Below are 144179 nucleotides of genomic sequence, written 5' to 3'. Positions count from 1 at the left end.
CTAAAGGGCAGGTTGGTGAGCATCCCACACAAACGAAGGCTCCACAGGCGGGTTTCACATGCCACCAACTCCACGTTCAGAAACAAATTCAGCGCCAAAGCCGTTTTCAGCTAGCCCTAAATACAAAGGCTCTAGACGCAGATGTTGCTGTAAGAGCTAATTCCATCAAGCAACACTGCATGTTGCTGAATGGCATATTGAAGAAGAATCAGCCGAGTGGTTCTTGTGGGAGAACAACTCTATTTTGCTCACTGACTTCACACACCATCAGGCTGACAGGCAGCTCTCAAGCAAACTAGGAGTTCACACACTATGCTAAATGCCGTTTGAGTGCATTGTCCTGAAGGGCAGCTTGGTGAGCATCCCACACAAAAGAAGGCTCCACAGGCGGGTTTCACATGCCACCAACTCCACATTCAGAAACCACTTCAGCGCCAAAGCCGTTTTCAGCTAGCCCTAAATACAAAGGCTCTAGACGAGGATGTTGCTTTGAGAGCTAATTCCATCAAGCAACACTGCATGTTGCTGAATTGCATATTGAAGAAGAATCAGCCGAGTGGTTCTTGGGGGAGAACAACTCCATTTGGCTCACTGACTTCACACACCATCAGGCTGACAGGCAGCTCTCAAGCAAACTATGTGTTCACACACTATGCTTAATGCCGTTTGAGTGCATTGTCCTGAAGGGCAGGTTTGTGAGCATCCCACACAAACGAAGGCTCCACAGACGGGTTTCACATGCCACCAACTCCACATTCAGAAACCACTTCAGCGCCAAAGCCGTTTTCAGCTAGCCCTAAATACAAAGGCTCTAGACGCAGATGTGGCTGTAAGAGCTAATTCCATCAAGCAACACTGCATGTTGCTGAATTGCATATTGAAGAAGAATCAGCCGAGTGGTTCTTGTGAGAGAACAGCTCCATTGGCTCACTGACTTCACACAGCATCAGGCTGACAGGCAGCTCTCAAGCAAACTACGTGTTCACACACTATGCTTAATGCCGTTTGAGTGCATTGTCCTGAAGGGCAGGTTGGTGAGCATCCCACACAAACGAAGGCTCCACAGGCGGGTTTCACATGCCACCAACTCCACATTCAGAAACCACTTCAACGCCAAAGCCGTTTTCAGCTAGCCCTAAATACAGAGGCTCTAGACGCAGATGTGGCTGTAAGAGCTAATTCCATCAAGCAACACTGCATGTTGCTGAATTGCATATTGAAGAAGAATCAGCTGAGTGGTTCTTGTGGGAGAACAACTCCATTTGGCTCACTGACTTCACACAGCATCAGGCTGACAGGCAGCTCTCAAGCAAACTACGTGTTCACACACTATGCTTAATGCCGTTTGAGTGCCTTGTCCTGAAGGGCAGGTTGGTGAGCATCCCACACAAACGAAGGCTCCACAGACGGGTTTCACATGCCACCAACTCCACATTCAGAAACCACTTCAGCGCCAAAGCCGTTTTCAGCTAGCCCTAAATACAAAGGCTCTAGACGCAGATGTTGCTGTAAGAGCTAATTCCATCAAGCAACACTGCATGTTGCTGAATTGCATATTGAAGAAGAATCAGCCGAGTGGTTCTTGTGAGAGAACAGCTCCATTGGCTCACTGACTTCACACACCATCAGGCTGACAGGCAGCTCTCAAGCAAACTACGTGTTCACACACTATGCTTAATGCCGTTTGAGTGCATTGTCCTGAAGGGCAGCTTGGTGAGCATCCCACACATACGAAGGCTCCACAGGCGGGTTGAACATGCCACCAACTCCACATTCAGAAACCACTTCAGCGCCAAAGCCCTTTTCAGCTAGCCCTAAATACAAAGGCTCTAGACGCAGATGTTGCTGTAAGAGCTAATTCCATCAAGCAACACTGCATGTTGCTGAATTGCATATTGAAGAAGAATCAGCCGAGTGGTTCTTGTGGGAGAACAACTCCATTTGGCTCACTGACTTCACACAGCATCAGGCTGACAGGCAGCTCTCAAGCAAACTACGTGTTCACACACTATGCTTAATGCCGTTTGAGTGCCTTGTCCTGAAGGGCAGGTTGGTGAGCATCCCACACAAACGAAGGCTCCACAGACGGGTTTCACATGCCACCAACTCCACATTCAGAAACCACTTCAGCGCCAAAGCCGTTTTCAGCTAGCCCTAAATACAAAGGCTCTAGACGCAGATGTTGCTGTAAGAGCTAATTCCATCAAGCAACACTGCATGTTGCTGAATTGCATATTGAAGAAGAATCAGCCGAGTGGTTCTTGTGAGAGAACAGCTCCATTGGCTCACTGACTTCACACAGCATCAGGCTGACAGGCAGCTCTCAAGCAAACTACGTGTTCACACACTATGCTTAATGCCGTTTGAGTGCATTGTCCTGAAGGGCAGCTTGGTGAGCATCCCACACATACGAAGGCTCCACAGGCGGGTTTCACATGCCACCAACTCCACATTCAGAAACCACTTCAGCGCCAAAGCCGTTTTCAGCTAGCCCTAAATACAAAGGCTCTAGACGCAGATGTTGCTGTAAGAGCTAATTCCATCAAGCAACACTGCATGTTGCTGAATTGCATATTGAAGAAGAATCAGCCGAGTGGTTCTTGTGGGAGAACAACTCCATTTGGCTCACTGACTTCACACACCAGCAGGCTGACAGGCAGCTCTCAAGCAAACTACGTGTTCACACACTATGCTAAATGCCGTTCGAGTGCATTGTCCTGAAGGGCAGTTTGGTGAGCATCCCACACAAACGAAGGCTCCACAGGCGGGTTTCACATGCCACCAACTCCACATTCAGAAACCACTTCAGCGCCAAAGCTGTTTTCAGCTTGCCCTAAATACAGAGGCTCTAGACGCAGATGTTGCTGTAAGAGCTAATTCCATCAAGCAACACTGCATGTTGCTGAATTGCATATTGAAGAAGAATCAGCCGAGTGGTTATTGTGGGAGAACAACTCCATTTGGCTCACTGACTTCACAGAGCATCAGGCTGACAGGCAGCTCTCAAGCAAACTACGTGTTCACACACTATGCTTAATGCCGTTTGAGTGCATTGTCCTGAAGGGCAGGTTGGTGAGCATCCCACACAAACGAAGGCTCCACAGGCGGGTTTCACATGCCACCAACTCCACATTCAGAAACCACTTCAGCGCCAAAGCCCTTTTCAGCTAGCCCTAAATACAAAGGCTCTAGACGCAGATGTTGCTGTAAGAGCTAATTCCATCAAGCAACACTGCATGTTGCTGAATTGCATATTGAAGAAGAATCAGCCGAGTGGTTATTGTGGGAGAACAACTCCATTTGGCTCACTGACTTCACACAGCATCAGGCTGACACTCAGCTCTCAAGCAAACTACGTGTTCACACACTATGCTTAATGCCGTTTGAGTGCATTGTACTGAAGGGCAGGTTGGTGAGCATCCCACACAAACGAAGGCTCCACAGACGGGTTTCACATGCCACCAACTCCACATTGAGAAACCACTTCAGCGCCAAAGCCGTTTTCAGCTAGCCCTCAATACAAAGGCTCTAGACGCAGATGTTGCTGTAAGAGCTAATTCCATCAAGCAACACTGCATGTTGCTGAATTGCGTATTGAAGAAGAATCAGCCGAGTGGTTCTTGTGAGAGAACAGCTCCATTGGCTCACTGACTTCACACAGCATCAGGCTGACAGGCAGCTCTCAAGCAAACTACGTGTTCACACACTATGCTTAATGCCGTTTGAGTGCATTGTCCTGAAGAGCAGCTTGGTGAGCATCCCACACAAACGAAGGCTCCACAGGCGGGTTTCACATGCCACCAACTCCACATTCAGAAACCACTTCAGCGCCAAAGCCGTTTTCAGCTAGCCCTAAATACAAAGGCTCTAGACGCAGATGTTGCTGTAAGAGCTAATTCCATCAAGCAACACTGCATGTTGCTGAATTGCATATTGAAGAAGAATCAGCCGAGTGGTTCTTGTGGGAGAACAACTCCATTTGGCTCACTGACTTCACACACCAGCAGGCTGACAGGCAGCTCTCAAGCAAACTACGTGTTCACACACTATGCTAAATGCCGTTTGAGTGCATTGTCCTGAAGGGCAGTTTGGTGAGCATCCCACACAAACGAAGGCTCCACAGGCGGGTTTCACATGCCACCAACTCCACATTCAGAAACCACTTCAGCGCCAAAGCTGTTTTCAGCTAGCCCTAAATACAGAGGCTCTAGACGCAGATGTTGCTGTAAGAGCTAATTCCATCAAGCAACACTGCATGTTGCTGAATTGCATATTGAAGAAGAATCAGCCGAGTGGTTCTTGTGGGAGAACAACTCCATTTGGCTCACTGACTTCACACACCATCAGGCTGACAGGCAGCTCTCAAGCAAACTACGTGTTCACACACTATGCTTAATGCCGTTTGAGTGCATTGTCCTGAAGAGCAGGTTGGTGAGCATCTCACACAAACGAAGGCTCCACAGGCGGGTTTCACATGCCACCAACTCCACATTCAGAAACCACTTCAGCGCCAAAGCCGTTTTCAGCTAGCCCTAAATACAAAGGCTCTAGACCCAGATGTTGCTGTAAGAGCTAATTCCATCAAGCAACACTGCATGTTGCTGAATTGCATATTGAAGAAGAATCAGCCGAGTGGTTCTTGTGGGAGAACAACTCCATTTGGCTCACTGACTTCACACACCAGCAGGCTGACAGGCAGCTCTCAAGCAAACTACGTGTTCACACACTATGCTTAATGCCGTTTGAGTGCATTGTCCTGAAGGGCAGGTTGGTGAGCATCCCACACAAACGAAGGCTCCACAGGCGGGTTTCACATGCCACCAACTCCACATTCAGAAACCACTTCAGCGCCAAAGCCCTTTTCAGCTAGCCCTAAATACAGAGGCTCTAGACGCAGATGTTGCTGTAAGAGCTAATTCCATCAAGCAACACTGCATGTTGCTGAATTGCATATTGAAGAAGAATCAGCCGAGTGGTTCTTGTGGGAGAACAACTCCATTTGGCTCACTGACTTCACACACCATCAGGCTGACAGGCAGCTCTCAAGCAAACTACGTGTTCACACACTATGCTGAATGCCGTTTGAGTGCATTGTCCTGAAGGGCAGCTTGGTGAGCATCCCACACAAACGAAGGCTCCACAGGCGGGTTTCACATGCCACCAACTCCACATTCAGAAACCACTTCAGCGCCAAAGCCGTTTTCAGCTAGCCCTAAATACAAAGGCTCTAGATGCAGATGTTGCTGTAAGAGCTAATTCCATCAAGCAACACTGCATGTTGCTGAATTGCATATTGAAGAAGAATCAGCCGAGTGGTTCTTGTGGGAGAACAACTCCATTTGGCTCACTGACTTCACACACCATCAGGCTGACAGGCAGCTCTCAAGCAAACTACGTGTTCACACACTATGCTTAATGCCGTTTGAGTGCCTTGTCCTGAAGGGCAGGTTGGTGAGCATCCCACACAAACGAAGGCTCCACAGACGGGTTTCACATGCCACCAACTCCACATTGAGAAACCACTTCAGCGCCAAAGCCGTTTTCAGCTAGCCCTAAATACAAAGGCTCTAGACGCAGATGTTGCTGTAAGAGCTAATTCCATCAAGCAACACTGCATGTTGCTGAATTGCATATTGAAGAAGAATCAGCCGAGTGGTTCTTGTGAGAGAACAGCTCCATTGGCTCACTGACTTCACACAGCATCAGGCTGACAGGCAGCTCTCAAGCAAACTACGTGTTCACACACTATGCTTAATGCCGTTTGAGTGCATTGTCCTGAAGGGCAGCTTGGTGAGCATCCCACACAAACGAAGGCTCCACAGGCGGGTTTCACATGCCACCAACTCCACATTCAGAAACCACTTCAGCGCCAAAGCCGTTTTCAGCTAGCCCTAAATACAAAGGCTCTAGACGCAGATGTTGCTGTAAGAGCTAATTCCATCAAGCAACACTGCATGTTGCTGAATTGCATATTGAAGAAGAATCAGCCGAGTGGTTCTTGTGGGAGAACAACTCCATTTGGCTCACTGACTTCACAAACCATCAGGCTGACAGGCAGCTCTCAAGCAAACTACGTGTTCACACACTATGCTAAATGCCGTTTGAGTGCATTGTCCTGAAGGGCAGTTTGGTGAGCATCCCACACAAACGAAGGCTCCACAGGCGGGTTTCACATGCCACCAACTCCACATTCAGAAACCACTTCAGCGCCAAAGCTGTTTTCAGCTAGCCCTAAATACAGAGGCTCTAGACGCAGATGTTGCTGTAAGAGCTAATTCCATCAAGCAACACTGCATGTTGCTGAATTGCATATTTAAGAAGAATCAGCCGAGTGGTTCTTGTGGGAGAACAACTCCATTTGGCTCACTGACTTCACACACCATCAGCCTGACACGCAGCTCTCAAGCAAACTACGTGTTCACACACTATGCTTAATGCCGTTTGAGTGCATTGTCCTGAAGGGCAGCTTGGTCAGCATCCCACACAAACGAAGGCTTCACAGGCGGGTTTCACATGCCACCAACTCCACATTCAGAAACCACTTCAGCGCCAAAGCCCTTTTCAGCTAGCCCTAAGTACAAAGGCTCTAGACGCAGATGTTGCTGTAAGAGCTAATTCCATCAAGCAACACTGCATGTTGCTGAATTGCATATTGAAGAAGAATCAGCCGAGTGGTTCTTGTGGGAGAACAACTCCATTTGGCTCACTGACTTCACACACCATCAGGCTGACAGGCAGCTCTCAAGCAAACTACGTGTTCACACACTATGCTTAATGCCGTTTGAGTGCATTGTCCTGAAGGGCAGCTTGGTGAGCATCCCACACAAACGAAGGCTCCACAGGCGGGTTTCACATGCCACCAACTCCACATTGAGAAACCACTTCAGCGCCAAAGCCGTTTTCAGCTAGCCCTAAATACAAAGGCTCTAGACGCAGATGTGGCTGTAAGAGCTAATTCCATCAAGCAACACTGCATGTTGCTGAATTGCATATTGAAGAAGAATCAGCCGAGTGGTTCTTGTGGGAGAACAACTCCATTTGGCTCACTGACTTCACACACCATCAGGCTGACAGGCAGCTCTCAAGCAAACTACTTGTTCACACACTATGCTTAATGCCGTTTGAGTGCATTGTCCTGAAGGGCAGGTTGGTGAGCATCCCACACAAACGAAGGCTCCACAGGCGGGTTTCACATGCCACCAACTCCACATTCAGAAACCACTTCAGCGCCAAAGCCCTTTTCAGCTAGCCCTAAATACAAAGGCTCTAGACGCAGATGTTGCTGTAAGAGCTAATTCCATCAAGCAACACTGCATGTTGCTGAATTGCATATTGAAGAAGAAACTGCCGAGTGGTTCTTGTGGGAGAACAACTCCATTTGGCTCACTGACTTCACACACCATCAGGCTGACAGGCAGCTCTCAAGCAAACTACGTGTTCACACACTATGCTTAATGCCGTTTGAGTGCATTGTCCTGAAGGGCAGGTTGGTGAGCATCCCACACAAGCGAAGGCTCCACAGGCGGGTTTCACATGCCACCAACTCCACATTCAGAAACCACTTCAGCGCCAAAGCCCTTTTCAGCTAGCCCTAAATACAAAGGCTCTAGACGCAGATGTGGCTGTAAGAGCTAATTCCATCAAGCAACACTGCATGTTGCTGAATTGCATATTGAAGAAGAATCAGCCGAGTGGTTCTTGTGGGAGAACAACTCCATTTGGCTCACTGACTTCACACACCATCAGGCTGACAGGCAGCTCTCAAGCAAACTACGTGTTCACACGCTATGCTAAATGCCGTTTGAGTGCATTGTCCTGAAGGGCAGCTTGCTGAGCATCCCACACAAACGAAGGCTCCACAGGCGGGTTTCACATGCCACCAACTCCACATTCAGAAACCACTTCAGCGCCAAAGCCCTTTTCAGCTAGCTGTAAATACAGAGGCTCTAGACGCAGATGTTGCTGTAAGAGCTAATTCCATCAAGCAACACTGCATGTTGCTGAATTGCATATTGAAGAAGAATCAGCTGAGTGGTTCTTGTGGGTGAACAACTCCATTTGGCTCACTGACTTCACACACCAGCAGGCTGACAGGCAGCTCTCACGCAAACTACGTGTTCACACACTATGCTTAATGCCGTTTGAGTGCATTGTCCTGAAGGGCAGGTTGGTGAGCATCCCACACAAACGAAGGCTCCACAGGCGGGTTTCACATGCCACCAACTCCACATTCAGAAACCACTTCAGCGCCAAAGCCCTTTTCAGCTAGCCCTAAATACAAAGGCTCTAGACGCAGATGTTGCTGTAATAGCTAATTCCATCAAGCAACACTGCATGTTGCTGAATTGCATATTGAAGAAGAATCAGCCGAGTGGTTCTTGTGGGAGAACAACTCCATTTGGCTCACTGACTTCACACACCATCAGGCTGACAGGCAGCTCTCAAGCAAACTACGTGTTCACACACTATGCTTAATGCCGTTTGAGTGCATTGTCCTGAAGGGCAGGTTGGTGAGCATCCCACACAAACGAAGGCTCCACAGGCGGGTTTCACATGCCACCAACTCCACATTCAGAAACCACTTCAGCGCCAAAGCCGTTTTCAGCTAGCCCTAAATACAAAGGCTCTAGACGCAGATGTTGCTGTAAGAGCTAATTCCATCAAGCAACACTGCATGTTGCTGAATTGCATATTGAAGAAGAATCAGCCGAGTGGTTCTTGTGGGAGAACAACTCCATTTGGCTCACTGACTTCACACACCATCAGGCTGACAGGCAGCTCTCAAGCAAACTACGTGTTCACACACTATGCTTAATGCCGTTTGAGTGCCTTGTCCTGAAGGGCAGGTTGGTGAGCATCCCACACAAACGAAGGCTCCACAGACGGGTTTCACATGCCACCAACTCCACATTCAGAAACCACTTCAGCGCCAAAGCCGTTTTCAGCTAGCCCTAAATACAAAGGCTCTAGACGCAGATGTTGCTGTAAGAGCTAATTCCATCAAGCAACACTGCATGTTGCTGAATTGCATATTGAAGAAGAATCAGCCGAGTGGTTCTTGTGAGAGAACAGCTCCATTGGCTCACTGACTTCACACAGCATCAGGCTGACAGGCAGCTCTCAAGCAAACTACGTGTTCACACACTATGCTTAATGCCGTTTGAGTGCATTGTCCTGAAGGGCAGCTTGGTGAGCATCCCACACAAACGAAGGCTCCACAGGCGGGTTTCACATGCCACCAACTCCACATTCAGAAACCACTTCAGCGCCAAACCCGTTTTCAGCTAGCCCTAAATACAAAGGCTCTAGACGCAGATGTTGCTGTAAGAGCTAATTCCATCAAGCAACACTGCATGTTGCTGAATTGCATATTGAAGAAGAATCAGCCGAGTGGTTCTTGTGGGAGAACAACTCCATTTGGCTCACTGACTTCACACACCAGCAGGCTGACAGGCAGCTCTCAAGCAAACTACGTGTTCACACACTATGCTAAATGCCGTTTGAGTGCATTGTCCTGAAGGGCAGTTTGGTGAGCATCCCACACAAACGAAGGCTCCACAGGCGGGTTTCACATGCCACCAACTCCACATTCAGAAACCACTTCAGCGCCAAAGCTGTTTTCAGCTAGCCCTAAATACAGAGGCTCTAGACGCAGATGTTGCTGTAAGAGCTAATTCCATCAAGCAACACTGCATGTTGCTGAATTGCATATTGAAGAAGAATCAGCCGAGTGGTTCTTGTGGGAGAACAACTCCATTTGGCTCACTGACTTCACACACCATCAGCCTGACACGCAGCTCTCAAGCAAACCACGTGTTCACACACTATGCTTAATGCCGTTTGAGTGCATTGTCCTGAAGGGCAGGTTGGTCAGCATCCCACACAAACGAAGGCTTCACAGGCGGGTTTCACATGCCACCAACTCCACATTCAGAAACCACTTCAGCGCCAAAGCCCTTTTCAGCTAGCCCTAAGTACAAAGGCTCTAGACGCAGATGTTGCTGTAAGAGCTAATTCCATCAAGCAACACTGCATGTTGCTGAATTGCATATTGAAGAAGAATCAGCCGAGTGGTTCTTGTGGGAGAACAACTCCATTTGGCTCACTGACTTCACACACCATCAGGCTGACAGGCAGCTCTCAAGCAAACTACGTGTTCACACACTATGCTTAATGCCGTTTGAGTGCATTGTCCTGAAGGGCAGGTTGGTGAGCATCCCACACAAACGAAGGCTCCACAGGCGGGTTTCACATGCCACCAACTCCACATTGAGAAACCACTTCAGTGCCAAAGCCGTTTTCAGCTAGCCCTAAATACAAAGGCTCTAGACGCAGATGTGGCTGTAAGAGCTAATTCCATCAAGCAACACTGCATGTTGCTGAAGTGCATATTGAAGAAGAATCAGCCGAGTGGTTCTTGTGGGAGAACAACTCCATTTGGCTCACTGACTTCACACACCATCAGGCTGACAGGCAGCTCTCAAGCAAACTACTTGTTCACACACTATGCTTAATGCCGTTTGAGTGCATTGTCCTGAAGGGCAGGTTGGTGAGCATCCCACACAAACGAAGGCTCCACAGGCGGGTTTCACATGCCACAAACTCCACATTCAGAAACCACTTCAGCGCCAAAGCCCTTTTCAGCTAGCCCTAAATACAAAGGCTCTAGACGCAGATGTTGCTGTAAGAGCTAATTCCATCAAGCAACACTGCATGTTGCTGAATTGCATATTGAAGAAGAATCAGCCGAGTGGTTCTTGTGGGAGAACAACTCCATTTGGCTCACTGACTTCACACACCATCAGGCTGACAGGCAGCTCTCAAGCAAACTACGTGTTCACACACTATGCTTAATGCCGTTTGAGTGCATTGTCCTGAAGGGCAGGTTGGTGAGCATCCCACACAAGCGAAGGCTCCACAGGCGGGTTTCACATGCCACCAACTCCACATTCAGAAACCACTTCAGCGCCAAAGCCCTTTTCAGCTAGCCCTAAATACAAAGGCTCTAGACGCAGATGTGGCTGTAAGAGCTAATTCCATCAAGCAACACTGCATGTTGCTGAATTGCATATTGAAGAAGAATCAGCCGAGTGGTTCTTGTGGGAGAACAACTCCATTTGGCTCACTGACTTCACACAGCATCAGGCTGACAGGCAGCTCTCAAGCAAACTACGTGTTCACACGCTATGCTAAATGCCGTTTGAGTGCATTGTCCTGAAGGGCAGCTTGCTGAGCATCCCACACAAACGAAGGCTCCACAGGCGGGTTTCACATGCCACCAACTCCACATTCAGAAACCACTTCAGCGCCAAAGCCCTTTTCAGCTAGCCCTAAATACAAAGGCTCTAGACGCAGATGTTGCTGTAAGAGCTAATTCCATCAAGCAACACTGCATGTTGCTGAATTGCATATTGAAGAAGAATCAGCTGAGTGGTTCTTGTGGGTGAACAACTCCATTTGGCTCACTGACTTCACACACCAGCAGGCTGACAGGCAGCTCTCACGCAAACTACGTGTTCACACACTATGCTTAATGCCGTTTGAGTGCATTGTCCTGAAGGGCAGCTTGGTGAGCATCCCACACAAACGAAGGCTCCACAGGCGGGTTTCACATGCCACCAACTCCACATTGAGAAACCACTTCAGCGCCAAAGCCCTTTTCAGCTAGCCCTAAATACAAAGGCTCTAGACGCAGATGTTGCTGTAAGAGCTAATTCCATCAAGCAACACTGCATGTTGCTGAATTGCATATTGAAGAAGAATCAGCCAAGTGGTTCTTGTGGGAGAACAACTCCATTTGGCTCACTGATTTCACACACCATCAGACTGACACTCAGCTCTCAAGCAAACTACGTGTTCACACACTATGCTTAATGCCGTTTGAGTGCATTGTCCTGAAGGGCAGCTTGGTGAGCATCCCACACAAACGAAGGCTCCACAGCCGGGTTTCACATGCCACCAACTCCACATTCAGAAACCACTTCAGCGCCAAAGCCGTTTTCAGCTAGCCCTAAATACAAAAGGTTCTAGACGCAGATGTTGCTGTAAGGGCTAATTCCATCAAGCAACACTGCATGTTGCTGAATTGCATATTGAAGAAGAATCAGCCGAGTGGTTCTTGTGGGAGAACAACTCCATTTGGCTCACTGACTTCACACACCAGCAGGCTGACACGCAGCTCTCAAGCAAACTGTGTGTTCCAACACTATGCTAAATGCCGTTTGAGTGCATTGTCCTGAAGGGCAGCTTGGTGAGCATCCCACACAAACGAAGGCTCCACAGGCGGGTTTCACATGCCACCAACTCCACATTCAGAAACCACTTCAGAGCCAAAGCCCTTTTCAGCTAGCCCTAAATACAAAGGCTCTAGACGCAGATGTTGCTCTAAGAGCTAATTCCATCAAGCAACACTGCATGTTGCTGAATTGCATATTGAAGAAGAATCAGCCGAGTGTTTCTTGTGGTAGAACAACTCCATTTGGCTCACTGACTTCACACACCATCAGGCTGACAGGCAGCTCTCAAGCAAACTACTTGTTCACACACTATGCTTAATGCCGTTTGAGTGCATTGCCCTCAAGGGCAGCTTAGTGAGCACCCCACACAAACGAAGGCTTCACAGGCGGGTTTCACATGCCACCAACTCCACATTCAGAAACCACTTCAGCGCCAAAGCCGTTTTCAGCTAGCCCTCAATACAAAGGCTCTAGACGCAGATGTTGCTGTAAGAGCTAATTCCATCAAGCAACACTGCATGTTGCTGAATTGCATATTGAAGAAGAATCAGCCGAGTGGTTCTTGTGGGAGAACAACTCCATTTGGCTCCCTGACTTCACACAGCATCAGGCTGACAGGCAGCTCTCAAGCAAACTACGTGTTCACACACTATGCTTAATGCCGTTTGAGTGCATTGTCCTGAAGGGCAGGATGGTGAGCATCCCACACAAACGAAGGCTCCACAGGCGGGTTTCACATGCCACCAACTCCACATTCAGAAACCACTTCAGCGCCAAAGCCCTTTTTAGCTAGCCCTAAATACAAAGGCTCTAGACGCAGATGTTGCTGTAAGAGCTAATTCCATCAAGCAACACTGCATGTTGCTGAATTGCATATTGAAGAAGAATCAGCCGAGTGGTTCTTGTGGGAGAACAACTCCATTTGGCTCACTGACTTCACACACCATCAGGCTGACAGGCAGCTCTCAAGCAAACTACGTGTTCACACACTATGCTTAATGCCGTTTGAGTGCATTGTCCTGAAGGGCAGCTTGGTGAGCATCCCACACAAACGAAGGCTCCACAGGCGGGTTTCACATGCCACCAACTCCACATTCAGAAACCACTTCAGCGCCAAAGCCGTTTTCAGCTAGCCCTAAATACAAAGGCTCTAGACGAGGATGTTGCTGTAAGAGCTAATTCCATCCAGCAACACTGCATGTTGCTGAATTGCATATTGAAGAAGAATCAGCCGAGTGGTTCTTGTGGGAGAACAACTCCATTTGGCTCACTGACTTCACACACCATCAGGCTGACAGGCAGCTCTCAAGCAAACTATGTGTTCCAACACTATGCTAAATGCCGTTTGAGTGCATTGTCCTGAAGGGCAGCTTGGTGAGCATCCCACACAAACGAAGGCTCCACAGGCGGGTTTCACATGCCACCAACTCCACATTCAGAAACCACTTCAGCGCCAAAGCCCTTTTCAGCTAGCCCTAAATACAAAGGCTCTAGACGCAGATGTTGCTGTAAGAGCTAATTCCATCAAGCAACACTGCATGTTGCTGAATTGCATATTGAAGAAGAATCAGCCGAGTGGTTCTTGTGTGAGAACAACTCCATTTGGCTCACTGACTTCACACACCATCAGGCTGACAGGCAGCTCTCAAGCAAACTACGTGTTCACACACTATGCTTAATGCCGTTTGAGTGCATTGTCCTGAAGGGTAGGTTGGTGAGCATCCCACACAAACGAAGGCTCCACAGGCGGGTTTCACATGCCACCAAGTCCACATTCAGAAACCACTTCAGCGCCAAAGCCGTTTTCAGCTAGCCCTAAATACAAAGGCTCTAGATCCAGATGATGCTGTAAGAGCTAATTCCATCCAGCAACACTGCATGTTGCTGAATTGCATATTGAAGAAGAATCAGCCGAGTGGTTCTTGTGGGAGAACAACTCCATTTGGCTCACTGACTTCACACAGCATCAGGCTGAACAGGCAGCTCTCAAGCAAATTACGTGTTCACACACTATGCTTAATGCCGTTTGAGTGCATTGTCCTGAAGGGCAGGTTGGTGAGCATCCCACACAAACGAAGGCTCCACAGGCGGGTTTCACATGCCACCAACTCCACATTCAGAAACCACTTCAGCGCCAAAGCCGTTTTCAGCTAGCCCTAAATACAAAGGCTCTAGATGCAGATGTTGCTGTAAGAGCTAATTCCATCAAGCAACACTGCATGTTGCTGAATTGCATATTGAAGAAGAATCAGCCGAGTGGTTCTTGTGGGAGAACAACTCCATTTGGCTCACTGACTTCACACACCAGCAGGCTGACAGGCAGCTCTCAAGCAAACTACGTGTTCACACACTATGCTTAATGCCGTTTGAGTGCATTGTCCTGAAGGGCAGGTTGGTGAGCATCCCACACAAACGAAGGCTCCACAGACGGGTTTCACATGCCACCAACTCCACATTCAGAAACCACTTCAGCGCCAAAGCCGTTTTCAGCTAGCCCTAAATACAAAGGCTCTAGACGCAGATGTTGCTGTAAGAGCTAATTCCATCAAGCAACACTGCATGTTGCTGCATTGAATATTGAAGAAGAATCAGCCGAGTGGTTCTTGTGGGAGAACAACTCCATTTGGCTCACTGACTTCACACACCATCAGGCTGACACGCAGCTCTCAAGCAAACTATGTGTTCACACACTACGCTTAATGCCGATTGAGTGCATTGTCCTGAAGGGCAGCTTGGTGAGCATCCCACACAAACGAAGGCTCCACAGGCGGGTTTCACATGCCACCAACTCCACATTCAGAAACCACTTCAGCGCCAAAGCCGTTTTCAGCTAGCCATAAAAACAAAGGCTCTAGATGCAGATGTTGCTGTAAGGGCTAATTCCATCAAGTAACACTGCATGTTGTTGAATTGCATATTGAAGAAGAATCAGCCGAGTGGTTATTGTGGGAGAACAACTCCATTTGGCTCACTGACTTCACACACCAGCAGGCTGACAGGCAGCTCTCAAGCAAACTACGTGTTCGCACACTATGCTTAATGCCGTTTGAGTGCATTGTCCTGAAGGGCAGCTTGGTGAGCATCCCACACAAACGAAGGCTCCACAGGCGGGTTTCACATGCCACCAACTCCACATTCAGAAACCACTTCAGTGCCAATGCTGTTTTCAGCTAGCCCTAAATACAAAGGCTCTAGACGCAGATGTTGCTGTAAGAGCTAATTCCATGAAGCAACACTGCATTTTGCTGAATTGCATATTGAAGAAGAATCAGCCGAGTGGTTCTTGTGGGAGAACAACTCCATTTGGCTCACTGACTTCACACACCATCAGGCTGACAGGCAGCTCTCAAGCAAACTACGTGTTCACACGCTATGCTAAATGCCGTTTGAGTGCATTGTCCTGAAGGGCAGGTTGGTGAGCATCCCACACAAACGAAGGCTCCACAGGCGGGTTTCACATGCCACCAACTCCACATTCAGAAACCACTTCAGCGCCAAAGCCCTTTTCAGCTAGCCCTAAATACAACGGCTCTAGACGAGGATGTTGCTGTAAGAGCTAATTCCATCAAGCAACACTGCATGTTGCTGAATTGCATATTGAAGAAGAATCAGCTGAGTGGTTCTTGTGGGAGAACAACTCCATTTGGCTCACTGACTTCACACACCAGCAGGCTGACAGGCAGCTCTCACGCAAACTACGTGTTCACACACTATGCTTAATGCCGTTTGAGTGCATTGTCCTGAAGGGCAGCTTGGTGAGTATCCCACACAAATGAAGGCTCCACAGGCGGGTTTCACATGCCACCAACTCCACATTCAGAAACCACTTCAGCGCCAAAGCCCTTTTCAGCTAGCCCTAAATACAAAGGCTCTAGACGCAGATGTTGCTGTAAGAGCTAATTCCATCAAGCAACACTGCATTTTGCTGAATTGCATATTGAAGAAGAATCAGCCGAGTGGTTCTTGTGGGAGAACAACTCCATTTGGCTCACTGACTTCACACACCATCAGACTGACACTCAGCTCTCAAGCAAACTACGTGTTCACACACTATGCTTAATGCCGTTTGAGTGCATTGTCCTGAAGGGCAGCTTGGTGAGCATCCCACACAAATGAAGGCTCCACAGCCGGGTTTCACATGCCACCAACTCCACATTCAGAAACCACTTCAGCGCCAAAGCCGTTTTCAGCTAGCCCTAAATACAAAAGGCTCTAGACGCAGATGTTGCTGTAAGGGCTAATTCCATCAAGCAACACTGCATGTTGCTGAATTGCATATTGAAGAAGAATCAGCCGAGTGGTTCTTGTGGGAGAACAACTCCATTTGGCTCACTGACTTCACACACCAGCAGGCTGACACGCAACTCTCAAGCAAACTGTGTGTTCCAACACTATGCTAAATGCCGTTTGAGTGCATTGTCCTGAAGGGCAGCTTGGTGAGCATCCCACACAAACGAAGGCTCCACAGGCGGGTTTCACATGCCACCAACTCCACATTCAGAAACCACTTCAGCGCCAAAGCCGTTTTCAGCTAGCCCTAAATACAAAGGCTCTAGACGCAGATGTTGCTCTAAGAGCTAATTCCATCAAGCAACACTGCATGTTGCTGAATTGCATATTGAAGAAGAATCAGCCGAGTGTTTCTTGTGGGAGAACAACTCCATTTGGCTCACTGACTTCACACACCAGCAGGCTGACAGGCATCTCTCAAGCAAACTACGTGTTCACACACTATGCTTAATGCCGTTTGAGTGCATTGTCCTCAAGGGCAGCTTGGTGAGCACCCCACACAAACGAAGGCTTCACAGGCGGGTTTCACATGCCACCAACTCCACATTCAGAAACCACTTCAGCGCCAAAGCCGTTTTCAGCTAGCCCTCAATACAAAGGCTCTAGACGCAGATGTTGCTGTAAGAGCTAATTCATCAAGCAACACTGCATGTTGCTGAATTGCATATTGAAGAAGAATCAGCCGAGTGGTTCTTGTGGGAGAACAACTCCATTTGGCTCACTGACTTCACACAGCATCAGGCTGACAGGCAGCTCTCAAGCAAACTACGTGTTCACACACTATGCTTAATGCCGTTTGAGTGCATTGTCCTGAAGGGCAGGATGGTGAGCATCCCACACAAACGAAGGCTCCACAGGCGGGTTTCACATGCCACCAACTCCACATTCAGAAACCACTTCAGCGCCAAAGCCCTTTTTAGCTAGCCCTAAATACAAAGGCTCTAGACGCAGATGTTGCTGTAAGAGCTAATTCCATCAAGCAACACTGCATGTTGCTGAATTGCATATTGAAGAAGAATCAGCCGAGTGGTTCTTGTGGGAGAACAACTCCATTTGGCTCACTGACTTCACACACCATCAGGCTGACACGCAGCTCTCAAGCAAACTACGTGTTCACACACTATGCTTAATGCCGTTTGAGTGCATTGTCCTGAAGGGCAGCTTGGTGAGCATCCCACACAAACGAAGGCTCCACAGTCGGGTTTCACATGCCACCAACTCCACATTCAGAAACCACTTCAGCGCCAAAGCCGTTTTCAGCTAGCCCTAAATACAAAGGCTCTAGACGCAGATGTTGCTGTAAGAGCTAATTCCATCAAGCAACACTGCATGTTGCTGAATTGCATTTTGAAGAAGAATCAGCCGAGTGGTTCTTGTGGGAGAACAACTCCATTTGGCTCACTGACTTCACACACCATCAGGCTGACAGGCAGCTCTCAAGCAAACTACGTGTTCACACGCTATGCTAAATGCCGTTTGAGTGCATTGTCCTGAAGGGCATCTTGGTGAGCATCCCACACAAACGAAGGCTCCACAGGCGGGTTTCACATGCCACCAACTCCACATTCAGAAACCACTTCAGCGCCAAAGCCGTTTTCAGCTAGCCCTAAATACAAAGACTCTAGACGCAGATGTTGCTGTAAGAGCTAATTCCATCAAGCAACACTGCATGTTGCTGAATTGCATATTGAAGAAGAATCAGCCGAGTGGTTCTTGTGGGAGAACAACTCCATTTGGCTCACTGACTTCACACACCATCAGGCTGACAGGCAGCTCTCAAGCAAACTATGTGTTCACACACTATGCTTAATGCCGTTTGAGTGCATTGTCCTGAAGGGCAGGTTGGTGAGCATCCCACACAAACGAAGGCTCCACAGGCGGGTTTCACATGCCACCAACTCCACATTCAGAAACCACTTCAGCGCCAAAGCCCTTTTCAGCTAGCCCTCAACACAAAGGCTCTAGACGCAGATGTTGCTGTAAGAGCTAATTCCATCAAGCAACACTGCATGTTGCTGAATTGCATATTGAAGAAGAATCAGCCGAGTGGTTCTTGTGGGAGAACAACTCCATTTGGCTCACTGACTTCACACACCAGCAGGCTGACAGGCAGCTCTCAAGCAAACTACGTGTTCACACACTATGCTTAATGCCATTTGAGTGCATTGTCCTGAAGGGCAGGTTGGTGAGCATCCCACACAAACGAAGGCTCCACAGGCGGGTTTCACATGCCACCAACTCCACATTCAGAAACCACTTCAGCGCCAAAGCCGTTTTCAGCTAGCCCTAAATACAAAGGCTCTAGACGCAGATGTGGCTGTAAGAGCTAATTCCATCAAGCAACACTGCATGTTGCTGAATTGCATATTGAAGAAGAATCAGCCGAGTGGTTCTTGTGGGAGAACAACTCCATTTGGCTCACTGACTTCACACACCATCAGGCTGACAGGCAGCTCTCAAGCAAACTACGTGTTCACACACTATGCTTAATGCCGTTTGAGTGCATTGTCCTGAAGGGCAGGTTGGTGAGCATCCCACAAAAACGAAGGCTCCACAGGCGGGTTTCACATGCCACCAACTCCACATTCAGAAACCACTTCAGCGCCAAAGCCGTTTTCAGCTAGCCCTAAATACAAAGGCTCTAGATGCAGATGTTGCTGTAAGAGCTAATTCCATCAAGCAACACTGCATGTTGCTGAATTGCATATTGAAGAAGAATCAGCCGAGTGGTTCTTGTGGGAGAACAACTCCATTTGGCTCACTGACTTCACACACCATCAGGCTGACAGGCAGCTCTCAAGCAAACTACGTGTTCACACACTATACTTAATGCCGTTTGAGTGCATTGTCCTGAAGGGCAGGTTGGTGAGCATCCCACACAAAGGAAGGCTCCACAGACGGGTTTCACATGCCACCAACTCCACATTCAGAAACCACTTCAGCGCCAAAGCCGTTTTCAGCTAGCCCTAAATACAAAGGCTCCAGACGCAGATGTTGCTCTAAGAGCTAATTCCATCAAGCAACACTGCATGTTGCTGAATTGCATATTGAAGAAGAATCAGCCGAGTGGTTCTTGTGGGAGAACAACTCCATTTGGCTCACTGACTTCACACACCATCAGGCTGACAGGCAGCTCTCAAGCAAACTACGTGTTCACACACTATGCTTAATGCCGTTTGAGTGCATTGTCCTGAAGGGCAGCTTGGTGAGCATCCAAACAAACGAAGGCTCCACAGACGGGTTTCACATGCCACCAACTCCACATTCAGCAACCACTTCAGCGCCAAAGCCACATTCAGCTAGCCCTAAATACAGAGGATCTAGACGCAGATATTGCTGTAAGAGCTAATTCCATCAAGCAACACTGCATGTTGCTGAATTGCATATTGAAGAAGAATCAGCCGAGTGGTTCTTGTGGGAGAACAACTCCATTTGGCTCACTGACTTCACACACCAGCAGGCTGACAGGCAGCTCTCAAGCAAACTACGTGTTCACACACTATGCTTAATGCCGTTTGAGTGCATTGTCCTGAAGAGCAGCTTGGTGAGCATCCCACACAAACGAAGGCTCCAAAGGCGGATTTCACATGCCACCAACTCGACATTCAGAAACCACTTCAGCGCGAAAGCCGTTTTCAGCTAGCCCTAAATACAAAGGCTCTAGACGCAGATGTTGCTGTAAGAGCTAATTCCATCAAGCAACACTGCATGTTGCTGAATTGCATATTGAAGAAGAATCAGCCGAGTGGTTCTTGTGGGAGAACAACTCCATTTGGCTCACTGACTTCACACACCATCAGGCTGACAGGCAGCTCTCAAGCAAACTACGTGTTCACACACTATACTTAATGCCGTTTGAGTGCATTGTCCTGAAGGGCAGGTTGGTGAGCATCCCACACAAAGGAAGGCTCCACAGACGGGTTTCACATGCCACCAACTCCACATTCAGAAACCACTTCAGCGCCAAAGCCGTTTTCAGCTAGCCCTAAATACAAAGGCTCCAGACGCAGATGTTGCTGTAAGAGCTAATTCCATCAAGCAACACTGCATGTTGCTCAATTGCATATTGAAGAAGAATCAGCCGAGTGGTTCTTGTGGGAGAACAACTCCATTTGGCTCACTGACTTCACACACCATCAGGCTGACAGGCAGCTCTCAAGCAAACTACGTGTTCACACACTATGCTTAATGCCGTTTGAGTGCATTGTCCTGAAGGGCAGCTTGGTGAGCATCCCACACAAACGAAGGCTCCACAGACGGGTTTCACATGCCACCAACTCCACATTCAGCAACAACTTCAGCGCTAAAGCCACATTCAGCTAGCCCTAAATACAGAGGATCTAGACGCAGATATTGCTGTAAGAGCTAATTCCATCAAGCAACACTGCATGTTGCTGAATTGCATATTGAAGAAGAATCAGCCGAGTGGTTCTTGTGGGAGAACAACTCCATTTGGCTCACTGACTTCACACACCATCAGGCTGACAGGCAGCTCTCAAGCAAACTACGTGTTCACACACTATGCTTAATGCCGTTTGAGTGCATTGTCCTGAAGAGCAGCTTGGTGAGCATCCCACACAAACGAAGGCTCCAAAGGCGGATTTCACATGCCACCAACTCGACATTCAGAAACCACTTCAGCGCGAAAGCCGTTTTCAGCTAGCCCTAAATACAAAGGCTCTAGACGCAGATGTTGCTGTAAGAGCTAATTCCATCAAGCAACACTGCATGTTGCTGAATTGCATATTGAAGAAGAATCAGCCGAGTGGTTCTTGTGGGAGAACAACTCCATTTGGCTCACTGACTTCACACACCATCAGGCTGACACGCAGCTCTCAAGCAAACTACGTGTTCACACACTATGCTTAATGCCACTTGAGTGCATTGTCCTGAAGGGCAGGTTGGTGAGCATCCCACACAAACGAAGGCTCCACAGGCGGGTTTCACATGCCACCAACTCCACATTCAGAAACCACTTCAGCGCCAAAGCCGTTTTCAGCTAGCCATAAAAACAAAGGCTCTAGACGCAGATGTTGCTGTAAGGGCTAATTCCATCAAGTAACACTGCATGTTGCTGAATTGCATATTGAAGAAGAATCAGCCGAGTGGTTCTTGTGGGAGAACAACTCCATTTGGCTCACTGACTTCACACACCATCAGGCTGACACGCAGCTCTCAAGCAAACTACGTGTTCACACACTATGCTTAATGCCGTTTGAGTGCATTGTCCTGAAGGGCAGCTTGGTGAGCATCCCACACAAACGAAGGCTCCACAGGCGGGTTTCACATGCCACCAACTCCACATTCAGAAACCACTTCAGTGCCAAAGCCATTTTCAGCTAGCCCTAAATACAAAGGCTCTAGACGCAGATGTTGCTGTAAGAGCTAATTCCATCCAGCAACACTGCATGTTGCTGAATTGCATATTGAAGAAGAATCAGCCAAGTGGTTCTTGTGGGAGAACAACTCTATTTGGCTCACTGACTTCACACACCAGCAGGCTGACAGGCAGCTCTCAAGCAAATACGTGTTCACACACTATGCTTAATGCCGTTTGAGTGCATTGTCCTGAAGGGCAGCTTGGTGAGCATCCCACACAAACGAAGGCTCCACAGGCGGGTTTCACATGCCACCAACTCCACATTCAGAAACCACTTCAGCGCCAAAGCCGTTTTCAGCTAGCCCTAAATACAAAGGCTCTAGACGCAGATGTTGCTGTAAGAGCTAATTCCATCAAGCAACACTGCATGTTGCTGAATGGCATATTGAAGAAGAATCAGCCGAGTGGTTCTTGTGGGAGAACAGCTCCATTTGGCTCACTGACTTCACACACCAGCAGGCTGACAGGCAGCTCTCAAGCAAACTACGTGTTCACACACTATGCTTAATGCCGTTTGAGTGCATTGTCCTGAAGGGCAGGTTGGTGAGCATCCCACACAAACGAAGGCTCCACAGGCGGGTTTCACATGCCACCAACTCCACATTCAGAAACCACTTCAGCGCCAAAGCCGTTTTGAGCTAGCCCTAAATACAAAGGCTCTAGACGCAGATGTTGCTGTAAGAGCTAATTCCATCAAGCAACACTGCATGTTGCTGAATTGCATATTGAAGAAGAATCAGCCGAGTGGTTCTTGTGGGAGAACAACTCCATTTGGCTCACTGACTTCACACACCATCAGGCTGACAGGCAGCTCTCAAGCAAACTACGTGTTCACACACTATGCTTAATGCCGTTTGAGTGCATTGTCCTGAAGGGCACCTTGGTGAGCATCCCACACAAACAAAGGCTCCACAGGCGGTTTTCACATGCCACCAACTCCACATTCAGAAACCACTTCAGCGCCAAAGCCGTTTTCAGCTAGCCCTAAATACAAAGGCTCTAGACGCAGATGTTGCTGTAAGAGCTAATTCCATCAAGCAACACTGCATGTTGCTGAATTGCATATTGAAGAAGAATCAGCCGAGTGGTTCTTGTGAGAGAACAGCTCCATTTGGCTCATTGACTTCACACACCATCAGGCTGACACGCAGCTCTCAAGCAAATTATGTGTTCACACACTATGCCTAATGCCGTTTGAGTGCATTGTCCTGAAGGGCAGGTTGGTGAGCATCCCACACAAACGAAGGCTCCACAGGCGGGTTTCACATGCCACCAACTCCACATTCAGAAACCACTTCAGCGCCAAAGCCACATTCAGCTAGCCCTAAATACAAAGGCTCTAGATCCAGATGTTGCTGTAAGAGCTAATTCCATCCAGCAAAACTGCATGTTGCTGAATTGCATATTGAAGAAGAATCAGCCGAGTGGTTCTTGTGGGAGAACAACTCCATTTGGCTCACTGACTTCACACACCATCAGGCTGACAGGCAGCTCTCAAACAAACTACGTGTTCACACACTATGCTAAATGCCGTTTGAGTGGATTGTCCTGAAGGGCAGCTTGGTGAGCATCCCACACAAACGAAGGCTCCACAGGCGGGTTTCACATGCCACCAACTCCACATTCAGAAACCACTTCAGCGCCAAAGCCCTTTTCAGCTAGCCCTAAATACAAAGGCTCTAGACGAGGATGTTGCTGTAAGAGCTAATTCCATCCAGCAACACTGCATGTTGCTGAATTGCATATTGAAGAAGAATCAGCCGAGTGGTTCTTGTGGGAGAACAACTCCATTTGGCTCACTGACTTCACACAGCATCAGGCTCACAGGCAGCTCTCAAGCAAACTACGTGTTCACACACTATGCTTAATGCCGTTTGAGTGCATTGTCCTGAAGGGCAGCTTGGTGAGCATCCCACACAAACGAAGGCTCCACAGGCGGGTTTCACATGCCACCAACTCCACATTCAGAAACCACTTCAGCGCCAAAGCCCTTTTCAGCTAGCCCTAAATACAAAGGCTCTAGACGCAGATGTTGCTGTAAGAGCTAATTCCATCAAGCAACACTGCATGTTGCTGAATGGCATATTGAAGAAGAATCAGCCGAGTGATTCTTGTGGGAGAACAACTCCATTTGGCTCACTGACTTCACACACCATCAGGCTGACAGGCAGCTCTCAAACAAACTACGTGTTCACACACTATGCTAAATGCCGTTTGAGTGGATTGTCTGAAGGGCAGGTTGGTGAGCATCCCACACAAACGAAGGCTCCACAGGCGGGTTTCACATGCCACCAACTCCACATTCAGAAACCACTTCAGCGTCAAAGCCCTTTTCAGCTAGCCCTAAATACAAAGGCTCTAGACGAGGATGTTGCTGTAAGAGCTAATTCCATCCAGCAACACTGCATGTTGCTGAATTGCATATTGAAGAAGAATCAGCCGAGTGGTTCTTGTGGGAGAACAACTCCATTTGGCTCACTGACTTCACACAGCATCAGGCTCACAGGCAGCTCTCAAGCAAACTACGTGTTCACACACTATGCTTAATGCCATTTAAGTGCATTGTCCTGAAGGGCAGCTTGGTGAGCATCCCACACAAACGAAGGATACACAGGCGGGTTTCACATGCCACCAACTCCACATTCAGAAACCACTTCAGCACCAAAGCCGTTTTCAGCTAGCCCTAAATACAAAGGCTCTAGATGCAGATGTTGCTGTAAGAGCTAATTCCATCAAGCAACACTGCATGTTGCTGAATTGCATATTGAAGAAGAATCAGCCGAGTGGTTCTTGTGGGAGAACAACTCCATTTGGCTCACTGACTTCACACACCATCAGGCTGACACGCAGCTCTCAAGCAAACTACGTGTTCACACACTATGCTAAATGCCGTTTGAGTGCATTGTCCTGAAGGGCAGGTTGGTGAGCATCCCACACAAACGAATGCTCCACAGGCGGGTTTCACATGCCACCAACTCCACATTCAGAAACCACTTCAGCGCCAAAGCCCTTTTCAGCTAGCCCTAAATACAAAGGCTCTAGACGCAGATGTTGCTGTAAGAGCTAATTCCATCAAGCAACACTGCATGTTGCTGAATTGCATATTGAAGAAGAATCAGCCGAGTGGTTCTTGTGGGAGAACAACTCCATTTGGCTCACTGACTTCACACACCATCAGGCTGACAGGCAGCTCTCAAGCAAACTACGTGTTCGCACACTATGCTTAATGCCTTTTAAGTGCATTGTCCTGAAGGGCAGCTTGGTGAGCATCCCACACAAACGAAGGCTCCACAGGCGGGTTTCACATGCCACCAACTCCACATTCAGAAACCACTTCAGCGCCAAAGCTGTTTTCAGCTAGCCCTAAATACAAAGGCTCTAGACGCAGATGTTGTTGTAAGAGCTAATTCCATCAAGCAACACTGCATGTTGCTGAATTGCATATTGAAGAAGAATCAGCCGAGTGGTTCTTGTGGGAGAACAACTCCATTTGGCTCATTGACTTCACACACCCTCAGGCTGACAGGCAGCTCTCAAGCAAACTACGTGTTCACACACTATGCTTAATGCCGTTTGAGTGCATTGTCCTGAAGGGCAGCTTGGTGAGCATCCCACACAAACGAAGGCTCCACAGGCGGGTTTCACATGCCACCAACTCCACATTCAGAAACCACTTCAGCGCCAAAGCCGTTTTCAGCTAGCCCTAAATACAAAGGCTCTAGACGCAGATGTTGCTGTAAGAGCTAATTCCATCAAGCAACACTGCATGTTGCTGAATTGCATATTGAAGAAGAATCAGCCGAGTGCTTCTTGTGGGAGAACAACTCCATTTGGCTCACTGACTTCACACACCATCAGGCTGACAGGCAGCTCTCAAGCAAACTACGTGTTCACACACTATGCTTAATGCCATTTAAGTGCATTTCCTGAAGGGCAGCTTGGTGAGAGTCCCACACAAAAGAAGGCTCCAAAGGCGGGTTTCACATGCCACCAACTCCACATTCAGAAACCACTTCAGCGCCAAAGCCCTTTTCAGCTAGCCCTAAATACAAAGGCTCTAGACGCAGATGTTGCTGTAAGAGCTAATTCCATCAAGCAACACTGCATGTTGCTGAATTGCATATTGAAGAAGAATCAGCCGAGTGCTTCTTGTGGGAGAACAACTCCATTTGGCTCACTGACTTCACACACCATCAGGCTGACAGGCAGCTCTCAAGCAAACTACGTGTTCGCACACTATGCTTAATGCCTTTTAAGTGCATTGTCCTGAAGGGCAGCTTGGTGAGCATCCCACACAAACGAAGGCTCCACAGGCGGGTTTCACATGCCACCAACTCCACATTCAGAAACCACTTCAGCGCCAAAGCTGTTTTCAGCTAGCCCTAAATACAAAGGCTCTAGACGCAGATGTTGTTGTAAGAGCTAATTCCATCAAGCAACACTGCATGTTGCTGAATTGCATATTGAAGAAGAATCAGCCGAGTGGTTCTTGTGGGAGAACAACTCCATTTGGCTCATTGACTTCACACACCCTCAGGCTGACAGGCAGCTCTCAAGCAAACTACGTGTTCACACACTATGCTTAATGCCGTTTGAGTGCATTGTCCTGAAGGGCAGCTTGGTGAGCATCCCACACAAACGAAGGCTCCACAGGCGGGTTTCACATGCCACCAACTCCACATTCAGAAACCACTTCAGCGCCAAAGCCGTTTTCAGCTAGCCCTAAATACAAAGGCTCTAGACGCAGATGTTGCTGTAAGAGCTAATTCCATCAAGCAACACTGCATGTTGCTGAATTGCATATTGAAGAAGAATCAGCCGAGTGCTTCTTGTGGGAGAACAACTCCATTTGGCTCACTGACTTCACACACCATCAGGCTGACAGGCAGCTCTCAAGCAAACTACGTGTTCACACACTATGCTTAATGCCATTTAAGTGCATTTCCTGAAGGGCAGCTTGGTGAGAGTCCCACACAAAAGAAGGCTCCAAAGGCGGGTTTCACATGCCACCAACTCCACATTCAGAAACCACTTCAGCGCCAAAGCCCTTTTCAGCTAGCCCTAAATACAAAGGCTCTAGACGCAGATGTTGCTGTAAGAGCTAATTCCATCAAGCAACACTGCATGTTGCTGAATTGCATATTGAAGAAGAATCAGCCGAGTGCTTCTTGTGGGAGAACAACTCCATTTGGCTCACTGACTTCACACACCATCAGGCTGACAGGCAGCTCTCAAGCAAACTACGTGTTCGCACACTATGCTTAATGCCTTTTAAGTGCATTGTCCTGAAGGGCAGCTTGGTGAGCATCCCACACAAACGAAGGCTCCACAGGCGGGTTTCACATGCCACCAACTCCACATTCAGAAACCACTTCAGCGCCAAAGCTGTTTTCAGCTAGCCCTAAATACAAAGGCTCTAGACGCAGATGTTGTTGTAAGAGCTAATTCCATCAAGCAACACTGCATGTTGCTGAATTGCATATTGAAGAAGAATCAGCCGAGTGGTTCTTGTGGGAGAACAACTCCATTTGGCTCATTGACTTCACACACCCTCAGGCTGACAGGCAGCTCTCAAGCAAACTACGTGTTCACACACTATGCTTAATGCCGTTTGAGTGCATTGTCCTGAAGGGCAGCTTGGTGAGCATCCCACACAAACGAAGGCTCCACAGGCGGGTTTCACATGCCACCAACTCCACATTCAGAAACCACTTCAGCGCCAAAGCCGTTTTCAGCTAGCCCTAAATACAAAGGCTCTAGACGCAGATGTTGCTGTAAGAGCTAATTCCATCAAGCAACACTGCATGTTGCTGAATTGCATATTGAAGAAGAATCAGCCGAGTGCTTCTTGTGGGAGAACAACTCCATTTGGCTCACTGACTTCACACACCATCAGGCTGACAGGCAGCTCTCAAGCAAACTACGTGTTCACACACTATGCTTAATGCCATTTAAGTGCATTTCCTGAAGGGCAGCTTGGTGAGAGTCCCACACAAAAGAAGGCTCCAAAGGCGGGTTTCACATGCCACCAACTCCACATTCAGAAACCACTTCAGCGCCAAAGCCCTTTTCAGCTAGCCCTAAATACAAAGGCTCTAGACGCAGATGTTGCTGTAAGAGCTAATTCCATCAAGCAACACTGCATGTTGCTGAATTGCATATTGAAGAAGAATCAGCCGAGTGGTTCTTGTGGGAGAACAACTCCATTTGGCTCACTGACTTCACACACCATCAGGCTGACAGGCAGCTCTCAAGCAAACTACGTGTTCACACACTATGCTTAATGCCATTTAAGTGCATTGTCCTGAAGGGCAGCTTGGTGAGCATCCCACACAAACGAAGGCTCCACAGGCGGGTTTCACATGCCACCAACTCCACATTCAGAAACCACTTCAGCGCCAAAGCCGTTTTCAGCTAGCCCTAAATACAAAGGCTCTAGACGCAGATGTTGTTGTAAGAGCTAATTCCATTAAGCAACACTGCATGTTGCTGAATTGCATATTGAAGAAGAATCAGCCGAGTGGTTCTTGTGGGAGAACAACTCCATTTGGCTCATTGACTTCACACACCATCAGGCTGACAGGCAGCTCTCAAGCAAACTATGTGTTCACACACTATGCTAAATGCCATTTGAGTGCATTGTCCTGAAGGGCAGCTTGGTGAGCATCCCACACAAACGAAGGCTCCACAGGCGGGTTTCACATGCCACCAACTCCACATTCAGAAACCACTTCAGCGCCAAAGCCGTTTTCAGCTAGCCCTAAATACAAAGGCTCTAGACGCAGATGTTGCTGTAAGGGCTAATTCCATCAAGCAACACTGCATGTTGCTGAATTGCATATTGAAGAAGAATCAGCCGAGTGGTTCTTGTGGGAGAACAACTCCATTTGGCTCACTAACTTCACACACCAGCAGGCTGACAGGCAGCTCTCAAGCAAACTACGTGTTCGCACACTATGCTTAATGCCGTCTGAGTGCAATGTCCTGAAGGGCAGGTTGGTGAGCATCCCACACAAACGAAGGCTCCACAGACGGGTTTCACATGCCACCAACTCCACATTCAGAAACCACTTCAGCACCAAAGCCATTTTCAGCTAACCCTAAATACAAAGGCTCTAGACGCAGATGATGCTGTAAGAGCTAATTCCATCAAGCAACACTGCATGTTGCTGAATTGCATATTGAAGAAGAATCAGCCGAGTGGTTCTTGTGGGAGAACAACTCTATTTGGCTCACTGACTTCACACACCATCAGGCTGACACGCAGCTCTCAAGCAAACTACGTGTTCACACACTATGCTAAATGCCGCTTGAGTGCATTGTCCTGAAGGGCAGCTTGGTGAGCATCCCACACAAACGAAGGCTCCACAGGCGGGTTTCACATGCCACCAACTCCACATTCAGAAACCACTTCAGCCCCAAAGCCGTTTTCAGCTAGCCCTAAATACAAAGGCTCTAGACGCAGATGTTGCTGTAAGGGCTAATTCCATCAAGCAACACTGCATGTTGCTGAATTGCATATTGAAGAAGAATCAGCCGAGTGGTTCTTGTGGGAGAACAACTCCATTTGGCTCACTGACTTCACACACCATCAGGCTGACAGGCAGCTCTCAAGCAAACTACGTGTTCGCACACTATGCTTAATGCCGTTTGAGTGCATTGTCCTGAAGGGCAGGTTGGTGAGCGTCCCACACAAAAGAAGGCTCCACAGGCGCTTTTCACATGCCACCAACTCCACATTCAGAAACCACTTCAGCGCCAAAGCCCTTTTCAGCTAGCCCTAAATACAAAGGCTCTTGATCCAGATGTTGCTGTAAGAGCTAATTCCATCCAGCAACACTGCATGTTGCTGAATCGCATATTGAAGAAGAATCAGCCGAGTGGTTCTTGTGGGAGAACAACTCCATTTGGCTCACTGACTTCACACACCATCAGGCTGACAGGCGGCTCTCAAGCAAACTACGTGTTCACACACTATGCATAATGCCGTTTGAGTGCATTGTCCTGAAGGGCATGTTGGTGAGCATCCCACACAAACGAAGGCTCCACAGGCGGGTTTCACATGCCACCAACTCCACATTCAGAAACCACTTCAGCACCAAAGCCCTTTTCAGCTAGCCCTAAATACAAAGGCTCTAGACGCAGATGTTGCTGTAAGAGCTAATTCCATCCAGCAACACTGCATGTTGCTGAATTGCATATTGAAGAAGAATCAGCCGAGTGGTTCTTGTGGGAGAACAACTCCATTTGGCTCACTGACTTCACACAGCATCAGGCTGACAGGCAGCTCTCAAGCAAACTACGTGTTCACACACTATGCTTAATGCCGTCTGAGTGCATTGTCCTGAAGGGCAGCTTGGTGAGCATCCCACACAAACGAAGGCTCCACAGGCGGGTTTCACATGCCACCAACTCCACATTCAGAAACCACTTCAGCGCCAAAGCCGTTTTCAGCTAGCCCTAAATACAAAGGCTCTAGACGCAGATGTTGCTGTAAGAGCTAATTCCATCAAGCAACACTGCATGTTGCTGAATTGCATATTGAAGAAGAATCAGCCGAGTGGTTCTTGAGGGAGAAAAACTCCATTTGGCTCACTGACTTCACACACCATCAGGCTGACTGGCAGCTCTCAAGCAAACTACGTGTTCACACACTATGCTTAATGCCATTTAAGTGCATTGTCCTGAAGGGCAGCTTGGTGAGCATCCCACAAAAACGAAGGCTCCACAGGCGGGTTTCACATGCCACCAACTCCACATTCAGAAACCACTTCAGCGCCAAAGCCGTTTTCAGCTAGCCCTAAATACAAAGGCTCTAGACGCAGATGTTGTTGTAAGAGCTAATTCCATCAAGCAACACTGCATGTTGCTGAATTGCATATTGAAGAAGAATCAGCCGAGTGGTTCTTGTGGGAGAACAACTCTATTTGGCTCACTGACTTCACACACCATCAGGCTGACAGGCAGCTCTCAAGCAAACTGCGTGTTCACACACTATGCTTAATGCCGTCTGAGTGCAATGTCCTGAAGGGCAGGTTGGTGAGCATCCCACACAAACGAAGGCTCCACAGACGGGTTTCACATGCCACCAACTCCACATTAAGAAACCACTTCAGCACCAAAGCCGTTTTCAGCTAACCCTAAATACAAAGGCTCTAGACGCAGATGTGGCTGTAAGAGCTAATTCCATCAAGCAACACTGCATGTTGCTGAATTGCATATTGAAGAAGAATCAGCCGAGTGGTTCTTGTGGGAGAACAACTCTATTTGGCTCACTGACTTCACACACCATCAGGCTGACACGCAGCTCTCAAGCAAACTACGTGTTCACACACTATGCTAAATGCCGCTTGAGTGCATTGTCCTGAAGGGCAGGTTGGTGAGCATCCCACACAAACGAAGGCTCCACAGGCGGGTTTCACATGCCACCAACTCCACATTCAGAAACCACTTCAGCGCCAAAGCCGTTTTCAGCTAGCCCTAAATACAAAGGCTCTAGACGCAGATGTTGCTGTAAGGGCTAATTCCATCAAGCAACACTGCATGTTGCTGAATTGCATATTGAAGAAGAATCAGCCGAGTGGTTCTTGTGGGAGAACAACTCCATTTGGCTCATTGACTTCACACACCATCAGGCTGACAGGCAGCTCTCAAGCAAACTACGTGTTCGCACACTATGCTTAATGCCGTTTGAGTGCATTGTCCTGAAGGGCAGGTTGGTGAGCGTCCCACACAAAAGAAGGCTCCACAGGCGCTTTTCACATGCCACCAACTCCACATTCAGAAACCACTTCAGCGCCAAAGCCGTTTTCAGCTAGCCATAAATACAAAGGCTCTTGATCCAGATGTTGCTGTAAGAGCTAATTCCATCCAGCAACACTGCATGTTGCTGAATTGCATATTGAAGAAGAATCAGCCGAGTGGTTCTTGTGGGAGAACAACTCCATTTGGCTCACTGACTTCACACACCATCAGGCTGACAGGCGGCTCTCAAGCAAACTACGTGTTCACACACTATGCATAATGCCGTTTGAGTGCATTGTCCTGAAGGGCATGTTGGTGAGCATCCCACACAAACGAAGGCTCCACAGGCGGGTTTCACATGCCACCAACTCCACATTCAGAAACCACTTCAGCACCAAAGCCCTTTTCAGCTAGCCCTAAATACAAAGGCTCTAGACGCAGATGTTGCTGTAAGAGCTAATTCCATCCAGCAACACTGCATGTTGCTGAATTGCATATTGAAGAAGAATCAGCCGAGTGGTTCTTGTGGGAGAACAACTCCATTTGGCTCACTGACTTCACACAGCATCAGGCTGACAGGCAGCTCTCAAGCAAACTACGTGTTCACACACTATGCTTAATGCCGTCTGAGTGCATTGTCCTGAAGGGCAGCTTGGTGAGCATCCCACACAAACGAAGGCTCCACAGGCGGGTTTCACATGCCACCAACTCCACATTCAGAAACCACTTCAGCGCCAAAGCCCTTTTCAGCTAGCCCTAAATACAAAGGCTCTAGACGCAGATGTTGCTGTAAGAGCTAATTCCATCAAGCAACACTGCATGTTGCTGAATTGCATATTGAAGAAGAATCAGCCGAGTGGTTCTTGAGGGAGAACAACTCCATTTGGCTCACTGACTTCACACACCATCAGGCTGACAGGCAGCTCTCAAGCAAACTACGTGTTCACACACTATGCTTAATGCCATTTAAGTGCATTGTCCTGAAGGGCAGCTTGGTGAGCATCCCACAAAAACGAAGGCTCCACAGGCGGGTTTCACATGCCACCAACTCCACATTCAGAAACCACTTCAGCGCCAAAGCCGTTTTCAGCTAGCCCTAAATACAAAGGCTCTAGACGCAGATGTTGTTGTAAGAGCTAATTCCATCAAGCAACACTGCATGTTGCAGAATTGCATATTGAAGAAGAATCAGCCGAGTGGTTCTTGTGGGAGAACAACTCCATTTGGCTCATTGACTTCACACACCATCAGGCTGACAGGCAGCTCTCAAGCAAACTGCGTGTTCACACACTATGCTTAATGCCGTCTGAGTGCAATGTCCTGAAGGGCAGGTTGGTGAGCATCCCACACAAACGAAGGCTCCACAGACGGGTTTCACATGCCACCAACTCCACATTAAGAAACCACTTCAGCACCAAAGCCGTTTTCAGCTAACCCTAAATACAAAGGCTCTAGACGCAGATGTTGCTGTAAGAGCTAATTCCATCAAGCAACACTGCATGTTGCTGAATTGCATATTGAAGAAGAATCAGCCGAGTGGTTCTTGTGGGAGAACAACTCTATTTGGCTCACTGACTTCACACACCATCAGGCTGACACGCAGCTCTCAAGCAAACTACGTGTTCACACACTATGCTAAATGCCGCTTGAGTGCATTGTCCTGAAGGGCAGGTTGGTGAGCATCCCACACAAACGAAGGCTCCACAGGCGGGTTTCACATGCCACCAACTCCACATTCAGAAACCACTTCAGCGCCAAAGCCGTTTTCAGCTAGCCCTAAATACAAAGGCTCTAGACGCAGATGTTGCTGTAAGGGCTAATTCCATCAAGCAACACTGCATGTTGCTGAATTGCATATTGAAGAAGAATCAGCCGAGTGGTTCTTGTGGGAGAACAACTCCATTTGGCTCATTGACTTCACACACCATCAGGCTGACAGGCAGCTCTCAAGCAAACTACGTGTTCGCACACTATGCTTAATGCCGTTTAGTGCATTGTCCTGAAGGGCAGGTTGGTGAGCGTCCCACACAAAAGAAGGCTCCACAGGCGCTTTTCACATGCCACCAACTCCACATTCAGAAACCACTTCAGCGCCAAAGCCCTTTTCAGCTAGCCCTAAATACAAAGGCTCTTGATCCAGATGTTGCTGTAAGAGCTAATTCCATCCAGCAACACTGCATGTTGCTGAATTGCATATTGAAGAAGAATCAGCCGAGTGGTTCTTGTGGGAGAACAACTCCATTTGGCTCACTGACTTCACACACCATCAGGCTGACAGGCGGCTCTCAAGCAAACTACGTGTTCACACACTATGCATAATGCCGTTTGAGTGCATTGTCCTGAAGGGCATGTTGGTGAGCATCCCACACAAACGAAGGCTCCACAGGCGGGTTTCACATGCCACCAACTCCACATTCAGAAACCACTTCAGCACCAAAGCCCTTTTCAGCTAGCCCTAAATACAAAGGCTCTAGACGCAGATGTTGCTGTAAGAGCTAATTCCATCCAGCAACACTGCATGTTGCTGAATTGCATATTGAAGAAGAATCAGCCGAGTGGTTCTTGTGGGAGAACAACTCCATTTGGCTCACTGACTTCACACAGCATCAGGCTGACACGCAGCTCTCAAGCAAACTACGTGTTCACACACTATGCTTAATGCCGTCTGAGTGCATTGTCCTGAAGGGCAGCTTGGTGAGCATCCCACACAAACTAAGGATACACAGGCGGGTTTCACATGCCACCAACTCCACATTCAGAAACCACTTCAGCGCCAAAGCCCTTTTCAGCTAGCCCTAAATACAAAGGCTCTAGACGCAGATGTTGCTGTAAGAGCTAATTCCATCAAGCAACACTGCATGTTGCTGAATTGCATATTGAAGAAGAATCAGCCGAGTGGTTCTTGTGGGAGAACAACTCCATTTGGCTCACTGACTTCACACACCATCAGGCTGACACGCAGCTCTCAAGCAAACTATGTGTTCACACACTATGCTAAATGCCGTTTGAGTGCATTGTCCTGAAGGGCAGGTTGGTGAGCATCCCACACAAACGAAGGCTCCACAGGCGGGTTTCACATGCCACCAACTCCACATTCAGAAACCACTTCAGCGCCAAAGTCCTTTTCAGCTAACCCTAAATACAAAGGCTCTAGACGCAGATGTTGCTGTAAGAGCTAATTCCATCAAGCAACACTGCATGTTGCTGAATTGCATATTGAAGAAGAATCAGCCGAGTGGTTCTTGTGGGAGAACAACTCCATTTGGCTCACTGACTTCACACACCATCAGGCTGACAGGCAGCTCTCAAGCAAACTACGTGTTCACACACTATGCTTAATGCCATTTAAGTGCATTGTCCTGAAGGGCAGCTTGGTGAGCATCCCACACAAACGAAGGCTCCACAGGCGGGTTTCACATGCCACCAACTCCACATTCGGAAACCACTTCAGCGCCAAAGCCCTTTTCAGCTAGCCCTAAATACAAAGGCTCTAGACGCAGATGTTGCTGTAAGAGCTAATTCCATCAAGCAACACTGCATGTTGCAGAATTGCATATTGAAAAGAATCAGCCGAGTGGTTCTTGTGGGAGAACAACTCCATTTGGCTCACGGACTTCACACACCATCAGGCTGACAGGCAGCTCTCAAGCAAACTACGTGTTCACACACTATGCTTAATGCCATTTGAGTGCATTGTCCTGAAGGGCAGCTTGGTGAGCATCCCACACAAACGAAGGCTCCACAGGCGGGTTTCACATACCACCAACTCCACATTCAGAAACCACTTCAGCGCCAAAGACATTTTCAGCTAGCCCTAAATACAAAGGCTCTTGATCCAGATGTTGCTGTAAGAGCTAATTCCATCCAGCAACACTGCATGTTGCTGAATTGCATATTGAAGAAGAATCAGCCGAGTGGTTCTTGTGGGAGAACAACTCCATTTGGCTCACTGACTTCACACACCATCAGGCTGACAGGCAGCTCTCAAGCAAACTACGTGTTCACACACTATGCTTAATGCCATTTAAGTGCATTGTCCTGAAGGGCAGCTTGGTGAGCATCCCACACAAACGAAGGCTCCACAGGCGGGTTTCACATGCCACCAACTCCACATTCAGAAACCACATCAGCACCAAAGCCGTTTTCAGCTAGCCCTAAATACAAAGGCTTTAGACACAGATGTTGCTGTAAGAGCTAATTCCATCAAGCAACACTGCATGTTGCTGAATTGCATATTGAAGAAGAATCAGCCGAGTGGTTCTTGTGGGAGAACAACTCCATTTGGCTCACTGACTTCACACACCATCAGGCTGACAGGCAGCTCTCAAGCAAACTACGTGTTCACACACTATGTATAATGCCGTTTGAGTGCATTGTCCTGAAGGGCATGTTGGTGAGCATCTCACACAAACGAAGGCTCCACAGGCGGGTTTCACATGCCACCAACTCCACATTCAGAAACCACTTCAGCGCCAAAGCCCTTTTCAGCTAGCCCTAAATACAAAGGCTCTAGACGCAGATGTTGCTGTAAGAGCTAATTCCATCCAGCAACACTGCATGTTGCTGAATTGCATATTGAAGAAGAATCAGCCGAGTGGTTCTTGTGGGAGAACAACTCCATTTGGCTCACTGACTTCACACACCATCAGGCTGACAGGCAGCTCTCAAGCAAACTACGTGTTCAAACACTATGCTTAATGCCGTTTGAGTGCATTGTCCTGAAGGGCAGGTTGGTGAGCGTCCCACACAAAAGAAGGCTCCACAGGCGGGTTTCACATGCCACCAACTCCACATTCAGAAACCACTTCAGCGCCAAAGCCCTTTTCAGCTAGCCCTAAATACAAAGGCTCTAGACGCAGATGTTGCTGTAAGAGCTAATTCCATCCAGCAACACTGCATGTTGCTGAATTGCATATTGAAGAAGAATCAGCTGAGTGGTTCTTGTGGGAGAACAACTCCATTTGGCTCACTGACTTCACACACCATCAGGCTGACAGGCGGCTCTCAAGCAAACTACGTGTTCACACACTATGCATAATGCCGTTTGAGTGCATTGTCCTGAAGGGCATGTTGGTGAGCATCCCACACAAACGAAGGCTCCACAGGCGGGTTTCACATGCCACCAACTCCACATTCAGAAACCACTTCAGCACCAAAGCCCTTTTCAGCTAGCCCTAAAAACAAAGGCTCTAGACGCAGATGTTGCTGTAAGAGCTAATTCCATCCAGCAACACTGCATGTTGCTGAATTGCATATTGAAGAAGAATCAGCCGAGTGGTTCTTGTGGGAGAAAAACTCCATTTGGCTCACTGACTTCACACACCATCAGGCTGACACGCAGCTCTCAAGCAAACTACGTGTTCACACACTATGCTTAATGCCGTCTGAGTGCATTGTCCTGAAGGGCAGCTTGGTGAGCATCCCACACAAACGAAGGCTCCACAGGCGGGTTTCACATGCCACCAACTCCACATTCAGAAACCACTTCAGCGCCAAAGCCCTTTTCAGCTAGCCCTAAATACAAAGGCTCTAGACGCAGATGTTGCTGTAAGAGCTAATTCCATCAAGCAACACTGCATGTTGCAGAATTGCATATTGAAGAAGAATCAGCCGAGTGGTTCTTGTGGGAGAACAACTCCATTTGGCTCACTGACTTCACACACCATCAGGCTGACAGGCAGCTCTCAAGCAAACTACGTGTTCACACACTATGCTTAATGCCGTTTGAGTGCATTGTCCTGAAGGGCAGCTTGGTGAGCATCCCACACAAACGAAGGCTACACAGGCGGGTTTCACATGCCACCAACTCCACATTCAGACACCACTTCAGCGCCAAAGCCGTTTTCAGCTAGCCCTAAATACAAAGGATCTAGACGCAGATGTTGCTGCAAGAGCCAATTCCATCAAGCAACACTGCATGTTGCTGAATTGCATATTGAAGAAGAATCAGCCGAGTGGTTCTTGTGGGAGAACAACTCCATTTGGCTCACTGACTTCACACACCATCAGGCTGACAGGCAGCTCTCAAGCAAACTACGTGTTCACACACTGTTTAATGCCGTTGCAGTTCGTTGGCCTGAAGGGCAGGTTGGTGAGCATCCCACACAAACGAAGGCTCCAAAGGCAGGTTCTTCATGCCACCAACTCCACATTCAGAAACCACTTCAGCGCCAAAGCCGTTTTCAGCTAGCCCTAAATACAAAGGATCTAGACGCAGATGTTGCTGCAAGAGCCAATTCCATCAAGCAACACTGCATGTTGCTGAATTGCATATTGAAGAAGAATCAGCCGAGTGGTTCTTGTGGGAGAACAACTCCATTTGGCTCACTGACTTCACACACCATCAGGCTGACAGGCAGCTCTCAAGCAAACTACGTGTTCACACACTATGCTTAATGCCATTTAAGTGCATTGTCCTGAAGGGCAGGTTGGTGAGCATCCCACACAAACGAAGGCTCCACAGGCGGGTTTCACATGCCACCAACTCCACATTCAGAAACCACTTCAGCGCCAAAGCCGTTTTCAGCTAACCCTAAATACAAAGGCTCTAGACGCAGATGTTGCTGTAAGAACTAATTCCATCAAGCAACACTGCATGTTGCTGAATTGCAGATTGAAGAAGAATCAGCCGAGTGGTTCTTGTGGGAGAACAACTCTATTTGGCTCACTGACTTCACACACCATCAGGCTGACACGCAGCTCTCAAGCAAACTACGTGTTCACACACTATGCTAAATGCCGTTTGAGTGCATTGTCCTGAAGGGCAGCTTGGTGAGCATCCCACACAAACGAAGGCTCCACAGGCGGGTTTCACATGCCACCAACTCCACATTCAGAAACCACTTCAGCGCCAAAGCCCTTTTCAGCTAGCCCTAAATACAAAGGCTCTAGACGCAGATGTGGCTGTAAGGGCTAATTCCATCAAGCAACACTGCATGTTGCTGAATTGCAGATTGAAGAAGAATCAGCCGAGTGGTTCTTGTGGGAGAACAACTCCATTTGGCTCACTGACTTCACACACCATCAGGCTGACAGGCAGCTCTCAAGCAAACTACGTGTTCGCACACTATGCTTAATGCCGTTTGAGTGCATTGTCCTGAAGGGCAGGTTGGTGAGCGTCCCACACAAAAGAAGGCTCCACAGGCGGGTTTCACATGCCACCAACTCCACATTCAGAAACCACTTCAGCGCCAAAGCCCTTTTCAGTTAGCCCTAAATACAAAGGCTCTTGATCCAGATGTTGCTGTAAGAGCTAATTCCATCCAGGAACACTGCATGTTGCTGAATTGCATATTGAAGAAGAATCAGCCGAGTGGTTCTTGTGGGAGAACAACTCCATTTGGCTCACTGACTTCACACACCATCAGGCTGACAGGCAGTTCTCAAGCAAACTACGTGTTCACACACTATGCTTAATGCCGTTTGAGTGCATTGTCCTGAAGGGCAGCTTGGTGAGCATCCCACACAAACGAAGGCTCCACAGACGGGTTTCACATGCCACCAACTCCACATTCAGAAACCACTTCAGCGCCAAAGCCGTTTTCAGCTAGCCCTAAATACAAAGGCTCTAGACGCAGATGTTGCAGTAAGAGCTAATTCCATCCAGCAACACTGCATGTTGCAGAATTGCATATTGAAGAAGAATCAGCCGAGTGGTTCTTGTGGGAGAACAACTCCATTTGGCTCACTGACTTCACACACCATCAGGCTGACAGACAGCTCTCAAGCAAACTATGTGTTCACACACTATGCTTAATGCCGTTTGAGTGCATTGTCCTGAAGGGCAACTTGCTGAGCATCCCACACAAACGAAGGCTCCACAGGCGGGTTTCACATGCCACCAACTCCACATTCAGAAACCACTTCAGCGCCAAAGCCGTTTTCAGCTAACCCTAAATACAAAGGCTCTAGACGCAGATGTTGCTGTAAGAGCCAATTCCATCAAGCAACACTGCATGTTGCTGAATTGCATATTGAAGAAGAATCAGCCGAGTGGTTCTTGTGGGAGAACAACTCCATTTGGCTCACTGACTTCACACACCATCAGGCTGACAGGCAGCTCTCAAGCAAACTACGTGTTCACACACTATGCTTAATGCCGTTTGAGTGCATTGTCCTGAAGGGAAGCTTGGTGATCATCGCACACAAACGAAGGCTCCAGAGGCGGGTTTCACATACCACCAACTCCACATTCAGAAACCACTTGAGCGCCAAAGCCCTTTTCAGCTAGCCCTAAATACAAAGGCTCTAGACGCAGATGTTGCTGTAAGAGCTAATTCCATCAAGCAACACTGCATGTTGCTGAATTGCATATTGAAGAAGAATCAGCCGAGTGGTTCTTGTGGGAGAACAACTCCATTTGGCTCACTGACTTCACACACCAGCAGGCTGACAGGCAGCTCTCAAGCAAACTACGTGTTCACACACTATGCTAAATGCCGTTTGAGTGCATTGTCCTGAAGGGCATGTTGGTGAGCATCCCACACAAACGAAGGCTCCACAGGCGGATTTCACATGCCACCAACTCCACATTCAGAAACCACTTCAGCGCCAAAGCCGTTTTCAGCTAGCCCTAAATACAAAGGCTCTAGACGCAGATGTTGCTGCAAGAGCCAATTCCATCAAGCAACACTGCATGTTGCTGAATTGCATATTGAAGAAGAATCAGCCGAGTGGTTCTTGTGGGAGAACAACTCCATTTGGCTCACTGACTTCACACACCATCAGGCTGACAGGCAGCTCTCAAGCAAACTATGTGTTCACACACTATGCTTAATGCCGTTTGAGTGCATTGTCCTGAAGGGCAGGTTGGTGAGCATCCCACACAAACGAAGGCTCCACAGGCCGGTTTGACACGCCACCAACTCCACATTCAGAAACCACTTCAGCGCCAAAGCCACTTTCAGCTAGCCCTAAATGCAAAGGCTCTAGACACAGATGTTGCTGTAAGAGCTAATTCCATCAAGCAACACTGCATGTTGCTGAATTGCATATTGAAGAAGAATCAGCCGAGTGGTTCTTGTGGGAGAACAACTCCATTTGGCTCACTGACTTCACACACCACCAGGCTGACAGGCAGCTCTCAAGCAAACTACGTGTTCACACACTATGCTTAATGCCGTTTGAGTGCATTGTCCTGAAGGGCAGCTTGGTGAGCATCCCACAAATACGAAGGCTCCACAGGCGGGTTTCACATGCCACCAACTCCACATTCAGAAACCACTTGAGCGCCAAAGCCCTTTTCAGCTAGCCCTAAATACAAAGGCTCTAGACGCAGATGTTGCTGTAAGAGCTAATTCCATCAAGCAACACTGCATGTTGCTGAATTGCATATTGAAGAAGAATCAGCCGAGTGGTTCTTGTGGGAGAACAACTCCATTTGGCTCACTGACTTCACACACCATCAGGCTCACAGGCAGCTCTCAAGCAAACTACGTGTTCACACACTATGCTAAATGTCTTTTGAGTGCATTGTCCTGTAGGGCAGCTTGGTGAGCATCCCACACAAACGAAGGCTCCACAGGCGGGTTTCACATGCCACCAACTCCACATTCAGAAACCACTTCAGCGCCAAAGCCCTTTTCAGCTAGCCCTAAATACAAAGGCTCTAGACGCAGATGTGGCTGTAAGAGCTAATTCCATCAAGCAACACTGCATGTTGCTGAAGTGCATATTGAAAAAGAATCAGCCGAGTGGTTCTTGTGGGAGAACAACTCCATTTGGCTCACTGACTTCACACACCATCAGTCTGACAGGCAGCTCTCAAGCAAACTACGTGTTCACACACTATGCTTAATGCCGTTTGAGTGCATTGCCCTGAAGGGCATTTGGTGAGCATCCCACACAAACGAAGGCTCCACAGGCGGGTTTCACATGCCACCAACTCCACATTCAGAAACCACTTGAGCGCCAAATCCCTTTTCAGCTAGCCCTAAATACAAAGACTCTAGACGCAGATGTTGCTGTAAGAGCTAATTCCATCAAGCAACACTGCATGTTGCTGAATTGCATATTGAAGAAGAATCAGCCGAGTGGTTCTTGTGGGAGAACAACTCCATTTGGCTCACTGACTTTACACAGCATCAGGCTGACACGCAGCTCTCAAGCAAACTACGTGTTCACACACTATGCTTAATGCCGTTTGAGTGCATTGTCCTGAAGGGCATGTTGGTGAGCTCCCACACAAACGAAGGCTCCACAGGCAGGTTTCACATACCAACAACTCCACATTCAGAAACCACTTCAGCGCCAAAGCCGTTTTCAGCTAGCCCTAAATACAAAGGCTCTAGACGCAGATGTTGCTGTAAGAGCTAATTCCATCCAGCAACACTGCATGTGGCTGAATTGCATATTGAAGAAGAATCAGCCGAGTGGTTCTTGTGGGAGAACAACTCCATTTGGCTCACTGACTTCACACACCATCAGGCTGACAGGCAGCTCTCAAGCAAACTACGTGTTCACACACTATGCTTAATGCCGTTTGAGTGCATTGTCCTGAAGGGCAGGTTGGTGAGCATCCCACACAAACGAAGGCTCCACAGGCGGATTTCACATGCCACCAACTCCACATTCAGAAACCACTTCAGCGCCAAAGCCGTTTTCAGCTAGCCCTAAATACAAAGGATTTAGACGCAGATGATGCTGCAAGAGCCAATTCCATCAAGCAACACTGCATGTTGCTGAATTGCATATTGAAGAAGAATCAGCCGAGTGGTTCTTGTGGGAGAACAACTCCATTTGGCTCACTGACTTCACACACCAGCAGGCTGACAGGCAGCTCTCAAGCAAACTACGTGTTCACACACTGTTTAATCCCGTTGCAGTTCGTTGGCCTGAAAGGCAGGTTGGTGAGCGTCCCATACAAACGAAGGCTCCACAGGCAGGTTCTTCAAGCCACCAACTCCACATTCAGAAACCACTTCAGCGCCAAAGCCATTTTCAGCTAGCCCTAAATACAAAGGCTCTAGACGCAGATGTTGCTGTAAGAGCTAATTCCATCAAGCAACACTGCATGTTGCTGAATTGCATATTGAAGAAGAATCAGCCGAGTGGTTCTTGTGGGAGAACAACTCCATTTGGCTCACTGACTTCACACACCATCAGGCTGACAGGCAGCTCTCAAGCAAACTACGTGTTCACACACTATGCCTAATGCCGTTTGAGTGCATTGTCCTGAAGGGCAGGTTGGTGAGCATCCCACACAAACGAAGGCTCCACAGGCGGGTTTCACATGCCACCAACTCCACATTCAGAAACCAATTGAGCGCCAAAGCCCTTTTCAGCTAGCCCTAAATACAAAGCCTCTAGACGCAGATGTTGCTGTAAGAGCTAATTCCATCCAGCAACACTGCATGTGGCTGAATTGCATATTGAAGAAGAATCAGCCGAGTGGTTCTTGTGGGAGAACAATTCCATTTGGCACACTGACTTCACACACCATCAGGCTGACAGGCAGCTCTCAAGCAAACTACGTGTTCACACACTATGCTTAATGCCGTTTGAGTGCATTGTCCTGAAGGGCAGCTTGGTGAGCATCCCACACAAACGAAGGCTCCACAGGCGGGTTTCACAGGCCACCAACTCCACATTCAGAAACCACTTCAGCGCCATAGCCATTTTCAGCTAGCCCTAAATACAAAGGCTCTAGACGCAGATGTTGCTGTAAGAGCTAATTCCATCAAGCAACACTGCATGTTGCTGAATTGCATATTGAAGAAGAATCAGCCGAGTGGTTCTTGTGGGAGAACAACTCCATTTGGCTCACTGACTTCACACACCACCAGGCTGACAGGCAGCTCTCAAGCAAACTACGTGTTCACACACTATGCTTAATGCCGTTTGAGTGCATTGTCCTGAAGTGCAAGATGGTGAGCATCCCACACAAACGAAGGCTCCACAGGCGGGTTTCACATGCCACCAACTCCACATTCAGAAACCACTTCAGAGCCAAAGCCCTTTTCAGCTAGCCCTAAATACAAAGGCTCTAGACCCAGATGTTGCTGTAAGAGCTAATTCCATCAAGCAACACTGCATGTTGCTGAATTGCATATTGAAGAAGAATCAGCCGAGTGGTTCTTGTGGGAGAACAACTCCATTTGGCTCACTGACTTCACACACCATCAGGCTGACAGGCAGCTCTCAAGCAAACTACGTGTTCACACACTATGCTTAATGCCGTTTGAGTGCATTGCCCTGAAGGGCATTTGGTGAGCATCCCACACAAACGAAGGCTCCACAGACGGGTTTCACATGCCACCAACTCCACATTCAGAAACCACTTCAGCGCCAAAGCCCTTTTCAGCTAGCCCTAAATACAAAGGCTCTAGACGCAGATGTGGCTGTAAGAGCTAATTCCATCACACAACACTGCATGTTGCTGAATTGCATATTGAAGAAGAATCAGCCGAGTGGTTCTTGTGGGAGAACAATTCCATTTGGCTCACTGACTTCACACACCATCAGGCTGACAGGCAGCTCTCAAGCAAACTACGTGTTCACACACTATGCTTCATGCCGTTTGAGTGCATTGTCCTGAAGGGCAGGTTGGTGAGCATCCCACACAAACGAAGGCTCCACAGGCGGGTTTCACATGCCACCAACTCCACATTCAGAAACCACTTCAGCGCCAAAGCCCTTTTCAGCTAGCCCTAAATACAAAGGCTCTAGACGCAGATGTTGCTGTAAGAGCTAATTCCTTCAAGCAACACTGCATGTTGCTGAATTGCATATTGAAGAAGAATCAGCCGATTGGTTCTTGTGGGAGAACAACTCCATTTGGCTCACTGACTTCACACACCAGCAGGCTGACAGGCAGCTCTCAAGCAAACTACGTGTTCACACACTATGCTAAATGCCGTTTGAGTGCATTGTCCTGAAGGGCAGCTTGGTGAGCATCCCACACAAACGAAGGCTCCACAGGCGGGTTTCACACGCCACCAACTCCACATTCAGAAACCACTTCAGCGCCAAAGCCCTTTTCAGCTAGCCCTAAATACAAAGGCTCTAGACGCAGATGTGGCTGTAAGAGCTAATTCCATCAAGCAACACTGCATGTTGCTGAAGTGCATATTGAAGAAGAATCAGCCGAGTGGTTCTTGTGGGAGAACAACTCCATTTGGCTCACTGACTTCACACAGCATCAGGGTGACAGGCAGCTCTCAAGCAAACTACGTGTTCACACACTATGCTTAATGCCATTTGAGTGCATTGCCCTGAAGGGCATTTGGTGAGCATCACACACAAACGAAGGCTCCACAGGCGGGTTTCACATGCCACCAACTCCACATTCAGAAACCACTTCAGCGCCAAAGCCGTTTTCAGCTAGCCCTAAATACAAAGGCTCTAGACGCAGATGTTGCTGTAAGAGCTAATTCCATCAAGCAACACTGCATGTTGCTGAATTGCATATTGAAGAAGAATCAGCCGAGTGGTTCTTGTGGGAGAACAATTCCATTTGGCACACTGACTTCACACACCATCAGGCTGACAGGCAGCTCTCAAGCAAACTACGTGTTCACACACTATGCTTAATGCCGTTTGAGTGCATTGTCCTGAAGGGCAGCTTGGTGAGCATCCCACACAAACGAAGGCTCCACAGGCGGGTTTCACATGCCACCAACTCCACATTCAGAAACCACTTCAGCGCCAAAGCCGTTTTCAGCTAGCCCTAAATACAAAGGCTCTAGTCGCAGATGTTGCTGTAAGAGCTAATTCCTTCAAGCAACACTGCATGTTGCTGAATTGCATATTGAAGAAGAATCAGCCGAGTGCTTCTTGTGGGAGAACAACTCCATTTGGCTCACTGACTTCACACACCAGCAGGCTGACAGGCAGCTCTCAAGCAAACTACGTGTTCACACACTATGCTAAATGCCGTTTGAGTGCATTGTCCTGAAGGGCAGCTTGGTGAGCATCCCACACAAACGACGGCTCCACAGGCGGGTTTCACATGCCACCAACTCCACATTCAGAAACCACTTCAGCGCCAAACCCATTTTCAGCTAGCCCTAAATACAAAGGCTCTAGACGCAGATGTTGTTGTAAGAGCCAATTCCATCAAGTAACACTGCATGTTGCTGAATTGCATATTGAAGAAGAATCAGCCGAGTGGTTCTTGTGGGAGAACAACTCCATTTGGCTCACTGACTTCACACACCAGCAGGCTGACAGGCAGCTCTCAAGCAAACTACTTGTTCACACACTATGCTTAATGCCGTTTGAGTGCATTGTCCTGAAGGGCAGGTTGGTGAGCATCCCACACAAACGAAGGCTCCACAGGCGGGTTTCACATGCCACCAACTCCACATTCAGAAACCACTTCAGAGCCAAAGCCGTTTTCAGCTAGCCCTAAATACAAAGGCTCTAGACGCAGATGTGGCTGTAAGAGCTAATTCCATCAAGCAACACTGCATGTTGCTGAATTGCATATTGAAGAAGAATCAGCCGAGTGGTTCTTGTGGGAGAACAACTCCATTTGGCTCACTGACTTCACACACCACCAGGCTGACAGGCAGCTCTCAAGCAAACTACGTGTTCACACACTATGCCTAATGCCGTTTGAGTGCATTGTCCTGAAGGGCAGCTTGGTGAGCATCCCACACAAACGAAGGCTCCACAGGCAGGTTTCACATGCCACCAACTCCACATTCAGAAACCACTTCAGCGCCATAGCCCTTTTCAGCTAGCCCTAAATGCAAAGGATCTAGACGCAGATGTTGCTGTAAGAGCCAATTCCATCAAGCAACACTGCATGTTGCTGAATTGCATATTGAAGAAGAATCAGCCGATTGGTTCTTGTGGGAGAACAACTCCATTTGGCTCACTGACTTCACACACCATCAGGCTGACAGGCAGCTCTCAAGCAAACTACGTGTTCACACACTATGCCTAATGCCGTTTGAGTGCATTGTCCTGAAGGGCAGGTTGGTGAGCATCCCACACAAACGAAGGCTCCACAGGCGGGTTTCACATGCCACCAACTCCACATTCAGAAACCACTTCAGCGCCAAAGCCCTTTTCAGCTAGCCATAAATGTAAAGGCTCTAGATGCAGATGTTGCTGTAAGAGCTAATTCCTTCAAGCAACACTGCATGTTGCTGAATTGCATATTGAAGAAGAATCAGCCGAGTGGTTCTTGTGGGAGAACAACTCCATTTGGCTCACTGACTTCACACACCATCAGGCTGACAGGCAGCTCTCAAGCAAACTACGTGTTCACACACTATGCTTAATGCCGTTTGAGTGCATTGTCCTGAAGGGCAGCTTGGTGAGCATCCCACACAAACGAAGGCTCCACAGGCCGGTTTGACACGCCACCAACTCCACATTCAGAAACCACTTCAGCGCCAAAGCCGTTTTCAGCTAGCCCTAAATACAAAGGCTCTAGACACAGATGTTGCTGTAAGAGCTAATTCCATCAAGCAACACTGCATGTTGATGAATTGCATATTGAAGAAGAATCAGCCGAGTGGTTCTTGTGGGAGAACAACTCCATTTGGCTCACTGACTTCACACACCACCAGGCTGACAGGCAGCTCTCAAGCAAACTATGTGTTCACACACTATGCTTAATGCCGTTTGAGTGCATTGTCCTGAAGGGCAGCTTGGTGAGCATCCCACACAAACGAAGGATACACAGGCGGGTTTCACATGCCACCAACTCCACATTCAGAAACCACTTCAGCGCCAAAGCCCTTTTCAGCTAGCCCTAAATACACAGGTTCTAGACGCAGATGTTGCTGTAAGAGCTAATTCCATCAAGCAACACTGCATGTTGCTGAATTGCATATTGAAGAAGAATCAGCCGAGTGGTTCTTGTGGGAGAACAACTCCATTTGGCTCACTGACTTCACACACCATCAGGCTGACAGGCAGCTCTCAAGCAAACTACGTGTTCACACACTATGCCTAATGCCGTTTGAGTGCATTGTCCTGAAGGGCAGCTTGGTGAGCATCCCACACAAACGAAGGCTCCACAGGCGGGTTTCACATGCCACCAACTCCACATTCAGAAACCACTTCAGCGCCAAAGCCGTTTTCAGCTAGCCCTAAATGCAAAGGCTCTAGACGCAGATGTTGCTGTAAGAGCTAATTTCATCAAGCAACACTGCATGTTGCTGAATTGCATATTGAAGAAGAATCAGCCGAGTGGTTCTTGTGGGAGAACAACTCCATTTGGCTAACTGACTTCACACTCCATCAGGCTGACAGGCAGCTCTCAAGCAAACTACGTGTTCACACACTATGCTTAATGCCGTTTGAGTGCATTGTCCTGAAGGGCAGCTTGGTGAGCATCCCACACAAACGAAGGATCCACAGGCGGGTTTCACATGCCACCAACTCCACATTCAGAAACCACTTCAGCGCCAAAGCCCTTTTCAGCTAGCCATAAATACAAAGGCTCTAGACGCAGATGTTGCTGTAAGAGCTAATTCCATCAAGCAACACTGCATGCTGCTGAATGGCATATTGAAGAAGAATCAGCCGAGTGGTTCTTGTGGGAGAACAACTCCATTTGGCTCACTGACTTCACACACCATCAGGCTGACAGGCAGCTCTCAAGCAAACTACGTGTTCACACACTATGCTTAATGCCGTTTGAGTGCATTGTCCTGAAGGGCAGCTTGGTGAGCATTCCACACAAACGAAGGCTCCACAGGCAGGTTTCACATGCCACCAACTCCACATTCAGAAACCACTTCAGCGCCAAAGCCACATTCAGCTAGCCCTAAATACAAAGGCTCTAGACGCAGATGTTGCTGTAAGAGCCAATTCCATCAAGCAACACTGCATGTTGCTGAATTGCATATTGAAGAAGAATCAGCCGAGTGGTTCTTGTGGGAGAACAACTCCATTTGGCTCACTGACTTCACACACCATCAGGCTGACAGGCAGCTCTCAAGCAAACTACGTGTTCACACACTATGTTTAATGCCATTTGAGTGCATTGTCCTGAAGGGCAGCTTGGTGAGCATCCCACACAAACGAAGGCTCCACAGGCGGGTTTCACATGCCACCAACTCCACATTCAGAAACCACTTGAGCGCCAAAGCAGTTTTCAGCTAGCCCTAAATACAAAGGCTCTAGACGCAGATGTTGCTGTAAGAGCTAATTCCATCAAGCAAGACTGCATGTTGCTGAATTGCATATTGAAGAAGAATCAGCCGAGTGGTTCTTGTGGGAGAACAACTCCATTTGGCTCACTGACTTCACACACCATCAGGCTGACAGGCAGCTCTCAAGCAAACTACGTGTTCACACACTATGCTTAATGCCGTTTGAGTGCATTGTCCTGAGGGGCAGCTTGGTGAGCATCCCACACAAACGAAGGCTCCACAGGCGGGTTTCACATGCCACCAACTCCACATTCAGAAACCACTTCAGCGCCAAAGCCCTTTTCAGCTAGCCCTAAATACAAAGGCTCTAGACCCAGATGTTGCTGTAAGAGCTAATTCCATCAAGCAACACTGCATGTTGCTGAATTGCATATTGAAGAAGAATCAGCCGAGTGGTTCTTGTGGGAGAACAACTCCATTTGGCTCACTGACTTCACACAGCATCAGGCTGACAGGCAGCTCTCAAGCAAACTACGTGTTCACACACTATGCTTAATGCCGTTTGAGTGCATTGTCCTGAAGGGCAGCTTGGTGAGCATCCCACACAAACGAAGGCTCCACAGGCGGGTTTCACATGCCACCAACTCCACATTCAGAAACCACTTCAGCGCCAAAGCCGTTTTCAGCTAGCCCTAAATACAAAGGCTCTAGACGCAGATGTTGCTGTAAGAGCTAATTCCATCAAGCAACACTGCATGTTGCTGAATGACATATTGAAGAAGAATCAGCCGAGTGGTTCTTGTGGGAGAACAACTCCATTTGGCTCACTGACTTCACACAAAATCAGGCTGCCACGCAGCTCTCAAGCAAACTACGTGTTCACACACTATTCTTAATGCCGTTTGAGTGCATTGTCCTGAAGGGCAGCTTGGTGAGCATCCCACACAAACGAAGGCTCCACAGGCGGGTTTCACATGCCACCAACTCCACATTCAGAAACCACTTCAGCGCCAAAGCCGTTTTCAGCTAGCCCTAAATACAAAGGCTCTAGACGCAGATGTGGCTGTAAGAGCCAATTCCATCAAGCAACACTGCATGTTGCTGAATTGCATATTGAAGAAGAATCAGCCGAGTGGTTCTTGTGGGAGAACAACTCCATTTGGCTCACTGACTTCACACACCATCAGGCTGACAGGCAGCTCTCAAGCAAACTACGTGTTCACATACTATGCTTAATGCCGTATGAGTGCATTGTCCTGAAGGGCAGCTTGGTGAGCATCCCACACAAACGAAGGCTCCACAGGCGGGTTTCACATGCCACAAACTCCACATTCAGAAACCACTTCAGCGCCAAAGCCCTTTTAGGCTAGCCCTAAATACAAAGGCTCTAGACGCAGATGTTGATGTAAGAGCTAATTCCATCAAGCAACACTGCATGTTGCTGAATTGCATATTGAAGAAGAATCAGCCGAGTGGTTCTTGTGGGAGAACAACTCCATTTGGCTCACTGACTTCACACAGCATCAGGCTGACACGCAGCTCTCAAGCAAACTACGTGTTCACACACTATGCTTAATGCCGTTTGAGTGCATTGTCCTGAAGGGCAGCTTGGTGAGCATCCCACACAAACGAAGGCTCCACAGGCGGGTTTCACATGCCACCAACTCCACATTCAGAAACCACTTCAGCGCCAAAGCCGTTTTCAGCTAGCCCTAAATACAAAGGCTCTAGACGCAGATGTTGCTGTAAGAGCTAATTCCATCAAGCAACACTGCATGTTGCTGAATCACATATTGAAGAAGAATCAGCCGAGTGGTTCTTGTGGGAGAACAACTCCATTTGGCTCACTGACTTCACACAAAATCAGGCTGACAGGCAGCTCTCAAGCAAACTACGTGTTCACACACTATGCTTAATGCCGTTTGAGTGCATTGTCCTGAAGGGCAGGTTGGTGAGCATCCCACACAAACGAAGGCTCCACAGGCGGGTTTCACATGCCACCAACTCCACATTCAGAAACCACTTCAGCGCCAAAGCCGTTTTCAGCTAGCCCTAAATACAAAGGCTCTAGACGCAGATGTGGCTGTAAGAGCCAATTCCATCAAGCAACACTGCATGTTGCTGAATTGCATATTGAAGAAGAATCAGCCGAGTGGTTCTTGTGGGAGAACAACTCCATTTGGCTCACTGACTTCACACACCATCAGGCTGACAGGCAGCTCTCAAGCAAACTACGTGTTCACATACTATGCTGAATGCCGTTTGAGTGCATTGTCCTGAAGGGCAGCTTGGTGAGCATCCCACACAAACGAAGGCTCCACAGGCGAGTTTCACATGCCACCAACTCCACATTCAGAAACCACTTCAGCGCCAAAGCCACATTCAGCTAGCCCTAAATACAAAGGCTCTAGACGCAGATGTTGCTGTAAGAGCTAATTCTATCAAGCAACACTGCATGCTGCTGTATGGCATATTGAAGAAGAATCAGCCGAGTGGTTCTTGTGGGAGAACAACTCCATTTGGCTCACTGACTTCACACACCATCAGGCTGACAGGCAGCTCTCAAGCAAACTACGTGTTCACACACTATGCTTAATGCCGTTTGAGTGCATTGTCCTGAAGGGCAGCTTGGTGAGCATCCCACACAAGCGAAGGCTCCACAGGCGGGTTTCACATGCCACCAACTCCACATTCAGAAACCACTTCAGCGCCAAAGCCGTTTTCAGCTAGCCCTAAATACAAAGGCTCTAGACGCAGATGTTGCTGTAAGAGCTAATTCCATCAAGCAACACTGCATGCTGCTGAATGGCATATTGAAGAAGAATCAGCCGAGTGGTTCTTGTGGGTGAACAACTCCATTTGGCTCACTGACTTCACACACCATCAGGGTGACAGGCAGCTCTCAAGTAAACTACATGTTCACACACTATGCCTAATGCCGTTTGAGTGCATTGTCCTGAAGGGCAGGTTGGTGAGCATCCCACACAAACGAAGGCTCCACAGGCGGGTTTCACATGCCACCAACTCCACATTCAGAAACCACATCAGCGCAAAAGCCACATTCAGCTAGCCCTAAATACAAAGGCTCTAGACGCAGATGTTGCTGTAAGAGCTAATTCCATCAAGCAACACTGCATGTTGCTGAATGACATATTGAAGAAGAATCAGCCGAGTGGTTCTTGTGGGAGAACAACTCCATTTGGCTCACTGACTTCACACAAAATCAGGCTGCCACGCAGCTCTCAAGCAAACTACGTGTTCACACACTATTCTTAATGCCGTTTGAGTGCATTGTCCTGAAGGGCAGCTTGGTGAGCATCCCACACAAACGAAGGCTCCACAGGCGGGTTTCACATGCCACCAACTCCACATTCAGAAACCACTTCAGCGCCAAAGCCGTTTTCAGCTAGCCCTAAATACAAAGGCTCTAGACGCAGATGTGGCTGTAAGAGCCAATTCCATCAAGCAACACTGCATGTTGCTGAATTGCATATTGAAGAAGAATCAGCCGAGTGGTTCTTGTGGGAGAACAACTCCATTTGGCTCACTGACTTCACACACCATCAGGCTGACAGGCAGCTCTCAAGCAAACTACGTGTTCACATACTATGCTTAATGCCGTATGAGTGCATTGTCCTGAAGGGCAGCTTGGTGAGCATCCCACACAAACGAAGGCTCCACAGGCGGGTTTCACATGCCACAAACTCCACATTCAGAAACCACTTCAGCGCCAAAGCCCTTTTAGGCTAGCCCTAAATACAAAGGCTCTAGACGCAGATGTTGATGTAAGAGCTAATTCCATCAAGCAACACTGCATGTTGCTGAATTGCATATTGAAGAAGAATCAGCCGAGTGGTTCTTGTGGGAGAACAACTCCATTTGGCTCACTGACTTCACACAGCATCAGGCTGACACGCAGCTCTCAAGCAAACTACGTGTTCACACACTATGCTTAATGCCGTTTGAGTGCATTATCCTGAAGGGCAGCTTGGTGAGCATCCCACACAAATGAAGGCTCCACAGGCGGGTTTCACATGCCACCAACTCCACATTCAGAAACCACTTCAGCGCCAAAGCCGTTTTCAGCTAGCCCTAAATACAAAGGCTCTAGACGCAGATGTTGCTGTAAGAGCTAATTCCATCAAGCAACACTGCATGTTGCTGAATCACATATTGAAGAAGAATCAGCCGAGTGGTTCTTGTGGGAGAACAACTCCATTTGGCTCACTGACTTCACACAAAATCAGGCTGCCACGCAGCTCTCAAGCAAACTACGTGTTCACACACTATGCTTAATGCCGTTTGAGTGCATTGTCCTGAAGGGCAGGTTGGTGAGCATCCCACACAAACGAAGGCTCCACAGGCGGGTTTCACATGCCACCAACTCCACATTCAGAAACCACTTCAGCGCCAAAGCCGTTTTCAGCTAGCCCTAAATACAAAGGCTCTAGACGCAGATGTGGCTGTAAGAGCCAATTCCATCAAGCAACACTGCATGTTGCTGAATTGCATATTGAAGAAGAATCAGCCGAGTGGTTCTTGTGGGAGAACAACTCCATTTGGCTCACTGACTTCACACACCAGCAGGCTGACAGGCAGCTCTCAAGCAAACTACGTGTTCACATACTATGCTGAATGCCGTTTGAGTGCATTGTCCTGAAGGGCAGCTTGGTGAGCATCCCACACAAACGAATGCTCCACAGGCGGGTTTCACATGCCACCAACTCCACATTCAGAAACCACATCAGCGCAAAAGCCACATTCAGCTAGCCCTAAATACAAAGGCTCTAGACGCAGATGTTGCTGTAAGAGCCAATTCCATCAAGCAACACTGCATGTTGCTGAATTGCATATTGAAGAAGAATCAGCCGAGTGGTTCTTGTGGGAGAACAACTCCATTTGGCTCACTGACTTAACACACCATCAGGCTGACAGGCAGCTCTCAAGCAAACTGCGTGTTCACACACTATGCTTAATGCCGTTTGAGTGCATTGTCCTGAAGGGCAGCTTGGTGAGCATCCCACACAAACGAAGGCTCCACAGGCGGGTTTCACATGCCACCAACTCCACATTCAGAAACCACTTCAGCGCCAAAGCCGTTTTCAGCTAGCCCTAAATACAAAGGCTCTAGACGCAGATGTTGCTGTAAGAGCTAATTCCATCAAGCAAGACTGCTTGTTGCTGAATTGCATATTGAAGAAGAATCAGCCAAGTGGTTCTTGTGGGAGAACAACTCCATTTGGCTCACTGACTTCACACACCATCAGGCTGACAGGCAGCTCTCAAGCAAACTACGTGTTCACACACTATGCTTAATGCCGTATGAGTGCATTGTCCTGAAGGGCAGCTTGGTGAGCATCCCACACAAACGAAGGCTCCACAGGCGGGTTTCACATGCCACCAACTCCACATACAGAAACCACTTCAGCGCCAAAGCCATTTTCAGCTAGCACTAAATACAAAGGCTCTAGACGCAGATGTTGCTGTAAGAGCTAATTCCATCAAGCAACACTGCATGTTGCTGAATTGCATATTGAAGAAGAATCAGCCGAGTGGTTCTTGTGGGAGAACAACTCCATTTGGCTCACTGACTTCACACACCAGCAGGCTGACAGGCAGCTCTCAAGCAAACTACGTGTTCACATACTATGCTGAATGCCGTTTGAGTGCATTGTCCTGAAGGGCAGCTTGGTGAGCATCCCACACAAACGAAGGCTCCACAGGCGAGTTTCACATGCCACCAACTCCACATTCAGAAACCACTTCAGCGCCAAAGCCACATTCAGCTAGCCCTAAATACAAAGGCTCTAGACGCAGATGTTGCTGTAAGAGCTAATTCTATCAAGCAACACTGCATGCTGCTGTATGGCATATTGAAGAAGAATCAGCCGAGTGGTTCTTGTGGGAGAACAACTCCATTTGGCTCACTGACTTCACACACCATCAGGCTGACAGGCAGCTCTCAAGCAAACTACGTGTTCACACACTATGCTTAATGCCGTTTGAGTGCATTGTCCTGAAGGGCAGCTTGGTGAGCATCCCACACAAGCGAAGGCTCCACAGGCGGGTTTCACATGCCACCAACTCCACTTACAGAAACCACTTCAGCGCCAAAGCCGTTTTCAGCTAGCCCTAAATACAAAGGCTCTAGACGCAGATGTTGCTGTAAGAGCTAATTCCATCAAGCAACACTGCATGCTGCTGAATGGCATATTGAAGAAGAATCAGCCGAGTGGTTCTTGTGGGTGAACAACTCCATTTGGCTCACTGACTTCACACACCATCAGGGTGACAGGCAGCTCTCAAGTAAACTACATGTTCACACACTATGCCTAATGCCGTTTGAGTGCATTGTCCTGAAGGGCAGGTTGGTGAGCATCCCACACAAACGAATGCTCCACAGGCGGGTTTCACATGCCACCAACTCCACATTCAGAAACCACATCAGCGCAAAAGCCACATTCAGCTAGCCCTAAATACAAAGGCTCTAGACGCAGATGTTGCTGTAAGAGCCAATTCCATCAAGCAACACTGCATGTTGCTGAATTGCATATTGAAGAAGAATCAGCCGAGTGGTTCTTGTGGGAGAACAACTCCATTTGGCTCACTGACTTAACACACCATCAGGCTGACAGGCAGCTCTCAAGCAAACTGCGTGTTCACACACTATGCTTAATGCCGTTTGAGTGCATTGTCCTGAAGGGCAGCTTGGTGAGCATCCCACACAAACGAAGGCTCCACAGGCGGGTTTCACATGCCACCAACTCCACATTCAGAAACCACTTCAGCGCCAAAGCCGTTTTCAGCTAGCCCTAAATACAAAGGCTCTAGACGCAGATGTGGCTGTAAGAGCTAATTCCATCAAGCAAGACTGCATGTTGCTGAATTGCATATTGAAGAAGAATCAGCCAAGTGGTTCTTGTGGGAGAACAACTCCATTTGGCTCACTGACTTCACACACCATCAGGCTGACAGGCAGCTCTCAAGCAAACTACGTGTTCACACACTATGCTTAATGCCGTATGAGTGCATTGTCCTGAAGGGCAGCTTGGTGAGCATCCCACACAAACGAAGGCTCCACAGGCGGGTTTCACATGCCACCAACTCCACATACAGAAACCACTTCAGCGCCAAAGCCATTTTCAGCTAGCACTAAATACAAAGGCTCTAGACGCAGATGTTGCTGTAAGAGCTAATTCCATCAAGCAACACTGCATGTTGCTGAATTGCATATTGAAGAAGAATCAGCCGAGTGGTTCTTGTGGGAGAACAACTCCATTTGGTTCACTGACTTCACACACCAGCAGGCTGACAGGCAGCTCTCAAGCAAACTACGTGTTCACACACTATGCTTAATGCCGTTTGAGTGCATTGTCCTGAAGGGCAGCTTGGTGAGCATCCCACACAAACGAAGGCTCCACAGGCGGGTTTCACATGCCACCAACTCCACATACAGAAACCACTTCAGCGCCAAAGCCGTTTTCAGCTAGCCCTAAATACAAAGGCTCTAGACGCAGATGTTGCTGTAAGAGCTAATTCCATCAAGCAACACTGCATGTTGCTGAATGACATATTGAAGAAGAATCAGCCGAGTGGTTCTTGTGGCTGAACAACTCCATTTGGCTCACTGACTTCACACACCATCAGGCTGACAGGCAGCTCTCAAGCAAACTACATGTTCACACACTATGCCTAATGCCGTTTGAGTGCATTGTCCTGAAGGGCAGGTTGGTGAGCATCCCACACAAACGAAGGCTCCACAGGCGGGTTTCACATGCCACCAACTCCACATTCAGAAACCACTTCAGCGCCAAAGCCACATTCAGCTAGCCCTAAATACAAAGGCTCTAGACGCAGATGTTGCTGTAAGAGCTAATTCCATCAAGCAACACTGCATGTTGCTGAATTGCATATTGAAGAAGAATCAGCTGAGTGGTTCTTGTGGGAGAACAACTCCATTTGGCTCACTGACTTCACACACCATCAGGCTGACAGGCAGCTCTCAAGCAAACTACGTGTTCACACACTATGCTGAATGCCGTTTGAGTGCATTGTCCTGAAGGGCAGCTTGGTGAGCATCCCACACAAACGAAGGCTCCACAGGCGGGTTTCACATGTTGCCAACTCCACATTAAGAAACCACTTCAGCGCCAAAGCCCTTTTCAGCTAGCACTAAATACAAAGGATCTAGACGCAGATGTTGCTGTAAGAGCTAATTCCATCAAGCAACACTGCATGTTGCTGAATTGCATATTGAAGAAGAATCAGCCGAGTGGTTCTTGTGGGAGAACAGCTCCATTTGGCTCACTGACTTCACACACCAGCAGGCTGACAGGCAGCTCTCAAGCAAACTACGTGTTCACACACTATGCCTAATGCCGTTTGAGTGCATTGTCCTGAAGGGCAGCTTGGTGAGCATCCCACACAAACGAAGGCTCCACAAGCGGGTTTCACATGCCACCAACTCCACATTCAGAAACCACTTCAGCGCCAAAGCCGTTTTCAGCTAGCCCTCAATACAAAGGCTCTAGACGCAGATGTGGCTGTAAGAGCTAATTCCATCAAGCAACACTGCATGTTGCTGAATTGCATATTGAAGAAGAATCAGCCGAGTGGTTCTTATGGGAGAACAACTCCATTTGGTTCACTGACTTCACACAGCATCAGTCTCACAGGAAGCTCTCAAGCAAATTACGTGTTCACACACTATACTTAATGCCGTTTGAGTGCATTGTCCTGAAGGGCAGCTTGGTGAGCATCCCACACAAACGAAGGCTCCACAGGCAGGTTTCACATGCCACCAACTCCACATTCAGAAACCACTTCAGCGCCAAAGCCCTTTTCAGCTAGCCCTAAAAACAAAGACTCTAGACGCAGATGTTGCTGTAAGAGCTAATTCCATCAAGCAACACAGCATGTTACTGAATTGCATATTGAAGAAGGATCAACCGAGTGGTTCTTGTGGGAGAACAACTCCATTTGGCTCACTGACTTCACACACCATCAGGCTGAAAGGCAGCTCTCAAGCAAACTACGTGTTCACACACTATGCTTAATGCCGTTTGAGTGCATTGTCCTGAAGGGCAGCTTGGTGAGCATCCCACACAAACGAAGGCTCCACAGGCGGGTTTCACATGCCACCAACTCCACATTCAGAAACCACTTCAGCGCCAAAGCCGTTTTCAGCTAGCCCTAAATACAAAGGCTCTAGATGCAGATGTTGCTGTAAGAGCTAATTCCATCAAGCAACACTGCTTGTTGCTGAATTGCATATTGAAGAAGAATCAGCCGAGTGGTTCTTGTGGGAGAACAACTCCATTTGGCTCACTGACTTCACACACCATCAGGCTGACAGGCAGCTCTCAAGCAAACTACGTGTTCACACACTATGCTTAATGCCGTTTGAGTGCATTGTCCTGAAGGGCAGGTTGGTGAGCATCCCACACAAACGAAGGCTCCACAGGCGGGTTTCACATGCCACCAACTCCACATACAGAAACCACTTCAGCGCCAAAGCCGTTTTCAGCTAGCCCTAAATACAAAGGCTCTAGATGCAGATGTTGCTGTAAGAGCTAATTCCATCAAGCAACACTGCATGTTGCTGAATGGCATATTGAAGAAGAATCAACCGAGTGGTTCTTGTGGGAGAACAACTCCATTTGGCTCACTGACTTCACACACCATCAGGCTGACAGGCAGCTCTCAAGCTAACTACGTGTTCACACACTATGCTTAATGCCATTTGAGTGCATTGTCCTGAAGGGCAGGTTGGTGAGCATCCCACACAAACGAAGGCTCCACAGGCGGGTTTCACATGCCACCAACTCCACATTCAGAAACCACTTCAGCGCCAAAGCCCTTTTCAGCTAGCCCTAAATACAAAGGCTCTAGATCCAGATGTTGCTGTAAGAGCTAATTCCATCAAGCAACACTGCATGTTGCTGAATTGCATATTGAAGAAGAATCAGCCGAGTGGTTCTTGTGGGAGAACAACTCCATTTGGCTCACTGACTTCACACACCATTAGGCTGACAGGCAGCTCTCAAGCAAACTACGTGTTCACACACTATGCTTAATGCCGTTTGAGTGCATTGTCCTGAAGGGCAGGTTGGTGAGCATCCCACACAAACGAAGGCTCCACAGGCAGGTTTCACATGCCACCAACTCCACATTCAGAAACCACTTCAGCGCCAAAGCCGTTTTCAGCTAGCCCTAAATACAAAGGCTCTAGACGCAGATGTTGCTGTAAGAGCCAATTCCATCAAGCAACACTGCATGTTGCTGAATTGCATATTGAAGAAGAATCAGCCGAGTGGTTCTTGTGGGAGAACAACTCCATTTGGCTCACTGACTTCACACACCATCAGGCTGACAGGCAGCTCTCAAGCAAACTACGTGTTCACACACTATGCCTAATGCCGTTTGAGTGCATTGTCCTGAAGGGCAGCTTGGTGAGCATCCCACACAAACGAAGGCTCCACAGGCGGGTTTCACATGCCACCAACTCCACATTCAGAAACCACTTCAGCGCCAAAGCCCTTTTCAGCTAGCCCTAAATACAAAGGCTCTAGATCCAGATGTTGCTGTAAGAGCTAATTCCATCAAGCAACACTGCATGTTGCTGAATTGCATATTGAAGAAGAATCAGCCGAGTGGTTCTTGTGGGAGAACAACTCCATTTGGCTCACTGACTTCACACACCATCAGGCTGACAGGCAGCTCTCAAGCAAACTACGTGTTCACACACTATGCTTAATGCCGTTTGAGTGCATTGTCCTGAAGGGCAGCTTGGTGAGCATCCCACACAAACGAAGGCTCCACAGGCGGGTTTCACATGCCACCAACTCCACATTCAGAAACCACTTCAGCGCCAAAGCCGTTTTCAGCTAGCCCTAAATACAAAGGCTCTAGACGCAGATGTTGCTGTAAGAGCTAATTCCATCAAGCAACACTGCATGTTGCTGAATTGCATATTGAAGAAGAATCAGCCGAGTGGTTCTTGTGGGAGAACAACTCCATTTGGCTCACTGACTTCACACACCATCAGGCTGACAGGCAGCTCTCAAGCAAACTACGTGTTCACACACTATGCTTAATGCCATTTGAGTGCATTGTCCTGAAGGGCAGCTTGGTGAGCATCCCACACAAACGAAGGCTCCACAGGCGGGTTTCACATGCCACCAACTCCACATTCAGAAACCACTTCAGCGCCAAAGCCGTTTTCAGCTATCCCTAAATACAAAGGCTCTAGATGCAGATGTTGCTGTAAGAGCTAATTCCATCAAGCAACACTGCTTGTTGCTGAATTGCATATTGAAGAAGAATACGCCGAGTGGTTCTTGTGGGAGAACAACTCCATTTGGCTCACTGACTTCACACACCATCAGGCTGACAGGCAGCTCTCAAGCAAACTACGTGTTCACACACTATGCCTAATGCCGTTTGAGTGCATTGTCCTGAAGGGCAGCTTGGTGAGCATCCCACACAAACGAAGGCTCCACAGGCGGGTTTCACATGCCACCAACTCCACATTCAGAAACCACTTCAGCGCCAAAGCCGTTTTCAGCTAGCCCTAAATACAAAGGCTCTAGACACAGATGTTGCTGTAAGAGCCAATTCCATCAAGCAACACTGCATGTTGCTGAATTGCATATTGAAGAAGAATACGCCAAGTGGTTCTTTGGGAGAATAACTCCATTTGGCTCACTGACTTCACACACCATCAGGCTGACAGGCAGCTCTCAAGCAAACTACGTGTTCACACACTATGCTGAATGCCGTTTGAGTGCATTGTCCTGAAGGGCAGCTTGGTGAGCATCCCACACAAACGAAGGCTCCACAGGCAGGTTTCACATGCCACCAACTCCACATTCAGAAACCACTTCAGCGCCAAAGCCCTTTTCAGCTAGCCCTAAAAACAAAGACTCTAGACGCAGATGTTGCTGTAAGAGCTAATTCCATCAAGCAACACTGCATGTTGCTGAATTGCATATTGAAGAAGAATCAGCCGAGTGGTTCTTGTGGGAGAACAACTCCATTTGGTTCACTGACTTCACACAGCATCAGTCTGACAGGCAGCTCTCAAGCAAATTACGTGTTCACACACTATGCTGAATGCCGTTTGAGTGCATTGTCCTGAAGGGCAGCTTGGTGAGCATCCCACACAAACGAAGGCTCCACAGGCGGGTTTCACATGCCACCAACTCCACATTCAGAAACCACTTCAGCGCCAAAGCCATTTTCAGCTAGCCCTAAATACAAAGGCTCTAGACACAGATGTTGCTGTAAGAGCCAATTCCATCAAGCAACACTGCATGTTGCTGAATTGCATATTGAAGAAGAATACTCCAAGTGGTTCTTTGGGAGAATAACTCCATTTGGCTCACTGACTTCACACACCATCAGGCTGACAGGCAGCTCTCAAGCAAACTACGTGTTCACACACTATGCTTAATGCCGTTTGAGTGCATTGTCCTGAAGGGCAGCTTGGTGAGCATCCCACACAAACGAAGGCTCCACAGGCTGGTTTCACATGCTACCAACTCCACATTAAGAAACCACTTCAGCGCCAAAGCCCTTTTTAGCTAGCCCTAAATACAAAGGCTCTAGATCCAGATGTTGCTGTAAGAGCTAATTCCATCAAGCAACACTGCATGTTGCTGAATTGCATATTGAAGAAGAATCAGCCGAGTGGTTCTTGTGGGAGAACAACTCCATTTGGCTCACTGACTTCACACACCATCAGGCTGACAGGCAGCTCTCAAGCAAACTACGTGTTCACACACTATGCTTAATGCCGTTTGAGTGCATTGTCCTGAAGGGCAGCTTGGTGAGCATCCCACACAAACGAAGGCTCCACAGGCGGGTTTCACATGCCACCAACTCCACATTCAGAAACCACTTCAGCGCCAAAGCCGTTTTCAGCTAGCCCTAAATACAAAGGCTCTAGACACAGATGTTGCTGTAAGAGCTAATTCCATCAAGCAACACTGCATGTTGCTGAATTGCATATTGAAGAAGAATCAGCCGAGTGGTTCTTGTGGGAGAACAACTCCATTTGGCTCACTGACTTCACACACCATCAGGCTGAGAGGCAGCTCTCAAGCAAACTACGTGTTCACACACTATGCTTAATGCCATTTGAGTGCATTGTCCTGAAGGGCAGGTTGGTGAGCATCCCACACAAACGAAGGCTCCACAGGCGGGTTTCACATGCCACCAACTCCACATTCAGGAACCACTTCAGCGCCAAAGCCGTTTTCAGCTATCCCTAAATACAAAGGCTCTAGATGCAGATGTTGCTGTAAGAGCTAATTCCATCCAGCAACACTGCTTGTTGCTGAATTGCATATTGAAGAAGAATCAGCCGAGTGGTTCTTGTTGGAAGAACAACTCCATTTGGCTCACTGACTTCACACACCACCAGGCTGACAGGCAGCTCTCAAGCAAACTACGTGTTCACACACTATGCTTAATGCCGTTTGAGTGCATTGTCCTGAAGGGCAGCTTGGTGAGCATCCCACACAAACGAAGGCTCCACAGGCGGGTTTCACATGCCACCAACTCCACATTCAGAAACCACTTCAGCGCCAAAGCCGTTTTCAGCTAGCCCTAAATACAAAGGCTCTAGACGCAGATGTTGCTGTAAGAGCTAATTCCATCAAGCAACACTGCATGTTGCTGAATTGCATATTGAAGAAGGATCAGCCGAGTGGTTCTTGTGGGAGAACAACTCCATTTGGCTCACTCACTTCACACACCATCAGGCTGACACGCAGCTCTCAAGCAAACTACGTGTTCACACACTATGCTTAATGCCGTTTGAGTGCATTGTCCTGAAGGGCAGCTTGGTGAGCATCCCACACAAACGAAGGCTCCACAGGCGGGTTTCACATGCCACCAACTCCACATTCAGAAACCACTTCAGCGCCAAAGCCCTTTTCAGCTAGCCCTAAATACAAAGGCTGTAGACGCAGATGTTGCTGTAAGAGCTAATTCCATCAAGCAACACTGCATGTTGCTGAATTCCATATTGAAGAAGAATCAGCCGAGCGGTTCTTGTGGGAGAACAACTCCATTTGGCTCACTGACTTCACACACCATCAGGCTGACAGGCAGCTCTCAAGCAAACTACGTGTTCACACAGTATGCTTAATGCCGTTTGAGTGCATTGTCCTGAAGGGCAGGTTGGTGAGCATCCCACACAAACGAAGGCTCCACAGGCGGGTTTCACATGCCACCAACTCCACATTCAGAAACCACTTCAGCGCCAAAGCCGTTTTCAGCTAGCCCTAAATACAAAGGCTCTAGACGCAGATGTTGCTTTAAGAGCTAATTCCATCAAGCAACACTGCATGTTGCTGAATGGAATATTGAAGAAGAATCAACCGAGTGGTTCTTGTGGGAGAACAACTCCATTTGGCTCACTGACTTCACACACCATCAGGCTGACAGGCAGCTCTCAAGCAAACTACGTGTTCACACACTATGCCTAATGCCGTTTGAGTGCATTGTCCTGAAGGGCAGCTTGGTAAGCATCCCACACAAACGAAGGCTCCACAGGCGGGTTTCACGTGCCACCAACTCCACATTCAGAAACCACTTCAGAGCCAAAGCCGTTTTCAGCTAGCCCTAAATACAAAGGCTCTAGACGCAGGTGTTACTGTAAGAGCTAATTCCATCAAGCAACACTGCATGTTGCTGAATTGCATATTGAAGAAGAATCAGCCGAGTGGTTCTTGTGGGAGAACAACTCCATTTGGCTCAGTGACTTCACACACCATCAGGCTGACAGGCAGCTCTCAAGCAAACTACGTGTTCACACACTATGCCTAATGCCGTTTGAGTGCATTGTCCTGAAGGGCAGCTTGGTGAGCATCCCACACAAACGAAGGCTCCACAGGCAGGTTTCACATGCCACCAACTCCACATTCAGAAACCACTTCAGCGCCAAAGCCGTTTTCAGCTAGCCCTAAATACAAAGGCTCTAGATGCAGATGTGGCTGTAAGAGCTAATTCCATCAAGCAACACTGCATGTTGCTGAATTGCATATTGAAGAAGAATCAGCCGAGTGGTTCTTGTGGGAGAACAACTCCATTTGGCTCACTGACTTCACACACCATCAGGCTGACAGGCAGCTCTCAAGCAAACTACGTGTTCACACACTATGCTTAATGCCGTTTGAGTGCATTGTCCTGAAGGGCAGCTTGGTGAGCATCCCACACAAACGAAGGCTCCACAGGCGGGTTTCACATGCCACCAACTCCACATTCAGAAACCACTTCAGCGCCAAAGCCGTTTTCAGCTAGCCCTAAATACAAAGGCTCTAGATGCAGATGTTGCTGTAAGAGCTAATTCCATCCAGCAACACTGCTTGTTGCTGAATTGCATATTGAAGAAGAATCAGCCGAGTGGTTCTTGTGGGAGAACAACTCCATTTGGCTCACTGACTTCACACAGCATCAGGCTGACACGCAGCTCTCAAGCAAACTACGTGTTCACACACTATGTCTAATGCCGTTTGAGTGCATTGTCCTGAAGGGCAGCTTGGTGAGCATCCCACACAAACGAAGGCTCCACAGGCGGGTTTCACATGCCACCAACTCCACATTCAGAAACCACTTCAGCGCCAAAGCCCTTTTCAGCTAGCCCTAAATACAAAGGCTCTAGACGCAGATGTTGCTGTAAGAGCTAATTCCATCAAGCAACACTGCATGTTGCTGAATTGCATATTGAAGAAGAATCAGCCGAGTGGTTCTTGTGGGAGAACAACTCCATTTGGCTCACTGACTTCACACACCATCAGGCTGACAGGCAGCTCTCAAGCAAACTACGTGTTCACACACTATGCCTAATGCCGTTTGAGTGCATTGTCCTGAAGGGCAGGTTGGTGAGCATCCCACACAAACGAAGGCTCCACAGGCGGGTTTCACATGCCACCAACTCCACATTCAGAAACCACTTCAGAGCCAAAGCCGTTTTCAGCTAGCCCTAAATACAAAGGCTCTAGACGCAGATGTTGCTGTAAGAGCTAATTCCATCAAGCAACACTGCATGTTGCTGAATTGCATATTGAAGAAGGATCAGCCGAGCGGTTCTTGTGGGAGAACAACTCCATTTGGCTCACTCACTTCACACACCATCAGTCTGACACGCAGCTCTCAAGCAAACTACATGTTCACACACTATGCTTAATGCCGTTTGAGTGCATTGTCCTGAAGGGCAGCTTGGTGAGCATCCCACACAAACGAAGGCTCCACAGGCGGGTTTCACATGCCACCAACTCCACATTCAGAAACCACTTCAGCGCCAAAACCGTTTTCAGCTAGCCCTAAATACAAAGGCTCTAGACGCAGATGTTGCTGTAAGAGCTAATTCCATCAAGCAACACTGCATGTTGCTGAATTCCATATTGAAGAAGAATCAGCCGAGCGGTTCTTGTGGGAGAACAACTCCATTTGGCTCACTGACTTCACACACCATCAGGCTGACAGGCAGCTCTCAAGCAAACTACGTGTTCACACAGTATGCTTAATGCCATTTGAGTGCATTGTCCTGAAGGGCAGGTTGGTGAGCATCCCACACAAACGAAGGCTCCACAGGCGGGTTTCACATGCCACCAACTCCACATTCAGAAACCACTTCAGCGCCAAAGCCCTTTTCAGCTAGCCCTAAATACAAAGGCTCTAGACGCAGATGTTGCTTTAAGAGCTAATTCCATCAAGCAACACTGCATGTTGCTGAATGGCATATTGAAGAAGAATCAACCGAGTGGTTCTTGTGGGAGAACAACTCCATTTGGCTCACTGACTTCACACACCATCAGGCTGACAGGCAGCTCTCAAGCAAACTACGTGTTCACACACTATGCTTAATGCCGTTTGAGTGCATTGTCCTGAAGGGCAGCTTGGTGAGCATCCCACACAAACGAAGGATCCACAGGCGGGTTTCACGTGCCACCAACTCCACATTCAGAAACCACTTCAGAGCCAAAGCCGTTTTCAGCTAGCCCTAAATACAAAGGCTCTAGACGCAGATGTTGCTGTAAGAGCTAATTCCATCAAGCAACACTGCATGTTGCTGAATTGCATATTGAAGAAGAATCAGCCGAGTGGTTCTTGTGGGAGAACAACTCCATTTGGCTCACTGACTTCACACACCATCAGGCTGACAGGCAGCTCTCAAGCAAACTACGTGTTCACACACTATGCTTAATGCCGTTTGAGTGCATTGTCCTGAAGGGCAGCTTGGTGAGCATCCCACACAAACGAAGGCTCTACAGGCAGGTTTCACATGCCACCAACTCCACATTCAGAAACCACTTCAGCGCCAAAGCCGTTTTCAGCTAGCCCTAAATACAAAGGCTCTAGATGCAGATGTGGCTGTAAGAGCTAATTCCATCCAGCAACACTGCATGTTGCTGAATTGCATATTGAAGAAGAATCAGCCGAGTGGTTCTTGTGGGAGAACAACTCCATTTGGCTCACTGACTTCACACACCATCAGGCTGACAGGCAGCTCTCAAGCAAACTACGTGTTCACACACTATGCTTAATGCCGTTTGAGTGCATTGTCCTGAAGGGCAGCTTGGTGAGCATCCCACACAAACGAAGGCTCCACAGGTGGGTTTCACATGCCACCAACTCCACATTCAGAAACCACTTCAGCGCCAAAGCCGTTTTCAGCTAGCCCTAAATACAAAGGATCTAGATGCAGATGTTGCTGTAAGAGCTAATTCCATCCAGCAACACGGCTTGTTGCTGAATTGCATATTGAAGAAGAATCAGCCGAGTGGTTCTTGTGGGAGAACAACTCCATTTGGCTCACTGACTTCACACAGCATCAGACTGACAGGCAGCTCTCAAGCAAACTACGTGTTCACACACTATGTCTAATGCCGTTTGAGTGCATTGTCCTGAAGGGCAAGTTGGTGATCATCCCACACAAACGAAGGCTCCACAGGCGGGTTTCACATGCCACCAACTCCACATTCAGAAACCACTTCAGCGCCAAAGCCGTTTTCAGCTAGCCCTAAATACAAAGGCTCTAGACGCAGATGTTGCTGTAAGAGCTAATTCCATCAAGCAACACTGCATGTTGCTGAATGGAATATTGAAGAAGAATCAACCGAGCGGTTCTTGTGGGAGAACAACTCCATTTGGCTCACTGACTTCACACACCATCAGGCTGACAGGCAGCTCTCAAGCAAACTACGTGTTCACACACTATGCTTAATGCCGTTTGAGTGCATTGTCCTGAAGGGCAGCTTGGTGAGCATCCCACACAAACGAAGGCTCCACAGGCGGGTTTCACATGCCACCAACTCCACATTCAGAAACCACTTCAGCGCCAAAGCCGTTTTCAGCTAGCCCTAAATACAAAGGCTCTAGACACAGATGTGGCTGTAAGAGCTAATTCCATCAAGCAACACTGCATGTTGCTGAATTGCATATTGAAGAAGAATCAGCCGAGTGGTTCTTGTGGGAGAACAACTCCATTTGGCTCACTGACTTCACACACCATCAGGCTGACACGCAGCTCTCAAGCAAACTACGTGTTCACACACTATGCCTAATGCCGTTTGAGTGCATTGTCCTGAAGGGCAGCTTGGTGAGCATCCCACACAAACGAAGGCTCCACAGGCGGGTTTCACATGCCACCAACTCCACATTCAGAAACCACTTCAGCGCCAAAGCCGTTTTCAGCTAGCCCTAAATACAAAGGCTATAGACGCAGATGTGGCTGTAAGAGCTAATTCCATCAAGCAACACTGCATGTTGCTGAATTGCATATTGAAGAAGGATCAGCCGAGTGGTTCTTGTGGGAGAACAACTCCATTTGGCTCACTGACTTCACACACCATCAGGCTGACACGCAGCTCTCAAGCAAATACGTGTTCACACACTATGCTTAATGCCGTTTGAGTGCATTGTCCTGAAGGGCAGCTTGGTGAGCATCCCACACAAACGAAGGCTCCACAGGCGGGTTTCACATGCCACCAACTCCACATTCAGAAACCACTTCAGCGCCAAAGCCGTTTTCAGCTAGCTCTAAATACAAAGGCTCTAGACGCAGATGTTGCTGTAAGAGCTAATTCCATCAAGCAACACTGCATGTTGCTGAATTGCATATTGAAGAAGAATCAGCCGAGTGGTTCTTGTGGGAGAACAACTCGATTTGGCTCACTGACTTCACACACCATCAGGCTGACAGGCAGCTCTCAAGCAAACTACGTGTTCACACACTATGACTAATGCCATTTGAGTGCATTGTCCTGAAGGGCAGCTTGGTGAGCATCCCACACAAACGAAGGCTCCACAGGCGGGTTTCACATGCCACCAACTCCACATTCAGAAACCACTTCAGCGCCAAAGCCGTTTTCAGCTAGCCCTAAATACAAAGGCTCTAGACGCAGATGTTGCTGTAAGAGCTAATTCCATCAAGCAACACTGCATGTTGCTGAATTCCATATTGAAGAAGAATCAGCCGAGCGGTTCTTGTGGGAGAATAACTCCATTTGGCTCACTGACTTCACACACCATCAGGCTGACAGGCAGCTCTCAAGCAAACTACGTGTTCACACACTATGCTTAATGCCGTTTGAGTGCATTGTCCTGAAGGGCAGGTTGGTGAGCATCCCACACAAACGAAGGCTCCACAGGCGGGTTTCACATGCCACCAACTCCACATTCAGAAACCACTTCAGCGCCAAAGTCCATTTCAGCTAGCCCTAAATACAAAGGCTCTAGACGCAGATGTTGCTGTAAGGGCTAATTCCATCAAGCAACACTGCATGTTGCTGAAAGGCATATTGAAGAAGAATCAGCCGAGTGGTTCTTGTGGGAGAACAACTCCATTTGGCTCACTGACTTCACACACCATCAGACTGACAGGCAGCATTCAAGCAAACTACGTGTTCACACACTATGCCTAATGCCGTTTGAGTGCATTGTACTGAAGAGCAGCTTGGTGAGCATCCCACACAAACGAAGGCTCCACAGGCGGGTTTCACATGCCACCAACTCCACATTCAGAAACCACTTCAGCGCCAAAGTCCTTTTCAGCTAGCCCTAAATACAAAGGCTCTAGACCCAGATGTTGCTGTAAGAGCTAATTCCATCAAGCAACACTGCATGTTGCTGAATTGCATATTGAAGAAGAATCAGCCGAGTGGTTCTTGTGGGAGAACAACTCCATTTGGCTCACTGACTTCACACACCATCAGGCTGACAGGCAGCTCTCAAGCAAACTACGTGTTCACACACTATGCTTAATGCCGTTTGAGTGCATTGTCCTGAAGGGCAGGTTGGTGAGCATCCCACACAAACGAAGGCTCCACAGGCAGGTTTCACATGCCACCAACTCCACATTCAGAAACCACTTCAGCGCCAAAGCCCTTTTCAGCTAGCCCTAAATACAAAGGCTCTAGACGCAGATGTGGCTGTAAGAGCTAATTCCATCAAGCAACACTGCATGTTGCTGAATTGCATATTGAAGAAGAATCAGCCGAGTGGTTCTTGTGGGAGTACAACTCCATTTGGCTCACTGACTTCACACACCATCAGGCTGACAGGCAGCTCTCAAGCAAACTACTTGTTCACACACTATGCCTAATGCCGTTTGAGTGCATTGTCCTGAAGGGCAGGTTGGTGAGCATCCCACACAAACGAAGGCTCCACAGGCGGGTTTCACATGCCACCAACTCCACATTCAGAAACCACTTCAGCGCCAAAGCCGTTTTCAGCTAGCCCTAAATGCCAAGGTTCTTGACACAGATGATGCTGTAAGAGCTAATTCACATCAAGCAACACTGCTTGTTGCTGAATTGCATATTGAAGAATAATCAGCCGAGTGGTTCTTGTGGGAGAACAACTCCATTTGGCTCACTGACTTCACACACCAGCAGGCTGACAGGCAGCTCTCAAGCAAACTACGTGTTCACACACTATGCTTAATGCCGTTTGAGTGCATTGTCCTGAAGGGCAGGTTGGTGAGCATCCCACACAAACGAAGGCTCCACAGGCGGGTTTCACATGCCACCAACTCCACATTCAGAAACCACTTCAGCGCCAAAGCCCTTTTCAGCTAGCCCTAAATACAAAGGCTCTAGATGCAGATGTTGCTGTAAGAGCTAATTCCATCCAGCAACACTGCTTGTTGCTGAATTGCATATTGAAGAAGAATCAGCTGAGTGGTTCTTGTGGGAGAACAACTCCATTTGGCTCACTGACTTCACACACCATCAGGCTGACAGGCAGCTCTCAAGCAAGCTACATGTTCACACACTATGCTTAAAGCCATTTTAGTGCATTGTCCTGAAGGGCAGGTTGGTGAGCATCCCACACAAACGAAAGCTCCACAGGCGGGTTTCACATGCCACCAACTCCACATTCAGAAACCACTTCCGCGAAAAAGCCGTTTTCAGCTAGCTCTAAATACAAAGGCTCTAGACGCAGATGTTGCTGTAAGAGCTAATTCCATCAAGCAACACTGCATGTTGCTGAATTGCATATTGAAGAAGAATCAGCCGAGTGGTTCTTGTGGGAGAACAACTCCATTTGGCTCACTGACTTCACACACCATCAGGCTGAAAGGCAGCTCTCAAGCAAACTACGTGTTCACACACTATGCCTAATGCCGTTTGAGTGCATTGTCCTGAAGGGCAGCTTGGTGAGCATCCCACACAAACGAAGGCTCCACAGGCGGGTTTCACATGCCACCAACTCCACATTCAGAAACCACTTCAGCGCCAAAGCCGTTTTCAGCTAGCAATAAATACAAAGGCTCTAGACGCAGATGTTGCTGTAAGAGCTAATTCCATCAAGCAACACTGCTTGTTGCTGCATTGCATATTGAAGAAGAATCAGCCGAGTGGTTCTTGTGGGAGAACAACTCCATTTGGCTCACTGACTTCACACACCATCAGGCTGACACGCAGCTCTCAAGCAAATACGTGTTCACACACTATGCTTAATGCCATTTTAGTGCATTGTCCTGAAGGGCAGCTTGGTGAGCATCCCACACAAACGAAGGCTCCACAGGCGGGTTTCACATGCCACCAACTCCACATTCAGAAACCACTTCAGCGCCAAAGCCGTTTTCAGCTAGCCCTAAATGCCAAGGTTCTTGACACAGATGATGCTGTAAGAGCTAATTCCATCAAGCAACACTGCATGTTGCTGAATTGCATATTGAAGAATAATCAGCCGAGTGGTTCTTGTGGGAGAACAACTCCATTTGGCTCACTGACTTCACACACCAGCAGGCTGACAGGCAGCTCTCAAGCAAACTACGTGTTCACACACTATGCTTAATGCCGTTTGAGTGCATTGTCCTGAAGGGCAGGTTGGTGAGCATCCCACACAAACGAAGGCTCCACAGGCGGGTTTCACATGCCACCAACTCCACATTCAGAAACCACTTCAGTGCCAAAGCCGTTTTCAGCTAGCCCTAAATACAAAGGCTCTAGATGCAGATGTTGCTGTAAGAGCTAATTCCATCCAGCAACACTGCTTGTTGCTGAATTGCATATTGAAGAAGAATCAGCTGAGTGGTTCTTGTGGCAGAACAACTCCATTTGGCTCACTGACTTCACACACCATCAGACTGACAGGCAGCATTCAAGCAAACTACGTGTTCACACACTATGCCTAATGCCGTTTGAGTGCATTGTACTGAAGAGCAGCTTGGTGAGCATCCCACACAAACGAAGGCTCCACAGGCGGGTTTCACATGCCACCAACTCCACATTCAGAAACCACTTCAGCGCCAAAGTCCTTTTCAGCTAGCCCTAAATACAAAGGCTCTAGACCCAGATGTTGCTGTAAGAGCTAATTCCATCAAGCAACACTGCATGTTGCTGAATTGCATATTGAAGAAGAATCAGCCGAGTGGTTCTTGTGGGAGAACAACTCCATTTGGCTCACTGACTTCACACACCATCAGGCTGACAGGCAGCTCTCAAGCAAACTACGTGTTCACACACTATGCTTAATGCCGTTTGAGTGCATTGTCCTGAAGGGCAGGTTGGTGAGCATCCCACACAAACGAAGGCTCCACAGGCAGGTTTCACATGCCACCAACTCCACATTCAGAAACCACTTCAGCGCCAAAGCCCTTTTCAGCTAGCCCTAAATACAAAGGCTCTAGACGCAGATGTGGCTGTAAGAGCTAATTCCATCAAGCAACACTGCATGTTGCTGAATTGCATATTGAAGAAGAATCAGCCGAGTGGTTCTTGTGGGAGTACAACTCCATTTGGCTCACTGACTTCACACACCATCAGGCTGACACGCAGCTCTCAAGCAAACTACTTGTTCACACACTATGCCTAATGCCGTTTGAGTGCATTGTCCTGAAGGGCAGGTTGGTGAGCATCCCACACAAACGAAGGCTCCACAGGCGGGTTTCACATGCCACCAACTCCACATTCAGAAACCACTTCAGCGCCAAAGCCGTTTTCAGCTAGCCCTAAATGCCAAGGTTCTTGACACAGATGATGCTGTAAGAGCTAATTCACATCAAGCAACACTGCTTGTTGCTGAATTGCATATTGAAGAATAATCAGCCGAGTGGTTCTTGTGGGAGAACAACTCCATTTGGCTCACTGACTTCACACACCAGCAGGCTGACAGGCAGCTCTCAAGCAAACTACGTGTTCACACACTATGCTTAATGCCGTTTGAGTGCATTGTCCTGAAGGGCAGGTTGGTGAGCATCCCACACAAACGAAGGCTCCACAGGCGGGTTTCACATGCCACCAACTCCACATTCAGAAACCACTTCAGCGCCAAAGCCCTTTTCAGCTAGCCCTAAATACAAAGGCTCTAGATGCAGATGTTGCTGTAAGAGCTAATTCCATCCAGCAACACTGCTTGTTGCTGAATTGCATATTGAAGAAGAATCAGCTGAGTGGTTCTTGTGGGAGAACAACTCCATTTGGCTCACTGACTTCACACACCATCAGGCTGACAGGCAGCTCTCAAGCAAGCTACATGTTCACACACTATGCTTAAAGCCATTTTATTGCATTGTCCTGAAGGGCAGGTTGGTGAGCATCCCACACAAACGAAAGCTCCACAGGCGGGTTTCACATGCCACCAACTCCACATTCAGAAACCACTTCCGCGAAAAAGCCGTTTTCAGCTAGCTCTAAATACAAAGGCTCTAGACGCAGATGTTGCTGTAAGAGCTAATTCCATCAAGCAACACTGCATGTTGCTGAATTGCATATTGAAGAAGAATCAGCCGAGTGGTTCTTGTGGGAGAACAACTCCATTTGGCTCACTGACTTCACACACCATCAGGCTGAAAGGCAGCTCTCAAGCAAACTACGTGTTCACACACTATGCCTAATGCCGTTTGAGTGCATTGTCCTGAAGGGCAGCTTGGTGAGCATCCCACACAAACGAAGGCTCCACAGGCGGGTTTCACATGCCACCAACTCCACATTCAGAAACCACTTCAGCGCCAAAGCCGTTTTCAGCTAGCAATAAATACAAAGGCTCTAGACGCAGATGTTGCTGTAAGAGCTAATTCCATCAAGCAACACTGCTTGTTGCTGCATTGCATATTGAAGAAGAATCAGCCGAGTGGTTCTTGTGGGAGAACAACTCCATTTGGCTCACTGACTTCACACACCATCAGGCTGACACGCAGCTCTCAAGCAAATACGTGTTCACACACTATGCTTAATGCCATTTTAGTGCATTGTCCTGAAGGGCAGCTTGGTGAGCATCCCACACAAACGAAGGCTCCACAGGCGGGTTTCACATGCCACCAACTCCACATTCAGAAACCACTTCAGCGCCAAAGCCGTTTTCAGCTAGCCCTAAATGCCAAGGTTCTTGACACAGATGATGCTGTAAGAGCTAATTCCATCAAGCAACACTGCATGTTGCTGAATTGCATATTGAAGAATAATCAGCCGAGTGGTTCTTGTGGGAGAACAACTCCATTTGGCTCACTGACTTCACACACCAGCAGGCTGACAGGCAGCTCTCAAGCAAACTACGTGTTCACACACTATGCTTAATGCCGTTTGAGTGCATTGTCCTGAAGGGCAGGTTGGTGAGCATCCCACACAAACGAAGGCTCCACAGGCGGGTTTCACATGCCACCAACTCCACATTCAGAAACCACTTCAGTGCCAAAGCCGTTTTCAGCTAGCCCTAAATACAAAGGCTCTAGATGCAGATGTTGCTGTAAGAGCTAATTCCATCCAGCAACACTGCTTGTTGCTGAATTGCATATTGAAGAAGAATCAGCTGAGTGGTTCTTGTGGCAGAACAACTCCATTTGGCTCACTGACTTCACACACCATCAGGCTGACAGGCAGCTCTCAAGCAAACTACGTGTTCACACACTATGCCTAATGCCGTTTGAGTGCATTGTCCTGAAGGGCAGCTTGGTGAGCATCCCACACAAACGAAGGCTCCACAGGCGGGTTTCACATGCCACCAACTCCACATTCAGAAACCACTTCAGCGCCAAAGCCGTTTTCAGCTAGCAATAAATACAAAGGCTCTAGACGCAGATGTTGCTGTAAGAGCTAATTCCATCAAGCAACACTGCTTGTTGCTGCATTGCATATTGAAGAAGAATCAGCCGAGTGGTTCTTGTGGGAGAACAACTCCATTTGGCTCACTGACTTCACACACCATCAGGCTGACACGCAGCTCTCAAGCAAATACGTGTTCACACACTATGCTTAATGCCATTTTAGTGCATTGTCCTGAAGGGCAGCTTGGTGAGCATCCCACACAAACGAAGTCCCACAGGCGGGTTTCACATGCCACCAACTCCACATTCAGAAACCACTTCAGCGCCAAAGCCGTTTTCAGCTAGCACTAAATACAAAGGCTCTAGACGCAGATGTTGCTGTAAGAGCTAATTCCATCAAGCAACACTGCATGTTGCTGAATTGCATATTGAAGAAGAATCAGCCGAGTGGTTCTTGTGGGAGAACAACTCCATTTGGCTCACTGACTTCACAATCCATCAGGCTGACAGGCAGCTCTCAAGCAAACTACGTGTTCACACACTATGCTTAATGCCGTTTGAGTGCATTGTCCTGAAGGGCAGCTTGGTGAGCATCCCACACAAACGAAGGCTCCACAGGCGGGTTTCACATGCCACCAACTCCACATTCAGAAACCACTTCAGCGCCAAAGCCGTTTTCAGCTAGCCCTAAATACAAAGGCTCTAGATACAGATGTTGCTGTAGGAGCTAATTAGATCAAGCAACACTGCATGTTGCTGAATTGCATATTGAAGAAGAATCAGCCGAGCGGTTCTTGTGGGAGAATAACTCCATTTGGCTCACTGACTTCACACACCATCAGGCTGACAGGCAGCTCTCAAGCAAACTACGTGTTCACACACTATGCTTAATGCCGTTTGAGTGCATTGTCCTGAAGGGCAGGTTGGTGAGCATCCCACACAAACGAAGGCTCCACAGGCGGGTTTCACATGCCACCAACTCCACATTCAGAAACCACTTCAGCGCCAAAGTCCATTTCAGCTAGCCCTAAATACAAAGGCTCTAGACGCAGATGTTGCTGTAAGAGCTAATTCCATCAAGCAACACTGCATGTTGCTGAAAGGCATATTGAAGAAGAATCAACCGAGTGGTTCTTGTGGGAGAACAACTCCATTTGGCTCACTGACTTCACACACCATCAGACTGACAGGCAGCATTCAAGCAAACTACGTGTTCACACACTATGCCTAATGCCGTTTCTGTGCATTGTACTGAAGGGCAGGTTGGTGAGCATCCCACACAAACGAAGGCTCCACAGGCGGGTTTCACATGCCACCAACTCCACATTCAGAAACCACTTCAGCGCCAAAGTCCTTTTCAGCTAGCCCTAAATACAAAGGCTCTAGATCCAGATGTTGCTGTAAGAGCTAATTCCATCAAGCAACACTGCATGTTGCTGAATTGCATATTGAAGAAGAATCAGCCGAGTGGTTCTTGTGGGAGAACAACTCCATTTGGCTCACTGACTTCACACACCATCAGGCTGACAGGCAGCTCTCAAGCAAACTACGTGTTCACACAGTATGCTTAATGCCGTTTGAGTGCATTGTCCTGAAGGGCAGGTTGGTGAGCATCCCACACAAACGAAGGCTCCACAGGCGGGTTTCACATGCCACCAACTCCACATTCAGAAACCACTTCAGCGCCAAAGCCGTTTTCAGCTAGCAATAAATACAAAGGCTCTAGACACAGATGTGGCTGTAAGAGCTAATTCCATCAAGCAACACTGCATGTTGCTGAATTGCATATTGAAGAAGAATCAGCCGAGTGGTTCTTATGGGAGAACAACTCCATTTGGCTCACTGACTTCACACACCATCAGGCTGACAGGCAGCTCTCAAGCAAACTACTTGTTCACACACTATGCCTAATGCCGTTTGAGTGCATTGTCCTGAAGGGCAGCTTGGTGAGCATCCCACACAAACGAAGGCTCCACAGGCGGGTTTCACATGCCACCAACTCCACATTCAGAAACCACTTCAGCGCCAAAGCCCTTTTCAGCTAGCCCTAAATGCCAAGGTTCTTGACACAGATGATGCTGTAAGAGCTAATTCCATCAAGCAACACTGCATGTTGCTGAATTGCATATTGAAGAAGAATCAGCCGAGTGGTTCTTGTGGGAGAACAACTCCATTTGGCTCACTGACTTCACACACCATCAGGCTGAAAGGCAGCTCTCAAGCAAACTACGTGTTCACACACTATGCCTAATGCCGTTTGAGTGCATTGTCCTGAAGGGCAGGTTGGTGAGCATCCCACACAAACGAAGGCTCCACAGGCGGGTTTCACATGCCACCAACTCCACATTCAGAAACCACTTCAGCGCCAAAGCCGTTTTCAGCTAGCCCTAAATACAAAGGCTCTAGACGCAGGTGTTGCTGTAAGAGCTAATTCCATCAAGCAACACTGCATGTTGCTGAATTGCATATTGAAGAAGAATCAGCCGAGTGGTTCTTGTGGGAGAACAACTCCATTTGGCTCACTGACTTCACACACCATCAGGCTGACAGGCAGCTCTCAAGCAAACTACGTGTTCACACACTATGCTTAATGCCATTTGAGTGCATTGTCCTGAAGGGCAGCTTGGTGAGCATCCCACACAAACGAAGGCTCCACAGGCGGGTTTCACATGCCACCAACTCCACATTCAGAAACCACTTAAGCGCCAAAGCCGTTTTCAGCTAGCCCTAAATACAAAGGCTCTAGACGCAGATGTTGCTGTAAGAGCTAATTCCATCAAGCAACACTGCATGTTGCTGAATTGCATATTGAAGAAGAATCAGCCGAGTGGTTCTTGTGGGAGAACAACTCCATTTGGTTCACTGACTTCACACAGCATCAGGCTGACAGGCAGCTCTCAAGCAAACTACGTGTTCACACACTATGCCTAATGCCGTTTGAGTGCATTGTCCTGAAGGGCAGCTTGGTGAGCATCCCACACAAACGAAGGCTCCACAGGCGGGTTTCACATGCCACCAACTCCACATTCAGAAACCACTTCAGCGCCAAAGCCGTTTTCAGCTAGCAATAAATACAAAGGCTCTAGACGCAGATGTTGCTGTAAGAGCTAATTCCATCAAGCAACACTGCATGTTGCTGAATTGCATATTGAAGAAGAATCAGCCGAGTGGTTCTTGTGGGAGAACAACTCCATTTGGCTCACTGACTTCACACACCATCAGGCTGACACGCAGCTCTCAAGCAAATACGTGCTCACACACTATGCTTAATGCCATTTTAGTGCATTGTCCTGAAGGGCAGCTTGGTGAGCATCCCACACAAACGAAGGCTCCACAGGCGGGTTTCACATGCCACCAACTCCACATTCAGAAACCACTTCAGCGCCAAAGTCCTTTTCAGCTAGCCCTAAATACAAAGGCTCTAGATCCAGATGTTGCTGTAAGAGCTAATTCCATCAAGCAACACTGCATGTTGCTGAATTGCATATTGAAGAAGAATCAGCCGAGTGGTTCTTGTGGGAGAACAACTCCATTTGGCTCACTGACTTCACACACCATCAGGCCTACAGGCAGCTCTCAAGCAAACTACGTGTTCACACAGTATGCTTAATGCCGTTTGAGTGCATTGTCCTGAAGGGCAGGTTGGTGAGCATCCCACACAAACGAAGGCTCCACAGGCGGGTTTCACATGCCACCAACTCCACATTCAGAAACCACTTCAGCGCCAAAGCCGTTTTCAGCTAGCAATAAATACAAAGGCTCTAGACACAGATGTGGCTGTAAGAGCTAATTCCATCAAGCAACACTGCATGTTGCTGAATTGCATATTGAAGAAGAATCAGCCGAGTGGTTCTTATGGGAGAACAACTCCATTTGGCTCACTGACTTCACACACCATCAGGCTGACAGGCAGCTCTCAAGCAAACTACTTGTTCACACACTATGCCTAATGCCGTTTGAGTGCATTGTCCTGAAGGGCAGCTTGGTGAGCATCCCACACAAACGAAGGCTCCACAGGCGGGTTTCACATGCCACCAACTCCACATTCAGAAACCACTTCAGCGCCAAAGCCCTTTTCAGCTAGCCCTAAATGCCAAGGTTCTTGACACAGATGATGCTGTAAGAGCTAATTCCATCAAGCAACACTGCATGTTGCTGAATTGCATATTGAAGAAGAATCAGCCGAGTGGTTCTTGTGGGAGAACAACTCCATTTGGCTCACTGACTTCACACACCAGCAGGCTGACAGGCAGCTCTCAAGCAAACTACGTGTTCACACACTATGCTTAATGCCGTTTGAGTGCATTGTCCTGAAGGGCAGGTTGGTGAGCATCCCACACATACGAAGGCTCCACAGGCGGGTTTCACATGCCACCAACTCCACATTCAGAAACCACTTCAGCGCCAAAGCCGTTTTCAGCTAGCCCTAAATACAAAGGCTCTAGATGCAGATGTTGCTGTAAGAGCTAATTCCATCCAGCAACACTGCTTGTTGCTGAATTGCATATTGAAGAAGAATCAGCTGAGTGGTTCTTGTGGGAGAACAACTCCATTTGGCTCACTGACTTCACACACCATCAGGCTGACAGGCAGCTCTCAAGCAAACTACATGTTCACACACTATGCTTAAAGCCATTTTAGTGCATTGTCCTGAAGGGCAGGTTGGTGAGCATCCCACACAAACGAAAACTCCACAGGCGGGTTTCACATGCCACCAACTCCACATTCAGAAACCACTTCCGCGCCAAAGCCGTTTTGAGCTAGCTCTAAATACAAAGGCTCTAGACGCAGATGTTGCTGTAAGAGCTAATTCCATCAAGCAACACTGCATGTTGCTGAATTGCATATTGAAGAAGAATCAGCCGAGTGGTTCTTGTGGGAGAACAACTCCATTTGGCTCACTGACTTCACACACCATCAGGCTGAAAGGCAGCTCTCAAGCAAACTACGTGTTCACACACTATGCCTAATGTCGTTTGAGTGCATTGTCCTGAAGGGCAGGTTGGTGAGCATCCCACACAAACGAAGGCTCCACAGGCGGGTTTCACATGCCACCAACTCCACATTCAGAAACCACTTCAGCGCCAAAGCCGTTTTCAGCTAGCCCTAAATACAAAGGCTCTAGACGCAGGTGTTGCTGTAAGAGCTAATTCCATCAAGCAACACTGCATGTTGCTGAATTGTATATTGAAGAAGAATCAGCCGAGTGGTTCTTGTGGGAGAACAACTCCATTTGGCTCACTGACTTCACACACCATCAGGCTGACAGGCAGCTCTCAAGCAAACTACGTGTTCACACACTATGCTTAATGCCATTTGAGTGCATTGTCCTGAAGGGCAGCTTGGTGAGCATCCCACACAAACGAAGGCTCCACAGGCGGGTTTCACATGCCACCAACTCCACATTCAGAAACCACTTAAGCGCCAAAGCCGTTTTCAGCTAGCCCTAAATACAAAGGCTCTAGACGCAGATGTTGCTGTAAGAGCTAATTCCATCAAGCAACACTGCATGTTGCTGAATTGCATATTGAAGAAGAATCAGCCGAGTGGTTCTTGTGGGAGAACAACTCCATTTGGTTCACTGACTTCACACAGCATCAGGCTGACAGGCAGCTCTCAAGCAAACTACGTGTTCACACACTATGCCTAATGCCGTTTGAGTGCATTGTCCTGAAGGGCAGCTTGGTGAGCATCCCACACAAACGAAGGCTCCACAGGCGGGTTTCACATGCCACCAACTCCACATTCAGAAACCACTTCAGCGCCAAAGCCGTTTTCAGCTAGCAATAAATACAAAGGCTCTAGACGCAGATGTTGCTGTAAGAGCTAATTCCATCAAGCAACACTGCTTGTTGCTGCATTGCATATTGAAGAAGAATCAGCCGAGTGGTTCTTGTGGGAGAACAACTCCATTTGGCTCACTGACTTCACACACCATCAGGCTGACAAGCAGCTCTCAAGCAAATACGTGCTCACACACTATGCTTAATGCCATTTTAGTGCATTGTCCTGAAGGGCAGCTTGGTGAGCATCCCACACAAACGAAGGCTCCACAGGCGGGTTTCACATGCCACCAACTCCACATTCAGAAACCACTTCAGCGCCAAAGCCGTTTTCAGCTAGCACTAAATACAAAGGCTCTAGACGCAGATGTTGCTGTAAGAGCTAATTCCATCAAGCAACACTGCATGTTGCTGAATTGCATATTGAAGAAGAATCAGCCGAGTGGTTCTTGTGGGAGAACAACTCCATTTGGCTCACTGACTTCACAAACCATCAGGCTGACAGGCAGCTCTCAAGCAAATTACGTGTTCACACACTATGCCTAATGCCGTTTGAGTGCATTGTCCTGAAGGGCAGCTTGGTGAGCATCCCACACAAACGAAGGCTCCACAGGCGGGTTTCACATGCCACCAACTCCACATTCAGAAACCACTTCAGCGCCAAAGCCGTTTTCAGCTAGCAATAAATACAAAGGCTCTAGACGCAGATGTTGCTGTAAGAGCTAATTCCATCAAGCAACACTGCTTGTTGCTGCATTGCATATTGAAGAAGAATCAGCCGAGTGGTTCTTGTGGGAGAACAACTCCATTTGGCTCACTGACTTCACACACCATCAGGCTGACACGCAGCTCTCAAGCAAATACGTGTTCACACACTATGCTTAATGCCATTTTAGTGCATTGTCCTGAAGGGCAGCTTGGTGAGCATCCCACACAAACGAAGGCTCCACAGGCGGGTTTCACATGCCACCAACTCCACATTCAGAAACCACTTCAGCGCCAAAGCCGTTTTCAGCTAGCACTAAATACAAAGGCTCTAGACGCAGATGTTGCTGTAAGAGCTAATTCCATCAAGCAACACTGCATGTTGCTGAATTGCATATTGAAGAAGAATCAGCCGAGTGGTTCTTGTGGGAGAACAACTCCATTTGGCTCACTGACTTCACACACCATCAGCTGACAGGCAGCTCTCAAGCAAACTACGTGTTCACACACTATGCTTAATGCCGTTTGAGTGCATTGTCCTGAAGGGCAGGTTGGTGAGCATCCCACACAAACGAAGGCTCCACAGGCGGGTTTCACATGCCACCAACTCCACATTCAGAAACCACTTCAGCGCCAAAGCCGTTTTCACCTAGCCCTAAATACAAAGGCTCTAGACGCAGATGTTGCTGTAAGAGCTAATTCCATCAAGCAACACTGCATGTTGCTGAATTGCATATTGAAGAAGGGTGAGCCGAGTGGTTCTTGTGGGTGAACAACTCCATTTGGCTCACTGACTTCACACAGCATCAGGCTGAAAGGCAGCTCTCAAGCAAACTACGTGTTCACACACTATGCTTAATGCCGTTTGAGTGCATTGTCCTGAAGGGCAGCTTGGTGAGCATCCCACACAAACGAAGACTCCACAGGCGGGTTTCACATGCCACCAACTCCACATTCAGAAACCACTTCACCGCCAAAGCCGTTTTCAGCTAGCCCTAAATACAAAGGCTCTAGACCCAGATGTTGCTGTAAGAGCTAATTCCATCAAGCAATACTGCATGTTGCTGAATTGCATATTGAAGAAGAATCAGCCGAGTGGTTCTTGTGGGAGAACAACTCCATTTGGCTCACTGACTTCACACAGCATCAGGCTGACACGCAGCTCTCAAGCAAACTACGTGTTCACACACTATGCCTAATGCCGTTTGAGTGCATTGTCCTGAAAGGCAGCTTGGTGAGCATCCCACACAAACGAAGGCTCCACAGGCGGGTTTCACATGCCACCAACTCCACATTCAGAAACCACTTCAGCGCCAAAGCCGTTTTCAGCTAGCCCTAAATACAAAGGCTCTAGACCCAGATGTTGCTGTAAGAGCTAATTCCATCAAGCAACACTGCATGTTGCTGAATTGCATATTGAAGAAGAATCAGCCGAGTGGTTCTTGTGGGAGAACAACTCCATTTGGCTCACTGACTTCACACACCATCAGGCTGACAGGCAGCTCTCAAGCAAACTACGTGTTCACACACTATGCCTAATGCCGTTTGAGTGCATTGTACTGAAGGGCAGCTTGGTGAGCATCCCACACAAACGAAGGCTCCACAGGTGGGTTTCACATGCCACCAACTCCACATTCAGAAACCACTTCAGCGCCAAAGCCGTTTTCAGCTAGCCCTAAATACAAAGGCTCTAGACGCAGATGTGGCTGTAAGAGCTAATTCCATCAAGCAACACTGCATGTTGCTGAATTGCAGATTGAAGAAGAATCAGCCGAGTGGTTCTTGTGGGAGAACAACTCCATTTGGCTCACTGACTTCACACAGCATCAGGCTGACACGCAGCTCTCAAGCAAACTACGTGTTCACACACTATGCTTAATGCCGTTTGAGTGCATTGTCCTGAAGGGCAGCTTGGTGAGCATCCCACACAAACGAAGGCTCCACAGGCGGGTTTCACATGCCACCAACTCCACATTCAGAAACTACTTCAGCGCCAAAGCCGTTTGCAGCTAGCCCTAAATACAAAGGCTCTAGACGCAGATGTTGCTGTAAGAGCTAATTCCATCAAGCAACACTGCATGTTGCTGAATTGCATATTGAAGAAGAATCAGCCGAGTGGTTCTTGTGGGAGAACAACTCCATTTGGCTCACTGACTTCACACACCATCAGGCTGACAGGCAGCTCTCAAGCAAACTACGTGTTCACACACTATGCCTAATGCCGTTTGAGTGCATTGTCCTGAAGGGCAGCTTGGTGAGCATCCCACACAAACGAAGGCTCCAAAGGTGGGTTTCACATGCCACCAACTCCAAATTCAGAAACCACTTCAGCGCCAAAGCCGTTTTCAGCTAGCCCTAAATACAAAGGCTCTAGACGCAGATGATGCTGTAAGAGCTAATTCCATCAAGCAACACTGCATGTTGCTGAATTGCATATTGAAGAAGAATCAGCCGAGTGGTTCTTGTGGGAGAACAACTCCATTTGGCTCACTGACTTCACACACCATCAGGCTGACACGCAGCTCTCAAGCAAACTACGTGTTCACACACTATGCTTAATGCCGTTTGAGTGCATTGTCCTGAAGGGCAGCTTGGTGAGCATCCCACACAAACGAAGGCTCCACAGGCGGGTTTCACATGCCACCAACTCCACATTCAGAAACCACTTCAGCGCCAAAGCCGTTTTCAGCTAGCCCTAAATACAAAGGCTCTAGACGCAGATGTTGCTGTAAGAGCTAATTCCATCAAGCAACACTGCATGTTGCTTAATTGTATATTGAAGAAGAATCAGCCGAGTGGTTCTTGTGGGAGAACAACTCCATTTGGCTCACTGACTTCACACACCATCAGGCTGACAGGCAGCTCTCAAGCAAACTACGTGTTCACACACTATGCCTAATGCCGTTTGAGTGCATTGTCCTGAAGGGCATCTTGGTGAGCATCCCACACAAACGAAGGCTCCACAGGCGGGTTTCACATGCCACCAACTCCACATACAGAAACCACTTCAGCGCCAAAGCCGTTTTCAGCTAGCCCTAAATACAAAGGCTCTAGACGCAGGTGTTGCTGTAAGAGCTAATTCCATCAAGCAACACTGCATGTTGCTGAATTGCATATTGAAGAAGAATCAGCCGAGTGGTTCTTGTGGGAGAACAACTCCATTTGGCTCACTGACTTCACACAGCATCAGGCTGACAGGCAGCTCTCAAGCAAACTACGTGTTCACACACTATGCTTAATGCCATTTGAGTGCATTGTCCTGAAGGGCAGCTTGGTGAGCATCCCACACAAACGAAGGCTCCACAGGCGGGTTTCACATGCCACCAACTCCACATTCAGAAACCACTTCAGCGCCAAAGCCGTTTTCAGCTAGCCATAAATGCAAAGGCTCTAGACGCAGATGTTGCTGTAAGAGCTAATTCCATCAAGCAACACTGCATGTTGCTGAATTGCATATTGAAGAAGAATCAGCCGAGTGGTTCTTGTGGGAGAACAACTCCATTTGGCTCACTGACTTCACACAGCATCAGGCTGACAGGCAGCTCTCAAGCAAACTACGTGTTCACACACTATGCTTAATGCCGTTTGAGTGCATTGTCCTGAAGGGCAGCTTGGTGAGCATCCCACAAAAACGAACGCTCCACAGGCGGGTTTCACATGCCACCAACTCCACATTCAGAAACCACTTCAGCGCCAAAGCCGTTTTCAGCTAGCCCTGAATACAAAGGCTCTAGACGCAGATGTTGCTGTAAGAGCTAATTCCATCAAGCAACACTGCATGTTGCTGAATTGCATATTGAAGAAGGATCAGCCTAGTGGTTCTTGTTTGAGAACAACTCCATTTGGCTCACTGACTTCACACACCATCAGGCTGACACGCAGCTCTCAAGCAAATACGTGTTCACACACTATGCTTAATGCCGTTTGAGTGCATTGTCCTGAAGGGCAGGTTGGTGAGCATCCCACACAAACGAAGGCTCCACAGTCGGGTTTCACATGCCACCAACTCCAAATTCAGAAATCACTTCAGCGCCAAAGCCGTTTTCAGCTAGCCCTAAATACAAAGGCTCTAGACGCAGATGTTGCTGTAAGAGCTAATTCCATCAAGCAACACTGCATGTTGCTGAATTGCATATTGTAGAAGAATCAGCCGAGTGGTTCTTGTGGGAGAACAACTCCATTTGGCTCACTGACTTCACACAGCATCAGGCTGACACGCAGCTCTCAAGCAAATACGTGTTCACACACTATGCTTAATGCCGTTTGAGTGCATTGTCCTGAAGGGCAGTTTGGTGAGCATCCCACACAAACGAAGGCTCCACAGGCAGGTTTCACATGCCACCAACTCCACATTCAGAAACCACTTCAGCGCCAAAGCCGTTTTCAGCTAGCCCTAAATACAAAGGCTCTAGACGCAGATGTTGCTGTAAGAGCTAATTCCATCAAGCAACACTGCATGTTGCTGAATTGCATATTGAAGAAGGATCAGCCGAGTGGTTCTTGTGCGTGGACAACTCCATTTGGCTCACTGACTTCACACAGCATCAGGCTGAAAGGCAGCTCTCAAGCAAACTACGTGTTCACACACTATGCCTAATGCCGTTTGAGTGCATTGTCCTGAAGGGCAGCTTGGTGAGCATCCCACACAAACGAAGGCTCCACAGGCGGGTTTCACATGCCACCAACTCCAAATTCAGAAATCACTTCAGCGCCAAAGCCGTTTTCAGCTAGCCCTAAATACAAAGGCTCTAGACGCAGATGTTGCTGTAAGAGCTAATTCCATCAAGCAACACTGCATGTTGCTGAATTGCATATTGAAGAAGAATCAGCCGAGTGGTTCTTGTGGGAGAACAACTCCATTTGGCTCACTGACTTCACACACCATCAGGCTGACAGGCAGCTCTCAAGCAAACTACGTGTTCACACACTATGCCTAATGCCGTTTGAGTGCATTGTCCTGAAGGGCAGCTTGGTGAGCATCCCACACAAACGAAGGCTCCACAGGTGGGTTTCACATGCCACCAACTCCACATTCAGAAACCACTTCAGCGCCAAAGCCGTTTTCAGCTAGCCCTAAATACAAAGGCTCTAGACGCAGATGATGCTGTAAGAGCTAATTCCATCAAGCAACACTGCATGTTGCTGAATTGCATATTGAAGAAAAATCAGCCTAGTGGTTCTTGTGGGAGAACAACTCCATTTGGCTCACTGACTTCACACAGCATCAGGCTGACACGCAGCTCTCAAGCAAACTACGTGTTCACACACTATGCTTAATGCCGTTTGAGTGCATTGTCCTGAAGGGCAGCTTGGTGAGCATCCCACACAAACGAAGGCTCCACAGGCGGGTTTCACATGCCACCAACTCCACATTCAGAAACCACTTCAGCGCCAAAGCCGTTTTCAGCTAGCCCTAAATACAAAGGCTCTAGACGCAGATGTTGCTGTAAGAGCTAATTCCATCAAGCAACACTGCATGTTGCTTAATTGTATATTGAAGAAGAATCAGCCGAGTGGTTCTTGTGGGAGAACAACTCCATTTGGCTCACTGACTTCACACACCATCAGGCTGACAGGCAGCTCTCAAGCAAACTACGTGTTCACACACTATGCCTAATGCCGTTTGAGTGCATTGTCCTGAAGGGCAGCTTGGTGAGCATCCCACACAAACGAAGGCTCCACAGGCGGGTTTCACATGCCACCAACTCCACATTCAGAAACCACTTCAGCGCCAAAGCCGTTTTCAGCTAGCCCTAAATACAAAGGCTCTAGACCCAGATGTTGCTGTAAGAGCTAATTCCATCAAGCAACACTGCATGTTGCTGAATTGCATATTGAAGAAGAATCAGCCGAGTGGTTCTTGTGGGAGAACAACTCCATTTGGCTCACTGACTTCACACAGCATCAGGCTGACAGGCAGCTCTCAAGCAAACTACGTGTTCACACAATATGCTTAATGCCGTTTGAGTGCATTGTCCTGAAGGGCAGCTTGGTGAGCATCCCACACAAACGAAGGCTCCACAGGCGGGTTTCACATGCCACCAACTCCACATTCAGAAACCACTTCAGCGCCAAAGCCGTTTTCAGCTAGCCCTAAATACAAAGGCTCTAGACCCAGATGTTGTTGTAAGAGCTAATTACATCAAGCAACACTGCATGTTGCTGAATTGCATATTGAAGAAGAATCAGCCGAGTGGTTCTTGTGTGAGAACAACTCCATTTGGCTCACTGACTTCACACACCATCAGGCTGACAGGCAGCTCTCAAGCAAACTACGTGTTCACACACTATGCTTAACGCCGTTTGAGTGCATTGTCCTGAAGGGCAGCTTGGTGAGCATCCCACACAAACGAAGGCTCCACAGGCGGGTTTCACATGCCACCAACTCCACATTCAGAACCACTTCAGCGCCAAAGCCGTTTTCAGCTAGCCATAAATGCAAAGGCTCTAGACGCAGATGTGGCTGTAAGAGCTAATTCCATCAAGCAACACTGCATGTTGCTGAATTGCATATTGAAGAAGAATCAGCCGAGTGGTTCTTGTGGGAGAACAACTCCATTTGGCTCACTGACTTCACACACCATCAGGCTGACAGGCAGCTCTCAAGCAAACTACGTGTTCACACACTATGCTTAATGCCGTTTGAGAGCATTGTCCTGAAAGGCAGCTTGGTGAGCATCCCACACAAACGAAGGCTCCACAAGCGGGTTTCACATGCCACCAACTCCACATTCAGAAACCACTTCAGCGCCAAAGCCGTTTTCAGCTAGCCCTAAATGCAAAGGCTCTAGACGCAGATGTTGCTGTAAGAGCTAATTCCATCAAGCAACACTGCATGTTGCTGAATTGCATTTTGAAGAAGAATCAGCCGAGCGGTTCTTGTGGGAGAACAACTCCATTTGGCTCACTGACTTCACACACCATCAGGCTGACAGGCAGCTCTCAAGCAAACTACGTGTTCACACACTATGCCTAATGCCGTTTGAGTGCATTGTCCTGAAGGGCAGCTTGGTGAGCATCCCACACAAACGAATGCTCCACAGGCGGGTTTCACATACCACCAACTCCACATTCAGAAACCACTTCAGCGCCAAAGCCGTTTTCAGCTAGCCCTAAATACAAAGGCTCTAGACGCAGATGTTGCTGTAAGAGCTAATTCCATCAAGCAACACTGCATGTTGCTGAATGGCATATTGAAGAAGAATCAGCCGAGTGGTTCTTGTGGGAGAACAACTCCATTTGGCTCACTGACTTCACACACCATCAGGCTGACACGCAGCTCTCAAGCAAACTACGTGTTCACACACTATGCCAAATGCCGTTTGAGTGCATTGTCCTGAAGGGCAGCTTGGTGAGCATCCTAACAAACGAAGGCTCCACAGGCGGGTTTCACATGCCACCAACTCCACATTCAGAAACCACTTCAGCGCCAAAGCCCTTTTCAGCTAGCCCTAAATACAAAGGCTCTAGATGCAGATGTTGCTGTAAGAGCTAATTCCATCAAGCAACACTGCATGTTGCTGAATTGCATATTGAAGAAGAATCAGCCGAGTGGTTCTTGTGGGAGAACAACTCCATTTGGCTCACTGAATTCACACACCAGCAGGCTGACACGCAGCTCTCAAGCAAACTACGTGTTCACACACTATGCCTAATGCCGTTTGAGTGCATTGTCCTGAAGGGCAGCTTGGTGAGCATCCCACACAAACGAAGGCTCCACAGGCGGGTTTCACATGCCACCAACTCCACATTCAGAAACCACTTCAGCGCCAAAGCCGTTTTCAGCTAGCCCTGAATACAAAGGCTCTAGACGCAGATGTTGCTGTAAGAGCTAATTCCATCAAGCAACACTGCATGTTGCTGAATTGCATTTTGAAGAAGAATCAGCCGAGCGGTTCTTGTGGGAGAACAACTCCATTTGGCTCACTGACTTCACACACCATCAGGCTGACAGGCAGCTCTCAAGCAAACTACGTGTTCACACACTATGCTTAATGCCGTTTGAGAGCATTGTCCTGAAAGGCAGCTTGGTGAGCATCCCACACAAACGAAGGCTCCACAAGCGGGTTTCACATGCCACCAACTCCACATTCAGAAACCACTTCAGCGCCAAAGCCGTTTTCAGCTAGCCCTAAATGCAAAGGCTCTAGACGCAGATGTTGCTGTAAGAGCTAATTCCATCAAGCAACACTGCATGTTGCTGAATTGCATTTTGAAGAAGAATCAGCCGAGCGGTTCTTGTGGGAGAACAACTCCATTTGGCTCACTGACTTCACACACCAGCAGGCTGACAGGCAGCTCGCAAGCAAACTACGTGTTCACACACTATGCCTAATGCCGTTTGAGTGCATTGTCCTGAAGGGCAGCTTGGTGAGCATCCCACACAAACGAAGGCTCCACAGGCGGGTTTCACATACCACCAACTCCACATTCAGAAAACACTTCAGCGCCAAAGCCGTTTTCAGCTAGCCCTAAATACAAAGGCTCTAGACGCAGATGTTGCTGTAAGAGCTAATTCCATCAAGCAACACTGCATGTTGCTGAATGGCATATTGAAGAAGAATCAGCCGAGTGGTTCTTGTGGGAGAACAACTCCATTTGGCTCACTGACTTCACACACCATCAGGCTGACACGCAGCTCTCAAGCAAACTACGTGTTCACACACTATGCCAAATGCCGTTTGAGTGCATTGTCCTGAAGGGCAGCTTGGTGAGCATCCTAACAAACGAAGGCTCCACAGGCGGGTTTCACATGCCACCAACTCCACATTCAGAAACCACTTCAGCGCCAAAGCCGTTTTCAGCTAGCCCTAAATACAAAGGCTCTAGATGCAGATGTTGCTGTAAGAGCTAATTCCATCAAGCAACACTGCATGTTGCTGAATTGCATATTGAAGAAGAATCAGCCAAGTGGTTCTTGTGGGAGAACAACTCCATTTGGCTCACTGACTTCACACACCATCAGGCTGACAGGCAGCTCTCAAGCAAACTACGTGTTCACACACTATGCCAAATGCCGTTTGAGTGCATTGTCCTGAAGGGCAGGTTGGTGAGCATCCCACACAAACGAAGGCTCCACAGGCGGGTTTCACATGCCACCAACTCCACATTCAGAAACCACTTCAGCGCCAAAGCCGTTTTCAGCTAGCCCTAAATACAAAGGATCTAGACGCAGGTGTTGCTGTAAGAGCTAATTCCATCAAGCAACACTGCATGTTGCTGAATTGCATATTGAAGAAGAATCAGCCGAGTGGTTCTTGTGGGAGAACAACTCCATTTGGCTCACTGACTTCACACACCATCAGGCTGACAGGCAGCTCTCAAGCAAACTACGTGTTCACACACTATGCTTAATGCCGTTTGAGTGCATTGTCCTGAAGGGCAGCTTGGTGAGCATCCCACACAAACGAAGGCTCCACAGGCGGGTTTCACATGCCACCAACTCCACATTCAGAAACCACTTCAGCGCCAAAGCTGTTTTCAGCTAGCCCTAAATGCAAAGGCTCTAGACGCAGATGTTGCTGTAAGAGCTAATTCCATCAAGCAACACTGCATGTTGCTGAGTTGCATATTGAAGAAGAATCAGCCGAGTGGTTCTTGTGGGAGAACAACTCCATTTGGCTCACTGACTTCACACACCAGCAGGCTGACACGCAGCTCTCAAGCAAACTACGTGTTCACACACTATGCCTAATGCCGTTTGAGTGCATTGTCCTGAAGGGCAGCTTGGTGAGCATCCCACACAAACGAAGGCTCCACAGGCGGGTTTCACATGCCACCAACTCCACATTCAGAAACCACTTCAGCGCCAAAGCCGTTTTCAGCTAGCCCTGAATACAAAGGCTCTAGACGCAGATGTTGCTGTAAGAGCTAATTCCATCAAGCAACACTGCATGTTGCTGAATTGCATATTGAAGAAGAATCAGCCGAGTGGTTCTTGTGGGAGAACAACTCCATTTGGCTCACTGACTTCACACACAATCAGGCTGACACGCAGCTCTCAAGCAAATACGTGTTCACACACTATGCTTAATGCCGTTTGAGTGCATTGTCCTGAAGGGCAGGTTGGTGAGCATCCCACACAAACGAAGGCTCCACAGGCAGGTTTCACATGCCACCAACTCCACATTCAGAAACCACTTCAGCGCCAAAGCCGTTTTCAGCTAGCCCTAAATACAAAGGCTCTAGACGCAGATGTTGCTGTAAGAGCTAATTCCATCAAGCAACACTGCATGTTGCTGCATTGCATATTGAAGAAGAATCAGCCGAGCGGCTCTTGTGGGAGAACAACTCCATTTGGCTCACTGACTTCACACACCATCAGGCTGACAGGCAGCTCTCAAGCAAACTACGTGTTCACACACTATGCTTAATGCCATTTGAGTGCATTTTCCTGAAGGGCAGGTTGGTGAGCATCCCACACAAACGAAGGCTCCACAGGCGGGTTTCACATGCCACCAACTCCACATTCAGAAACCACTTCAGCGCCAAAGCCGTTTTCAGCTAGCCCTAAATACAAAGGCTCTAGACGCAGATGTTGCTGTAAGAGCTTATTCCATCAAGCAACACTGCATGTTGCTGAATGGCATATTGAAGAAGAATCAACCGAGTGGTTCTTGTGGGAGAACAACTCCATTTGGCTCACTGACTTCACACACCATCAGGCTGACAGGCAGATCTCAAGCAAACTACGTGTTCACACACTATGCCTAATGCCGTTTGAGTGCATTGTCCTGAAGGGCAGGTTGGTGAGCATCCCACACAAACGAAGGCTCCACAGGCGGGTTTCACATGCCACCAACTCCACATTCAGAAACCACTTCAGCGCCAAAGCCGTTTTCAGCTAGCCCTAAATACAAAGGCTCTAGATGCAGATGTTGCTGTAAGAGCTAATTCCATCAAGCAACACTGCATGTTGCTGAATTGCATATTGAAGAAGGATCAGCCGAGTGGTTCTTGTGGGAGAACAACTCCATTTGGCTCACTGACTTCACACAGCATCAGGCTGACACGCAGCTCTCAAGCAAACTACGTGTTCACACACTATGCCAAATGCCGTTTGAGTGCATTGTCCTGAAGGGCAGGTTGGTGAGCATCCCACACAAACGAAGGCTCCACAGGCGGGTTTCACATGCCACCAACTCCACATTCAGAAACCACTTCAGCGCCAAAGCCGTTTTCAGCTAGCCCTAAATACAAAGGCTCTAGACGCAGGTGTTGCTGTAAGAGCTAATTCCATCAAGCAACACTGCATGTTGCTGAATTGCATATTGAAGAAGAATCAGCCGAGTGGTTCTTGTGGGAGAACAACTCCATTTGGCTCACTGACTTCACACACCATCAGGCTGACAGGCAGCTCTCAAGCAAACTACGTGTTCACACACTATGCTTAATGCCGTTTCATTGCATTGTCCTGAAGGGCAGCTTGGTGAGCATCCCACACAAACGAAGGCTCCACAGGCGGGTTTCACATGCCACCAACTCCACATTCAGAAACCACTTCAGCGCCAAAGCCGTTTTCAGCTAGCCCTAAATACAAAGGCTCTAGACGCAGATGTTGCTGTAAGAGCTAATTCCATCAAGCAACACTGCATGTTGCTGAATTGCATATTGAAGAAGAATCAGCCGAGTGGTTCTTGTGGGAGAACAACTCCATTTGGCTCACTGACTTCACACACCATCAGGCTGACAGGCAGCTCTCAAGCAAACTACGTGTTCACACACTATGCTTAATGCCGTTTGAGTGCATTGTCCTGAAGGGCAGCTTGGTGAGCATCCCACACAAACGAAGGCTCCACAGGCGGGTTTCACATGCCACCAACTCCACATTCAGAAACCACTTCAGCGCCAAAGCCGTTTTCAGCTAGCCATAATTGCAAAGGCTCTAGACGCAGATGTTGCTGTAAGAGCTAATTCCATCAAGCAACACTGCATGTTGCTGAATTGCATATTGAAGAAGAATCAGCCGAGTGGTTCTTGTGGGAGAACAACTCCATTTGGCTCACTGACTTCACACACCATCAGGCTGACAGGCAGCTCTCAAGCAAACTACGTGTTCACACACTATGCTTAATGCCGTTTGAGTGCATTGTCCTGAAGGGCAGCTTGGTGAGCATCCCACACAAACGAAGGCTCCACAGGCGGGTTTCACATGCCACCAACTCCACATTCAGAAACCACTTCAGCGCCAAAGCCGTTTTCACCTAGCCCTAAATACAAAGGCTCTAGACCCAGATGTTGTTGTAAGAGCTAATTCCATCAAGCAACACTGCATGTTGCTGAATTGCATATTGAAGAAGAATCAGCCGAGTGGTTCTTGTGGGAGAACAACTCCATTTGGCTCACTGACTTCACACACCATCAGGCTGACACGCAGCTCTCAAGCAAACCACGTGTTCACACACTATGCTTAATGCCGTTTGAGTGCATTGTCCTGAAGGGCAGCTTGGTGAGCATCCCACACAAACGAAGGCTCCACAGGCGGGTTTCACATGCCACCAACTCCACATTCAGAAACCACTTCAGCGCCAAAGCCGTTTTCAGCTAGCCATAAATGCAAAGGCTCTAGACGCAGATGTTGCTGTAAGAGCTAATTCCATCAAGCAACACTGCATGTTGCTGAATTGCATATTGAAGAAGAATCAGCCGAGTGGTTCTTGTGGGAGAACAACTCCATTTGGCTCACTGACTTCACACAGCATCAGGCTGACACGCAGCTCTCAAGCAAACTACGTGTTCACACACTATGCCTAATGCCGTTTGAGTGCATTGTCCTGAAGGGCAGGTTGGTGAGCATCCCACACAAACGAAGGCTCCACAGGCGGGTTTCACATGCCACCAACTCCACATTCAGAAACCACTTCAGCGCCAAAGCCGTTTTCAGCTAGCCCTAAATACAAAGGCTCTAGACACAGATGTTGCTGTAAGAGCTAATTCCATCAAGCAACACTGCATGTTGCTGAATTGCATATTGAAGAAGAATCAGCCGAGTGGTTCTTGTGGGAGAACAACTCCATTTGGCTCACTGACTTCACACACCATCAGGCTGACAGGCAGCTCTCAAGCAAACTACGTGTTCACACACTATGCCTAATGCCGTTTGAGTGCATTGTCCTGAAGGGCAGCTTGGTGAGCATCCCACACAAACGAAGGCTCCACAGGTGGGTTTCACATGCCACCAACTCCACATTCAGAAACCACTTCAGCGCCAAAGCCGTTTTCAGCTAGCCCTAAATACAAAGGCTCTAGACGCACATGATGCTGTAAGAGCCTATTCCATCAAGCAATACTGCATGTTGCTGAATTGCATATTGAAGAAGAATCAGCCGAGTGGTTCTTGCGGGAGAACAACTCCATTTGGCTCACTGACTTCACACACCATCAGGCTGACAGGCAGATCTCAAGCAAACTACGTGTTCACACACTATGCCTAATGCCGTTTGAGTGCATTGTCCTGAAGGGCAGGTTGGTGAGCATCCTAACAAACGAAGGCTCCACAGGCGGGTTTCACATGCCACCAAATCCACATTCAGAAACCACTTCAGCGCCAAAGCCGTTTTCAGCTAGCCCTAAATACAAAGGCTCTAGATGCAGATGTTGCTGTAAGAGCTAATTCCATCAAGCAACACTGCATGTTGCTGAATTGCATATTGAAGAAGGATCAGCCGAGTGGTTCTTGTGGGAGAACAACTCCATTTGGCTCACTGACTTCACACAGCATCAGGCTGACACGCAGCTCTCAAGCAAACTACGTGTTCACACACTATGCCAAATGCCGTTTGAGTGCATTGTCCTGAAGGGCAGGTTGGTGAGCATCCCACACAAACGAAGGCTCCACAGGCGGGTTTCACATGCCACCAACTCCACATTCAGAAACCACTTCAGCGCCAAAGCCGTTTTCAGCTAGCCCTAAATACAAAGGCTCTAGACGCAGGTGTTGCTGTAAGAGCTAATTCCATCAAGCAACACTGCATGTTGCTGAATTGCATATTGAAGAAGAATCAGCCGAGTGGTTCTTGTGGGAGAACAACTCCATTTGGCTCACTGACTTCACACACCATCAGGCTGACAGGCAGCTCTCAAGCAAACTACGTGTTCACACACTATGCTTAATGCCGTTTGATTGCATTGTCCTGAAGGGCAGCTTGGTGAGCATCCCACACAAACGAAGGCTCCACAGGCGGGTTTCACATGCCACCAACTCCACATTCAGAAACCACTTCAGCGCCAAAGCCGTTTTCAGCTAGCCCTAAATACAAAGGCTCTAGACGCAGATGTTGCTGTAAGAGCTAATTCCATCAAGCAACACTGCATGTTGCTGAATTGCATATTGAAGAAGAATCAGCCGAGTGGTTCTTGTGGGAGAACAACTCCATTTGGCTCACTGACTTCACACACCATCAGGCTGACAGGCAGCTCTCAAGCAAACTACGTGTTCACACACTATGCTGAATGCCGTTTGAGTGCATTGTCCTGAAGGGCAGCTTGGTGAGCATCCCACACAAACGAAGGCTCCACAGGCGGGTTTCACATGCCACCAACTCCACATTCAGAAACCACTTCAGCGCCAAAGCCGTTTTCAGCTAGCCATAATTGCAAAGGCTCTAGACGCAGATGTTGCTGTAAGAGCTAATTCCATCAAGCAACACTGCATGTTGCTGAATTGCATATTGAAGAAGAATCAGCCGAGTGGTTCTTGTGGGAGAACAACTCCATTTGGCTCACTGACTTCACACACCATCAGGCTGACAGGCAGCTCTCAAGCAAACTACGTGTTCACACACTATGCTTAATGCCGTTTGAGTGCATTGTCCTGAAGGGCAGCTTGGTGAGCATCCCACACAAACGAAGGCTCCACAGGCGGGTTTCACATGCCACCAACTCCACATTCAGAAACCACTTCAGCGCCAAAGCCGTTTTCACCTACCCCTAAATACAAAGGCTCTAGACCCAGATGTTGTTGTAAGAGCTAATTCCATCAAGCAACACTGCATGTTGCTGAATTGCATATTGAAGAAGAATCAGCCGAGTGGTTCTTGTGGGAGAACAACTCCATTTGGCTCACTGACTTCACACACCATCAGGCTGACACGCAGCTCTCAAGCAAACCACGTGTTCACACACTATGCTTAATGCCGTTTGAGTGCATTGTCCTGAAGGGCAGCTTGGTGAGCATCCCACACAAACGAAGGCTCCACAGGCGGGTTTCACATGCCACCAACTCCACATTCAGAAACCACTTCAGCGCCAAAGCCGTTTTCAGCTAGCCATAAATGCAAAGGCTCTAGACGCAGATGTTGCTGTAAGAGCTAATTCCATCAAGCAACACTGCATGTTGCTGAATTGCATATTGAAGAAGAATCAGCCGAGTGGTTCTTGTGGGAGAACAACTCCATTTGGCTCACTGACTTCACACAGCATCAGGCTGACACGCAGCTCTCAAGCAAACTACGTGTTCACACACTATGCCTAATGCCGTTTGAGTGCATTGTCCTGAAGGGCAGGTTGGTGAGCATCCCACACAAACGAAGGCTCCACAGGCGGGTTTCACATGCCACCAACTCCACATTCAGAAACCACTTCAGCGCCAAAGCCGTTTTCAGCTAGCCCTAAATACAAAGGCTCTAGACACAGATGTTGCTGTAAGAGCTAATTCCATCAAGCAACACTGCATGTTGCTGAATTGCATATTGAAGAAGAATCAGCCGAGTGGTTCTTGTGGGAGAACAACTCCATTTGGCTCACTGACTTCACACACCATCAGGCTGACAGTCAGCTCTCAAGCAAACTACGTGTTCACACACTATGCCTAATGCCGTTTGAGTGCATTGTCCTGAAGGGCAGCTTGGTGAGCATCCCACACAAACGAAGGCTCCACAGGTGGGTTTCACATGCCACCAACTCCACATTCAGAAACCACTTCAGCGCCAAAGCCGTTTTCAGCTAGCCCTAAATACAAAGGCTCTAGACGCAGATGATGCTGTAAGAGCCTATTCCATCAAGCAATACTGCATGTTGCTGAATTGCATATTGAAGAAAAATCAGCCGAGTGGTTCTTGCGGGAGAAAAACTCCATTTGGCTCACTGACTTCACACACCATCAGGCGGACCGGCAGCTCTCAAGAAAACTACGTGTTCACACTATGCTTAATGCCGTTTGAGTGCATTGTCCTGAAGGGCAGCTTGGTGAGCATCCCACACAAACGAAGGCTCCACAGGCGGGTTTCACATGCCACCAACTCCACATTCAGAAACCACTTCAGCGCCAAAGCCGTTTTCAGCTAGCCCTAAATACAAAGGCTCTAGACGCAGATGTTGCTGTAAGAGCTAATTCCATCAAGCAACACTGCATGTTGCTGAATTGCATATTGAAGAAGAATCAGCCGAGTGGTTCTTGTGGGAGAACAACTCCATTTGGCTCACTGACTTCACACACCATCAGGCTGACACGCAGCTCTCAAGCAAACTACGTGTTCACACACTATGCCTAATGCCGTTTGAGTGCATTGTCCTGAAGGGCAGCTTGGTGAGCATCCCACACAAACGAAGGCTCCACAGGCGGGTTTCACATGCCACCAACTCCACATTCAGAAACCACTTCAGCGCCAAAGCCGTTTTCAGCTAGCCCTAAATACAAAGGCTCTAGACCCAGATGTTGCTGTAAGAGCTAATTCCATCAAGCAACACTGCATGTTGCTGAATTGCATATTGAAGAAGAATCAGCCGAGTGGTTCTTGTGGGAGAACAACTCCATTTGGCTCACTGACTTCACACACCATCAGGCTGACAGGCAGCTCTCAAGAAAACTACGTGTTCACACACTATGCTGAATGCCGTTTCAGTGCATTGTCCTGAAGGGCAGCTTGGTGAGCATCCCACACAAACGAAGCCTCCACAGGCGGGTTTCACATGCCACCAACTCCACATTCAGAAACCACTTCAGCGCCAAAGCCGTTTTCAGCTAGCCATAAATGCAAAGGCTCTAGACGCAGATGTTGCTGTAAGAGCTAATTCCATCAAGCAACACTGCATGTTGCTGCATTGCATATTGAAGAAGAATCAGCCGAGTGGTTCTTGTGGGAGAACAACTCCATTTGGCTCACTGACTTCACACAGCATCAGGCTGACAGGCAGCTCTCAAGCAAACTACGTGTTCACACACTATGCTTAATGCCGTTTGAGTGCATTGTCCTGAAGGGCAGCTTGGTGAGCATCCCACACAAACGAAGGCTCCACAGGCGGGTTTCACATGCCACCAACTCCACATTCAGAAACCACTTCAGCGCCAAAGCCGTTTTCAGCTAGCCCTAAATACAAAGGCTCTAGACCCAGATGTTGTTGTAAGAGCTAATTCCATCAAGCAACACTGCATGTTGCTGAATTGCATATTGAAGAAGAATCAGCCGAGTGGTTCTTGTGGGAGAACAACTCCATTTGGCTCACTGACTTCACACACCATCAGGCTGACAGGCAGCTCTCAAGCAAACTACGTGTTCACACACTATGCTTAATGCCGTTTGAGTGCATTGTCCTGAAGGGCAGCTTGGTGAGCATCCCACACAAACGAAGGCTCCACAGGCGGGTTTCACATGCCACCAACTCCACATTCAGAAACCACTTCAGCGCCAAAGCCGTTTTCAGCTAGCCATAAATGCAAAGGCTCTAGACGCAGATGTGGCTGTAAGAGCTAATTCCATCAAGCAACACTGCATGTTGCTGAATTGCATATTGAAGAAGAATCAGCCGAGTGGTTCTTGTGGGAGAACAACTCCATTTGGCTCACTGACTTCACACACCATCAGGCTGACAGGCAGCTCTCAAGCAAACTACGTGTTCACACACTATGCCTAATGCCGTTTGAGTGCATTGTCCTGAAGGGCAGCTTGGTGAGCATCCCACACAAACGAAGGCTCCACAGGCGGGATTCACATGCCACCAACTCCACATTCAGAAACCACTTCAGCGCCAAAGCCCTTTTCAGCTAGCCCTGAATACAAAGGCTCTAGACGCAGATGTTGCTGTAAGGGCTAATTCCATCAAGCAACACTGCATGTTGCTGAATTGCATATTGAAGAAGGATCACCCGAGTGGTTCTTGTGGGAGAACAACTCCATTTGGCTCACTGACTTCACACACCATCAGGCAAACAGGCAGCTCTCAAGCAAATAAGTGTTCACACACTATGCTTAATGCCGTTTGAGTGCATTGTCCTGAAGGGCAGCTTGGTGAGCATCCCACACAAACGAAGGCTCCACAGGCAGGTTTCACATGCCACCAACTCCACATTCAGAAACCACTTCAGCGCCAAAGCCGTTTTCAGCTAGCCCTAAATACAAAGGCTCTAGACACAGATGTTGCTTTAAGAGCTAATTCCATCAAGCAACACTGCATGTTGCTGAATTGCATATTGAAGAAGGATCAGCCGAGTGGTTCTTGTGGGAGAACAACTCCATTTGGCTCACTGACTTCACACAGCATCAGGCTGACACGCAGCTCTCAAGCAAACTACGTGTTCACACACTATGCCTAATGCCGTTTGAGTTCATTGTCCTGAAGGGCAGGTTGGTGAGCATCCCACACAAACGAAAGCTCCACAGGCGGGTTTCACATGCCACCAACTCCACATTCAGAAACCACTTCAGCGCCAAAGCCCTTTTCAGCTAGCCATAAATGCAAAGGCTCTAGACGCAGATGTTGCTGTAAGAGCTAATTCCATCAAGCAACACTGCATGTTGCTGAATTGCATATTGAAGAAGAATCAGCCGAGTGGTTCTTGTGGGAGAACAACTCCATTTGGCTCACTGACTTCACAGAGCATCAGGCTGACACGCAGCTCTCAAGCAAAGTACGTGTTCACACACTATGCCTAATGCCGTTTGAGTGCATTGTCCTGAAGGGCAGGTTGGTGAGCATCCCACACAAACGAAGGCTCCACAGGCGGGTTTCACATGCCACCAACTCCACATTCAGAAACCACTTCAGCGCCAAAGCCGTTTTCAGCTAGCCATAAATACAAAGGCTCTAGACCCAGATGTTGCTGTAAGAGCTAATTCCATCAAGCAACACTGCATGTTGCTGAATTGCATATTGAAGAAGAATCAGCCGAGTGGTTCTTGTGGGAGAAGAACTCCATTTGGCTCACTGACTTCACACACCATCAGGCTGACAGGCAGCTCTCAAGCAAACTACGTGTTCACACACTATGCCTAATGCCGTTTGAGTGCATTGTCCTGAAGGGCAGCTTGGTGAGCATCCCACACAAACGAAGACTCCACAGGCGGGTTTCACATGCCACCAACTCCACATTCAGAAACCACTTCAGCGCCAAAGCCGTTTTCAGCTAGCCCTAAATACAAAGGCTCTAGACGCAGATGATGCTGTAAGAGCTAATTCCATCAAGCAATACTGCATGTTGCTGAATTGCATATTGAAGAAGAATCAGCCGAGTGGTTCTTGTGGGAGAACAACTCCATTTGGCTCACTGACTTCACACAGCATCAGGCTGACAGGCAGCTCTCAAGCAAACTACGTGTTCACACACTATGCTTAATGCCGTTTGAGTGCATTGTCCTGAAGGGCAGCTTGGTGAGCATCCCACACAAACGAAGGCTCCACAGGCGGGTTTCACATGCCACCAACTCCACATTCAGAAACCACTTCAGCGCCAAAGCCGTTTTCAGCTAGCCCTAAATACAAAGGCTCTAGACCCAGATGTTGTTGTAAGAGCTAATTCCATCAAGCAACACTGCATGTTGCTGAATTGCATATTGAAGAAGAATCAGCCGAGTGGTTCTTGTGGGAGAACAACTCCATTTGGCTCACTGACTTCACACACCATCAGGCTGACAGGCAGCTCTCAAGCAAACTACGTGTTCACACACTATGCTTAATGCCGTTTGAGTGCATTGTCCTGAAGGGCAGCTTGGTGAGCATCCCACACAAACGAAGGCTCCACAGACGGGTTTCACATGCCACCAACTCCACATTCAGAAACCACTTCAGCGCCAAAGCCGTTTTCAGCTAGCCATAAATGCAAAGGCTCTAGACGCAGATGTTGCTGTAAGAGCTAATTCCATCAAGCAACACTGCATGTTGCTGAATTGCATATTGAAGAAGAATCAGCCGAGTGGTTCTTGTGGGAGAACAACTCCATTTGGCTCACTGACTTCACACACCATCAGGCTGACACGCAGCTCTCAAGCAAACTACGTGTTCACACACTATGCTTAAGGCCGTTTGAGTGCATTGTCCTGAAGGGCAGCTTGGTGAGCATCCCACACAAACGAAGGCTCCACAGGCGGGTTTCACATGCCACCAACTCCACATTCAGAAACCACTTCAGCGCCAAAGCCGTTTTCAGCTAGCCCTAAATACAAAGGCTCTAGACCCAGATGTTGTTGTAAGAGCTAATTCCATCAAGCAACACTGCATGTTGCTGAATTGCATATTGAAGAAGAATCAGCCGAGTGGTTCTTGTGGGAGAACAACTCCATTTGGCTCACTGACTTCACACACCATCAGGCTGACAGGCAGCTCTCAAGCAAACTACGTGTTCACACACTATGCTTAATGCCGTTTGAGTGCATTGTCCTGAAGGGCAGCTTGGTGAGCATCCCACACAAACGAAGGCTCCACAGGCGGGTTTCACATGCCACCAACTCCACATTCAGAAACCACTTCAGCGCCAAAGCCGTTTTCAGCTAGCCATAAATGCAAAGGCTCTAGACGCAGATGTGGCTGTAAGAGCTAATTCCATCAAGCAACACTGCATGTTGCTGAATTGCATATTGAAGAAGGATCAGCCGAGTGGTTCTTGTTTGAGAACAACTCCATTTGGCTCACTGACTTCACACACCATCAGGCTGACAGGCAGCTCTCAAGCAAATACGTGTTCACCCACTATGCTTAATGCCGTTTGAGTGCATTGTCCTGAAGGGCAGGTTGGTGAGCATCCCACACAAACGAAGGCTCCACAGGCAGGTTTCACATGCCACCAACTCCACATTCTGAAACCACTTCAGCGCCAAAGCCGTTTTCAGCTAGCCCTAAGTACAAAGGCTCTAGACCCAGATGTTGTTGTAAGAGCTAATTCCATCAAGCAACACTGCATGTTGCTGAATTGCATATTGAAGAAGAATCAGCCGAGTGGTTCTTGTGGGAGAACAACTCCATTTGGCTCACTGACTTCACACACCATCAGGCTGACAGGCAGCTCTCAAGCAAACTACGTGTTCACACACTATGCTTAATGCCGTTTGAGTGCATTGTCCTGAAGGGCAGCTTGGTGAGCATCCCACACAAACGAAGGCTCCACAGGTGGGTTTCACATGCCACCAACTCCACATTCTGAAACCACTTCAGCGCCAAAGCCGTTTTCAGCTAGCCATAAACGCAAAGGCTCTAGACACAGATGTTGCTGTAAGAGCTAATTCCATCAAGCAACACTGCATGTTGCTGAATTGCATATTGAAGAAGGATCAGCCGAGTGGTTCTTGTGGGTGAACAACTCCATTTGGCTCACTGACTTCACACAGCATCAGGCTGAAAGGCAGCTCTCAAGCAAACTACGTGTTCACACACTATGCTTAATGCCGTTTGAGTGCATTGTCCTGAAGGGCAGCTTGGTGAGCATCCCACACAAACGAAGACTCCACAGGCGGGTTTCACATGCCACCAACTCCACATTCAGAAACCACTTCAGCGCCAAAGCCGTTTTCAGCTAGCCCTAAATACAAAGGCTCTAGACCCAGATGTTGTTGTAAGAGCTAATTCCATCAAGCAACACTGCATGTTGCTGAATTGCATATTGAAGAAGAATCAGCCGAGTGGTTCTTGTGGGAGAACAACTCCATTTGGCTCACTGACTTCACACACCATCAGGCTGACAGGCAGCTCTCAAGAAAACTACGTGTTCACACACTATGCTGAATGCCGTTTCAGTGCATTGTCCTGAAGGGCAGCTTGGTGAGCATCCCACACAAACGAAGGCTCCACAGGCGGGTTTCACATGCCACCAACTCCACATTCAGAAACCACTTCAGCGCCAAAGCCGTTTTCAGCTAGCCATAAATGCAAAGGCTCTAGACGCAGATGTGGCTGTAAGAGCTAATTCCATCAAGCAACACTGCATGTTGCTGACTTGCATATTGAAGAAGAATCAGCCGAGTGGTTCTTGTGGGAGAACAACTCCATTTGGCTCACTGACTTCACACACCATCAGGCTGACAGGCAGCTCTCAAGCAAACTACGTGTTCACACACTATGCCTAATGCCGTTTGAGTGCATTGTCCTGAAGGGCAGCTTGGTGAGCATCCCACACAAACGAAGGCTCCACAGGCGGGTTTCACATGCCACCAACTCCACATTCAGAAACCACTTCAGCGCCAAAGCCCTTTTCAGCTAGCCCTGAATACAAAGGCTCTAGACGCAGATGTTGCTGTAAGAGCTAATTCCATCAAGCAACACTGCATGTTGCTGAATTGCATATTGAAGAAGGATCACCCGAGTGGTTCTTGTGGGAGAACAACTCCATTTGGCTCACTGACTTCACACACCATAAGGCAAACAGGCAGCTCTCAAGCAAATAAGTGTTCACACACTATGCTTAATGCCGTTTGAGTGCATTGTCCTGAAGGGCAGCTTGGTGAGCATCCCACAGAAACGAAGGCTCCACAGGCAGGTTTCACATGCCACCAACTCCACATTCAGAAACCACTTCAGCGCCAAAGCCGTTTTCAGCTAGCCCTAAATACAAAGGCTCTAGACACAGATGTTGCTGTAAGAGCTAATTCCATCAAGCAACACTGCATGTTGCTGAATTGCATATTGAAGAAGGATCAGCCGAGTGGTTCTTGTGGGAGAACAACTCCATTTGGCTCACTGACTTCACACAGCATCAGGCTGACACGCAGCTCTCAAGCAAACTACGTGTTCACACACTATGCCTAATGCCGTTTGAGTTCATTGTCCTGAAGGGCAGGTTGGTGAGCATCCCACACAAACGAAGGCTCCACAGGCGGGTTTCACATGCCACCAACTCCACATTCAGAAACCACTTCAGCGCCAAAGCCCTTTTCAGCTAGCCATAAATGCAAAGGCTCTAGACGCAGATGTTGCTGTAAGAGCTAATTCCATCAAGCAACACTGCATGTTGCTGAATTGCATATTGAAGAAGAATCAGCCGATTGGTTCTTGTGGGAGAACAACTCCATTTGGCTCACTGACTTCACAGAGCATCAGGCTGACACGCAGCTCTCAAGCAAAGTACGTGTTCACACACTATGCCTAATGCCGTTTGAGTGCATTGTCCTGAAGGGCAGGTTGGTGAGCATCCCACACAAACGAAGGCTCCACAGGCGGGTTTCACATGCCACCAACTCCACATTCAGAAACCACTTCAGCGCCAAAGCCGTTTTCAGCTAGCCCTAAATACAAAGGCTCTAGACCCAGATGTTGCTGTAAGAGCTAATTCCATCAAGCAACACTGCATGTTGCTGAATTGCATATTGAAGAAGAATCAGCCGAGTGGTTCTTGTGGGAGAACAACTCCATTTGGCTCACTGACTTCACACACCATCAGGCTGACAGGCAGCTCTCAAGCAAACTACGTGTTCACACACTATGCCTAATGCCGTTTGAGTGCATTGTCCTGAAGGGCAGCTTGGTGAGCATCCCACACAAACGAAGACTCCACAGGCGGGTTTCACATGCCACCAACTCCACATTCAGAAACCACTTCAGCGCCAAAGCCGTTTTCAGCTAGCCCTAAATACAAAGGCTCTAGACGCAGATGATGCTGTAAGAGCTAATTCCATCAAGCAACACTGCATGTTGCTGAATTGCATATTGAAGAAGGATCAGCCGAGTGGTTCTTGTGGGAGAACAACTCCATTTGGCTCACTGACTTCACACACCATCAGGCTGACCGGCAGCTCTCAAGAAAACTACGTGTTCACACACTATGCTTAATGCCGTTTGAGTGCATTGTCCTGAAGGGCAGCTTGGTGAGCATCCCACACAAACGAAGGCTCCACAGGCGGGTTTCACATGCCACCAACTCCACATTCAGAAACCACTTCAGCGCCAAAGCCGTTTTCAGCTAGCCCTAAATACAAAGGCTCTAGACGCAGATGTTGCTGTAAGAGCTAATTCCATCAAGCAACACTGCATGTTGCTGCATTGCATATTGAAGAAGAATCAGCCGAGTGGTTCTTGTGGGAGAACAACTCCATTTGGCTCACTGACTTCACACACCATCAGGCTGACACGCAGCTCTCAAGCAAACTACGTGTTCACACACTATGCCTAATGCCGTTTGAGTGCATTGTCCTGAAGGGCAGGTTGGTGAGCATCCCACACAAACGAAGGCTCCACAGGCGGGTTTCACATGCCACCAACTCCACATTCAGAAACCACTTCAGCGCCAAAGCCGTTTTCAGCTAGCCCTAAATACAAAGGCTCTAGACGCAGATGTTGCTGTAAGAGCTAATTCCATCAAGCAACACTGCATGTTGCTGAATTGCATATTGAAGAAGAATCAGCCGAGTGGTTCTTGTGGGAGAACAACTCCATTTGGCTCACTGACTTCACACACCATCAGGCTGACAGGCAGCTCTCAAGAAAACTACGTGTTCACACACTATGCTGAATGCCGTTTCAGTGCATTGTCCTGAAGGGCAGCTTGGTGAGCATCCCACACAAACGAAGGCTCCACAGGCGGGTTTCACATGCCACCAACTCCACATTCAGAAACCACTTCAGCGCCAAAGCCGTTTTCAGCTAGCCATAAATGCAAAGGCTCTAGACGCAGATGTTGCTGTAAGAGCTAATTCCATCAAGCAACACTGCATGTTGCTGAATTGCATATTGAAGAAGAATCAGCCGAGTGGTTCTTGTGGGAGAACAACTCCATTTGGCTCACTGACTTCACACACCATCAGGCTGACAGGCAGCTCTCAAGCAAACTACGTGTTCACACACTATGCTTAATGCCGTTTGAGTGCATTGTCCTGAAGGGCAGCTTGGTGAGCATCCCACACAAACGAAGGCTCCACAGGCGGGTTTCACATGCCACCAACTCCACATTCTGAAACCACTTCAGCGCCAAAGCCGTTTTCAGCTAGCCATAAATGCAAAGGCTCTAGACGCAGATGTTGCTGTAAGAGCTAATTTCATCAAGCAACACTGCATGTTGCTGAATTGCATATTGAAGAAGAATCAGCCGAGTGGTTCTTGTGGGAGAACAACTCCATTTGGCTCACTGACTTCACACACCAGCAGGCTGACAGGCAGCTCTCAAGCAAACTACGTGTTCACACACTATGCCTAATGCCGTTTGAGTGCATTGTCCTGAAGGGCAGCTTGGTGAGCATCCCACACAAACGAAGGCTCCACAGGCGGGTTTCACATGCCACCAACTCCACATTCAGAAACCACTTCAGCGCCAAAGCCCTTTTCAGCTAGCCATAAATGCAAAGGCTCTAGACGCAGATGTGGCTGTAAGAGCTAATTCCATCAAGCAACACTGCATGTTGCTGAATTGCATATTGAAGAAGAATCAGCCGAGTGGTTCTTGTGGGAGAACAACTCCATTTGGCTCACTGACTTCACACACCATCAGGCTGACAGGCAGCTCTCAAGCAAACTACGTGTTCACACACTATGCTTAATGCCGTTTGAGTGCATTGTCCTGAAGGGCAGCTTGGTGAGCATCCCACACAAACGAAGGCTCCACAGGCGGGTTTCACATGCCACCAACTCCACATTCAGAAACCACTTCAGCGCCAAAGCCCTTTTCAGCTAGCCCTGAATACAAAGGCTATAGACGCAGATGTTGCTGTAAGAGCTAATTCCATCAAGCAACACTGCATGTTGCTGCATTGCATATTGAAGAAGAATCAGCCGAGTGGTTCTTTTGGGAGAACAACTCCATTTGGCTCACTGACTTCACACAGCATCAGGCTGACAGGCAGCTCTCAAGCAAACTACGTGTTCACACACTATGCCTAATGCCGTTTGAGTGCATTGTCCTGAAGGGCAGCTTGGTGAGCATCCCACACAAACGAAGGCTCCACAGCCGGGTTTCACATGCCACCAACTCCACATTCAGAAACCACTTCAGCGCCAAAGCCGTTTTCAGCTAGCCCTAAATACAAAGGCTCTAGACGCAGGTGTTGCTGTAAGAGCTAATTCCATCAAGCAACACTTCATGTTGCTGAATTCCATATTGAAGAAGAATCAGCCGAGCGGTTCTTGTGGGAGAACAACTCCATTTGGCTCACTGACTTCACACACCATCAGGCTGACAGGCAGCTCTCAAGCAAACTACGTGTTCACACACTATGCCTAATGCCATTTGAGTGCATTGTCCTGAAGGGCAGGTTGGTGAGCATCCCACACAAACGAAGGCTCCACAGGCGGGTTTCACATGCCACCAACTCCACATTCAGAAACCACTTCAGCGCCAAAGTCCTTTTCAGCTAGCCCTAAATACAAAGGCTCTAGACGCAGATGTTGCTGTAAGAGCTAATTCCATCAAGCAACACGGCATGTTGCTGAATTGCATATTGAAGAAGAATCAGCCGAGTGGTTCTTGTGGGAGAACAATTCCATTTGGCTCACTGACTTCACACACCATCAGGCTGACAGGCAGCTCTCAAGCAAACTACGTGTTCACACACTATGCCTAATGCCGTTTGAGTGCATTGTCCTGAAGGGCAGCTTGGTGAGCATCCCACACAAACGAAGGCTCCACAGGCGGGTTTCACATGCCACCAACTCCACATTCAGAAACCACTTCAGCGCCAAAGCCGTTTTCAGCTAGCCCTAAATACAAAGGCTCTAGACGCAGATGTTTCAGGGAGAGCTAATTCCATCAAGCAACACTGCATGTTGCTGAATTGCATATTGAAGAAGAATCAGCCGAGTGGTTCTTGTGGGAGAACAACTCCATTTGGCTCACTGACTTCACACAGCATCAGGCTGACAGGCAGCTCTCAAGCAAACTACGTGTTCACACACTATGCTTAATGCCGTTTGAGTGCATTGTCCTGAAGGGCATCTTGGTGAGCATCCCACACAAACGAAGGCTCCACAGGCGGGTTTCACATGCCACCAACTCCACATTCAGAAACCACTTCAGCGCCAAAGCCGTTTTCAGCTAGCCCTAAATACAAAGGCTCTAGACGCAGATGTTGCTGTAAGAGCTAATTCCATCAAGCAACACTGCATGTTGCTGAATTGCATATTGAAGAAGAATCAGCCGAGTGGTTCTTGTGGGAGAACAACTCCATTTGGCTCACTGACTTCACACACCATCAGGTTGACAGGCAGCTCTCAAGCAAACTACGTGTTCACACACTATGCCTAATGCCGTTTGAGTGCATTGTCCTGAAGGGCATCTTGGTGAGCATCCCACACAAACGAAGGCTCCACAGGCGGGTTTCACATGCCACCAACTCCACATTCAGAAACCACTTCAGCGCCACAGCCGTTTTCAGCTAGCCCTAAATACAAAGGCTCTAGACCCAGATGTTGCTGTAAGAGCTAATTCCATCAAGCAACACTGCATGTTGCTGAATTGCATATTGAAGAAGAAAGAGCCGAGCGGTTCTTGTGGGAGAACAACTCCATTTGGCTCACTGACTTCACACACCATCAGGCTGACACGCAGCTCTCAAGCAAACTACGTGTTCACACACTATGCCTAATGCCGTTTGAGTGCATTGTCCTGAAGGGCAGCTTGGTGAGCATCCCACACAAACGAAGGCTCCACAGGCGGGTTTCACATGCCACCAACTCCACATTCAGAAACCACTTCAGCGCCAAAGCCGTTTTCAGCTAGCCCTAAATACAAAGGCTCTAGACCCAGATGTTGCTGTAAGAGCTAATTCCATCAAGCAACACTGCATGTTGCTGAATTGCATATTGAAGAAGAATCAGCCGAGTGGTTCTTGTGGGAGAACAACTCCATTTGGCTCACTGACTTCACACAGCATCAGGCTGACAGGCAGCTCTCAAGCAAACTACGTGTTCACACACTATGCTTAATGCCATTTGAGTGCATTGTCCTGAAGGGCAGCTTGGTGAGCATCCCACACAAACGAAGGCTCCACAGGCGGGTTTCACATGCCACCAACTCCACATTCAGAAACCACTTCAGCGCCAAAGCCGTTTTCAGCTAGCCCTAAATACAAAGGCTCTAGACACAGATGTGGCTGTAAGAGCTAATTCCATCAAGCAACACTGCATGTTGCTGAATGGCATATTGAAGAAGAATCAACCGAGTGGTTCTTGTGGGAGAACAACTCCATTTGGCTCACTGACTTCACACACCAGCAGGCTGACAGGCAGCTCTCAAGCACACTACGTGTTCACACACTATGCTTATTGCCGTTTGAGTGCATTGTCCTGAAGGGCAGGTTGGTGAGCATCCCACACAAACGAAGGCTCCACAGGCGGGTTTCACATGCCACCAACTCCACATTCAGAAACCACTTCAGCGCCAAAGCCGTTTTCAGCTAGCCCTAAATACAAAGGCTCTAGACGCAGATGTTGCTGTAAGAGCTAATTCCATCAAGCAACACTGCATGTTGCTGAATTGCATTTTGAAGAAGAATCAGCCGAGTGGTTCTTGTGGGAGAACAACTCCATTTGGCTCACTGACTTCACACACCATCAGGCTTACAGGCAGCTCTCAAGCAAACTACGTGTTCACACACTATGCTTAATGCCGTTTGAGTGCATTGTCCTGAAGGGCAGCTTGGTGAGCATCCCACACAAACGAAGGCTCCACAGACGGGTTTCACATGCCACCAACTCCACATTCAGAAACCACTTCAGCGCCAAAGCCCTTTTCAGCTAGCCCTAAATACAAAGGCTCTAGACGCAGATGTGGCTGTAAGAGCTAATTCCATCCAGCAACACTGCATGTTGCTGAATTGCATATTGAAGAAGAATCAGCCGAGTGGTTCTTGTGGGAGAACAACTCCATTTGGCTCACTGACTTCACACAGCATCAGGCTGACAGGCAGCTCTCAAGCAAACTACGTGTTCACACACTATGCTTAATGCCGTTTGAGTGCATTGTCCTGAAGGGCAGCTTGGTGAGCATCCCACACAAACGAAGGCTCCACAGGCTGGTTTCACATGCCACCAACTCCAGATTCAGAAACCACTTCAGCGCCAAAGCCATTTTCAGCTAGCCCTAAATACAAAGGCTCTAATCGTAGATGTGGCTGTAAGAGCTAATTCCATCAAGCAACACTGCATGTTGCTGAATTGCATATTGAAGAAGGATCAGCCGAGTGGTTCTTGTTTGAGAACAACTCCATTTGGCTCACTGACTTCACACACCATCAGGCTGACAGGCAGCTCTCAAGCATACTACGTGTTCACACACTATGCTTAATGCCGTTTGAGTGCATTGTCCTGAAGGGCAGGTTGGTGAGCATCCCACACAAACGAAGGCTCCACAGGCGGGTTTCACATGCCACCAACTCCACATTCAGAAAACACTTCAGCGCCAAAGCCGTTTTCAGCTAGCCCTAAATACAAAGGCTCTAGACGCAGGTGTTGCTGTAAGAGCTAATTCCATCAAGCAACACGGCATGTTGCTGAATTGCATATTGAAGAAGAATCAGCCGAGTGGTTCTTGTGGGAGAACAACTCCATTTGGCTCACTGACTTCACACACCATCAGGCTGACAGGCAGCTCTCAAGCAAACAATGTGTTCACACACTATGCTTAATGCCGTTTGAGTGCATTGTCCTGAAGGGCAGCTTGGTGAGCATCCCACACAAACGAAGGCTCCACAGGCGGGTTTCACATGCCACCAACTCCACATTCAGAAACCACTTCAGCCCCAAAGCCCTTTTCAGCTAACCCTAAAAACAAAGGCTCTAGACGCAGATGTGGCTGTAAGGGCTAATTCCATCAAGCAACACTGCATGTTGCTGAATTGCATATTGAAGAAGAATCAACCGAGTGGTTCTTGTGGGAGAACAACTCCATTTGGCTCACTGACTTCACACAGCATCAGGCTGACAGGCAGCTCTCAAGCAAACTACGTGTTCACACACTATGCTTAATGCCGTTTGAGTGCATTGTCCTGAAGGGCAGCTTGGTGAGCATCCCACACAAACGAAGGCTCCACAGGCGGGTTTCACATGCCACCAACTCCACATTCAGAAACCACTTCAGCGCCAAAGCCCTTTTCAGCTAGCCCTAAATACAAAGGCTCTAGACGCAGTTGTGGCTGTTAGAGCTAATTCCATCAAGCAACACTGCATGTTGCTGAATTGCATATTGAAGAAGAATCAGCCGAGTGGTTCTTGTGGGAGAATAACTCCATTTGGCTCACTGACTTCACACACCATCAGGCTGACAGGCAGCTCTCAAGCAAACTACGTGTTCACACACTATGCTTAATGCCGTTTGAGTGCATTGTCCTGAAGGGCAGCTTGGTGAGCATCCCACACAAACGAAGGCTCCACAGGCGGGTTTCACATGCCACCAACTCCACATTCAGAAACCACTTCAGCGCCAAAGCCGTTTTCAGCTAGCCCTAAATACAAAGGCTCTAGACGCAGGTGTTGCTGTAAGAGCTAATTCCATCAAGCAACACTGCATGTTGCTGAATTGCATATTGAAGAAGAATCAGCCGAGTGGTTCTTGTGGGAGAACAACTCCATTTGGCTCACTGACTTTATGCACCATCAGGCTGACAGGCAGCTCTCAAGCAAACTACGTGTTCACACACTATGCTAAATGCCGTTTGAGTGCATTGTCCTGAAGGGCAGCTTGGTGAGCATCCCACACAAACGAAGGCTCCACAGGCGGGTTTCACATGCCACCAACTCCACATTCAGAAACCACTTCAGCGCCAAAGCCGTTTTCAGCTAGCCCTAAATACAAAGGCTCTAGATGCAGATGTTGCTGTAAGGGCTAATTCCATCAAGCAACACTGCATGTTGCTGAATTGCATATTGAAGAAGAATCAGCCGAGTGGTTCTTGTGGGAGAACAACTCCATTTGGCTCACTGACTTCACACAGCATCAGGCTGACACGCAGCTCTCAAGCAAACTACGTGTTCACACACTATGCTTAATGCCGTTTGAGTGCATTGTCCTGAAGGGCAGCTTGGTGAGCATCCCACACAAACGAAGGCTCCACAGGCGGGTTTCACATGCTACCAACTCCACATTCAGAAACCACTTCAGCGCCAAACCCTTTTTAGCTAGCCCTAAATACAAAGGCTCTAGACGCAGATGTTGCTGTAAGAGCTAATTCGATCAAGCAACACTGCATGTTGCTGAATTGCACATTGAAGAAGAATCAGCCGAGTGGTTCTTGTGGGAGAACAACTCCATTTGGCTCACTGACTTCACACACCAGGAGGCTGACAGGCAGCTCCCAAGCAATCTACGTGTTCACACACTATGCTTAATGCCGTTTGAGTGCATTGTCCTGAAGGGCAGCTTGGTGAGCATCCCACACAAACGAAGGCTCCACATGCGGGTTTCACATGCCACCAACTCCACATTCAGAAACCACTTCAGCGCCAAAGCCGTTTTCAGCTAGCCCTAAATACAAAGGCTCTAGACGCAGGTGTTACTGTAAGAGCTAATTCCATCAAGCAACACTGCATGTTGCTGAATTGCATATTGAAGAAGAATCAGCCGAGTGGTTCTTGTGGGAGAAAAACTCCATTTGGCTCACTGACTTCACACACCATCAGGCTTACAGGCAGCTCTCAAGCAAACTATGTGTTCACACACTATGCTTAATGCCGTTTGAGTGCATTGTCCTGAAGGGCAGGTTGGTGAGCATCCCACACAAATGAAGGCTCCACAGGCGGGTTTCACATGCCACCAACTCCACATTCTGAAACCACTTCAGCGCCAAAGCCGTTTTCAGCTAGCCCTAAATACAAAGGCTCTAGACGCAGATGTTGCTGTAAGGGCTAATTCCATCAAGCAACACTGCATGTTGCTGAATTGCATATTGAAGAAGAATCAGCCGAGTGGTTCTTGTGGGAGAACAACTCCATTTGGCTCACTGACTTCACACAGCATCAGGCTGACAGGCAGCTCTCAAGCAAACTACGTGTTCACACACTATGCTTAATGCCGTTTGAGTGCATTGTCCTGAAGGGCAGCTTGGTGAGCATCCCACACAAACGAAGGCTCCACAGGCGGGTTTCACATGCCACCAACTCCACATTCAGAAACCACTTCAGCGCCAAAGCCCTTTTCAGATAGCCCTAAATACAAAGGCTCTAGACGCAGATGTTGCTGTAAGAGCTAATTCCATCAAGCAACACTGCATGTTGCTGAATTGCATATTGAAGAAGAATCAGCCGAGTGGTTCTTGTGGGAGAACAACTCCATTTGGCTCACTGACTTCACACACCATCAGGCTGACAGGCAGCTCTCAAGCAAACTACGTGTTCACACACTATGCTTAATGCCGTTTGAGTGCATTGTCCTGAAGGGCAGCTTGGTGAGCATCCCACACAAACGAAGGCTCCACAGGCGGGTTTCACATGCCACCAACTCCACATTCAGAAACCACTTCAGCGCCAAAGCCGTTTTCAGCTAGCCCTAAATACAAAGGCTGTAGACGCAGATGTGGCTATAAGAGCTAATTCCATCAAGCAACACTGCATGTTGCTGAATTGCATATTGAAGAAGAATCAGCCGAGTGGTTCTTGTGGGAGAACAACTCCATTTGGCTCACTGACTTCACACACCAGCAGGCTGACAGGCAGCTCTCAAGCAAACTACGTGTTCACACACTATGCTTAATGCCGTTTGAGTGCATTGTCCTGAAGGGCAGCTTGGTGAGCATCCCACACAAACGAAGGCTCCACAGGCGGGTTTCACATGCCACCAACTCCACATTCAGAAACCACTTCAGCGCCAAAGCCGTTTTCAGCTAGCCCTAAATACAAAGGCTCTAGTCGCAGATGTGGCTGTAAGAGCTAATTCCATCAAGCAACACTGCATGTTGCTGAATTGCATATTGAAGAAGAATCAGCCGAGTGGTTCTTGTGGGAGAACAACTCCATTTGGCTCACTGACTTCACACACCAGCAGGCTGACAGGCAGCTCTCAAGCAAACTACGTGTTCACACACTATGCTTAATGCCGTTTGAGTGCATTGTCCTGAAGGGCAGCTTGGTGAGCATCCCACACAAACGAAGGCTCCACAGGCGGGTTTCACATGCCACCAACTCCACATTCAGAAACCACTTCAGCACCAAAGCCCTTTTCAGCTAGCCCTAAATACAAAGGCTCTAGTCACAGATGTGGCTGTAAGAGCTAATTCCATCAAGCAACACTGCATGTTGCTGAATTGCATATTGAAGAAGAATCAGCCGAGTGGTTCTTGTGGGAGAACAACTCCATTTGGCTCACTGACTTCACACACCATCAGGCTGACATGCAGCTCTCAAGTAAACTACGTGTTCACACACTATGCTTAATGCAGTGTGAGTGCATTGTCCTGAAGGGCAGCTTGGTGAGCATCCCACACAAACGAAGGCTCCACAGGCGGGTTTCACATGCCACCAACTCCACATTCAGAAAACACTTCAGCGCCAAAGCCGTTTTCAGCTAGCCCTAAATACAAAGGCTCTAGACGCAGGTGTTGCTGTAAGAGCTAATTCCATCAAGCAACACGGCATGTTGCTGAATTGCATATTGAAGAAGAATCAGCCGAGTGGTTCTTGTGGGAGAACAACTCCATTTGGCTCACTGACTTCACACACCATCAGGCTGACAGGCAGCTCTCAAGCAAACAATGTGTTCACACACTATGCTTAATGCCGTTTGAGTGCATTGTCCTGAAGGGCAGCTTGGTGAGCATCCCACACAAACGAAGGCTCCACAGGCGGGTTTCACATGCCACCAACTCCACATTCAGAAACCACTTCAGCCCCAAAGCCCTTTTCAGCTAACCCTAAAAACAAAGGCTCTAGACGCAGATGTGGCTGTAAGGGCTAATTCCATCAAGCAACACTGCATGTTGCTGAATTGCATATTGAAGAAGAATCAACCGAGTGGTTCTTGTGGGAGAACAACTCCATTTGGCTCACTGACTTCACACAGCATCAGGCTGACAGGCAGCTCTCAAGCAAACTACGTGTTCACACACTATGCTTAATGCCGTTTGAGTGCATTGTCCTGAAGGGCAGCTTGGTGAGCATCCCACACAAACGAAGGCTCCACAGGCGGGTTTCACATGCCACCAACTCCACATTCAGAAACCACTTCAGCGCCAAAGCCGTTTTCAGCTAGCCCTAAATACAAAGGCTCTAGACGCAGTTGTGGCTGTTAGAGCTAATTCCATCAAGCAACACTGCATGTTGCTGAATTGCATATTGAAGAAGAATCAGCCGAGTGGTTCTTGTGGGAGAATAACTCCATTTGGCTCACTGACTTCACACACCATCAGGCTGACAGGCAGCTCTCAAGCAAACTACGTGTTCACACACTATGCTTAATGCCGTTTGAGTGCATTGTCCTGAAGGGCAGCTTGGTGAGCATCCCACACAAACGAAGGCTCCACAGGCGGGTTTCACATGCCACCAACTCCACATTCAGAAACCACTTCAGCGCCAAAGCCGTTTTCAGCTAGCCCTAAATACAAAGGCTCTAGACGCAGGTGTTGCTGTAAGAGCTAATTCCATCAAGCAACACTGCATGTTGCTGAATTGCATATTGAAGAAGAATCAGCCGAGTGGTTCTTGTGGGAGAACAACTCCATTTGGCTCACTGACTTCATGCACCATCAGGCTGACAGGCAGCTCTCAAGCAAACTACGTGTTCACACACTATGCTAAATGCCGTTTGAGTGCATTGTCCTGAAGGGCAGCTTGGTGAGCATCCCACACAAACGAAGGCTCCACAGGCGGGTTTCACATGCCACCAACTCCACATTCAGAAACCACTTCAGCGCCAAAGCCGTTTTCAGCTAGCCCTAAATACAAAGGCTCTAGATGCAGATGTTGCTGTAAGGGCTAATTCCATCAAGCAACACTGCATGTTGATGAATTGCATATTGAAGAAGAATCAGCCGAGTGGTTCTTGTGGGAGAACAACTCCATTTGGCTCACTGACTTCACACAGCATCAGGCTGACACGCAGCTCTCAAGCAAACTACGTGTTCACACACTATGCTTAATGCCGTTTGAGTGCATTGTCCTGAAGGGCAGCTTGGTGAGCATCCCACACAAACGAAGGCTCCACAGGCGGGTTTCACATGCTACCAACTCCACATTCAGAAACCACTTCAGCGCCAAACCCTTTTTAGCTAGCCCTAAATACAAAGGCTCTAGACGCAGATGTTGCTGTAAGAGCTAATTCGATCAAGCAACACTGCATGTTGCTGAATTGCACATTGAAGAAGAATCAGCCGAGTGGTTCTTGTGGGAGAACAACTCCATTTGGCTCACTGACTTCACACACCAGGAAGCTGACAGGCAGCTCCCAAGCAATCTACGTGTTCACACACTATGCTTAATGCCGTTTGAGTGCATTGTCCTCAAGGGCAGCTTGGTGAGCATCCCACACAAACGAAGGCTCCACATGCGGGTTTCACATGCCACCAACTCCACATTCAGAAACCACTTCAGCGCCAAAGCCGTTTTCAGCTAGCCCTAAATACAAAGGCTCTAGACGCAGGTGTTACTGTAAGAGCTAATTCCATCAAGCAACACTGCATGTTGCTGAATTGCATATTGAAGAAGAATCAGCCGAGTGGTTCTTGTGGGAGAAAAACTCCATTTGGCTCACTGACTTCACACACCATCAGGCTTACAGGCAGCTCTCAAGCAAACTATGTGTTCACACACTATGCTTAATGCCGTTTGAGTGCATTGTCCTGAAGGGCAGGTTGGTGAGCATCCCACACAAACGAAGGCTCCACAGGCGGGTTTCACATGCCACCAACTCCACATTCTGAAACCACTTCAGCGCCAAAGCCGTTTTCAGCTAGCCCTAAATACAAAGGCTCTAGACGCAGATGTTGCTGTAAGGGCTAATTCCATCAAGCAACACTGCATGTTGCTGAATTGCATATTGAAGAAGAATCAGCCGAGTGGTTCTTGTGGGAGAACAACTCCATTTGGCTCACTGACTTCACACAGCATCAGGCTGACAGGCAGCTCTCAAGCAAACTACGTGTTCACACACTATGCTTAATGCCGTTTGAGTGCATTGTCCTGAAGGGCAGCTTGGTGAGCATCCCACACAAACGAAGGCTCCACAGGCGGGTTTCACATGCCACCAACTCCACATTCAGAAACCACTTCAGCGCCAAAGCCCTTTTCAGATAGCCCTAAATACAAAGGCTCTAGACGCAGATGTTGCTGTAAGAGCTAATTCCATCAAGCAACACTGCATGTTGCTGAATTGCATATTGAAGAAGAATCAGCCGAGTGGTTCTTGTGGGAGAACAACTCCATTTGGCTCACTGACTTCACACACCATCAGGCTGACAGGCAGCTCTCAAGCAAACTACGTGTTCACACACTATGCTTAATGCCGTTTGAGTGCATTGTCCTGAAGGGCAGCTTGGTGAGCATCCCACACAAACGAAGGCTCCACAGGCGGGTTTCACATGCCACCAACTCCACATTCTGAAACCACTTCAGCGCCAAAGCCGTTTTCAGCTAGCCCTAAATACAAAGGCTGTAGACGCAGATGTGGCTATAAGAGCTAATTCCATCAAGCAACACTGCATGTTGCTGAATTGCATATTGAAGAAGAATCAGCCGAGTGGTTCTTGTGGGAGAACAACTCCATTTGGCTCACTGACTTCACACACCAGCAGGCTGACAGGCAGCTCTCAAGCAAACTACGTGTTCACACACTATGCTTAATGCCGTTTGAGTGCATTGTCCTGAAGGGCAGCTTGGTGAGCATCCCACACAAACGAAGGCTCCACAGGCGGGTTTCACATGCCACCAACTCCACATTCAGAAACCACTTCAGCGCCAAAGCCGTTTTCAGCTAGCCCTAAATACAAAGGCTCTAGTCGCAGATGTGGCTGTAAGAGCTAATTCCATCAAGCAACACTGCATGTTGCTGAATTGCATATTGAAGAAGAATCAGCCGAGTGGTTCTTGTGGGAGAACAACTCCATTTGGCTCACTGACTTCACACACCATCAGGCTGACAGGCAGCTCTCAAGCAAACTACGTGTTCACACACTATGCTTAATGCCGTTTGAGTGCATTGTCCTGAAGGGCAGCTTGGTGAGCATCCCACACAAACGAAGGCTCCACAGGCGGGTTTCACATGCCACCAACTCCACATTCAGAAACCACTTCAGCACCAAAGCCCTTTTCAGCTAGCCCTAAATACAAAGGCTCTAGTCACAGATGTGGCTGTAAGAGCTAATTCCATCAAGCAACACTGCATGTTGCTGAATTGCATATTGAAGAAGAATCAGCCGAGTGGTTCTTGTGGGAGAACAACTCCATTTGGCTCACTGACTTCACACACCATCAGGCTGACATGCAGCTCTCAAGTAAACTACGTGTTCACACACTATGCTTAATGCAGTGTGAGTGCATTGTCCTGAAGGGCAGCTTGGTGAGCATCCCACACAAACGAAGGCTCCACAGGCGGGTTTCACATGCCACCAACTCCACATTCAGAAACCACTTCAGCCCCAAAGCCCTTTTCAGCTAACCCTAAAAACAAAGGCTCTAGACGCAGATGTTGCTGTAAGGGCTAATTCCATCAAGCAACACTGCATGTTGCTGAATTGCATATTGAAGAAGAATCAACCGAGTGGTTCTTGTGGGAGAACAACTCCATTTGGCTCACTGACTTCACACAGCATCAGGCTGACAGGCAGCTCTCAAGCAAACTACGTGTTCACACACTATGCTTAATGCCGTTTGAGTGCATTGTCCTGAAGGGCAGCTTGGTGAGCATCCCACACAAACGAAGGCTCCACAGGCGGGTTTCACATGCCACCAACTCCACATTCAGAAACCACTTCAGCGCCAAAGCCGTTTTCAGCTAGCCCTAAATACAAAGGCTCTAGACGCAGTTGTGGCTGTTAGAGCTAATTCCATCAAGCAACACTGCATGTTGCTGAATTGCATATTGAAGAAGAATCAGCCGAGTGGTTCTTGTGGGAGAATAACTCCATTTGGCTCACTGACTTCACACACCATCAGGCTGACAGGCAGCTCTCAAGCAAACTACGTGTTCACACACTATGCTTAATGCCGTTTGAGTGCATTGTCCTGAAGGGCAGCTTGGTGAGCATCCCACACAAACGAAGGCTCCACAGGCGGGTTTCACATGCCACCAACTCCACATTCAGAAACCACTTCAGCGCCAAAGCCGTTTTCAGCTAGCCCTAAATACAAAGGCTCTAGACGCAGGTGTTGCTGTAAGAGCTAATTCCATCAAGCAACACTGCATGTTGCTGAATTGCATATTGAAGAAGAATCAGCCGAGTGGTTCTTGTGGGAGAACAACTCCATTTGGCTCACTGACTTCATGCACCATCAGGCTGACAGGCAGCTCTCAAGCAAACTACGTGTTCACACACTATGCTAAATGCCGTTTGAGTGCATTGTCCTGAAGGGCAGCTTGGTGAGCATCCCACACAAACGAAGGCTCCACAGGCGGGTTTCACATGCCACCAACTCCACATTCAGAAACCACTTCAGCGCCAAAGCCGTTTTCAGCTAGCCCTAAATACAAAGGCTCTAGATGCAGATGTTGCTGTAAGGGCTAATTCCATCAAGCAACACTGCATGTTGATGAATTGCATATTGAAGAAGAATCAGCCGAGTGGTTCTTGTGGGAGAACAACTCCATTTGGCTCACTGACTTCACACAGCATCAGGCTGACACGCAGCTCTCAAGCAAACTACGTGTTCACACACTATGCTTAATGCCGTTTGAGTGCATTGTCCTGAAGGGCAGCTTGGTGAGCATCCCACACAAACGAAGGCTCCACAGGCGGGTTTCACATGCTACCAACTCCACATTCAGAAACCACTTCAGCGCCAAACCCTTTTTAGCTAGCCCTAAATACAAAGGCTCTAGACGCAGATGTTGCTGTAAGAGCTAATTCGATCAAGCAACACTGCATGTTGCTGAATTGCACATTGAAGAAGAATCAGCCGAGTGGTTCTTGTGGGAGAACAACTCCATTTGGCTCACTGACTTCACACACCAGGAAGCTGACAGGCAGCTCCCAAGCAATCTACGTGTTCACACACTATGCTTAATGCCGTTTGAGTGCATTGTCCTCAAGGGCAGCTTGGTGAGCATCCCACACAAACGAAGGCTCCACATGCGGGTTTCACATGCCACCAACTCCACATTCAGAAACCACTTCAGCGCCAAAGCCGTTTTCAGCTAGCCCTAAATACAAAGGCTCTAGACGCAGGTGTTACTGTAAGAGCTAATTCCATCAAGCAACACTGCATGTTGCTGAATTGCATATTGAAGAAGAATCAGCCGAGTGGTTCTTGTGGGAGAAAAACTCCATTTGGCTCACTGACTTCACACACCATCAGGCTTACAGGCAGCTCTCAAGCAAACTATGTGTTCACACACTATGCTTAATGCCGTTTGAGTGCATTGTCCTGAAGGGCAGGTTGGTGAGCATCCCACACAAACGAAGGCTCCACAGGCGGGTTTCACATGCCACCAACTCCACATTCTGAAACCACTTCAGCGCCAAAGCCGTTTTCAGCTAGCCCTAAATACAAAGGCTCTAGACGCAGATGTTGCTGTAAGGGCTAATTCCATCAAGCAACACTGCATGTTGCTGAATTGCATATTGAAGAAGAATCAGCCGAGTGGTTCTTGTGGGAGAACAACTCCATTTGGCTCACTGACTTCACACAGCATCAGGCTGACAGGCAGCTCTCAAGCAAACTACGTGTTCACACACTATGCTTAATGCCGTTTGAGTGCATTGTCCTGAAGGGCAGCTTGGTGAGCATCCCACACAAACGAAGGCTCCACAGGCGGGTTTCACATGCCACCAACTCCACATTCAGAAACCACTTCAGCGCCAAAGCCCTTTTCAGATAGCCCTAAATACAAAGGCTCTAGACGCAGATGTTGCTGTAAGAGCTAATTCCATCAAGCAACACTGCATGTTGCTGAATTGCATATTGAAGAAGAATCAGCCGAGTGGTTCTTGTGGGAGAACAACTCCATTTGGCTCACTGACTTCACACACCATCAGGCTGACAGGCAGCTCTCAAGCAAACTACGTGTTCACACACTATGCTTAATGCCGTTTGAGTGCATTGTCCTGAAGGGCAGCTTGGTGAGCATCCCACACAAACGAAGGCTCCACAGGCGGGTTTCACATGCCACCAACTCCACATTCTGAAACCACTTCAGCGCCAAAGCCGTTTTCAGCTAGCCCTAAATACAAAGGCTGTAGACGCAGATGTGGCTATAAGAGCTAATTCCATCAAGCAACACTGCATGTTGCTGAATTGCATATTGAAGAAGAATCAGCCGAGTGGTTCTTGTGGGAGAACAACTCCATTTGGCTCACTGACTTCACACACCAGCAGGCTGACAGGCAGCTCTCAAGCAAACTACGTGTTCACACACTATGCTTAATGCCGTTTGAGTGCATTGTCCTGAAGGGCAGCTTGGTGAGCATCCCACACAAACGAAGGCTCCACAGGCGGGTTTCACATGCCACCAACTCCACATTCAGAAACCACTTCAGCGCCAAAGCCGTTTTCAGCTAGCCCTAAATACAAAGGCTCTAGTCGCAGATGTGGCTGTAAGAGCTAATTCCATCAAGCAACACTGCATGTTGCTGAATTGCATATTGAAGAAGAATCAGCCGAGTGGTTCTTGTGGGAGAACAACTCCATTTGGCTCACTGACTTCACACACCAGCAGGCTGACAGGCAGCTCTCAAGCAAACTACGTGTTCACACACTATGCTTAATGCCGTTTGAGTGCATTGTCCTGAAGGGCAGCTTGGTGAGCATCCCACACAAACGAAGGCTCCACAGGCGGGTTTCACATGCCACCAACTCCACATTCAGAAACCACTTCAGCACCAAAGCCCTTTTCAGCTAGCCCTAAATACAAAGGCTCTAGTCACAGATGTGGCTGTAAGAGCTAATTCCATCAAGCAACACTGCATGTTGCTGAATTGCATATTGAAGAAGAATCAGCCGAGTGGTTCTTGTGGGAGAACAACTCCATTTGGCTCACTGACTTCACACACCATCAGGCTGACATGCAGCTCTCAAGTAAACTACGTGTTCACACACTATGCTTAATGCAGTGTGAGTGCATTGTCCTGAAGGGCAGCTTGGTGAGCATCCCACACAAACGAAGGCTCCACAGGCGGGTTTCACATGCCACCAACTCCACATTCAGAAACCACTTCAGCGCCAAAGCCGTTTTCAGCTAGCCCTAAATACAAAGGCTCTAGTCGCAGATGTGGCTGTAAGAGCTAATTCCATCAAGCAACACTGCATGTTGCTGAATTGCATATTGAAGAAGAATCAGCCGAGTGGTTCTTGTGGGAGAACAACTCCATTTGGCTCACTGACTTCACACACCATCAGGCTGACAGGCAGCTCTCAAGCAAACTACGTGTTCACACACTATGCTTAATGCCGTTTGAGTGCATTGTCCTGAAGGGCAGCTTGGTGAGCATCCCACACAAACGAAGGCTCCACAGGCGGGTTTCACATGCCACCAACTCCACATTCAGAAACCACTTCAGCGCCAAAGCCGTTTTCAGCTAGCCCTAAATACAAAGGCTCTAGACGCAGGTGTTGCTGTAAGAGCTAATTCCATCAAGCAACACTGCATGTTGCTGAATTGCATATTGAAGAATCAGCCAAGTGGTTCTTGTGGGAGAACAACTCCATTTGGCTCACTGACTTCACACACCATCAGGTTACAGGCAGCTCTCAAGCAAACAATGTGTTCACACACTATGCTTAATGCCGTTTGAGTGCATTGTCCTGAAGGGCAGCTTGGTGAGCATCCCACACAAACGAAGGCTCCACAGGCAGGTTTCACATGCCACCAACTCCACATTCAGAAACCACTTCAGCGCCAAAGCCCTTTTCAGCTAGCCCTAAATACAAAGGCTCTAGTCGCAGATGTTGCTGTAAGGGCTAATTCCATCAAGCAACACTGCATGTTGCTGAATTGCATATTGAAGAAGAATCAGCCAAGTGGTTCTTGTGGGAGAACAACTCCATTTGGCTCACTGACTTCACACACCATCAGGCTGACAGGCAGCTCTCAAGCAAACTACGTGTTCACACAATATGCTTATTGCCGTTTGAGTGCATCGTCATGTAGGGCAGCTTGGTGAGCATCCCACACAAACGAAGGCTCCACAGGCGGGTTTCACATGCCACCAACTCCACATTCAGAAACCACTTCAGCGCCAAAGCCGTTTTCAGCTAGCCCTAAATACAAAGGCTCTAGACGCAGATGTTGCTGTAAGAGCTAATTCCATCAAGCAACACTGCATGTTGCTGAATTGCATATTGAAGAAGAATCAGCCGAGTGGTTCTTGTGGGAGAACAACTCCATTTGGCTCACTGACTTCACACACCATCAGGCTGACAGGCAGCTCTCAATCAAACTACGTGTTCACACACTATGCTTAATGCCGTTTGAGTGCATTGTCATGAAGGGCAGGTTGGTGAGCATCCCACACAAACGAAGGCTCCACAGGCGGGTTTCACATGCCACCAACTCCACATTCAGAAACCACTTCAGCGCCAAAGCCGTTTTCAGCTAGCCCTAAATACAAAGGCTCTAGACGCAGATGTTGCTGTAAGAGCTAATTCCATCAAGCAACATTGCATGTTGCTGAATTGCATTTTGAAGAAGAATAAGCCTAGTGGTTCTTGTGGGAGAACAACTCCATTTGGCTCACTGACTTCACACACCATCAGGCTGACAGGCAGCTCTCAAGCAAACTATGTGTTCACACACTATGCTTAATGCCGTTTGAGTGCATTGTCCTGAAGGGCAGGTTGGTGAGCATCCCACACAAATGAAGGCTCCACAGGCGGGTTTCACATGCCACCAACTCCACATTCAGAAACCACTTCAGCGCCACAGCCGTTTTCAGCTAGCCCTAAATACAAAGGCTCTAGACGCAGATGTTGCTGTAAGAGCTAATTCCATCAAGCAACACTGCATGTTGCTGAATTGCATTTTGAAGAAGAATCAGCCGAGTGGTTCTTGCGGGAGAACAACTCCATTTGGCTCACTGACTTCACACACCATCAGGCTGACAGGCAGCTCTCAAGCATACTACGTGTTCACACACTATGCTTAATGCCGTTTGAGTGCATTGTCCTGAAGGGCAGCTTGGTGAGCATCCCACACAAACGAAGGCTCCACAGGCGGGTTTCACATGCCACCAACTCCACATTCAGAAACCACTTCAGCGCCAAAGCCCTTTTCAGCTAGCCCTAAATACAAAGGCTCTAGACACAGATGTGGCTGTAAGAGCTAATTCCATCAAGCAACACTGCATGTTGCTGAATTGCATATTGAAGAAGAATCAGCCGAGTGGTTCTTGTGGGAGAACAACTCCATTTGGCTCACTGACTTCACACACCATCAGGCTGACAGGCAGCTCTCAAGCAAACTACGTGTTCACACACTATGCTTAATGCCATTTGAGTGCATTGTCCTGAAGGGCAGCTTGGTGAGCATCCCACACAAACGAAGGCTCCACAGGCGGGTTTCACATGCCACCAACTCCACATTCAGAAACCACTTGAGCGCCAAAGCCGTTTTCAGCTAGCCCTAAATACAAAGGCTCTAGACGCAGATGTGGCTGTAAGAGCTAATTCCATCAAGCAACACTGCATGTTCCTGAATTGCATATTGAAGAAGAATCAGCCGAGTGGTTCTTGTGGGAGAACAAATCCATTTGGCTCACTGACTTCACACACCATCAGGCTGACAGGCAGCTCTCAAGCAAACTACGTGTTCACACACTATGCTTAATGCCGTTTGAGTGCATTGTCCTGAACGGCAGCTTGGTGAGCATCCCACACAAACGAAGGCTCCACAGGCGGGTTTCACATTCCACCAACTCCACATTCAGAAACCACTTCAGCGCCAAACCCGTTTTCCGCTAGCCCTAAATACAAAGGCTCTAGACGCAGATGTTGCTGTAAGGGCTAATTCCATCAAGCAACACTGCATGTTGCTGAATCGCATAATGAAGAAGAATCAGCCGAGTGGTTCTTGTGGGAGAACAACTCCATTTGGCTCACTGACTTCACACACCATCAGGCTGACATGCAGCTCTCAAGCAAACTACGTGTTCACACACTATGCTTAATGCCGTTTGAGTGCATTGTCCTGAAGGGCAGCTTGGTGAGCATCCCACACAAACGAAGGCTCCACAGGCGGGTTTCACATGCCACCAACTCCACATGCAGAAACAACTTCAGCGCCAAAGCCCTTTTCAGCTAGCCCTAAATACAAAGGCTCTAGACGCAGATGTTGCAGTAAGAGCTAATTCCATCAAGCAACACTGCATGTTGCTGAACTGCATATTGAAGAAGAATCAGCCGAGTGGTTCTTGTGGGAGAACAACTCCATTTGGCTCACTGATTTCACACACCATCAGGCTGACAGGCAGCTCTCAAACAAACTACATGTTCACACACTATGCCTAATGCCGTTTGAGTGCATTGTCCTGAAGGGCAGGTTGGTGAGCATCCCACACAAACGAAGGCTCCACAGGCGGGTTTCACATGCCACCAGCTCCACATTCAGAAAACACTTCAGCGCCAAAGCCGTTTTCACCTAGCCATAAAAACAAAGGCTCTACACGCAGATGTTGCTGTAAGGGCTAATTCCATCAAGTAACACTACATGTTGCTGAATTGCATATTGAAGAAGAATCAGCCGAGTGGTTCTTGTGGGAGAACAACTCCATTTGGCTCACTGACTTCACACAGCATCAGGCTGACAGGCAGCTCTCAAGCAAACTACGTGTTCACACACTATGCTTAATGCCGTTTGAGTGCATTGTCCTGAAGGGCAGCTTGGTGAGCATCCCACACAAACGAAGGCTCCACAGGCGGGTTTCACAGGCCACCAACTCTACATTCAGTAACCAATTCAGCGCCAAAGCCGTTTTCAGCTAGCCTTAAATACAAAGGCTCTAGACGCAGATGTGGCTGTAAGAGCTAATTCCATCAAGCAACACTGCATGTTGCTGAATTGCATATTGAAGAAGAATCAGCCAAGTGGTTCTTGTGGGAGAACAACTCCATTTGGCTCACTGACTTCACACACCATCAGGCTGACAGGCAGCTCTCAAGCAAACTACGTGTTCACACACTATGCTTAATGCCGTTTGAGTGCATTGTCCTGAAGGGCAGGTTGGTGAGCATCCCACACAAACGAAGGCTCCACAGGCGGGTTTCACATGCCACCAACTCCACATTCAGAAACCACTTCAGCACCAAAGCCCTTTTCAGCTAGCCCTAAATACAAAGGCTTTTGATCCAGATGTTGCTGTAAGAGCTAATTCCATCAAGCAACACTGCATGTTGCTGAATTGCATATTGAAGAAGAATCAGCCGAGTGGTTCTTGTGGGAGAACAACTCCATTTGGCTCACTGACTTCACACCATCAGGATGACAGGCAGCTCTCAAGCAAACTACGTGTTCACACACTATGCCTAATGCCGTTTGAGTGCATTGTCCTGAAGGGCAGGTTGGTGAGCATCCCACACAAACGAAGGCTCCACAGGCGGGTTTCACATGCCACCAACTCCACATTCAGAAACCACTTCAGCGCCAAAGCCCTTTTCAGCTAGCCCTAAATACAATGGCTCTAGACGCAGATGTGGCTGTAAGAGCTAATTCCATCAAGCAACACTGCATGTTGCTGAATTGCATATTGAAGAAGAATCAGCCGAGTGGTTCTTGTGGGAGAACAACTCCATTTGGCTCACTGACTTCACACACCATCAGGCTGACAGGCAGCTCTCAAGCAAACTACGTGTTCACACACTGCTTAATGACGTTTGAGTGCATTGTCCTGAAGGGCAGCTTGGTGAGCATCCCACACAAACGAAGGCTCCACAGGCGGGTTTCACATGCCACCAACTCCACATTCAGAAACCACTTCAGCGCCAAAGCCCTTTTCAGCTAGCCCTAAATACAAAGGCTCTAGACACAGATGTTGCTGTAAGAGCTAATTCCATCAAGCAACACTGCATGTTGCTGACTTGCATATTGAAGAAGAATCAGCCGAGTGGTTCTTGTGGGAGAACAACTCCATTTGGCTCACTGACTTCACACACCATCAGGCTGACAGGCAGCTCTCAAGCAAACTACGTGTTCACACACTATGCTTAATGCCGTTTGAGTGCATTGTCATGAAGGGCAGGTTGGTGAGCATCCCACACAAATGAAGGCTCCACAGGCGGGTTTCACATGCCACCAACTCCACATTCAGAAACCACTTCAGCGCCAAAGCCGTTTTCAGCTAGCCCGAAATACAAAGGCTCAAGACGTAGATGTTGCTGTAAGAGCTAATTCCATCAAGCAACACTGCATGTTGCTGAATTGCATATTGAAGAAGAATCAGCCGAGTGGTTCTTGTGGGAGAACAACTCCATTTGGCTCACTGACTTCACACACCATCAGGCTGACAGGCAGCTCTCAAGCAAACTACGTGTTCACACACTATGCTAAATGCCGTTTGAGTGCATTGTCCTGAAGGGCAGCTTGGTGAGCATCCCACACAAACGAAGGCTCCACAGGCGGGTTTCACATGCCACCAACTCCACATTCAGAAACCACTTCAGCGCCAAAGCCGTTTTCAGCTAGCCCTAAATACAAAGGCTCTAGACACAGATGTTGCTGTAAGAGCTAATTTCATCAAGCAACACTGCATGTTGCTGAATTGCATATTGAAGAAGAATCAGCCGAGTGGTTCTTGTGGGAGAACAACTCCATTTGGCTCACTGACTTCACGCACCATAACGCTGACAGGCAGCTCTGAAGCAAACTACGTGTTTACACACTATGCTTAATGCCGTTTGAGTGCATTGTCCTGAAGGGCAGCTTGGTGAGCATCCCACACAAATGAAGGCTCCACAGGCGGGTTTCACATGCCACCAACTCCACATTCAGAAACCACTTCAGCGCCAAAGCCCTTTTCAGCTAGCCCTAAATACAAAGGCTCTAGACGCAGATGTGGCTGTAAGAGCTAATTCCATCAAGCAACACTGCATGTTGCTGAATTGCATATTGAAGAAGAATCAGCCGAGTGGTTCTTGTGGGAGAACAACTCCATTTGGCTCACTGACTTCACACACCATCAGGCTGACAGGCAGCTCTCAAGCAAACGACGTGTTCACACACTATGCTTAATGCCGTTTGAGTGCATTGTCCTGAAGGGCAGCTTGGTGAGCATCCCACACAAACGAAGGCTCCACAGGCGGGTTTCACATGCCACCAACTCCACATTCAGAAACCACTTCAGCGCCAAAGCCCTTTTCAGCTAGCCCTAAATACAAAGGCTCTAGACGCAGATGTGGCTGTAAGAGCTAATTCCATCAAGCAACACTGCATGTTGCTGAATTGCATATTGAAGAAGAATCAGCCGAGTGGTTCTTGTGGGAGAACAACTCCATTTGGCTCACTGACTTCACACACCATCAGGCTTACAGGCAGCTCTCAAGCAAACTACGTGTTCACACATTATGCTTAATGCCGTTTGAGTGCATTGTCCTGAAGGGCAGCTTGGTGAGCATCCCACACAAACGAAGGCTCCACAGGCGGGTTTCACATGCCACCAACTCCACATTCAGAAAACACTTCAGCGCCAAAGCCCTTTTCAGCTAGCCCTAAATACAATGGCTCTAGACACAGATGTGGCTGTAAGAGCTAATTCCATCAAGCAACACTGCATGTTGCTGAATTGCATATTGAAGAAGAATCAGCCGAGTGGTTCTTGTGGGAGAACAACTCCATTTGGCTCACTGACTTCACACACCATCAGGCTGACAGGCAGCTCTGAAGCAAACTACGTGTTTACACACTATGCTTAATGCCGTTTGAGTGCATTGTCCTGAAGGGCAGCTTGGTGAGCATCCCACACAAACGAAGGCTCCACAGGCGGGTTTCACATGCCACCCACTCCACATTCAGAAACCACTTCAGCGCCAAACCCCTTTTCAGCTATCCCTAAATACAAAGGCTCTAGTCGCAGATGTGGCTGTAAGAGCTAATTCCATCAAGCAACACTGCATGTTGCTGAATTGCATATTGAAGAAGAATCAGCCGAGTGGTTCTTGTGGGAGAACAACTCCATTTGGCTCACTGACTTCACACACCATCAGGCTGACAGGCAGCTCTCAAGCAAACTACGTGTTCACACACTATGCTAAATGCCGTTTGAGTGCATTGTCCTGAAGGGCACGTTGGTGAGCATCCCACACAAACGAAGGCTCCACAGGCGGGTTTCACATGCCACCAACTCCACATTCAGAAACCACTTCAGCGCCAAAGCCCTTTTCAGCTAGCCCTAAATACAAAGGCTCTAGACGCAGATGTGGCTGTAAGAGCTAATTCCATCAAGCAACACTGCATGTTGCTGAATTGCATATTGAAGAAGAATCAGCCGAGTGGTTCTTGTGGGAGAACAACTCCATTTGGCTCACTGACTTCACACACCATCAGGCTGACAGGCAGCTCTCAAGCAAACTACGTGTTCACACACTATGCTTAATGCCGTTTGAGTGCATTGTCCTGAAGGGCAGCTTGGTGAGCATCCCACACAAACGAAGGCTCCACAGGCGGGTTTCACATGCCACCAACTCCACATTCAGAAACCACTTCAGCGCCAAAGCCCTTTTCAGCTAGCCCTAAATACAAAGGCTCTAGACGCAGATGTGGCTGTAAGAGCTAATTCCATCAAGCAACACTGCATGTTGCTGAATTGCATATTGAAGAAGAATCAGCCGAGTGGTTCTTGTGGGAGAATAACTCCATTTGGCTCACTGACTTCACACCCCATCAGGCTGACAGGCAGCTCTCAAGCAAACGACGTGTTCACACACTATGCTTAATGCCGTTTGAGTGCATTGTCCTGAAGGGCAGCTTGGTGAGCATCCCACACAAACGAAGGCTCCACAGGCGGGTTTCACATGCCACCAACTCCACATTCAGAAACCACTTCAGCGCCAAAGCCCTTTTCAGCTAGCCCTAAATACAAAGGCTCTAGACGCAGATGTGGCTGTAAGAGCTAATTCCATCAAGCAACACTGCATGTTGCTGAATTGCATATTGAAGAAGAATCAGCCGAGTGGTTCTTGTGGGAGAACAACTCCATTTGGCTCACTGACTTCACACACCATCAGGCTGACAGGCAGCTCTCAAGCAAACTACGTGTTCACACACTATGCTTAATGCCGTTTGAGTGCATTGTCCTGAAGGGCAGCTTGGTGAGCATCCCACACAAACGAAGGCTCCACAGGCGGGTTTCACATGCCACCAACTCCACATTCAGAAACCACTTCAGCGCCAAAGCCCTTTTCAGCTAGCCCTAAATACAAAGGCTCTAGACGCAGATGTTGCTGTAAGAGCTAATTCCATCAAGCAACACTACATGTTGCTGAATTGCATATTGAAGAAGAATCAGCCGAGTGGTTCTTGTGGGAGAACAACTCCATTTGGCTCACTGACTTCACACACCATCAGGCTGACAGGCAGCTCTCAAGCAAACTACGTGTTCACACACTATGCTAAATGTCGTTTGAGTGCATTGTCCTGAAGGGCAGCTTGGTGAGCATCCCACACAAACGAAGGCTCCACAGGCGGGTTTCACATGCCACCAACTCCACATTCAGAAACCACTTCAGCGCCAAAGCCCTTTTCAGCTAGCCCTAAATACAAAGGCTCTAGTCGCAGATGTGGCTGTAAGAGCTAATTCCATCAGGCAACACTGCATGTTGCTGAATTGCATATTGAAAAAGAATCAGCCGAGTGGTTCTTGTGGGAGAACAACTCCATTTGGCTCACTGACTTCACACACCATCAGGCTGACAGGCAGCTCTCAAGCAAACTACCTGTTCACACACTATGCCTAATGCCGTTTGAGTGCATTGTCCTGAAGGGCAGCTTGGTGAGCATCCCACACAAACGAAGGCTCCACAGGCGGGTTTCACATGCCACCAACTCCACATTCAGAAACCACTTCAGCGCCAAAGCCCTTTTCAGCTAGCCCTAAATACAAAGGCTCTAGACACAGATGTGGCTGTAAGAGCTAATTCCATCAAGCAACACTGCATGTTGCTGAATTGCATATTGAAGAAGAATCAGCCGAGTGGTTCTTGTGGGAGAACAACTCCATTTGGCTCACTGACTTCACACACCATCAGGCTGACAGGAAGCTCTCAAGCAAACTACGTGTTCACACACTATGCTTAATGCCATTTGAGTGCATTGTCCTGAAGGGCAGCTTGGTGAGCATCCCACACAAACGAAGGCTCCACAGGCGGGTTTCACATGCCACCAACTCCACATTCAGAAACCACTTGAGCGCCAAAGCCGTTTTCAGCTAGCCCTAAATACAAAGGCTCTAGACGCAGATGTTGCTGTAAGAGCTAATTCCATCAAGCAACACTGCATGTTGCTGAATTGCATATTGAAGAAGAATCAGCCGAGTGGTTCTTGTGGGAGAAAAACTCCATTTGGCTCACTGACTTCACACAACATCAGGCTGACAGGCAGCTCTCAAGCAAACTACGTGTTCACACACTATGCTTAATGCCGTTTGAGAGCATTGTCCTGAAGGGCAGCTTGGTGAGCATCCCACACAAACGAAGGCTCCACAGGCGGGTTTCACATGCCACCAACTCCACATTCAGAAACCACTTCAGCGCCAAAGCCGTTTTCAGCTAGCCCTAAATACAAAGGCTCTAGACGCAGATGTGGCTGTAAGAGGTAATTCCATCAAGCAACACTGCATGTTGCTGAATTGCATATTGAAGAAGAATCAGCCGAGTGGTTCTTGTGGGAGAACAACTCCATTTGGCTCACTGACTTCACACACCATCAGGCTGACAGGCAGCTCTCAAGCAAACTACGTGTTCACACACTATGCTTAATGCCGTTTGAGTGCATTGTCCTGAAGGGCAGCTTGGTGAGCATCCCACACAAACGAAGGCTCCACAGGCGGGTTTCACATGCCACCAACTCCACATTCAGAAACCACTTCAGCGCCAAAGCCCTTTTCAGCTAGCCCTAAATACAAAGGCTCTAGACGCAGATGTGGCTGTAAGAGCTAATTCCATCAAGCAACACTGCATGTTGCTGAATTGCATATTGAAGAAGAATCAGCCGAGTTGTTCTTGTGGGAGAACAACTCCATTTGGCTTACTGACTTCACACACCATCAGGCGGACAGGCAGCTCTCAAGCAAACTACGTGTTCACACACTATGCTTAATGCCGTTTGAGTGCATTGTCCTGAAGGGCAGCTTGGTGAGCATCCCACACAAATGAAGGCTCCACAGGCGGGTTTCACATGCCACCAACTCCACATTCAGAAACCACTTCAGCGCCAAAGCCGTTTTCAGCTAGCCCTAAATACAAAGGATCTAGACGCAGATGTGGCTGTAAGAGCTAATTCCATCAAGCAACACTGCATGTTGCTGAATTGCATATTGAAGAAGAATCAGCCGAGTGGTTCTTGTGGGAGAACAACTCCATTGGGCTCACTGACTTCACACAGCATCAGGCTGACAGACAGCTCTGAAGCAAACTACATGTTCACACACTATGCTTAATGCCGTTTGAGTGCATTGTCCTGAAGGGCAGCTTGGTGAGCATCCCACACAAACGAAGGCTCCACAGGCGGGTTTCACATGCCACCAACTCCACATTCAGAAACCACTTCAGCGCCAAAGCCCTTTTCAGCTAGCCAAAAATACAAAGGCTCTAGTCGCAGATGTGGCTGTAAGAGCTAATTCCATCAAGCAACACTGCATGTTGCTGAATTGCATATTGAAGAAGAATTAGCCGAGTGGTTCTTGTGGGAGAACAATTCCATTTGGCTCACTGACTTCACACAGCATCAGGCTGACAGGCAGCTCTCAAGCAAACTACGTGTTCACACACTATGCTTAATGCCGTTTGAGTGCATTGTCCCGAAGGGCAGCTTGGTGAGCATCCCACACAAACGAAGGCTCCACAGGCGGGTTTCACATGCCACCAACTCCACATTCAGAAACCACTTCAGCGCCAAAGCCCTTTTCAGCTAGCCCTAAATACAAAGGCTCTAGACGCAGATGTGGCTGTAAGAGCTAATTCCATCAAGCAACACTGCATGTTGCTGAATTGCATATTGAAGAAGAATCAGCCGAGTGGTTCTTGTGGGAGAACAACTCCATTTGGCTCACTGACTTCACACAGCATCAGGCTGACAGGCAGCTCTCAAGCAAACTACGTGTTCACACACTATGCTTAATGCCGTTTGAGTGCATTGTCCTGAAGGGCAGCTTGGTGAGCATCCCACACAAATGAAGGCTCCACAGGCGGGTTTCACATGCCACCAACTCCACATTCAGAAAACACTTCAGCGCCAAAGCCCTTTTCAGCTAGCCCTAAATACAAAGGCTCTAGACGCAGATGTTGCTGTAAGAGCTAATTCCATCAAGCAACACTGCATCTTGCTGAATTGCATATTGAAGAAGAATCAGCCGAGTGGTTCTTGTGGGAGAACAACTCCATTTGGCTCACTGACTTCACACAGCATCAGGCTGACAGGCAGCTCTCAAGCAAACTACGTGTTCACACACTATGCCTAATGCCGTTTGAGTGCATTGTCCTGAAGGGCAGCTTGGTGAGCATCCCACACAAACGAAGGCTCCACAGGCGGGTTTCACATGCCACCAACTCCACATTCAGAAACCACTTCAGCGCCAAATCCCTTTTCAGCTAGCCCTAAAAACAAAGGCTCTAGACGCATATGTGACTGTAAGAGCTAATTCCATCAAGCAACACTGCATGTTGCTGAATTGCATATTGAAGAAGAATCAGCCGAGTGGTTCTTGTGGGAGAACAACTCCATTTGGCTCACTGACTTCACACACCATCAGGCTGACAGGCAGCTCTCAAGCAATCTACGTGTTCACACACTATGCTTAATGCCGTTTGAGTGCATTGTCCTGAAGGGCAGCTTGGTGAGCATCCCACACAAACGAAGGCTCCACAGGCGGGTTTCACATGCCACCAACTCCACATTCAGAAACCACTTCAGCGCCAAAGCCGTTTTCAGCTAGCCCTAAATACAAAGGCTCTAGACGCAGATGTTTCTGTAAGAGCTAATTCCATCAAGCAACACTGCATGTTGCTGAATTGCATATTGAAGAAGAATCAGCCGAGTGGTTCTTGTGGGAGAACAACTCCATTTGGCTCACTGACTTCACACACCATCAGGCGGACAGGCAGCTCTCAAGCAAACTACGTGTTCACACACTATGCTTAATGCCGTTTGAGTGCATTGTCCTGAAGGGCAGCTTGGTGAGCATCCCACACAAACGAAGGCTCCACAGGCGGGTTTCACATGCCACCAACTCCACATTCAGAAACCACTTCAGCGCCAAAGCCGTTTTCAGCTAGCCCTAAATACAAAGGCTCTAGACGCAGATGTTGCTGTAAGAGCTAATTCCATCAAGCAACACTGCATGTTGCTGAATTGCATATTGAAGAAGAATCAGCTGAGTGGTTCTTGTGGGAGAACAACTCCATTTGGCTCACTGACTTCACACACCATCAGGCGGACAGGCAGCTCTCAAGCAAACTACGTGATCACACACTATGCCTAATGCCGTTTGAGTGCATTGTCCTGAAGGGCAGGTTGGTGAGCATCCCACACAAACGAAGGCTCCACAGGCGGGTTTCACATGCCACCAACTCCACATTCAGAAACCACTTCAGCGCCAAATCCCTTTTCAGCTAGCCCTAAATACAAAGGCTCTAGACGCAGATGTGACTGTAAGAGCTAATTCCATCAAGCAACACTGCATGTTGCTGAATTGCATATTGAAGAAGAATCAGCCGAGTGGTTCTTGTGGGAGAACAACTCCATTTGGCTCACTGACTTCACACACCATCAGGCTGACAGGCAGCTCTCAAGCAATCTACGTGTTCACACACTATGCTTAATGCCGTTTGAGTGCATTGTCCTGAAGGGCAGCTTGGTGAGCATCCCACACAAACGAAGGCTCCACAGGCGGGTTTCACATGCCACCAACTCCACATTCAGAAACCACTTCAGCGCCAAAGCCCTTTTCAGCTAGCCCTAAAAACAAAGGCTCTAGACGCAGATGTGGCTGTAAGAGCTAATTCCATCAAGCAACACTGCATGTTGCTGAATTGCATATTGAAGAAGAATCAGCCGAGTGGTTCTTGTGGGAGAACAACTCCATTTGGCTCACTGACTTCACACACCATCAGGCTGACAGGCAGCTCTCAAGCAAACTACGTGTTCACACACTATGCTTAATGCCGTTTGAGTGCATTGTCCTGAAGGGCAGCTTGGTGAGCATCCCACACAAACGAAGGCTCCACAGGCGGGTTTCACATGCCACCAACTCCACATTCAGAAACCACTTCAGCGCCAAAGCCCTTTTCAGCTAGCCCTAAATACAAAGGCTCTAGACGCAGATGTTGCTGTAAGAGCTAATTCCATCAAGCAACACTGCATGTTGCTGAATTGCATATTGAAGAAGAATCAGTCAAGTGGTTCTTGTGGGAGAACAACTCCATTTGGCTCACTGACTTCACACACCATCAGGCGGACAGGCAGCTCTCAAGCAAACTACGTGATCACACACTATGCCTAATGCCGTTTGAGTGCATTGTCCTGAAGGGCAGGTTGGTGAGCATCCCACACAAACGAAGGCTCCACAGGCGGGTTTCACATGCCACCAACTCCACATTCAGAAACCACTTCAGCGCCAAAGCCCTTTTCAGCTAGCCCTAAATACAAAGGCTCTAGTCGCAGATGTTGCTGTAAGAGCTAATTCCATCAAGCAACACTGCATGTTGCTGAATTGCATATTGAAGAAGAATCAGCCGAGTGGTTCTTGTGGGAGAACAACTCCATTTGGCTCACTGACTTCACACACCATCAGGCTGACAGGCAGCTCTCAAGCAAACTACGTGTTCACACACTATGCTTAATGCCGTTTGAGTGCATTGTCCTGAAGGGCAGGTTGGTGAGCATCCCACACAAACGAAGGCTCCACAGGCGGGTTTCACATGCCACCAACTCCACATTCAGAAAACACTTCAGCGCCAAAGCCCTTTTCAGCTAGCCCTAAATACAAAGGCTCTAGACGCAGATGTTGCTGTAAGAGCTAATTCCATCAAGCAACACTGCATGTTGCTGAATTGCATATTGAAGAAGAATCAGCCGAGTGATTCTTGTGGGAGAACAACTCCATTTGGCTCACTGACTTCACACAGCATCAGGCTGACAGGCAGCTCTCAAGCAAACTACGTGTTCACACACTATGCTAAATGCCGTTTGAGTGCATTGTCCTGAAGGGCAGCTTGGTGAGCATCCCACACAAACGAAGGCTCCACAGGCGGGTTTCACATGCCACCAACTCCACATTCAGAAACCACTTCAGCGCCAAATCCCTTTTCAGCTAGCCAAAAATACAAAGGCTCTAGACGCAGATGTTGCTGTAAGAGCTAATTCCATCAAGCAACACTGCATGTTGCTGAATTGCATATTGAAGAAGAATCAGCCGAGTGGTTCTTGTGGGAGAACAACTCCATTTGGCTCACTGACTTCACACAGCATCAGGCTGACAGGCAGCTCTCAAGCAATCTACGTGTTCACACACTATGCTTAATGCCGTTTGAGTGCATTGTCCTGAAGGGCATCTTGGTGAGCATCCCACACAAACGAAGGCTCCACAGGCGGGTTTCACATGCCACCAACTCCACATTCAGAAACCACTTCAGCGCCAAAGCCGTTTTCAGCTAGCCCTAAAAACAAAGGCTCTAGACGCAGATGTGGCTGTAAGAGCTAATTCCATCAAGCAACACTGCATGTTGCTGAATTGCATATTGAAGAAGAATCAGCCGAGTGGTTCTTGTGGGAGAACAACTCCATTTGGCTCACTGACTTCACACACCATCAGGCTGACAGGCAGCTCTCAAGCAAACTACGTGTTCACACACTATGCTTAATGCCGTTTGAGTGCATTGTCCTGAAGGGCAGCTTGGTGAGCATCCCACACAAACGAAGGCTCCACAGGCGGGTTTCACATGCCACCAACTCCACATTCAGAAACCACTTCAGCGACAACTCCCTTTTCAGCTAGCCCTAAATACAAAGGCTCTAGTCGCAGATGTGGCTGTAAGAGCTAATTCCATCAAGCAACACTGCATGTTGCTGAATTGCATATTGAAGAAGAATCAGCCGAGTGGTTCTTGTGGGAGAACAACTCGATTTGGCTCACTGACTTCACACACCATCAGGCGGACAGGCAGCTCTCAAGCAAACTACGTGTTCACACACTATGCTTAATGCCGTTTGAGTGCATTGTCCTGAAGGGCAGCTTGGTGAGCATCCCACACAAACGAAGGCTCCACAGGCGGGTTTCACATGCCACCAACTCCACATTCAGAAACCACTTCAGTGCCAAAGCCCTTTTCAGCTAGCCCTAAATACAAAGGCTCTAGACGCAGATGTTGCTGTAAGAGCTAATTCCATCAAGCAACACTGCATGTTGCTGAATTGCATATTGAAGAAGAATCAGCCGAGTGGTTCTTGTGGGAGAACAACTCCATTTGGCTCACTGACTTCACACAGCATCAGGCTGACAGGCAGCTCTCAAGCAAACTACGTGTTCACACACTATGCTAAATGCCGTTTGAGTGCATTGTCCTGAAGGGCAGCTTGGTGAGCATCCCACACAAACGAAGGCTCCACAGGCGGGTTTCACATGCCACCAACTCCACATTCAGAAACCACTTCAGCGCCAAAGCCCTTTTCAGCTAGCCCTAAATACAAAGGCTCTAGACGCAGATGTGGCTGTAAGAGGTAATTCCATCAAGCAACACTGCATGTTGCTGAATTGCATATTGAAGAAGAATCAGCCGAGTGGTTCTTGTGGGAGAACAACTCCATTTGGCTCACTGACTTCACACAGCATCAGGCTGACAGGCAGCTCTCAAGCAAACTACATGTTCACACACTATGCTTAATGCCGTTTGAGTGCATTGTCCTGAAGGGCAGCTTGGTGAGCATCCCACACAAACGAAGGCTCCAAATGGGCACGGGAAATGGGCAGACCCTTCACAAAGGAACAAACCCAAATGGCAAATAAACATATGAAAAAATGCTCAAGTTCCCCTGCAATAAGGGAAATCCAAATTAAAACATCAATGAGGTACCACCTAACGCCAGTAAGACTGGCCCACATGAATAAAAGCACCAACGACACTTGTTGGCCAGGTTGCGGGGAAAAGGGAACCCTACTCCACTGCTGGTGGGGCTGCAGGCTGGTACAGCCTCTATAGAAATCAGTATGGAGAATATTCAAACAACTCAAATTCAACATACCGTATGATCCAGCAATAGCACTCCTAGGAATATATCCAGAACACTTGTTCTATGAGAAACCAACATGTACTGCTATGTTCATAGCATCACAATCAGTAATTGCGAAAACATGGAAACAACCAAAATGTCCATCAACAGAGGATTGGATAAGAAAGCTATGGTTCATCTACTCCATGGAATACTACTCAGCTATTAAAAAAAAACAAAATGCAGTTCTTTGTGGCCAAATGGGCCAAACTGGAAACCATAATGCTAAGGGAAATGAGCCAATCCCAAAAGGTTAAATACCACATGTTTGCCTTAATTTAAGATGATATGATGTTATGTATAACATGTTATGTTTTGAATGTTATATGTTGTGTATAAACTAAAATTGAAGTATAGGTGAGGTGGTCACAGAAGGTGGCTGGGAACCCGCATTTACTTTTAACATATTGGTTACTCATTACTATGTCAATTAATTCCATAATGATGTAAATTTTTGCTGATGGTATGTTGGAGCTTTCAATTGACTGCGATGATACTCTGCTGGCTCTGTCATCAGACCAGAGAGGGTAAACCTAAGAAGCCGTTGAACTTGACGGGACAATAAGATGCTGGACTCTATGTTTGGTAAACGCTTGCAATGGGGAAATCTCAACTGAACTTGAGCTGTGGTTATGCAACAAGGTGGAGGAATCCACCATGGTGGGAGGGTTTGGGGAGGGGTGGGGAGAACCCAAGTATCTATGTAACTGTGTCACATAATACAATGTAATTACTGAAGTTAAATAATAAATAATTAAAAAAATAATAAAAAAAAAAAAACGAAGGCTCCACAGGCGGGATTCACATGCCACCAACTCCACGTTCAGAAACCACTTCAGCGCCAAAGCCCTTTTCAGCTAGCCCTAAATACAAAGGCTCTAGACGCAGATGTGGCTGTAAGAGCTAATTCCATCAAGCAACACTGCATGTTCCTGAATGGCATATTGAAGAAGAATCAGCCGAGTGGTTCTTGTGGGAGAACAACTCCATTTGGCTCACTGACTTCACACACCATCAGGCTGACAGGCAGCTCTCAAGCAAACTACATGTTCACACACTATGCTTAATGCCGTTTGAGTGCATTGTCCTGAAGGGCAGCTTGGTGAGCATCCCACACAAACGAAGGCTCCACAGGCGGGTTTCACATGCCACCAACTCCACATTCAGAAATCACTTCAGCGCCAAAGCCGTTTTCTGCTAGCCCTAAGTACAAAGGCTCTAGACGCAGATGTTACTGTAAGAGCTAATTCCATCAAGCAACACTGCATGTTGCTGAATTGCATATTGAAGAAGAATCAGCCGAGTGGTTCTTGTGGGAGAACAACTCTATTTGGCTCACTGACTTCACACACCATCAGGCTGACAGGCAGCTCTCAAGCAAACTACGTGTTCACACACTATGCTTAATGCCGTTTGAGTGCATTGTCCTGAAGGGCACGTTGGTGAGCATCCCACACAAACGAAGGCTCCACAGGAGGGTTTCACATGCCACCAACTCCACATTCAGAAACCACTTCAGTGCCATAGCCGTTTTCATCTAGCCCTAAATACAAAGGCTCTAGATGCAGATGTTGCTGTAAGAGCTAATTCCATCAAGCAACACTGCATGTTGCTGAATTGCATATTGAAGAAGAATCAGCCGAGTGGTTCTTGTGGGAGAACAACTCCATTTGGCTCACTGACTTCACACAGCATCAGGCTGACAGGCAGCTCTCAAGCAAACTACGTGTTCACACACTATGCTTAATGCCGTTTGAGTGCATTGTCCTGAAGGGCAGGTTGGTGAGCATCCCACACAAACGAAGGCTCCACAGGCGGGTTTCACATGCCACCAACTCCACGTTCAGAAACCACTTCAGCGCTAAAGCCGTTTTCAGCTAGCCCTAAATACAAAGGCTCTAGACGCAGATGTTGCTGTAAGGGCTAATTCCATCAAGCAACACTGCATGTTGCTGAATTGCATATTGAAGAAGAATCAGCCGAGTGGTTCTTGTGGGAGAACAACTCCATTTGGCTCACTGACTTCACACACCATCAGGCTGACACGCAGCTCTCAAGCAAACTACGTGTTCACACACTATGCTTAATGCCGTTTGAGTGCATTGTCCTGAAGGGCAGCTTGGTGAGCATCCCACACAAACGAAGGCTCCACAGGCGGGTTTCACATGCCACCAACACCACATTCAGAAACCACTTCAGTGCCAAAGCCCTTTTCAGCTAGCCCTAAATACAAAGACTCTAGACGCAGATGTTGCTGTAAGAGCTAATTCCATCAAGCAACACTGCATGTTGCTGAATTGCATATTGAAGAAGAATCAGCCGAGTGGTTCTTGTGGGAGAACAACTCCATTTGGCTCACTGACTTCACACACCATCAGGCTGACACGAAGCTCTCAAGCAAACTATGTGTTCACACACTATGCTAAATGCCGTTTGAGTGCATTGTCCTGAAGGGCAGGTTGGTGAGCATCCCACACAAACGAAGGCTCCACAGGCGGGTTTCACATGCCACCAACTCCACATTCAGAAACCACTTCAGCGCCAAAGCCCTTTTCAGCTAGCCCTAAATACAAAGGCTCTAGACGCAGATGTTGCTGTAAGAGCTAATTCCATGAAGCAACACTGCATGTTGCTGAATTGCATATTGAAGAAGAATCAGCCGAGTGGTTCTTGTGGGAGAACAGCTCCATTTGGCTCACTGACTTCACACACCATCAGGCTGACACGCAGCTCTCAAGCACACTACGTGTTCACACACTATGCTAAATGCCGTTTGAGTGCATTGTCCTGAAGGGCAGGTTGGTGAGCATCCCACACAAACGAAGGCTCCACAGGCGGGTTTCACATGCCACCAACTCCACATTCAGAAACCACTTCAGCGCCAAAGCCCTTTTCAGCTAGCCCTAAATACAAAGGCTCTAGACGCAGATGTTGCTGTAAGGGCTAATTCCATCAAGCAACACTGCATGTTGCTGAATTGCATATTGAAGAAGAATCAGCCGAGTGGTTCTTGTGGGAGAACAACTCCATTTGGCTCACTGACTTCACACACCATCAGGCTGACAGGCAGCTCTCAAGCAAACTACGTGTTCACACACTATGCTAAATGCCGTTTGAGTGCATTGTCCTGAAGGGCAGGTTGGTGAGCATCCCACACAAAGGAAGGCTCCACAGGCGGGTTTCACATGCCACCAACTCCACATTCAGAAACCACTTCAGCGCCAAAGCCCTTTTCAGCTAGCCCTAAATACAAAGGCTCTAGACGCAGATGTTGCTGTAAGGGCTAATTCCATCAAGCAACACTGCATGTTACTGAATTGCATATTGAAGAAGAATCAGCCGAGTGGTTCTTGTGGGAGAACAACTCCATTTGGCTCACTGACTTCACACACCATCAGGCTGACAGGCAGCTCTCAAGCAAACTACGTGTTCACACACTATGCTTAATGCCGTTTGAGTGCATTGTCCTGAAGGGCAGCTTGGTGAGCATCCCACACAAACGAAGGCTCCACAGGCGGGTTTCACATGCCACCAACTCCACATTCAGAAACCACTTCAGTGCCAAAGCCCTTTTCAGCTAGCCCTAAATACAAAGACTCTAGACGCAGATGTTGCTGTAAGAGCTAATTCCATCAAGCAACAATGCATGTTGCTGAATTGCATATTGAAGAAGAATCAGCCGAGTGGTTCTTGTGGGAGAACAACTCTATTTGGCTCACTGACTTCACACACCATCAGGCTGACACGCAGCTCTCAAGCAAACTACGTGTTCACACACTATGCTAAATGCCGCTTGAGTGCATTGTCCTGAAGGGCAGCTTGGTGAGCATCCCACACAAACGAAGGCTCCACAGGCGGGTTTCACATGCCACCAACTCCACATTCAGAAACCACTTCAGCGCCAAAGCCCTTTTCAGCTAGCCCTAAATACAAAGGCTCAAGACGCAGATGTTGCTGCAAGGGCTAATTCCATCAAGCAACAATGCATGTTGCTGAATTGCATATTGAAGAAGAATCAGCCGAGTGGTTCTTGTGGGAGAACAACTCCATTTGGCTCACTGACTTCACACACCATCAGGCTGACAGGCAGCTCTCAAGCAAACTACGTGTTCACACACTATGCTTAATGCCGATTGAGAGCATTGTCCTGAAGGGCAGGTTGGTGAGCATCCCACACAAACGAAGGCTCCACAGGCGGGTTTCACATGCCACCAACTCCACATTCAGAAACCACTTCAGCGCCAAAGCCCTTTTCAGCTAGCCCTAAATACAAAGGCTCTAGACGCAGATGTTGCTGTAAGAGCTAATTCCATCAAGCAACACTGCATGTTGCTGAATTGCATATTGAAGAAGAATCAGCCGAGTGGTTCTTGTGGGAGAACAGCTCCATTTGGCTCACTGACTTCACACAGCATCAGGCTGACAGGCAGCTCTCAAGCAAACTACGTGTTCACACACTATGCTAAATGCCGTTTGAGTGCATTGTCCTGAAGGGCAGCTTGGTGAGCATCCCACACAAACGAAGGCTCCACAGGCGGGTTTCACATGCCACCAACTCCACATTCAGAAACCACTTCAGCGCCAAAGCCATTTTCAGCTAGCCCTAAATACAAAGGCTCTAGACGCAGATGTTGCTGTAAGGGCTAATTCCATCAAGCAACACTGCATGTTGCTGAATTGCATATTGAAGAAGAATCAGCCGAGTGGTTCTTGTGGGAGAACAACTCTATTTGGCTCACTGACTTCACACACCATCAGGCTGACAGGCAGCTCTCAAGCAAACTACGTGTTCACACACTATGCTAAATGCCGTTTGAGTGCATTGTCCTGAAGGGCACGTTGGTGAGCATCCCACACAAACGAAGGCTCCACAGGAGGGTTTCACATGCCACCAACTCCACATTCAGAAACCACTTCAGCGCCAAAGCCGTTTTCAGCTAGCCCTAAATACAAAGGCTCTAGATGCAGATGTTGCTGTAAGAGCTAATTCCATCAAGCAACACTGCATGTTGCTGAATTGCATATTGAAGAAGAATCAGCCGAGTGGTTCTTGTGGGAGAACAACTCCATTTGGCTCACTGACTTCACACACCATCAGGCTGACACGCAGCTCTCAAGCAAACTACGTGTTCACACACTATGCTTAATGCCGTTTGAGTGCATTGTCCTGAAGGGCAGGTTGGTGAGCATCCCACACAAACGAAGGCTCCACAGGCGGGTTTCACATGCCACCAACTCCACATTCAGAAACCACTTCAGCGCCAAAGCCCTTTTCAGCTAGCCCTAAATACAAAGGCTCTAGACGCAGATGTTGCTGTAAGGGCTAATTCCATCAAGCAACACTGCATGTTGCTGAATTGCATATTGAAGAAGAATCAGCCGAGTGGTTCTTGTGGGAGAACAACTCCATTTGGCTCACTGACTTCACACACCATCAGGCTGACAGGCAGCTCTCAAGCAAACTACGTGTTCACACACTATGCTAAATGCCGTTTGAGTGCATTGTCCTGAAGGGCAGGTTGGTGAGCATCCCACACAAACGAAGGCTCCACAGGAGGGTTTCACATGCCACCAACTCCACATTCAGAAACCACTTCAGCGCCAAAGCCCTTTTCAGCTAGCCCTAAATACAAAGGCTCTAGACCCAGATGTTGATGCAAGGGCTAATTCCATCAAGCAACAATGCATGTTGCTGAATTACATATTGAAGAAGAATCAGCCGAGTGGTTCTTGTGGGAGAACAACTCCATTTGGCTCACTGACTTCACACACCATCAGGCTGACAGGCAGCTCTCAAGCAAACTACGTGTTCACACACTATGCTT

The sequence above is a fragment of the Ochotona princeps genome, chromosome 16, assembly GCF_030435755.1.
Source record: "Ochotona princeps isolate mOchPri1 chromosome 16, mOchPri1.hap1, whole genome shotgun sequence".
In the NCBI taxonomy this organism is placed as follows: domain Eukaryota; kingdom Metazoa; phylum Chordata; class Mammalia; order Lagomorpha; family Ochotonidae; genus Ochotona; species Ochotona princeps.
The sequence above is the reverse complement of the archived record's forward strand: the minus strand, read 5'-3'. Positions refer to the sequence as shown.